Below are 144,179 nucleotides of genomic sequence, written 5' to 3' on the forward strand. Positions count from 1 at the left end.
CACTGACTTTCTGATTGAGGATGAGCTCCTGGACAACAGTCGCCACACTATGAAATGTACTGCCTCGTTCAACTCATTGAGCTTTACTTCATGAGGTATATGCTGGAGCTATCATCTAGCTTCTAACCCTAACCTCTTTGATCTACTTTCTAGATTATTTTTCATAAACTTCATGTACTGTGCTGACTCAAATCTAAAAGATAGTGCAGTGCATTAGTGCATTTCAGAGCCTTCACCTTTCCCCGATCCCTCCATATATATCCCTCTTCCTGTGTCCTACACTCCTCCTCGGATGCTTGTGTCCAGGCAGGTTTTGAGAGTTATTCAAAACAATAATTCCAGTTCATATTTAGAGCATCAGAAGTATAACTAGAAGTTTGAGTGTGTACTTATGCATACATGTGTTTATGGTTGCTCTTAAGCAAGCCCATAATACAGTATGTCGAATATGATATAGCATGTTTCCTTCAAACTGACAAACTAAACTTCTAATCACATTTTGTAGTATTTTGCTAGATAAAACAGATGGGTGTAAATCAGTGCCAAAGTGTGTACAGAAACATCTGTCTTAATGCAATATGCGCCATTTTCTATATTTCTATACACTTGCTGTGGATTCTAAACTTGTCCATGTGCACTGTGTGTGTGTGTGTGTGTGTGTGTGTGTGTGTGTGTGTGTGTGTGTGTGTGTGTGTGTGTGTGTGTGTGTGTGTGTGTGTGTGTGTGTGTGTGTGTGTGTGTGTGTGTGTGTGTGTGTGTGTGTGTGTTGGTGTGTGTGTGTGTGTGTGTGTGTGTGTGTGTGTGGCCTAAAAGGGCCCCGGTGTACTTAAAGGTGCATTACAGGTCTCAGGCTAATCCACAGTGATAGCTAAAGTGCTCTGTGTCGACCACGGGAGACTCTGTGTATGTGTGTGTCAGTGTGTGTTTGTGAGTGGCTGTTTTTGGGGCCGCAGCGCAGCGAAGACATCCAACGATGTGGCCATCATACACATTATTTAGCATACATGTTGTATTGGGCCACGACTCTCCCGGTCTTCGGATGTACAAATAATGGAGGGAGAGAGGAAGGGAGTGAGGGTTCGTGAGAGGACGGAGCAAGGTAAAAAATAGGATGGACAGAAAAAAGAAGGGATTTAGATAGATAGGAGGAGGGACGAAATATGAGAGGAAAAAGAAAACAAGTTAGGAAGAAACTAAACATAGGTTGCAGGATAAGGAAAGGACAGAAAGGTGGAGGTAGAGTGAAATGTGGATTGTGTAAGAAGGAGTAGCTTCATGTGCCATTACATTTCTTCAACATTACTTTGACGTACTATAAGTCTTAAGTGCCCACAGTAAAAACTGCCACACCATCCGAGCGTGTGTGTGTGTGTGTGTGTGTGTGTGTATGTAGCTGCATGTTTGATGTTTGTATATTGTATATTGGCTTGTGACTCTAGTGTACAAGGAGAATTTGTGTGTTGATTGTATGTGTGTTGGCATGTCTCTATACGGACACTGTTTGAGTGTACATTGTGTTATATATATATAGATTCAGGAGAAAAAAACACCGGGCTGTATCCTCACGCAATATATCAAGTTTTTCAGCACCTTGCAATATTTTAGTAATTAGAACAATTATTTTAGGGGCCCTATTATGCACATTTTCGAGTTCATATTTGTGTTTTGTGCTTAAACTGTAATGTTTACATGCTTTAATGTTCAAAAAGGTCAGGGGCGGTGTGTGTTGGAGAAAAACTCCCTCTGGAGGGAACACAGGGATTTTAGCCTTTGCAGACCATTTACATACACACAAACCAATATAACACACTACAAGAAAGGGAAAACCCCAAAAAGCAAAATAGGGCCACTTAAATGCTCTGCTACCAAACACACAAAAGTCACAAACTTCTTGCCAACAATTCAGAACTCATTTTATAATAAAGTAAAATAAACCTTCTGATTTAATCATGCATTTCTTTTTTGCAACACCACATGTGTATTTCTTGTCACCCCCCAATATACAAGTAAATATTATAATTTTAAACTTTAACGCAATTACTTTCTTTTGACAGTACTAGTGGAAAAGTACTCACAAATGTACATTTTATATTTGGACGTGTACATTTCAATGTCTGTAAAAGCATTTATGCATGTATGTTAATATATGTAGACTGTAAATATATATGCACTCAGACTATTTGTAGTATATGCTTTTATTTAATCTGATCATCCGAACATGTTGAAATACTGTGTGTGTGTGTGTGTGTGTGTGTGTGTGTGTGTGTGTGTGTGTGTGTGTGTGTGTGTGTGTGGGTGTGTTGTGTGTGTGTGTGTGTGTGTGTGTGTGTATAGACTGGGCTGTGGAGGTTAGCCTGGGCTGCAGTGGTGGTGGAGACCTATTTTAATTCTTAACTAGATGTCCATGATTTATTAATCTGTGTTTGAAATAACAATTACCGTGTCAGAAGGGATCAGACCAAAGCCTTAATTGCAATGGAAAACCCACTTAATATGGAACTGGCCCCAACCAAAGCACACGCATGGCATCCCCAACAGGCCAGAGAAGATGTCTCTCTTTCTGCATCCGTGAGTGTGCATTATACAGTGCCAATCTGAGCATGAATGTCAATGCTGTTCCTGCATTGGCTTGTGTGACTAAGTTATATGTTGCCATATGTGCATTATTCAGCAACAGCCTCATCTTAACGTGAAGCATTATCCCCCACATTCAAACATGCAACTGCAGCTCTCTTCTATTTCCGTAGGCGTTTGAATCCTGTTTCTTATGAGTTCCGTAATGTGTCCTAATGTACCTATTCCGGTTCCCTTGCCACAAAGTCAATGGTTTTTTTAACGTGTTTGTGGTTAGAAGCCTGACATAAGGTCTGTGGCTAACACAGGATGAAAAGACGTTCACATTTTCTACAACGACATAAAATGTCAGTACATTACCCGCTCTTCAATATCCGAAAGTTCTATGTGTCAACGGCGGTTGCTATCAAGTGACTAACTAAACTACTACACATCATCACACAGGCATAAGTCCACGTTTAGCTAAGCTGGTGATGTGCAGCCTTGCGGCCGTCATGTTTTTTTATAGCATTCATTAGCTTTTTATTTTGGCTGATTGCATTTACGCTCCAAAAAACACTAAGTAGTGTTAATATGTACATCAATGTCCATTTTACATCTTACAACACACATTTATTAGGACTAGGCAAACATTTATAGCCATGTTGCTATCAGATGCATGCATAGTTACTAGCAAGGTAATTGGCTGAAGCATATAGCTCGAGAAACATGGTTTGCATTCTTGGCTTATACAGTTAATAAAAGAGGCCCTATTATGCTTTTAGGGTGTTTCCCTTTCCTGTAGTGTGTTCTCTAGGTTTTTGTGCATGTAAATGGTCTGTAAAGGCTAACATCCCTGTGTTCACTCCAAAAGAGAGTTTCTCTCCCACACACACCACCCTGTCTCAAACACCATTGGACTTATTTGTTTACTTCCTTATCATGGTCACATCACAATGTTACACTGGCACTTCAAATGGCTAGTGCTCAAACCCATTCATACGTGATATTCTATGGGGCGGCACATTTCTGACACATCTCTAAGGGATTGACCAATCACAACAGAGCCAGCCAGCTAACCAGTCAGAGCAGAGTGGGCTCTGGTTTCAGAAAGGGGGTGTTTCTCAATGTCGAGGAAAGCTGCTCCAGAGCCACTATTTCAAGGATGCTACGTCATCGAGTGCCGCCGAAGTACTGTTCCAATGTCCAGGATATTAGGAATTCTACCGAGGCCGGCGTGCTTCGTTGCGGGAAATTTCGAGGCTGCACATGTGTAGACTCCGCGGTCTTCAAATCCCCACAATGCTTTGCGCACGGACCAATTTCCCAAATCTTTGGCGGAAAATGTAAGGCGGGGCCTCTCATATGACGCACATCTGCACACTTGCTCGCCTGTTCCATTCTTCGTTTTCCGAGGCTAGGAGGTATTCTTGCCTCGCTTCTTAAGGAACTCACTCGGAGGTACATGTGCTACCAAGCAAGCCTCCTCGACATTGAGAAACACCCAGAGGGTGAAAAGATATGCTGCAGCACAGGCAGTATGAGAACAATAAAGAGCTTTTTAAACATTAAAGCATGAACAAAACACAAAATAATGTGCATAATATGTCCTCTTTAAGACTCAAATAGTCATTTTCTGACATTTTTTACAATAGACAACACTTGTGATGAGAAGCCTCTTCCTCAGGAAGATACAGTACCTGGTCAACTGTTTTCTGATCAATTAAAAATAAATATGTTGTGAAGCTGACAATTGAGCAGCCCGACCAAGCAAGGAGGCAGAGGCAGAACGTCCAAAATACAACCCGGTATGGGCATTTATTAAATCATGAACACATGACACACAGCCTCAATCCTGCTGTTTCTCCCTGAACACAGCCTGCAGCCACAAGGATCTCACACACACTCTACCTGCCTAAATACCTACACACTAATCAGCACAACAAGACACAGGTGAGGGGGGAGCAATTAGACACAGGTGGGGGGGGGGAGGAGACAACACAGGGCACCAGGTGAACATAATCAGGAGTAACAGAAAGAACGGGAGGGGGAACACTTTTCAAAATAAAACCACATGTGCAATATACAAGGCCTGAAGCAGTCAGTCCACAGTGACGAAGTTACCTTCGTCACATATGTTAAGGTCTTCTTCACCCATCATCCGTATTTTTCTGTCTTAAACTTGCATTGTAATGTAACTCCTGGAATGACAGAGATGAAACTGGAATACAGTGGGATGCAAACTTAGAAAGATCTAATTGATTAATATCACTTCCTGCTACACTAAATTCTTCTCATACTTAAATGTCTCATTTGGGCCATTTGGTTAACATCTAGTCATCCTTATGAGGATTAGCCACTATCACTTAGTGGCTCTTAAACAACTATTTCCTTGTACAGCCTTTAGTGCATGTTGGCTAATGGCATCTGTAATGAGGCTGACCCCGTAAGGCCCTGTCTAGTTTAAAGAGCCTGTTAAGTGACTCAGTGAAGGTAATCTTTAAAAGCCACGTAAGGCTCGAAGAAAGTTGGTGCGAGGCGAGTGCTTTTAAAGAGTTGGAGAAGAGACGGCGCAGTGAGACTACTCAATGACTTCTGTATCATGCATCATAGGTTTGTATTATCCATATTCAGTCAAAGAGTGTGTGTACATCCCTGCTACCCTTTCTGTCACCCGCTCAAGTACTGTCACACACACACACACACACACACACACACACACACACACACACACACACACACACACACACACACACACACACACACACACACACACACACACACACACACACACACACACACACACACACACACACACACACACACAGAGAGAGAGAAACACTCAAATATCCCCTTTCCTTTTCTTATAACTCTCTTCTCTGTCTGTATTTCTGAAGGAATTCTCCATCCATCTAATTCCCCTCCTGGTTCTTTTATATTGAGGCTGGGCCCCGCTCGTATTCCATGTCAAAGGCTTTTTCTTTTTATTGAACATCAAATCCTCTGTCTCGCCTGGCACTCTCTTTCTCGGCTGCTTCGGCACCATGCATATTCAGGAGCCGGCAGCCGCGCTATAAGGCCGGCTAGCCCTCCAAAATCCGCGATTGTGGGCATTAGCGTAGCAATAACACTACATGAATAGCCGGCATGCTCTATATTTAGGTGTTAAGTCGACCGCGCTGGAGCTCAGATTGAAGCTCGTGCGTGGGGAGAAGAAGACTTTCTACCATTCTGGTGATATACTCCCTGTTTCTTCTTCTCTCTCTGTCTGTTTCAGAGGCCTTTTCTCTCTCGGAGGCGGTGCTCGGTGTCCATAAGTTCCAGCAAAGCTCGGGATGTTGTGCCGTGAGGAGCAGCCCCACTGTGACACTTTGCATACTGATTTGAGCTTTACAGCTGACTTGAAGGGAGAAAATAAAAAAGAAGAGGAAAGACATTCTGTGGATTGCACTCTAATATGCTTGGCTTACTGTCACAATAAAAGACACAGTGTTGATAATAAATGCATGATGGCTTGCTTTAACACTGCAATTTGTTTATTTACTCCTTAAATCCTATAGTTCACAAAACCACTTGCAAAGGCCTAAAAGGCATGCCTGCTACAAATATACCTTTACAGAATTAAGAGTCTAAATATGTTTGACAATATTACAAAAGTAAAAATATGTGTTTATTGTTCCTATTATTAAATAGTCCCTAGGTGTTTCCTTCTTCTTCTTCTTCTGTTATGATGTAATGTCAATAATTTAATTTCATTGAAACTTTTATGCTTTCGGGGTTTTCCCTTTCCTGTAGTGTGTTATATAGGTTGTTGTTCATGTATATGAAGAATATACAAATAAACCACTTTTTGAACAGTAAAGCATGTCAGAGTAGAAGCACAATATACAAATATGAACCTGAAATGACCATAATAGGGCCCCTTCAAATCACTAACAGTCAACTTGTCATTAAAGTGATTCTCACGCTCCTTAAACACTGACACTGTTATCCATCCATTTAATTGTAATTTGTTTCATTGCTATTCCTCATAAAATATTATACTAGAACATGTTTAAGTTCCAAATTACGGCATTTTGAGTAACCCAGCCTATATATAATGTGCATAGCTAATACATGCTTTTTGAATGACTTAAATATGTTTTATAATAGGGTTGATGATTGATAAACTGCTTTTTTCAAATGTCACAGTGTGATATTGTGCAAACACTGCAAAACTTCTTGCCATCCTATATCCAGCCATAAATAACTGAACTTGTTTTGAGAATAATGTGCTGAGCAGCCTGTGTAAAATGATGGAGCTTGTTTTAAGAAATCTTATTCTCATTTTGAGAATTGTTAATAAGTCTATATATAAGTCTGTTTCAACTCAAATCCCATTTATTCTCTTGTTTTAATATTTCCAGTGTAAAAGGAACATTTTACACATTATGTGTTGCAGTGCCATGCAGGTGCTCTCCCTATATATTTCACAAGCTGCATATAAAATGATGTACATTATTCTAGTATCTTCTCCTATCTATATGTAGTGTATTTTGCCATCACTACTTATTCTATAAGTGCGCCTTGTCAAAATACTGTCGCTGTCTATTTCCACAGTTTTCTTGTCTCCCTTCAGGTCCCTTCTCACCGCTGTATATTGCAGAGTGGGACAAAAAAAGAGGAAAAAAGACCGATAGAAGAGGAAGCATGCAAGCTAGACTGGGAACGAGTATCCAGAGATCAGTAGAGGAAGAAAGTAGAAGAGTGAGGGATGATACCTAGAAATGGGACGGGAAGAAATAGAAGAATGGGGGAAAACCAAATTAGCCAAGAGAGTGGAGATGCTTTTGAAGAAGCTTGTGGATTGAACTGATAGAGAAGATGCAAGAAGGACGAAATAATTAAAAGTGTCTAGGGAAGGGAAAAATTACTAAGTGGACGTATTCGTGCAAGAATGTTGAGGAAAATCAGAAAATGAGGAAGGAATGGGAAGGACAGCAGGAAACGGGGAAGGAGAGGTCAAAGAGATGAAAGGAAATACATAAAAGTCTGGTTCTGGGGATTCCTGCTTATGTTAGGGCCTTTTTCTGTTACAACTGTATCCCTAATAAATGTCCCTCCTAAGTGTGTGTGTGTGCCGTGATGTTGTGACGGCATCCAGCGACCTGGCATGCCTTTTTAATTCTACTGAGTAAATAATGCATCCACCACAGTCCATAATTTATGTAAGTGGACATGCAATCAGTTCAGATTAACGTGCACGATTCCCCTTTGATGTGTATGTGTGTGTGTGTGTGTGTGTGTGTGTGTGTGTGTGTGTGTGTGTGTGTGTGTGTGTGTGTGTGTGTGTGTGTGTGTGTGCGTGTGTGTGTGTAGGTGGCAAAGGGATAGCTACAACATGACATGTTACTGACTTTCTCCGGTCATTGCTCTTTCAAATGTGTTCTATCTTGGCTCCTCTTTCCCTTCCTTCGGCTTTCTCTCACAATAAAGGAACAGTCATTGTTTTGATCAACTAAAAGCCAATGTGTGCTTCTCTCTAAAGCCATTTAATATTTATTATAGAAAATGCCCAATAGTTTCTACGTTGTACAAGTAAGCAGTCCATTGAGATAATTTGGAACCATCACAGACAGTTGCAAAAACAATTGTGTCTTTTAACAGAGAGTAGTTCGTTTACGAAAGGCCACCTAGACTTCAAGTGTATTTGTTCACTGTTTACAGCTGTTTTTAAAGTGGACACAGAGTTGTACCGATTCTGGGATTTGGATGTCTGGTTTTGGGACTGGAACTGCTCTATGTAGACGATGTGGTTCTATTGATTTCTTCAGGCCGTGACCCTCAGCACACAATCGGACGGTGAGAGTCAGAATGTGGAGTGGGCAGAATGAGAGTCAGAACCTCCCAGACTCAGTCGAAGGTTCTTTGTTAGAGATCAGTAGATTGCTTCCTCAGGGTTGGGAGTGAGCTCCTGCCCCAAGTGGAAGAGTTCAAGTAGTAGCAGTGAGGAAATTGTTAGAGACCTCTATCTCTTCCCCCTTCAGACCATGTGACCATGTATGGCATCAAGGATGATTGGAGGACCAGGGGAAATTGGATGTCCACCCTCATCTCCCATGATCTTACTGTCCACAGGAGACGATTATTAGTCTTCTTAGAGGAGTGTGTTGCTGAATAGATGGTCACTGAACTGATGGGTCTTGTCTCACGCGGCGGTGACACTTTCTTTGGTCACTCCTGCCTGTGTAGGTTTGTTGGCATTGGAAGAGAGTTGTACACTTTGTTATTCTGATCCAGGACACTTGAGATGCAAATATCATGGGCCCTTGACCTTCACCCCCCCATGTGCCGGACCTCAGTTGGATCATTTCTCCCCTTAGGCGTGCTTTCTCCCATTGCTGAAAATGGGTGGTTCCAAGTCTCCCGATGCTCGGACTCCCGATGATAAACTTCAGAATGCTTTATGCCTACTTCACTGATGCGAACGCGTCCTGATCTTGTAGTAACAACACACATCTGACCTTAAAGTTAAAATCCATATTCATTTGATTAATCTGGAAATGGTGAGGCAATATAAAAATACAAGATGATCCCTTGATAGACATGTTGAAGTCTATCCAAAAGCAAGTCAAATACCTTAAAAAATAACAAGCCAAGGCTGTCCCTATGAGGAGTCAGGCCAACTTCTCTGATTATCACACTTGAAATCACTGAACCAATTCCAACCAAGCACCATACACTATCTGTGCTCTACGTCCAGTCATATTCCCAACACCGGCTCCAACTGCTCCTCTCCCGCCAGTCCGCATTCCAGGGCCATTCTAGAGACGTCCATCCACCGAGCATTTGATGTAATCCAGACCAAATGCTAATAGGGCTGTTTGTTTGCTGGCCATCTGCCTGGGCTGCCGGTCAACTATGGCAAGCTGTGCCGAGCTGTGTGGTGCCGTGCTTCTCTGCCAAAGTGGAAGCTGCCCGGCGACCACTTCATAACCAGAGGACACTTCACGGCCAATCGTCAACACTTACTGGGAATAGAATCCATGATGGGTAATATGGTCCAATTGATCTTTTCGTGATTTTGGGGGAAGACTGTCCATCCCTCACTCCCACACCATTGGAATCCATATATGAGTATGTCTTCTAGAAAAATTCTGTATTTTGATTTCCAATTATATCTGAATATTTATTATCCAAGGAAACCCAGCTGGGCTATACCAACATTTACTCATGGGAGTTGCCTTCAAATGGACAAGAGTAAGTCTGCAATGTGTGCCACAGAACTGTTTCACTAGGGACTAGCGTCATGCTAAAGGACACCGAGACATCAAGTAGCGATAGAGCGCAAAATGTTTCTCCAAAATAGTTTCAGATTTGACTCTTAAAATCCAGGAATTTAACCTGTTTTATCAATATGTGATGCTGAGGATGTTGAAATGAATTGAAATAATGTATTTATTTGCCTACTACTTTATACTTCTCATTTCAGAGGGGAACTTTGAAATTTGTATACATTTTGACAGCTATATCTACAGTAGATTCATTCATCAAATTGTAAAGAATATTTAAAAAGCACTACGGTTTATTACAAATTAGTATAAAAATGCTTACCCCAAGTGAAGGAGTTCAAGTATCTCGGGGTCTTGTTCTCGAGTGAGGGAACAATGGAGCGTGAGATGGGCCGGAGAATCGGAGCAGCGGGAGCGGTACTGCAGTCGCTTTACCGCACCGTTGTGACGAAAAGGGAGCTGAGCCAGAAGGCAAAGCTCTCGGTCTTCGGGCCATTTTCGTTCCTACCCTCACCTATGGTCATGAAGGATGGGTCATGACCGAAAGAACGAGATCGCGGATACAAGCGGCCGAGATGGGTTTTCTCCGCAGGGTGGCTGGTGTCTCCCTTAGGGATAAGGTGAGAAGTTCGGTCATCAGGGAGGGACTCGGAGTTGAGCCGCTCCTCCTTCGCGTCGAAAGGAGCCAGTTGAGGTGGTTCGGGCACCTAGTTAGGATGCCACCTGGGCGCCTCCCTAGGGAGGTGTTCCAGGCACGTCCAGCTGGGAAGAGACCAAGGGGTAGACCTAGGACCAGGTGGAGGGATTATATCTCTTCGCTGGCCTGGGAGCGCCTTGGGATCCCCCAGTCAGAGCTGGTTGATGTCGCCAGGGAAAAGAAAGTTTGGGGCTCTCTGCTGGAACTGCTACCCCCGCGACCCGACCACGGATAAGCGGGAGAAGATGGATGGATGGAGTATAAAAATGCAACCACTTTTTGCTTTTTTAAACTAGTATGTGCTCATGTGTTTCATTGTTGGTGTACTGCCTGAATATGCTGAATGAAAGGCAGCTTTTCCTATCAATAAAATCTCTGTGCAGAGGACACGTTTTTTATTCTAAATATCTTGGTTTATTATTTTCTAAGGTTACATTGTTCTGTTGTCTTACGAAATGCACTTAAGTATAACACATCTTATTCAAATACTCTTTTATTTATTTGCATTGTGTTTGATAATGATGTAATTCAGAAGTAACAGAAAGTAATCAGGTTATATTACTTTTATATTGTGGTACTACGATACGATACGATATTACTTTATTTGTCAGATCAAGTCTGAAATTTGACTTGCGTCACAGCAGCTCCAACTCAGTTTAAGTTACTGATTACATATTTGTTGTGGTCACTAGTAATTGTAACAGAATACTTTTGTAAGGACCCTCCCAACCCTTTATGTACCTGTGCATTTTCTACCACCTGTTAAGCCCCATGCCCCCACCCGCGGGGGAAAAACGCAAGATCTTGCAAGAAACAGCGTCTGAGGGCTTCTTAACATTTAACAAACTATGAATGTGTCTGTGAAGCTGACCGTTGAGCGGCCCAGACCAAGCAAGGAGGCAGAGGCAGAATGTCCAAAAATATAACCCGACGTGGGCATTTATTAAAATGTCAGCACAGGACACAGCCTCAATCTTGCTGTTCCTGTGCACACAGCCACCAGCCTCAAGGATCTCACCCACACTACCAGCCTCCTAACAGACAGGGAAACAGAGCCTAAATACACACACTAATCAGCACAACAAGACACAGGTGAGGGGAGGAGGAGACAACACAGGACACCAGGTGCACACAATTACCCGGCCTGAAGCAGTCAGTCCTGACGAAGTTACCTTCGTCACAGTGTCATATTAACACACTTAACGGGAAGAAACTCAGCTAACTGACGATATGAAAAATGTTTAGCCAAACGAAACACAAGTCTAATGCCGAGCCTCTGAATTAGCCCTGAGCGAATGCTAACGCACTTAGCACAGAACTCACGGTAGAAACACTCCACCACTTATCGGATCTGCACAAACAAGACATCATCTAGCAAGCTGAGACTCCACAGATTCCAGAAATATAAGTGTCATCACTGAGCGACCAGAACTCGCGGGATGGGATACAAACCCAGACATTGCACCACGTAGCTTTGCGGAGCAAACACGCGAATAGTCTTACCTTTGCTGTTGTTCTGATCAAAAGTTGCGTTCAATGGCATCAAAACGATAAAAACGCCGCTGAAGGTTAATCCAATGGTTAATCCAATGTATGTCTGTGTCACTTTGAAATGATTACTGATAATCCATCTTCATATTTACTAGTTTGAGCCTAGGTTTCAGATTTCAGTTTTCAGAGCGTAACATAGCTTTCGACTGCGTGTGCGTCACTCTCACTCGTCATTGGTAACGTGTGTGTATGTGGAACTTCTCCTTCGATTCTATTGGCTCTAACGATTAAAAAGAGGTGTCACCAAAATCGACCAATGGATTCCAGAGAAACGGCAAATACACCCAAATACACCCAAATGACCCCAAAGGGTCTAAAAAGGTCAAATGTCACTTGTTTTGCATCAATCTTGATAAAGGGTACTTATTATATGTTATAAAACGGACACGTCAAATCAAGCACTCTGAATGGTTCTTGGTCCAGTGATATAATCAGCATATACCACGGGTAGAATTGTAGTTACTTTTCACAACAAGTCAGTATCCCTCCGCGTCTGAGAAAAACTGTATACAGTTGGGCTGAAAAGCAAACTGCTTGCAGTTTGCTTTTCGAACTGGGACAAGAAAGCAGCGGACAAGTAACGGGGCAGAAACCCTCCTTTTTACGCAGCGGTCCAGACATAGACATCAAACGGCAAAACATATTCAGTTGCCAGTTACTTTGGCATTAGGGCAGGGATATCTAGATACTTTCGAAGGTTTGACATAATGAATTGTGCTACTTTTAAAGCAAGCAACGATGTTTTCAAATCTGTAATCAAAAAGGTCCGCAAAAACGCTATCGACCAATCAGATTGCTTGATTTTACTTGTCAGTTTTATAAATATAGGCTATTTACATTTCTTCCGTTACGAAACAAACTTACAAAGCATAAAATGGAAACATTTAAGATTAACTTCGACCTCTGGGGTGGTCTTACTATGGAGGAGTGGATTGAGGAGTGCCTATCTCCAGAACAAAAAGCACCTAAACGACGACATGCAGAGCTACGTGAAGAGCAGGTAGACCAACTGGAAAAGTACCACCATTCAAAAGCTTTCTGATGCGGGTCTTGAAACAAAGCAGAGAAATTATAACCGTTAGTGGCCACAGGTGCGAAAGCTCTCTCTAGACTGCTACTGGAAGCCAAATCTCGGGGACCGGAGAAAGTGGAGCAATATTCTCACCACGCCAAGCAGCAGCCTAGAACAACCTCAACCTATACAAGTAACCACGTAAGCCATGCTACTGATGCTGGACAGTTTTTCAGTGGCTGCACAATAAACGGCAACATACAAATGAATGTAAATAAATAGCCAAATAATGGATCAACGCTCTCTGTCTAATATGTTCGCTAGCTGTTAGTGTTGTTGCATAGCAACCACCTCGCACTATGTTTCGTGCAGAAGGCAACGGAGGGACTATTTTATTTTGAACATCATTATTTACTCATAAAAACTATTTAAAATAGAGTGTGTATTTTTCTTTCATATTGCCACACTTGGTAACCGTTTTATAAAAGCACTATTGCTTAATTATAGTTTGGATTCCTAAAGCTTGTAGTCTACTATCCCATCATTCAAGGGTGGTGTTCACTACTTTTGGACGGACACTATCATTTAAATTTTTTTACTATGTTCAATCTGAATTTACTTTAAAATAAACAAATTCTATATTGATTCTGACTTTTCTACATCCATCTCACAGGTCTATCATTGCTTTGAGAAAATATATTATTAATGTACCCCTTTTAGAAGTGAAGTTATAGTCATTTGTTCTGGGAATGTCATTTTCGAGCATGAGGCCTGAAAAACAGGCTTGGGGCTTAACCTCTTAAACCTTACGGGTAAGGCAAGGCAAGTGTATTTACCTTTCAACACAAGGAAATTCAAGGTGCTTTACAAAAATGAAAGACATTCAGACAAAGGCATTTAAAAACAGAAAAAATACATGGATAAAAAGTTACAGTGCAGTTTAAAGGTGACATGTCATGCTTTTCCGGTTATTACCCGTCCCCTTGTGTGTTATGAAGGTTTTTATGCATGTAAATGGTGTGCAGAGTCAAAACCCTCAAAGTACACCATGTAGCGAGTAAAACTCTAAAACAGAAAATACCTCCCCAAAACGCCTCGTTGGAGATACGTCACTGTCCATTTGATTCTTCCGGGTACATCATGATGTCATGTCGTCCCCGGAACACAATGGACCAATCCGTGGAGCCGTTACGTTACGTCCGCGGAGCCGTTACGTTAAGCCCCCGCTGATTGGTCCAAATTGACCAATCCACGGACTTCCTCACACACTCAGTACAGGCAGCTCTGCTGATTTCTCCTCCCTGGCTGCAGGTTGATAACAGACAGTTGGGATTGCGGCGAAATTCTCTCTGCAGACCCATTCTCACAGCGTTTATCAACCTTTTTCTTACTCAATATCAAGCCATACTTATTGTTTTTACTTCGGCTGTGACTTTGTGTGTGCTCAGCTGTGTTTCGCTGTGTTTCGCTGTGTATCGCTAAACAAGGAAATCACACCTCCACGGAGCTCAGCGCGATTCACAACGTCCCGACTGGTCCCGACCAATCGGAGCACACTGGGCTCACAGGGAGGGGGGGGGCAAGAGCTGCAACGAGCCGTTTAGTGGAGAGAGTGAATACTGCTGAATACACATACTTTACAGAGATGTTGTATGCGAAACCAATGTGAGTTTGAAAAATTGCACAGAATAAATCTATTCTAGTAGACTTCAACAATGGAATTATGATCAGTGGAAATGGCCATGACATGGGACCTTTAAGATATGATCAGTTAAATTAAAAGCAGCGGCAAAAAGATAAGTCTTCAGCCTGGATTTAAAAGTAGTAAGAGTTGCAGCGGAATTGCAGGTTTTTGGGAGTTTGTTCCAGATATTTGGAGCATAATAACTGAACGCTGCTTCTGAATCTATTCTTTCAAGTTCAAATCAAATCAAGTTTTATTTATATAGCACATTTATAAATGATTTTTGGTCGAGCCAAAGTGCTGTACATATCATACAAATAGCCTACAGTAGAGACACTTTACAGCAAATACAACAGCACAGATTGTTCAGAATATCAGTATGAGAAAAATGACACCCTCTATCCGTAGACCCTCACATCGTACAAGGAAAAACTTCCAGAGAAAACCCACAGTTTAAGGGGAAAACATGGGAGAAACCTCAGGGAGAGCAACAGAGGAGGGATCCCTCTCCCAGGACGGACAGACGTGCAATAGATGCCGTGTGTAAATCGAAGAGATAATACATTTTACAGCATATAGACCGAATGTTAGGAAATGCATGTGTCTGTAATAAGAAGATGAATCCACGAGGATGTCAGCTACAATCCTGTGAAGCCATCAGGGAAGCAGCATGACGAGACCCAAGGCAGGACCGCAGAGACAGGTTCAGCCACGACCCGAAGTCCACGACTTAATCCAGAACTCAGGATAGAGGATCCAAGACACAGGACTACAGCAAGAGGATCAGCCTCGACTCCGGATCCCGGCGTAGATATAGATACAAAACAAGAAAAAAGATTTGGCTGGGTTAATCGGAACAAGAGAATACACAGACACAGACAGAGAGGGAAAAGGTCATTGGATAAAAGTTATTCTTGATAACCCTCTAGAAAGATCTTATGAACTTCCCCACTCAATCTATCAAGACCCGAGCAGTTCTATTAGATATAGGATAAGAAACAGAGATAGGGAGCACAACTTTGACACACAGGAAGCCAGTGTAAAGACTTCAGAACAGGAGTGATGTGATCCACTTTCTTAGTGTCAGTGAGGACTCAAGCAGCAGCGTTCTGAATCAGCTGCAGCGTTCTGAATCAGCTGCAGCTTTCTAACAGATCTTTTAGTGAGACCTGTAAAGACACCATTACAGTCTACTAAAGATAGAAGCATGGACAAGTTTTTCCAAATCCTGCTGTGACATTAGTCTTTTAATCCTAGATATGTTCTTTAGGTGATAGTAGGCTGATTTAGTAATTGTTTTAATGTGACTGTTGAAACTCAGATCAGAGTCCATGACTACACCTAGATTTCTGGCTTTATCTGTTGTTTTGAACATTGCACACTGAAGCTCAGCGCTAACTTTTATACGTTCTGCCTTGGCTCCAAAAACCATTACCTCAGTTTTATCTTTGTTTAATTGGAGAAAGTTCTGACACATCCAGTCATTGATTTGTTCAATGCACTTACTCAGTGTTTGAATTGGAGCATAGTCTCCTAGTGAAATGGTTATGTAAATGTGTGTATCTTCCGCATAGCTGTGGTAACTTATTTTGTTGTTTTTCATTATCTGAGCCAGTGGTAGCATGTAGATGTTAAAGAGAAGAGGCCCCAAGATGGAGCCTTGAGGTACCCCACATGTCATATTTGTCAACTCAGATTTGTATTTACCTATAGAAACAAAGTTGTTTCTGTCCTTTAAGTAGGATTCAAACCAATTTAGAACTGTTGATGAAAGTCCCACCCAGTTTTCTAGTCGGTCGAGTAATATGTTGTCAAACGCAGTACTGATATCTAATAATACTAACACTGAAGTTCTGCCACTGTCTGTGTTTAAGTGGATGTCATTGAAGACCTTTACAAGAGCAGTCTCAGTGCTGTGGTTTGGACGAAATCCTGACTGGAACACATCCAAACAGTTATTTAAATGCAAGAAATTACTCAACTGTTGAAAAACTACTTTTTCAATGATTTTACCTAGAAATGGGAGGTTTGATATGGGCCTGTAATTGTTCATTACTGAAGCGTCTAGATTATGCTTTTTTAAGAGCGGTTTAATGACTGCAGTTTTCAGGGCCTGTGGAAAAACGATTAGTTAGTAGACCCCCGATTGTACAACTAGACCAGGTCTGCAACCTTTTTGACCAAAAGAGCCATTTTGCCCCCTTTTCCAACAATTTGTTTTGTCTGGAGCCGCAAAACATATTTGATAGCTTATAAAGTTGTATTTATTGTTATATCATAGACAAAAACTACCGTTTTTTTGCATTTATTATTTAGTACATTATAAAACTGTTAACCTCTAATAATAAACAAATAACTCTTATAAGGAGAATACACAAAAATACACAGGCCTACTTTAAAATAAATTAAACACAGCACTTGGGTAGTCCTCTGCACATTCGAAGGAAAAAAAATACCATTAAAATTGACCCACTTTGAAATCAATAAAACATATAGCTGCACCCTAAAAAGAGTTAACTGATTGAATTATGACTGAAGATCGTCAGCTGTCTTTCTCTTCCATTGTTTTCCTCAATACGTATAAAGGCTGCAGCACCTAAGACAGCATCGTTTGCTGTGAAAGCATATAACTAACCACGCAGATTGAAACCCTCTGTGTTCCTCAGATACTTTTATTTTCTTTGATGTATCCATAGTTTGCTCATCGAGCCGGGGGTCAGGTTATTCACCTGCAAGAAAAGGCGCTGGCGCGGGACCGTAGCAGGATGTGACGCATATTTTAGTTGACCTAATTAAAACTGTTTTGTTTTTTATTTATTTGTCACAGTATCACCTCAAAATACAAGATACGAAACATTTTCAACCGTGCAACAACATTTAAATAGTCCTACAAATACTTGTATTTAATTTCCTTCTTATTTATGTCTAAGCTCAAGGGAGCCAGAGCAGAGGGCTTAAAGAGCCACATGCGGCTTGAGAGCCGCGGTTTGCCGACCCCTGGACTAGTCGGTCAATGTCAATACACACTATAGACAGCAGTTCAGTAAAGTCATCAAAAAAGCTTGCACAGTATTTGGGTGGTCTATAAATATTTAGGAACAGAGCTCGAGAGGAGCATTTCAGCTGAAGGGCCACATATTCAAAAGAATCAAAGTTCCCATAAGATGTCTTCCTGCATTGAATGGAATCATTGAACAAAATAGCAACTCCACCCCCTTTTCTTATGCATTCTTTCCTGACTCATAAAACTAAAGTTCGGAGGGGTTGATTCGATAAGAACAGCTGCACTGTTATTTTGTTCAATCCAAGTTTCCGTTAGGTAGTTGGTCATATATACTGTAACTAGGCACTCAGTCTTTCAAGGCACTTATCTTTTTGCATATGTTCCAACTAACTCTTACCTTGACCCTGAGGTACAGGCTAAGACTTTAGCCAGCCACTCGGCACTGATGTGCTCAGAAAGGAAAGGAAAACAGTGTGTTTGCTTGAAAAATAGATCTCTAACTGGTCTTGTTTCATTCAATATGCAGAACACTGAGTTTGTCCTCAGAGAGATAGAGAGCTGTACATCTTTTGTGCTTGTTGTGTTGGGCGTGTGTGTATGCAATTCACCAGATTTCCAAGCTCACATAGACCCATCTTTTGTGTTTTTTTTCCTAGGCTCCATCTCTCAACCTCGTCCTCATTATCCATTCTCCTGCAGCATAATGGTACAGGGGTTGTTAAACTTCTTCAGCCCAGGAACCACATTTAGAAAAATCCCGTCTTACTCCAGGACCTGGTCTAATGACTACAAGTACTTATCGTACAAAATAGTATTCCTGGCACGCAGGGATTCAGGAATAAGTTCCTTAGCCATTTCAGGTCCTGACCTATACGGTGCAGTTGAAGAAAAACCTGTTTAAAGACACATAATCATGATTAAAAAAAGATATAGTCATGTAGATGTGTTGTTGTATGTTCTCTTTGTTGCTATATAGGCTCTCCCTGAATAAATGTGTGGGTGTGGGGCTCTGACATTGTGTACGTATGGGGGCATACTCTAGCACAAACAGCTGGATTAATTGCTCTGAAGATAAATCTAAGTGAGGACATCATTAACTAAGACCATGCTTACATTCATAATTGATATGGAACGGTGCCCTCTGGCAACCATATTGCTGGAGGCTTTGCCGTATGAAGATATCTCTGCTTTACTCTGACGCCCACTTCAGCTCCGGTGACCTCTGACCCCCGAGAAGGAGCGGGGTTGCAAACACAGGTGTGCTGCTGGGATTGAAGCTTGACGTGTTCTACATCTCTGCCAGGTCAGACAGGATGTGTTATTTCCCTCATATTAATTGTCCTGTTTTTACTGAATTGCCTATTCTGCTAATTACAAGACATGAGGTTCAACCTTTGAGTGTTAACTGGCTGCTCTCTCACTGCATTATACATTTGTATTGAAAGCGTCTGACTCATTAGGATAACTGAATTCTTAATCGCAACTTAGGTAAAGAAGTTTCTTCATTCCACTCATGATCAAATGTAGTATTATACCAACAAAGATTAATGAAATAATCAAAATACTTAATTAATTCCAGGGAGAAATTGGATTTTGTGACAGCTGCAAAGTTATTGTAGCCACTGGGACATAGAGTCTAAGGCACAGGAACAAGGAAGGACCTGTTACACAGCACAGAGACCCTCTGAAGACTCAGGCTCATGGTGAAGCTCTCCTTGTTAGCTTGAACATTCCAGAAGCCATCAACAGAAACATTAAAAACATTGTTTTGTTAAGGATAGAGGGTGTCGTTTTTCTCATACTGATATTCTGAACAATCTGTGCTGTTGTATTTGCTGTAAAGTGTCTCTACTGTAGGCTATTTTTATTATATGTAGGCCTACAGCACTTTGGCTCCACCAAAAATCGTTTATAAATGTGCTATATAAATAAAACTTGATTTGATTTGATTTGTTGATGGAAACTCTGTCAAAACAGTCCGAATCCAATGATGAAAACCTTGTTGTCAGATATGTTCTGGTGCAGCCATGTTATCATACAGTACATTAAACTACACTCAAAATATTCCGTCTGAATCCTGGCTAACGCCGTTAGCTCGTCCATTCCATTAGCCTGTAAGCTTATTTTGCCCATGATGAGAAGGGGGAGACGGCTTGAATCTCCATTTCTCCATAAATCTGGACCCAGCTGTCCTCCTTCATCTCTTCTCGTTTACCCTGCTTCCTGTGTGTCCTTCTCCAGATTTCAGTGGAGATAATATCCGACCGTCATGCTAGCCAGCTTTAGCGCCATTAGCTTCTCATGTTGTCAACGAGGCATGGATGCACAACAGCAGCAACTCAACAGTGGAAAAATAAAAAATAAACTCTCTACAAAAAAGTTCAGAGGGCACAGCTTAATAACTTCTTAAAAGAAGTTACTAATTGAAAAATAATCAACAATGACCAGTGGCGGCGCCAGAGATTTCCTCTAGGGGGTGCTGTGGGGTAGCTTGACGTTTCATAGACGGTGCTCAAACATTTAGGGTTTCCCATTAATGCACCCAGCGCTACAGTTGAATTGTCTACTACAACACTCCCCACACACACACACACACACACACACACACACACACACACACACACCACACACACACACACACACACACACACACACACACACACACACACACACACACACACACACACACACACACACACACACACACACACACACACACACACACACACACACACACACACACCACACACACACACACAACACACACACACACACACACCACACACACACACACACACACACACACACACACACACACACACACACACACACACACACACACACACACACACACACAGTGCACCCGCGACTGTTACAATGAAGGCTCGATAATCAGCTCACGGCATAGCCTATAGGCAGGGGTAAAGTGCTATTTTTACAAGTGGAGAGCGGACCTCACCTCCTCTAGGAGGGTCCTCACCTCCTCTAGGGGGGTCCGGGGGCATGCTCCCCCGGGAAGATTTGTTTTTAAATATTGAAGTTAAAAGCATCAATCTGGTGCACTTTGAGAGCAACATTAAGAGATCTATGGATACATCTCTCAATACCCATACGAAACAGAACTGTCAACAGATTTACTTTTTCTTTATAGATATTTTACAAATCACTCCCCTTTTAAAACAAACCGTTTGAGACCCACTGAGATAACTAGACTAAAGTTAACCATCTAAACACTGAGAGAGTCCTTTACTTCACCTGAGCTGAGGTTACCTGAGACTCTCCGTCTGACAGGAGAGAGTTCTCCCTCCACCTTGTTGTTGAAAAAGCTCCTTATATCCGTTAGCTTGGCTAGCTAGCACCAGATGCTAACCACTGTCACTACCCGATCTGCAGCTCTGCCCGATCTGCAGTGCGCATGTGCGAGATGGTCCACCATATTGGACAACACCGGACGGCAACCCAAGATGGACACTTGACACAGTGGCTTTTAGCAAAGCTCAAAAATAAAACGAGAGAGAGATGAGTTATTGTTATTACAACGTGACTTCACTATTATTTAACAACTTATGGGGTTCTTTTATTTGGGGTTAAGTACATTGTCAGAATAAGTGAGAAATGAATTTAACTTCTGTTAGACAGCTATATGCCATACGTTTTTGCACACATTCACAGTATATAGGCCTATGTATTCAGTATGATAGCTGTCTAACAGAAGTTAAATCCATTTCTCACTTATTCTGACAATGTACTAACCCTAACCCCAAATAAAAGAACCCAATAAAAAGAGTTGTTAAATAATAGTGAAGTCACGTTGTAATAACAATAACTCATCCCTCTCGAGTTTTCGTTTTTAGCTTTGCCAAAAGCCACTGTGTCAATGTTGTCCTATTTGGGTTGCCGTCCGGAGTTGTCCAATATGGCGGACCATCTCGCACATGCGCACTGCAGATCGGGCAGAGCTGCAGGTCGAGTAGTGACAACCACAACGATCTCCGGTAGATACCCACTGGTGCGCGAGGCGAGCTCTCTCGCTCGCTCGCGCACGCACGCACACAAAATGGCTCGTGCCACACACACACACACACACACACACACACACACACACACACACACACACACACACACACACACACACACACACACACACACACACACACACACACACACACACACACACACACACACACACACACACACACACACACACACACACACACAGAGCAGGGCTTGAATGAAACACAGAGACCCAGAAGTAAGCTACTTGTACTCACGAGGCCTATTATGTGCAGAATCCCTCTCGCTTTCAGATGGTTTTGATTGAGTGTCCACACATGGACGTTTAAGGATTAAAAACGATCAATTTTTCACTTTGCTGTTAGAAAATCATTTGGCGCTCTAGCTAACAGGAAGTCACCCAAGTGTCACAAAGTAATTTAGTCTATGGGTAGGTCAAAAATCGAATGGGTGCTGGCCATTGGCCTAATCATATCACCTGTGTTGGCTTTATGTTGTTGGTCAAAAATGTGTTTGTTTCACATATGCATTGATGTAATCAATAATATTTCTAATTTAATAAAAATAATAATAATAATAAAAAAAAACAAAAAAAAACATATTTCTTGGGGGTGCTTAGGGGGTGCTTTGGCAATCCTGGGGGGTGCTTCAGCACCCCCTAGCTCCCCCCTGGCACCGCCCCTGACAATGACTGAAGTGTTCTCATTGCATTGTTTTTCTCTAGTCAGAAGAGGTGGGCTGATATTACGGTCGGAGATTGAAAAACAGCTCCAAATTAAACAATCAGTGAGGAAGGATAAAGAATATCACCTCGTGTATGTGTTACAATAGCTTTTCCATGGGTCTATGACACAAACCTACGTTTAATACCTTTGTAGAACTCATTAGCCAAGACACCTTTGGGAAATCCATTTTCATATATCTACACAATCTCAATTATGCTACTTAATTGATTTCTTTATTTGCTTAATTTGGTGGCTTTAGTCTTCTCTGGAACAAAGGGAATATTTTGCTTAGGAACTTAAAAGGCTGTTTTCGATCATTCCTACATGGCGTGGTTATTTTCCACATGTCACAACACATCTGATGCAGTTTCAATGAGCGGTGACTGAAGCATTGTTTTTCGTAAGTCAAAGAAGGTGTGCTGATATGAATGACATATCATATGAATCAAGCATAACAAACAATTAGCATGAAGAGTTTTTTGCATTAGATATTTAAGACATGTCTTCTTGTACTGGTGGAAGTTTTTTCACATTCACTTGGATCCATCTTTATGTTCTCTTCATATCTAAATATTTTCTGATATTTAGACTATCTATGTAAATGTAATATATTTGTTATGTATACACCACCTTATGAAACACCTATATTGCACAACTGTGTGTGTGGCAAATAACTAAGAAAGTTAAAATAAGATATTACGTTAAAAATTGATTTAAGTGCCTTTATTTACAGAACATAGTGCAAAAAAAATGAATAACTAGAAACAAACAAGACCAAAAGAGAACAATATTATCTAAGAATAATTAAAAACACAATGAATCAAAGGAATCATAATATTATACTCGTTTCAGACCATTACATTACAGGGTTCCCTCCTCTATTGCTTTCCTGCATTGTTTCATCTTTAATTTTTTTCCCATACATTTTGGGGTTTAATGAGTTTTCCTTTGTACGCTGCAGGGGTCTAAGGACAGACTGACTGTCCAAACTGTAAAGCCCCCTGAGACAAATGTGTAATTTGTAAAATTGGGCTAAATAAATAAAATGTGATTGATATACTGAGTGGTGTTCTCAGAAATATCAAAATACAGTATACTGGCAATGTTGAGTGAATTAGAAGAACCGTGAGCATGCCTCCGCATTTAATAGGAAATCGAAATTAGCATTTTTGAACAGGTTGACAAACAGCTCCATGCCTCACATCCCTCTCTGTCGTTGGGTTCTGAAAGCAGCTTAGCGCAATTAAGCGCTGGAACCTTTGGCCGTGAAGTGTTGTGGAGTAACCCCTGGACATGTTTCCTTTTCTACCAGTGCCAGAGCCTCTCTTACAATACGTAGCAGCCAATGCATACTCCACAGTCTTTTATCCTCAGCGTGTAGTTTCACCCACTCCTATTGATTCTTTATTGACCCAAGGTGTCCTCCAGTGCCACCGCTCCTCATCCTCCCTGCTATCCACCCCCCTCTTTCTCCAAGTGCAAGGTGAAAAGGAAGGCTGAGCTTGACATTGATTTATTCGCCGACTTTTCTTTCTCTATATCTGTTCTCGTGTCGACCCTGCCTCCCTCTCCCGTATGGCCAAGCCTCACTGAAAAAAGGCTGCAACGTGTCGGACGCGGAAAGGTGCTGAGGCAGTTTCTGAATAACAGCTCCTACATATGAAAAGAGATGTAATTCTACCTTTGATCTGCAACTATAAGCCATAATAGTGCAGGTTCAAAAGTACAAGAAAAAGACTTGAGTGCCAAAAAGGAGAAAAAAAGTGATTTGTCGGCTGGAAGGAACCTTTTGAGAAAGAGCAAGTAGATGTTAGAGTTTTGCCATGCAGTCAATAGCACTGCGAGAGGCAAGTACTGTATTCATGCATGAGATGTGCAACTGAAGTCTGAAAGGGAAGATGCCAGTGTAGATTCTGACATTAACAATAATAACACATAGAATAATCAAAAATTAATCACACTGTCAAGCCAATTATAGCACAGCCTATTTCCTCTATGGAAATACAGGGAATATAATTACACAAACAAAGACACAAATAATATGTCGACCCCCCGGAAGGCCCCCCCCCCCCACCCCCAACCCGCCCCTTTGTACAACACAGGAGAAACCAAATCTCTCAAATGGCGAAATAAACAAAACAAACAAAAATACACAAGATGAAAGAACAAGAGAGACAATAAAGGAAAAGTGTCCCTGATGGATTTTCTTTTCCCTCCTCTTTGCTGTATTATTTTCTTCTCTTATTATTTTATTTGTTTGTTGCCTGGCCATTCATTACATTCTCTCCGTCTTATTGTTGTTGTTGTTGTTTGTGTCTTCCAGATCTTAGTAATTCTTAAATGGTTTCGACTCTTGCTTTGATCTCATTTAGAAAGTGAAAGAAGCCAAAGCTTTGGAAGTTATTTTGATTAGACTTTTATTAACTTCTGTCTGCGTTTCTTAATACCGTCTCTGAAGAATTCATTGTAAATCCTGTGATACTGAGAGAAGAGAACAAAGTAATATAGAAATGACTCTTTGTGGACGGGAATGTGTGCAGAGTTGTTTGTGCACCAGTCTGACACCTAACTTCAACAATCATTTAATAAAATATGCTTTTAAATGAGGGCCAGATAGGAATTGTATAGCATAGATTTGAATGGGCAGTAACCTGATTCAGGGTGTTAATGGCCTGGGTGTAGAAGGTCTTCCTTATCATCAAAGTCAAGTTAATTTGTATTTATATAACGCCAAACTCATCAGTTGCAGGAGAGAGATACTCTCAACAGAAAGTATCTTTATTTAAATCTTTTGTCCAGACGGTGTACGACAAACAAAAAAGACAACATAAAAACCATGGTTATGGTCGAATTGTCACAAAAATCAGGTCTTATTTAATGAAATTGTATTTAGCTGACGCTTTTGGCAAAAGCGACTTTCAATAAGTGCAATAAACCATAAGCCTTCAAACTCAGAACAACAAGAAAAGTGCTGACATAATAACTTTAAACAATCAACACTATTGTAAGTGCTGCTGCATAAGTTAAATTCTCAAGTGCTAATTTTTATTTTATTTTATTGTTATTGTCCAAGCAAAACAGGTGGGTTTCAGGTCCTATGTCTTATCCTATCTAGTATCCCCTAACCCAGCGTTTCTCAAAGTGTGGGGTGCGCCCCACTGGTGGGGTGCAGAGATGTGATAGGTGGGTCGCGAATGGACGCGATGAACGGGAGATTATTATTTTTTTATTTAAAAACATTTTTTGGACCTCAGGCCGGAATCGAACCTGGGTCCTCGCGGGCGGTAGTGGATTATTATAGCCGGAGACTCGCAACGGCGGTGGACTTTCACAGCACCGCTGCACCGGACCTGCCGGAGCAGCCTGAGCCGCCAGAGCCTCGCAACGGCGGGTGTTTGCGGCGGCGGATACGGTACCGGCGCAGCGGCGCTGTGAAAGTCCACGGCCCACCTATGCCAGAGCCAGCGGCCCACCAACGGCAGCGGCCCAACGGGAAAAGTCCCGAATCTCTCGATGGCCAATCCGAGCCTGCTCACACACACACACACACACACAAGTCAAGTCATTTGCAGACATATGTAAAAATGTAAAAATCTCTCATACACACATGTGAAAGAGAGAGAGAACACACCTTTATCTATTTAATATAGCCGAGTTGTACAAAATAAAGTGAGAAATCATTCCAATGTGTACTATAGGACAGTAAACAGTTTAAAAGGGGAGTGATTAGTAAAATGCATAAATAAAAAGAAAGAATGCTATATAACATAAGATAAGAATACACAAGTTTAAATGATTTGTTATTGGTTGTGATCTTATTCTAAAGATGTTTGGATTATTAAAAAGTATACAGCTCCCTTTCATAGAGTGTTGAGAGCTGTATCCATACATTCATTTTGTGCTCAAAGTGCACCAGATTGATGTTTTTAACTTCAACATTTAAAAAAAAATCATACATTTTCTTTTCACTGAAAACGGGTCCCACAGACCCAAACAGCACACAAAGGTTAAAAGTAAGCATATAATAATGTTAAAATGTGCTAAATATACACACTATAAAAAAAACTGAAAAAGAGGAGTAAAAGTAGCTCACGACTTGTTTTATTTTTTGAAAGTAGCTCTCATCCTAAAAAAGGTTGGAGACCCCTGTTATAGAATGATATATTTGACAATTTTAAGCTTGGCCTACCATTTTATTGGAGTGGCGAGGAACAGGTGGGGCTTGAAAAGGCCCACCTGTTCAAAGTGGGGAATGCCAGAAAAAGTTTGAGAACCACTGCCCTAACCTCAGGGAAAAGGGCCATTGGGTTAAGGAAAGATGTGAAGGAGGATTCATCAGGAATTAGGAACAGATTCTGACAATTTTTTAGTAACTTTTGAAGTACTGTTAATAGATTACAAAACATTAGTCAAAAGCTCCTGCAGCAGAAACCTATCTGTTAGTGCTATAGCCAAATGTAAGGAAGAGATTCCATCAATAGCTCGATAACTCGATAGCTTGTCTGCATGTAAGGGAGGAAACCTATACAAAATGTACACCACTCCCAAATGTATCATGTTGTTGATAGTGCTACAGATGCGCTGCGAACAAATTTAGACTCGGTTGCTCCTTTGAAAAAGAACAACATAGATCCATGGCATAATGCCGAAACCCGCAAAATAAAGCAAAAGTCGAGACAACTTGAAAGGATATGGCGTTTCACTAAACTTGAAGAATCTCGTTTAATTTGGCATATTACTCTCAATGAATATAAGAAAGCACTGCGTAAAGCGAGAGCAGCCTACTACTCTTCATTAATAAATGAGAATAAGAATAATGCAAGATTTATTTTCAGCACTGTAGCCAGGCTGACAGAGAGCCATAGATCGATTGAGCCTTCTATTCCCATAGCACTCAGTAGTAATGATTTTATGTGCTTTTTTAACGATAAAATTGTTACTCTTAGAAACAAAATGAATGACCTCTTGCCTTTGACCAGTATAGTGTTATCAACAGCTCCCGGAAACGTAAGTTCTAATATTACACTAGATAGTAAACTAGAATGCTTTTCAGCCATTAACCTTGAACAATTAAATTCAATGATTCTCTCTTCTAAACCATCAACGTGTATGTTAGACCCAATTCCAACTAAGCTGTTGATGGAAGTTTTTACATTAATTAGCACTTCTTTATTAAATATTATGAATATGTCTTTATTATCAGGCTATGTTCCACAATCATTCAAAGTAGCAGTGATAAAACCGCTTCTTAAAAAGCACAACCTCGATCCAGAGGTTCTAGCCAACTATAGACCTATTTCTAATCTTCCGTTCCTCTCAAAAATTATTGAGAAAGCGGTCGCAAAACAGCTGTGTGATTACTTAAAAAACAATGATTTATTTGAAGATTTTCAGTCTAGCTTTAGAACACATCATAGCACAGAGACAGCTCTGGTTAAAGGAAGTTTTTCCATTAATTAGCACTTTTTTATTAAATATTATGAATATGTCTTTATTATCAGGCTATGTTCCACAATCATTCAAAGTAGCAGTGATAAAAACCTCTTCTTAAAAAGCACAACCTCGATCCAGAGGTTCTAGCCAACTATAGACCTATTTCTAATCTTCCGTTCCTCTCAAATATTCTCCAGAAAGCGGTCGCAAAACAGCTGTGTGATTACTTAAAAAACAATGATTTATTTGAAGATTTTCAGTCTGGCATTAGAACACATCATAGCACAGAGACAGCTCTGGTTAAAGTCACAAATTACCTTCTAATAGCCTCAGACAAAGGACATGTCTCTATTCTTGTTTTGCTCGATCTCAGTGCTGCATTTGATACTATCGACCATGATATCCTATTGCAAAGACTAGAGCACTTAGTTAGCATACAGGGAACTGCTTTAGACTGGTTTAGGTCCTATCTATCTGAACGCTCTCAGTTTGTACGTGTCAACGATGAATCTTCCATGCAAACAAAGTGAGCCATGGAGTGCCACAGGGCTCAGTGCTCGGACCTATTTTGTTCACATTATATATGCTTCCGTTAGGCAATATTATAAGGAATCATTCTGTACATTTTCATTGTTATGCGGATGATACTCAACTATATTTATCAATCAAGCCTGATGAAACCAATCATCTAAATAAAATTCAAGAAACGTGGATGACCTTACATTTTTTTATGTTAAACACGGCCAAAACTGAAGTTATTGTACTCAGCCCAAAGACTCTACGAAACAAACTATCTAAAGATATATTAACTATGGATAGCATTAATTTGGCCTCCAGTGAGACTGTAGGGAATCTTGGTGTTATATTTGATCAGGATTTATCCTTTAACGCCCACATAAAATCAATCTCAAGGACCGCCTTCTTCCATCTACGTAACATTGCAAAAATCAGGCATATCTTGCCTCAAAACGATGCAGAAAAACTAGTCCATGCATTTGTTACTTCAAGGCTGGATTATTGTGACTCCTTATTATCTGGGTGTACCAAGAAGTCAGTGAAGTCGCTTCAGCTGATTCAAAATGCTGCAGCTCGTGTACTAACCAGAGTTAGGAAAAGGGACCATATTACTCCTGTTCTGGCTGCCTTACACTGGCTCCCTATAGAACACAGGATAGAATTTTAAATTATTCTTCTCGCCTACAAAGCCCTTAATGGCCAGGCACCATCTTACCTTAAATAACTAATTATACCCTAGTGTCCAACTAGGGTATTGCATTCCAATAATGCAGGGTTGTTGATTATTCCTAGAGTTTTTAAAAGTACAATGGGAGCCAGAGCCTTTTTTTTTATCAAGCTCCACTTTTGTGGAATCAGCTTCCAGTTTGTGTTCGGGTGGCAGACACCCTATCCGTTTTTAATAGTGCGCTTAAGACCTTCCTTTTTGATAAAGCTTATAGTTAGGGCTGATTAGATTCAGCCCCTAGTTTTGCTGCTATAGGCTTAGACTGTCGGGGGACACCTTACTTCTTCCTTCTGTCTGTCTGTACCTGTGTACTCATGTTCCGAATAACCCAGTTTCCCCCAAATTTCTTTTTGGTTTCTATCTACGCCGGGATCCTGAGTCGTGGCTGATCCTGTTGCTGCGGTCCTGTGTCCTGGATCCTCTATCCTGAGTCATGTATTTGAGTCCTGGACTTCGAGTCGTGGCTGAACCTGTCACTGTGGTGCTGCCTGACTCTCATCATACTACTTCCCTGATGGCTCCCACAGGATTATTGACATCCTTGTGGATTCATCTTCTTATTCTAGACACATGCATTACCAAACATTTGGTCTACCTATGTTGTAAATGTATTATCTTTTTGATTTACACATGGCATCTTTTGCACATCTGTCCGTCCTGGGAGAGGGATCCCATCTCTGTTACTCTCCCTGAGGTTTCTCCCATTTTCCCCTTTAAACTGTGGGGTTTTTCCTTCTTTGGAAGTTTTTCCTTGTACGATGTGAGGGTCTAAGGACAGAGGGTGTCGTATTGTCATAATGATATTGTGTACAAACTGTGAAGTCCACTGAGACAAATGTAACATTTGTGATATTGGGCTATATAAATAAACCACGACCACTAGAGGTGCTAAACCTTAAAATGTGACTATAGTAGTAGTAGTAGTAGAACCTTTATTTATCCAGGAAAATCAATTAAGAACAAATTCTTATTTACAATGATGACCTGACAGGAGGCAAAGGCTTCCTGAGGGGATGGGGTTTGGGAGGAAAAATAAATAAAAAGACAGACTCCGGGCACTACAGAACCCAGGAGACAACACAAACACATAGAGCAAAGATGACAGGCATAGCAGTTAAACATATAAAAACTCTAAAACAATATTATAGGTCGTAATAAGCTGCTGAACAATCAACCTATTTGGTCGTATGAGTTGGAGGACTTGTTGCGTTATTGACGGGTGTCTGTCGTGGGAAAACTGTGGATTACCAGCGCCAGAGATGTTCACAAGTCTTTTTTTTGCAAGTCCAAGTCAAGTCTCAAGTCTTTGGTCACGAGTCCAAGTCAAGTCTCAAGTCTTTGTGGGGTGAGACTTAATCAAGTCTCAAGTCTTTGGTCACGAGTCCAAGTCAAGTCTCAAGTCTCTAAAAAATAAAAGTCTCATGTCTCTTCTGGTTGTAATAAGCCTTCTATTGTCTGCTGCTATCCAGTCTGTTAAGAATACTGCACAGCTATATCTAAGAAATTCAAAGCATTTACTGTATTATTATCACTCCTATATCTATTAGCATAGAGTATCAGTACTGATTAGTTGTTTGTTATATGATCACTTTAAACAGGCTATTGCAATGCAATATGAGGAAAAACATCACAGTTTAGCTAAATGCAAACAACTTATAAGCAAAACACTTCAGAATCAGAAATCAGTATCACAAATACTTTATTAATCCCCCGCAGGGAAACTGTGTTAAAAGTACTTCAAAGTAAACATTTGTTCTGTGCCATTTGCAACTAAAAAACTATTGCTGCAATATGATCTGAAATATACTGAACTGGTGATATTAAAACATGACTTGTTCCAAAAGAGATATCTACCATTAACACCATTTGCTGGTAAATCATGCAAGTGGCTGGTACTGTATGTTGCACGTACCAGCCAAAAATAACAATGGCAATCTATTGAGTGGCTGGTAACATTTCAACATTCACTAGGCTAGCCATTTGGCCAGTGGACAAAAATGTTAAAATTTGACCTCTGCAACCGTATTGTTTAATTACACTGGGTCTCTAATTACATCTTTTAAGTCTACTATAAATAAACATATTCCTCTATCCTCTCACTCAAGCCCAGTGTAATGGTAATCTGATAAACCTGTAACATTAACGTTACCTGGTCAACAATAAACATGTAACCTGCCTATAAACCGACAGATGTATTTATGTATGTAACTATGTATTTGTTCTACGTTTAACGTTAGCCAGTAGATGGTGGCAGCGGAAAGTAATGATTAACGTTACCGACCTTTTTTATGTCATGTCAAGAGTTGGATGTCAACGCCACTCAACGCAAACAAGTGTGACAAGCAAACATTCACTCATCTTTTCAAATATTCAGTTACAAAGCTAGTAGCAAGCTAAGTTAACATTACATAGCTGATGCTGAGCTAAACATGTTTGCTAACCGTCCATAGGCGTTAATGTGACTGACCTCTCCGGGTGAGTTTTCAAGTGCCTGATGAAATTTGACGTTGTTGCACCAGCATCCTTGATTTTAATATTGCAGACTTTGCAGTGTGCGCTCCTTTTGTTGGTGCCGCCGGCGTTTTGTTCGAAGTTTTTATAGTTGAACCTAATTACAAGCGGTACAGCTGCAGGTGTGCCGCCGGTCGCCATGGTGTTACCATGATGTTAATGTTAATGTTAAAGGTGGGGTAGGTAAGTTTGAGAAACCGGCTCGAGATACACTTTTTGTTATATTCCATGGAATGCTCTTAACATCCCGATAGCCGGCCCGGCTAAAGTAACTGGATGGCCTACCTGCCTGTCAGCCTCCATCGGGGCACAAACTTATCTCGTGCCCTCATTGGTCATGTGCGCGTTCGTGTGTGTTGGAGGAGGGGCTCTGTGAGGAAGTGGCAGATTTTCTCCGGTTGTGTATTTTCAAATTCTAGCGATCTCGAGACGGTTTCTCAAACTTACCTACCCCACCTTTAATACGCCAAAAATAGAAAACACAATGATTGTTCACGAGTCCCAACACACGAGTCCAAGTCGAGTCCGAAGTCTTTTGAGCAGGAGTCCAAGTCAAGTCTGAAGTCTCTGTGTGTGCGACTTAAGTGCGACTCGAGTCCGAGTCACAGACTCGAGTCCCCATCTCTGACCAGCGCATAATGATACTTCGTCAGATACATTTTTATGCTGTTGTTTTATGCAGACCTTATAAACGCGGAAAACAATACAAAATATATTCTGCATTACCAAGATTAGAATTTTTAATACAATGATTGATCATGAAGGAAGTATTGAAGCTTCCTTCCTATCATCTCTAGAGAATCAAAACATGGTTCCTGGCTGCCACTTAGGTACTTCCGGGTCCTTTCAATCCATTAGGAACATCCCTAAAGCAAAGTTGAACATTCGATCACAACCCAGGACTTAAATAGAAGCAGAATCAATAAGGGCATAGAGTAAAGGTGTACAGGTCAGGTGGTTGCAGGGCTGATGGGAAACATGTGAAACTAATAAGGCCAAGACAGACAATCAAACAGGAGAAAAACACACAAAGACAGGATGTTAAAACAGACATCTGTCCATTATCATACAGTTCTTATTTATTAGCATAGCTAGCAATGTCTTTATATTTAAGAGCATTATCAAATTAACAATGTAGACCTTTCTCATTGGAGTTTGTGCTCCATTGTTTTGGTCTTTTCCAAATAAGCCAGAAGTAAATGTACCTTTTTTTTAAACAAAGTATTGAGAACAAATATGCCTGCGAGACTCAAAATGAATACCCATCTATTTTAAAATGTTCCCAAACCTTTTTCCCTCTTTCCATATCCCGTACTGGGCTCCTGCTGATGATAGATTTCTGATTATTTCAGGAAATTGACTTCTCTTTTTAACAATATTCAAAGTTTAGCAACACTTTTCTGTCCACCTTAAGGCTTTTTGGAAATCTGTAACATATTCTAATGACAAGGCCTCACAGTTTAAGTATTACATAGCCATAGTAACCTTGAATTTAGTCTAACTAAACCTTCCACCATCCATTTTCATGTGCGGTGAGTAACAGTCACTGCACCAGTGCAGCACAAATACCCCTTTTACAACGTGATGAGTCTTTGCTCCTCAGTGGATATTTATGAGGGTCTAAATGGCCAGGGCTGCGTATTAAAGCACCTTATTTGAACTAGATAATGTGATTACGATAAGATCAATTAACGCCCGGCGATAACGGCAACTGCGAGCCCCATTGTCGTTTTGATGACATTTGCGTTTGGTCTGGTAATGTATGTCCTATGGTGATAATTAAGACAGCTGCTTCAGAGGGAGGCTGGCTGAATAGGAGGGAAGGCATTACACCCGGACCTTTTGGCGATTAGCATCTCCGCTCCGTATCGCCCGCCACCAGCTTCAAGTGGGGCTTTTGAAGAACCCCAAATTGATTCTGCATCCCACCGCCGTGCTTGATAATAATTTCTTGATGTGCGTAATGTTTACAGAGCGTTAAAGAGGGAAAGCCTCAAGCAGCAGACTGCCGTGAAGAGGGCGTTCTGTGAATACTTTAAGGTATACATGCAAGTGAAGGGATTTTACTAGTGTCTAGTGTCAGGATTCGGTCTTATGGCAAAACATACACCACGGCAGAGGGTTTAGATAATGCTGTTTGAAGGGTTCCAGCGATAAAGAAAGGTCTAGGTAACTTATTTTCTGTATCAATATAAAAAAAATTATATTTAAAGGATACGATTTGAAAAAAAAGTAAAGCTTTGAAGCAATATGGACTTGAAATAATGTATAATCTGGGAATACTGCCATTCAATATCAAAGAAATTGTCGAAAAGTTTTCAAATGATTCAGTATGCAAATCTTCTTTAGATTTGTACTCCTACATCATTAGGTAACATTTCTACCGTGATAATAAAAATGACGAATAATAGCATTTTTATCAGTTTTATTCTTTTTCTCTTTGCTTATCATAATGCTGCAATATTTGTATATTGGATGAGAATCTCGTGTTGCTTTATTAACATGGAAAAATAATAATTAGTGAATGCCACTTGGAGAATTTCAATTTGTGAGTCGCTCAAATAAAAAGTAGACTTATTCAATCAAGAAAACAAGTTGTTTTACAGTCACAGTGGTTACATGTGCTGCCTACTGGCAATAATAATAATAATGAAGACAATATGAAATAATGACAATACTCCACAATGCTTGAGGCATTCCAGTTAGACATAGGCTACGTCTCTGGGCGGGCATTTGATTTACCAGGGCGGGCCCACCCCGAAACGTACATATCCGGGGGATGGGGGGTTGTTAGTAGCTCGAGATTTGTCAACGGGGGGGGGGGGGGGGGGGGGAGGCGCTCGTGAATTGTTGTTACGGAAAGAGAGGGGTTTTATGTTGCCATAAGGCTGTTGACGGTCTTATTATAGGCTACATCCATTGGTTGGTTTTGTGGCACATTTGTAACGCTGTGCCAACTTGGGCAAGCACACAGGCAAACTTGAGGAGCGCACACACAAGGTGGACAGGTGGAGTGAGGTTGAGCGATGGAGAGAAAGGGAGAGAGAGATTGAGCGAGGCAGAGAGCGTGTGCAGCGGTCTGCTTGCGCACAGAGCAGTTTGTGAGAGAGCCGGCTTGAGAGTACATTTCTCTTCAAAATATAATTGATTGCCAGCCTGCCTTGTCCCTGGCTGGCTTGCTAGCTCGTTGGTAACGTAACTGATTTCTTCTAATGTGCCTGCATCTGGCGCTGAGTTGCCATATTCCTTTCGTGAACCACTTCCTGATATCCATTGTTGCAGATAAATATAAATGATAATAGCCAAACTAACTTAGCAAGAGTAAACTCACATACTGCTGTGCCGCATCTCACTCAAAAACCCACACGACTCAACCCAGCGAAAAACCTGTCTTGCGCGCAGCCTTTCATTCAGAATTTCATAGCAAAATAAAAAAATAATATTAAACCAATCTTTCAACATAGTTTAAAACAAAAATATTATCACAAAGCCCTACAAATAACAACAATAAACATAATAAAACAATTAAAATGTTGTATTCAGCCCTGATTAAAACAGCGGGCCCAAATCCTGGATGGGCGGGCCCAAATCCTGGATGGGCCCCATGGGGCCCGCCCATGACGCCGGGTCTGATTCCAGTATTGAGGACTCAAGTATAGCACATGAGTTCCTATATAAGCATATGAGTCATATAACAACCTGTGTTGAGTCTGAGATGTCATGCTATAACTAATTCTACTTCCAAGTCTAAGAGATGGTTAGGATATGTTCTAGTCCACATCAATACAGAACTCATATTTATATTTTTGAAAGTTGATACTCTTTGGGTTTCTACAATCACCGGCTGCTAAAGTAAAGAAATACACTTGATCTGCTTGACTGCTAGCTTTGAATGATCATGCTAGCCTAGGGGCGTGCTATATTTTTTGCATTGTGCTAGCTTTGTCTTAACTTTAAAGTGTTGTGTTGTGCATAAAGAGGGTTGTCCGTTATGTTGTACACCATGACAGTAAAGTTGTAATTTTACCGCCAATATTAACAGAATGAATAATTTCACCGACAAAAGATTGAACGAGGATGATTGCATCAGGCTAAACATGCTATCATTTGTACCCCTCAGGCACATCCAACTCTCTGAAATGCCAATGGATAATGGCAACAATGCATTGTCATACAGGCAAAACAAGATCATTGTTTTGACACTTTTGGTATTCTTTTTTAGATAAAAGTTGGCAATGTTGTTGGTGCTTGCATCCAAGGCATCAATGTCTGCATTCTCAGTGTATATTTGAAACCATCATGAAATGTTTCCACGATGCCTCTTTTCAGAAACACCAATCACTGTTCATGATGTTGTCAGTGTCTTCTGCAGTCTTAATGAATATCTCTGAGCATCTTCAGACTGATCTCAGCTGTCCCTGGGGGGGTCTTCACGGGCCAGGTTGAAGGAGAACAGTCGCCATGTAGAAGAAAAGATAATGATGAGACTAACGGGGGAGAAAAAAAAAAGTTTGATTGACAATCGCAGACTGCAATTAGCGTTCTTTCAAAGCTTCTGTGTATTGCTGGTGTATGTGATGTGCACGGTATGTGTGTTTATTTTTAGTTGTGTTTGGTGTGTGCAGTGATCTGGATCCGTGATCCGGTGGTTCTGATCCGACACACAGGGACGAGTAGCTCTGGGTGTGAGGCGCCACTACCAGATGGCATCCTGTATGCACAACCCTGTCTCTCATGCACACACACACGAATGGACGCCCCGGTGGTCTGATGGAATGGTCTTGATTCTGTCAACCTGCCATACATCAAACGCGTGCTGTGAAACCAGTGTACAAATTAATTACTCTTTGTGTGTTTGAGCGCTTTGAAATCCTTGTTGAATTGTTGGTGTAAATGCATCAAGTTCTGCTCCATGTATAACTACTACATGCAAACATATTACAGACATGACTATCAATTCACATTATTCCTTGTATTTTAGTCATGATTTTAGGGTACTTTGTCTGAAATACTGAAATAATAAGCAACAAATCACAGTTTTGAGAAAACGTGATGTCAATCTGAGCACATACAAGATGTAGCAATACAACATTATACTCATATTATCTTGTCTTATATGTTATTATTGCAAACATTTTTATTTTTGCAATAACTACATACTATTTTAAATGTAGATTCTTTAAAAAATGGTGACCTTAAGCATGTGGCTATATCTTCTATTGCTACTCTGCAAAGGCAAAATCCAGTTTTTTGAATAGGCGGCAGCAATGCACAACAACAAGGCAGTTGCTGTCAGATATTTTAGGTCCTACTAAAAGCCATTACCATAGTTTAAGGACTGATGCTATTTACCAATTTACGTGGTGGTGCTGTAAAGAATCCTAAAACCCGGAAAAAAAGCATTTTACCCCTTGTGCTTCCCACATTTCGAAGTCTATGGTGTATTTTGGTAAGAAGTACACAAGCTTTTGAGATTTCCACATTTTGTTGTATGACATAAAACAAGTCAGTAAATGCTCCACTTGTGAATGTCCAAAGCTTCTGTGTCATTAACACAAGTCAGTCCTTAGCCTAGCGGTGAAGATTTGCAACCATGTCGTTAGTTTATAGCCTTACGTTCGCTTTTTATTTCCGCTGATTGTAACATGTTTGCCACAAAGCTAATTTCTGAAATATACCAAAAATCCAATGCGGAAATCCCATTGCTTATCGAGGGAGCCCTAACTTTGTTGTTGGCATTCAAATATACGTCATCACTGCAGGACTCGTTTTTGCCCAAATCGTTAATGGTCTGAACATTCCTTGAGTCTTCTTCTGTGTTTCTCTTCTTAATGTTTGACTCTTGAGCTCCCCCCTGTTGGTAGCACCTGACTTTTTCCATCATCTGACTTTAGCCTCAAAATTGATGGAAAGATTTTGGATCATTTCTTTAAATATGTACACTTAACTTATTCATACCTCCATGGTCTAAGCTGGTATAATCAGAGGGCATGTCAGAAGAGCATTAAAAGGAAAATCATGGAAATCCGCTTGTTCCCCTGTGCTTCCCTTTAACTCAGAATCACAGTCAAGCACAGATCATACATATGTACAGAGCTCCTTACTCCCCGACGCATGCAGCAGGTCCGTTGCTGCAAATGAACGCGCCCCTTGATATAATTCTCATCAAGGTTCAATCAATTCCCTCTTCCTTTGCCTGCAGCGGTGTATCAAAAGGGTTCTTCATCAATTTATTTCCCTCTAGTCTGCTCACCCCCCCCACTGCTCCTCATCTTCAGATTGAGACAGGGGACTTCTCGGGTAGGAGGGTGGGTGGAGGATCAGTGGTGGTTGTGCGTCAAAGTTGAAAATGTCGTAAGGTTTCTACAAGATTATTTTGGGGTGAGGCTTGGACAACATGGCTGAGGTGGGAGGGGTAGTAATGCAGATGCAGCATGGTGATTGGTGTGTGATGACGCACCAGAGAAAGAGTGAATCACAGCCTTAGGGGAAAGCTCTTTGGCTTACAGTTCGGCTGGTCGGTGAAGGGGGCTTCTGACTGGAGAGTTCTCAGTTTCAGGTGGATCAAAGGTGAGCTTGGCCTGGGTTAGACCTCCATGGGATCACTGCTCCTCCACACACAGACAGCCTGGTCCAGAGCTGTGGGAGGTGATGGTTAAATATTTTAGCAGTCAGGTCAGAAGACGGTCGCCTGCTGACCCTCTGGTGAAGGCTAGAATTATCTGAAGCTCTCCCAGTGATAAATGACCACTAGGAGTTGCTAACTTTCACCGGACTGCCAGCTTCGGTTCCACACTATTCCACACTAGCTACACACTAAAGCGTGAGATGTGGTTTGCTGCAAAGCCCCACCTATTGGCAACTGAAAAAAGTGTTTAAGTCGTACTGAGTAACTTAAAAATAAATGTATATTTAGAACAACGCATGATAAAAATAAGCCTCATCGATTGATTTGTTTTAAAATGTCAGAAAAAAGATCTTACTTTAACATTTTATTTCAATCAGTGAGATTTGATGGTGATTTATATATTTGTCGATAGTCACACAATTGGAATTCTGGATGTATAAAGGGGTCTGTAGGGGGGAGGGTTGGGGTAATGTTCTATTTAAATGGTTATTTAGGTAGTCAACTAAGATACCTAAAGCACCAGAGACATACATGTTGGTTAAAATGTGGAATATGATCATTGTCTTGAGTTTTAAACAACTGGGGTCAAATTGACCCCAGAGGATAAAGGGTGTAAAGTAAATCTGAGGATAACAGGAGGGTTAAACTCAGCAATACACATACCAAGATTTAGATTTATGGTGGACTCTACAATGTAATGAATATAAGAGATTTACAGACACACTTAGTATACACACTGTGTTTATGCTGTATTTAGTCATCTGTGGGCACTGGGACCGAGACAACCTGCTGCGTGGCGTCCCGATCTGTTGGGACCCAGATGGGAATATGAGTCTGACGGTGTTTGTCAGCGAGCCCAGATAGGCCTCCTAACCTCCCGCACCTCCTCTTCCCTTCCTTCCTATTCTCCCATTTCCCCATCCCTCCTACTCGCCCAACCCAAAAAGCAATACTAAACACAGTAATACCTCTGTTGGTCCCCACTGCGTGTGGTGCTGCCGAGGTTAGCCACTCAGAAGCCTCAAACGGTGTCTTGGAGATGAGGTATAGATGGAGTTTGATTGAAAGAAGAGAGAGAAAGAGAATCGGATGGGGAGTCTCAGGGTGAATGTGTTGTGCCATCCACAGACTCCTGATGTGACTTCATTTAGATTTATATCAGCCGCTAAATTAGAATAATCACTTCTAAAGCACTCCGGGCTTCCTCTCTTTTTAGGGGGAGGGTTTATTTTTCTCGGTTTCAGCTGTTTTAAAAGCCCTCTCACTTGTTGTTTTTTCTTTTTCTCCCAATGTAGTTTGCTGTTTCTTTAAGACACTTAACTTTCTGTTTTCCCTCATTGCTATTTTTAAGCATGGCCTTCTCTCTACTTTCTAAGTGAACATCTCTTTTTGATCCATGTTTATTTTTCATTTTATTTGGTCCATTTAGCAAAAAGTCAGTCAATAATGTCCTGAAACCATTTCTCAATGTATCAGAGTGTCAAGCAAAAGAGTATTTGTTAAACATTTTGTAATTCATCAAGCAAAAACCATTGGCAAGAACATACTGTACAAGTTGTGTTCCACTTGAAAGGTACATCTGACGTGCACATGAACGCACCATTAGCCATTATTTGCACACCACTGCTCCCCCACCGAGTCCTCCAACAGATGCCATGGCTGTGAGTTTTGCAGCAGAGTTGGACACATGGGCTGCGGCTGAAATGTGTGTGTTTCCCTCTGTGAGGTGACAGCAGGGCAGCCCCATTTAACAACTAGGTCATTCCCAAAAGGAACCCGCTGGATGTTTGTTTTATGACTGCTGAGGTTTGGTTCTTGTGCATGTGCACACAAGCAAACAACAAGGACAAGAAGTCATAAACGGACACTGACACACACAGATGTTACACACACTTTGTGGGAGCTAGGCGCACAGGCAATCTTACACTGAACAAAAATATAAATGCAACACTTTTGTTTTTGCTCCCATTTTTCATGAGATGAACTCAAAGATCTAAAATATTTTCTATATACACAAAATAACCATTTCTCTCAAATATTGTTCACAAATCTGAACAATTCTGTGATAGTGAGTGTCACACTCCTAGGTTTATGTCACGGTGTTAGTGTTGTCTGTCTGGTTATGGGTTTTGTAAGTCTGTTCATTCAGTGTTTTGTCTTCCTCCTTGTGTTTTGTCTGGTCCTCCTCCCTGTCGTTAGTTTCCCTGGTGTGTCTGATTGTCTCATTGTGTTCACCTGTTGCCCTTGTGTTTCTCCCTCCCCTGCACAGCTGTGTCTTGTCCTGTGATTACCCTTCTGTGTATTTAGTCTTCCCCTGTGTTCCTTGTCGGTTCATTGTTTCCCCTCCATGTTTCCACGGTCCGTGTTCCTTGTGCTGCTCGTTTGTTTTTGGATATTTTGGATACTGCCTTTTTGCCACAGCTTTTATGATTTAATAAAGCTCGCTTTTTGTTAAATTCTGCATTTGGGTCCTACCTTTTCCACGCATCCTGACAAGTGAGCACGTCTCCTTTGCCGAGATAATCCATCCCACCTCACAGGTGTGGTATATCAAGATGCTGATTAGACAGCATGATTATTGCACAGGTGTGCCTTAGGCTGGCCACAATAAAAGGCCACTCTAAAAATGTTCAGTTTTATCACACAGCACAATTCCACAGATGTCGCAAGTTTTGAGGGAGCGTGCAATTGTTACGGTTATCTGAGAGGACCCAAACGCAGGACACGGCAGAGTGTAAAAAAGGTTTATTTTGAGGTGAAGGAGCGTGGAGAATAATCCGGCTGGTAGCGGCTGGTAGCGGCTGGTAGCGGCTGTTGAGGCGGAGAAGCGTGGAGAATAATCCGGCTGATAGCGGCTGTTGAGGTGGAGGAGCGTGGAGAGTAATCCGGCTGGAGAGATCCTGGAGCACAAGAACAACAGGTAATAAGAACATTCAGGTGTAGAGGAAATAGCAAACTAATGCTAAGAAGGCTGAGAAGGCTGAGAGTTTTACCACTGGGGTTTAAACAACGATCTGGCGCTGACAAGTTGTGGAGCCTCCGCTGATATGCCATTAGTAAATGGCTGATGGAAATCAGGTGTGTAGCAGAGGAGGGTGCCCAACTGATTGCAGCAGGTGGAGGTTGAGCCGGGAGCCAGGAGTGACAGCCACCACGCCCACACAGACAGGGGAAGGGAACACACACACAAGGGAGGTGGCTGGAGAATACAACCACCACAGCAATTGGCATGCTGACAGCATGAATGTCCACCAGAGCTGTTGCACGTGAATTGAATGTTCATTTCTCTACCATAAGCCGTCTCCAAAGGCGTTTCAGAGAATTTGGCAGTACATCCAACCGGCCTCACAACCGCAGACCACGTGTAACCACACCAGCCCAGGTCCTCCACATCCAGCATGTTCACCTCCAAGATCGTCTGAGACCAGCCACTCGGACAGCTGCTGCACCAATCGGTTTGCATAACCAAAGAATTTCTGCACAAACTGTCAGAAACCGTCTCAGGGAAGCTCATCTGCATGCTCGTCGTCCTCATCGGGGTCTCGACCTGACTCCTGTTCGTCGTCGTAACCGACTTGAGTGGGCAATTGCTCACATTCGATGGCGTCTGGCCCGTTGGAGAGGTGTTCTCTTCACGGATGAATCCCGGTTTTCACTGTTCAGGGCAGATGGCAGACAGCGTGTGTGGCGTCGTGTGGGTGAGCGGTTTTCTGATGTTAATGTTGTGAATCGAGTGGCCCATGGTGGTGGTGGGGTTATGGTATGGGCAGGCGTATGTTATGGATGACAAACACAGGTGCATTTTATTGATGGCATTGTGAATGCACAGAGATACCGTGACGAGATCCTGAGGCCCATTGTTGTGCCATTCATCCACGACCATCACCTCATGTTGCAGCATGATAATGCACGGCCCCATGTTGCAAGGATCTGTACACAATTCCTGGAGGCTGAACACATCCCAGTTCTTGCATGGCCAGCATACTCACCGGACATGTCACCCAATGAGCATGTTTGGGATGCTCTGGATCGGCGTGTTCCAGTTCCTGCCAATATCCAGCAACTTCGCACAGCCATTGAAGAGGAGTGGACCAACATTCCACAGGCCACAATCAACAACCTGATCAACTCAATGCGAAGGAGATGTGTTGCAATGCGTGAGGCAAATGGTGGTCACACCAGATACTGACTGGTTTTCGGACCCCCCACAGACCCCCCCAATAAAGCAAAACTGCACGTTTCAGAGTGGCCTTTTATTGTGGCCAGCCTAAGGCACACCTGTGCAATAATCATGCTGTCTAATCAGCATCTTGATATGCCACACCTGTGAGGTGGGATGGATTATCTCGGCAAAGGAGAAGTGCTCACTATCACAGATTTTTTCAGATTTGTGAACAATATTTGAGAGAAATGGTTATTTTGTGTATATAGAAAATGTTTTAGATCTTTGAGTTCATCTCATGAAAAATGGGAGCAAATACAAAAGTGTTGCATTTATATTTTTGTTCAGTGTAAATACACATGGAAAGTAAACAGTGTAAAAAGTAAAGCAGTGAGCACACACACACACAAACTGTTGTGATATGCATGTATTCACAGTCAAACTCCAGATTTTTCACACACACACACACACACACACACACACACACACACACACACACACACACACACACACAGTTGTGCTTATTCATGCACAGCAGTCATTCTCAAACATGCATTGTTTTGGACACAAATACACAAAAACACACAAGTACACACCCTAACCCACAACACACAAAAAGCATAAAGACAACCTGCTAAAAAGACTGAAAAATACAGGTTAACACACACACACACACATTCAGTTTGCTTGCATTCTCAAACATGCATTGTTTTGGACACATTACATTTACATTACAAACACACACACACACAAACAGACACACACTCTCACAGACACATACAAACACACATACTGGTGTGCATATGCTTGCATTTACAGTAATTCTCAACAAACATTATTTTGGACACACACACACACACATACATATAGCATAAACACATCACTCAAAACAAACAGGAATGCACATATATGCCTAGGCACACACACACACACACACACACACACACACACACACACACACACACACACACACACACACACACACACACACACACCCACACACACACACACACACACACACACACACACACCAAATAATGGATATACCTCCCTTCTAAGCACTCCTTTCTCTCTCCTACACACACAAACACACACTCAGAAGAATCCTCAATAGTGCTACTAGTCCTAATAATGCTGGAGTGTTGTGGCAACTAGGCTTTAAGCTACAAATTGACTGGTAGCCGCGGGTGGGCTTATGTAGCTGCTTACTACTGTGACTCCTCCACTGTCCATTCAGCCAGAGGAGACTGTTAGACAGATATATGGCCACTTAATTGGCCCATGATGGCAGTGTGGCGGAGTGGTGATCGCCAGCGGAGTGCTAGACACCGGGATGATTAGGGGCCGGTGTTTGTGTGTGTGTGTGTGTGTGTGTGTGTGTGTGTGTGTGTGTGTGTGTGTGTGTGTGTGTGTGTGTGTGTGTGTGTGTGTGTGTGTGTGTGTGTGTGTGTGTGTGTGTGTGTGTGTGTGTGTGTGTGCGTGCATGGGATAGGAAGCCAAGCTCGGGGTCTGGGATCTCTTTTGGTATATCTGTGTGTGTGTATAAAGAGACTGCTCAGCCCAGCAGGACGGCGGCAGGCCTGGACTTATTAGTCACTCGTCTCGAGCTGTCAGCCCACACAAAAGGCATCAGACGATTACAAAAATGAACAGCCGCAAACATATTCTGAAAAAAACGCTCATCTTCTGCTATGTGTCAGGTGTGTGTGGGCGTGAGGTATATCGTTGTGTTTGTGTGGGGAAATGTGCGTTTTTGATGGAAGCCTATTTTTCCTCAGAGTCCACTCTTCCTCTAAGTGGGGGAAATCAATGCAAATAAGGGAAGCGTGGAGGACTGAAAAGAATGATGAGAAAGGGGTTGGAAAAAACAAACAAAGGCTGGGATTTAAGGAAGTAAAAAAAAAGAGAGAAGAAGAAGAAGCAAGGGGGAAAATGGGATGAGAATGCCCATTAAGGTGGGAAATTGGAGCCCTTTGCTGTTAAGCATTCTGCTTGTGCCCATATTTCCCTTATGGTGTTGTGAGATTCGCCGGGCCTCCGAGTTATCCAGATGAGACCGGCAAGAATTAAAACGCCATATGTTCAGGACGGCACCTCGGCGCAAATCAAACGCTCCTGTAATTTCTCTCAATACAAAAGAGGCCCCTTACATTAGACTCTCTCCGCTTTGCTGGTTTGTTTATTTCCACCCTCTTTTTGTCATGTTGATGTGGTGATTTATTCTAACTTAGTGCCGCTTTCTGCTGCTCTATAGGATGCGTGTAAGAACGTGTGTAGACAGCATGTTAAGTCGTGTGTGATGACATCAGTGAAGGAATCACACTCTGGCCCCATGACCTTTTATAATGAGTTTTCCACATTAGAGATATGCCATAGGCTGAAACATAGATTCACTATGTAACTTGTTTTTCTTTTTTATTCCTTTTTTATTAGAGTTTTTCAATAAATGTACAGTAAGACAAATTGCCGTTACCTAATTGAACTGGATTAATTGAAAGTATACTGTAGTTATTTAGCAGTACATCATTTAGTTCAGAAAGCAGCTTTCCAAACTAAACAGTTGCATTGCAGTTCCATGTTCCCTAAAATCCCATCCAGAGGGAGGGAACAAAGGGATTTTAGCCTTTGAAGACCATTTACATGCACCAATATATTTATATATATGTACACCACCGGACAGGGAAACCCCAAAAAAACATAAAAGGGCCTCTTAGAGATTGATTAAAATGTATTACTTATATTTTGCTCAATTGATTTGTTCAAGTTCATGGATAATTGGCTAACTAGCAGCAGCAGCAGACTATAGTAAATGCTCAATATACCAATGGTACAAGTAAAGAAGTAACGTGATGGGACCTGATTCTGTAATAACAGCTAATGGTAATACCATAGCAGCTGATTGTGTTGGGCTTCTTACAGTACTATAGCCCTTATTAAAACATTTAGTGGTTTTTAAAAGAAGAACATTAATTATCTTTAGTTCATTTAATTAGTCAATTATAGTGTCTTCATTTGTTTTAAGGAAGTGGTGAAAGTAACGTTCATGCTACTGCGCCAGGAAAGTGGCTCTTCTGACTTCAGTGTTTTGTAGTGACGACAAGAAGATGTGTTGTATTTTATTGCTTTGAGCATTTGAGCAGAACGATGATGATGTTTCTAAGTTGTTGGGGGGGATGTTCCCACTTTGGAACTATACATCCCGACAAAAGATGAATGCATCAGAAAAGCCCAACTTACAGTGATGAAAGTAGTTAAACTTGTATTTGTGTAGATCTGCTCCAAAAAGGCAATGGGTTCTCTCTTGGCCCATGCTACACCGTTCCATGAAGTTTCATTGAAATCGATCGCTGACTAACAGACCAATTCTCCATTTTAGAATAAAATGAAAAGATAAATAATAAAAATAGGATACAAATATTATATAAACATAAGAAGTTAAAGAAGTTACAAATTAAATGAACAACATAAGTTAAATATCCAATAAATAAGGACTAGGTTACATAGTGGAACCAAGGCTGATGGTTCTTTAGTTACACCTGAGAGCACATTTTCAAACTGTGACCACTTTTTATTCTCTTTCCAAACCCTCACCAACCTGCATCCCCCCCCCCCCCCTCCACCCTCCACCTTTGTCCACCACCACCCCTTCCCATAATGCCTCTATCTATCACTATCTGTTTTTTTTAAATGTTGCCCCTGCCTCGTCAGTCCCCATCGGCCCGACTCGCTCCGATAATTGTGTGTTTTCAACCTCTGCCGCCTTTGGCTAATTTAACCATAGATTGAAATGGAGTGCCCCCCCCCCCCACCCTGCACCACTACCTCCACACACACACACCGCGCCGGGTGGCAATCAGGAGTCTTGAATGGACTGTGTTTCCTCGGCAGACACAAGGCTGATTCCAAAGCTAATAGTCATTGTTTGAAGTGACACCGCTGCCCTGGCATTTGCTTAACCTTCTGTCTTATGCACAACGCAGAGTCAATGCACAATCCCTGCTTAATTAATATCTTCCCTCTCTTTCCACTCTCCGACTCCTTCATCCACCTCCTTTTCATCCCTGTAGAACCAGACAGAGTGAAAACAGAGATGGATAGTGTGATCTCTACCTTTCAGGGTAAAGAAAGATCTTTACATATGACTCTTTTGTGTCCATAACAATCAAGTCATTCAAAAACATTTTTGAAATCCCAGAGGGTAATTCGTTTTTTGTGACAGTTGCACCATATTAGAATAACATAAAAACATAATTTTATATTAACATAAGTTTATTTACACATCCGGGTGCAGCCATGCCTTTGCAAAGCACACCAAAACACACTCAAAATAAATAACCAGTCCTAAGTGACGAAAAAATGATTTTAACTGACTGAAAATGTATTTATATATATTTTTTCAGATTTGTCTTTATAAATAGTCATAGGTATATGTGATGTTTTGTAAACGCCTTGAAGTATGAGCAAAATCAAATGTTTAAAATGGTGTTTAACCCCCTTTGACCCATTTGCTTTTGTTATAAAAAAAACTATAAGAAATAGACTGTGTAAAATCGACAGATTGCTAATTACCTTTTTTTATTAGCTAACACGTGTAAAAAAAAAAAGTATGCAAAATGAAGAAGAAACATATATAGAAAAGTTGTTCTCCTGCCATAAACACACATTTTAAATATAAATGTAACCTGCAAAATCTAAATCAAACTGACTTGTGTGTTGCTAAGAGCGTATTCTTAAGGACTGTAAACTTAACCCTAACCCTACAAATGATGAAATGATGGATGTAAAAGGACAACAACTGCAGCTTTTGCAGAGTTTTAGGGAAAGTTCAATATTATTTCACAAAGCCACATGCTCACAAATACATTGAGCAAAATCCAAATTCACGGATTTGGATCCATTGCTCAACATCGTCACCTTGCAATGTCTCCACACACACACATCTGCCATTTTAGAATGTTGAATCCACTTTGTTGTTTTTTCTACAAACCTCGTCCTCCAGACTCCACTGTCCTAAATAATAATCAATGCCTAGTTAAGACTGAAGCCCGGCCAATAAACCGGAGCATAAAGCAGAAGGTAAACAATGCCACCACTGCTCTCTGCCTCCTAATCCCTCTCATCTGGAGCTTTCTCCTCTCACCTAATTCTCCCGTTTCTTTTTTGTGATGTTTTATGAACACTCCATCAGACCAAAAGGGCAAACCTAATCTACTCAGCCAATGGGAAACGGTGCAACAGTGACAATCTGAAGAGGGAAACGTATGACTTGCATTATAAGCAAACACATTACATGCATAATTCCTACAATGAAATGTAAAGTTCTTATTCACATACATGGTAATTGGAATATAAGAAACCCTTGTTGACCTAAGCTTTGAACCCTAGGAGTTGCTATGTCTAGGAGTATTACTTCCTGATTATATGGATCATAACACCATTTAATAATGATGTTGTGATTACAGTTAGACAGAAAATGGGTACACAATATCCATACTTAAAATTGAAGCTGCTGATAGCAGTAGCTTTTAGGAAATATAATGGCCAAATGCTAATGTGGAATCTGATGCTTAGTACTTCTGGCAAAAATTGTTATAATTGAACACAGCTAACTTTCAGGCTAGTTATATATTCTCACATTATATTGCCAGACATGTGCAAAGGACATACAGGGTTCTTCCCATTTGGCACTCAGTAACAGTACCAGATAGAAAGGAAAACACTGGGGAAAGATGTTAAAACAATAGGGAAGTTGATCCGATGTCGGAGAAGATCTTCAATAAACACAGTGGGTGAAGTACTGCACTTTTTTTCTTCTCATTGACAGGTCATATGCTGGAACAGGCACACATATTGGTTGGCTCATGGCTGTTATGGCTGTTTTGTACATCTGATGAAAATAATTGTATGCCTAGTTCTCTCTTTGTCCGAAGGAGAGATATTTTAGGAAACTATAACTAAATATGTCTGTCAACAACGACGCTGAGACATCATTAGCTGTTAATATATCAAGATGCAATATTGTGGATGTAAAACAGCAACAATGAAATGCAATTTAAAACGTGGCTGGAATGGAAGAAAGAATATATCTGATGATTAAGAAAGACTAACATTTCAACCGTTGACTTGTACTATATAAAAGTTTTCTTTGACACAGTGAAGACTCAAATAGCCTCACTTTTAGTAAACTAGACTAAAAACTAGATAAGGCTGACTAAATACGATGAAAAACAGTTACTTTGAAACAGTTCTTAGCTGATACAATTACTTGTATACATCTGGCCCCTGCTGTTTTATGATTGTTGCTCCAATACTGACAATCTGTAGATCCATTGTGGCGGTTATTACAGAATGTGGCATACTGAATAAAAATAACTTAAAGAACAATATGGATTTGAGGGAACAATAGTTGGAAATATTGTGAATAAAATCCATCCATCTTCTCCCGCTTATCCGTGGTCGGGTCGTAGGGGTAGCAGTTCCAGCAGAGAGCCCCAAACTTTCTTTTCCCTGGCGACATCAACCAGCTCTGACTGGGGGATCCCAAGGCGCTCCCAGGCCAGCGAAGAGATATAATCCCTCCACCTGGTCCTAGGTCTACCCCTTGGTCTCTTCCCAGCTGGACGTGCCCAGGTGGCATCCTAACTAGGTGCCAGAACCACCTCAACTGGCTCCTTTCGACGCGAAGGAGGAGCGGTTCAACTCCGAGTCCCTCCCGGGTGACCGAACTTCTCACCTTATCCCTAAGGGAGACACCAGCCACCCTGCGGAGAAAACCCATCTCGGCCGCTTGTATCCGCGATCTCGTTCTTTCGGTCATGAATAAAATCGATAGCGTAATTACCACATGTAGAGACTGTCATCTGTTCCTGCTCAGCATGATATAATAACTCCATGGCTGTGTATTTTTCCTAAATATGCCGATGCACATGAAAGGGGGAATAACAACTGCAGAAAAAGAAAAAAATCTCATTGATTGTAAAGAAAAAAGTAGACAAAGAGAAATAATCTTAGTTTTGCAATGATTCATTTACGATTCCAATTCTACCCATATGTAAAAGGATTATTGTTATTCATAAATGCTTGAGGTATGTGCACATAAAGCTGTACTGTGTTGTATACAAAACAGACCCATCTGGACACAGTGGCCAGTTGTTTGCATTGCTTAGCGTGTCTTTAGTAGTATCTCTCCCTTTCTCTTTCTCTTTTTCTGGGTGTCAGATGAAGTGGTCAGCAGTTGACAGGTGCTGCCATGGCTGACAGGCCAAACACAGCGTGTGTGTGTGTTTGCGGGAGACAGGCGCTGCTTGAGGGCATCGGCCCTGTGCTGCAGACCATGGCAGGAACAAAGCCACAGGGACACAGAGTCAATGACATCTCTCTCCCTCTTTCACCTGCTTTCCTTGAGTCACCCTCCCCTAAAGTTTGAGGGGGGGGTCCGGGTATAAGGAAAACACAGACACTCATTGATCGATCCAGCAGAGCAATAGCCTATAGGCAAAACACAGAAGATCAACAAAAGACATGACATACAATGAACTTACCAAAGCAGTGTAGTTTTTACAGCACCCATTCACTTAGACAGTGAGAGAGAGGGGCTTGATCGGGGCTTGACCCACGTCGCTCAAAACGGCTCAATAGGCACACTGTAGACACTAATTAGAAGAACACAGACGAATCAGATGATTACACATGATCTTAAAATATATTTGAAGATGTATCTTTTTTGCATTTATTTGCATTCTTTTGGAATTCTTATTTGAATTACTTACTGCTGACACTAGGTGGGGCTGTGCCGAAGCATCCGAAGGCAGCAGTTGGCTACTTTCTGGTAGTTTTGCCAGGTTTTCTAACTGTGCTGTGTGCATGTGAGGATGTATTTTTGAAGGCCCACCCCGAAGTTAGCATCGCAAGGGCTCCTTCGACAAAAAGTCATGGCATATTTCAGGAGGTACTTACATGTTTTGTTTAGGACGGGTAATCTCATATTAACACTACTTTTATGATTTCAGAAACTTGAATGCATTAACCTAAAGTAAAAAAAATAACGTTAAGCTATAAACAAACTACATCGCGTTGGCATGGCTGTGCATCACCAACAATAGTCTTAAAAGCAGACTGGTGATTAGCAAGAGGAAGTTTAGTAGTCTAATTTAGCTAGAAGCTGCTGTTTTTATGACACGTAGAAGCATCGGACATTCATGCAAGGGATTTTTACTGACATATTTTATGTCGTAAAACAAAACGTGACAAGCATGCTAACACATTTCCGGGATTTAAGACTTGTTCCTCCACTACAAAACCAAATGTTTATAAATGACTTTAAACCAAATGCTAATCAATGGCCAACCTTTTCCTCAATTCCAACTTGTCACATTCAAACGCTTGGTCAGCGCAGCCCTATACGCCAAACAATGAGGATGCATTATGGTCGCTGTTTAAAATAGTGGTTCATTGTCAGCGACGTGCAGTCAGGGGAGGCAGGGGAGGCAGGGGAGGCAGGGAGGCAGGGGAGGCAGAGGGGAGGCAGAGCCTCACCTGCCATACTCATAGACTGGCCATACTCCGATGTAACGGAAAAACAACTAAAGAAAAACTAAATAGTAATAATAATAAAATGTCTCCACTGATCTGTTTTGTAAATGTGATTTATGTTTGATTCCAATCGCTTTTTATAGTCAAAATCAGCAAATTTGCCGAGCTCCGCTACAACTACATGGGAGCGATGAGGAGTGAGGCAGGGACGAGCTCTGCCTCACGTAAGCCCACAGTAACTTGCTGGAGCGCGGGCACTAATTTAGCGCGGGCACTTATTTTGTGAGCACGCTCAAGCCAGTTACTGTGTGGTGAGGTGAGGCACAGATGAGCTCTGCCTCACCTCAAAATGCGTCACCTCACAGAAACTGTCTGGAAAGTGGGCCCTAAGCGCATGCCTGCACCATCTCACTGTATGTCACCAATGTAATGTTTGTAGATCCCTTTATTACATTTATCCTCGCCATCCATAGTCTCTAAATAACGTATTTCACGTATATGATATTTAGGCTCGCCGTACAACGGCAATGAAAAAAGCACCAGGGGAGGCAGGCATAACCTCTGCCGCACTGAAGGGGGCGCACGTGAGCCCACAGGTCCTTGTTGCTACTGTTATTCTACGCAGAGGCAAACAACAAGCTAGACTTTTGAAACTAGAGGAAGATAAGGAGGACTTTTACAAAAAAGTAATAGAGATTGTTGTGCAGAAGGATAGCATGGACTTCATCTTCAAGTTAAGGTAAGACCACATTGGTAATGAAAATTGGTTCTTATTAAGAAAGAACAATCCAATATTTAGATTGTGGGTATCCTTTTGTTGAACGGTCTATTTAAAATGAATCGAAACATCAGACCAAAAAAGCTTTTGAAAATAACAGAATATTTCGACTAAGGTCAGAATATAATATTTGTAAATCTGACTGAAAGAGTCAGTGCCTCACCAGCCATGAACCTCACCGCACGTCACTGTTCATTGTGTGAAATCAAATCAAACTCGTTGGCTATGTTTTGCTAGCATAACGTCTTGGTTAGCTTGAGGAAAGCATTGGGTTTTGGATTCAAAGGGTTCGCGTTATCTTTATGTAACATAAATTACGTTACGTCAAGAACACATTTGTAATACTGTAAATGACAGGACTTACCTCTATTGGTCATATGACCCTGGAATTAGACATGGTAGTTTTAGCTAGAGTCCCTTTCATTTTGATACAGAGCATAGATTGTATGTCCATCCAACTCCACCATGTAATAATGGAGCCTTTCATTTTACTCATCACACTCTTCCCCCCCCCCCCCCCCCTTTTCCACCAAAGATGAGGTTTGACTGCTTGTAGTAGTGGATCCTCATCAGGATTGACCAAGGAAATGTGTGTGTGTGCATGTGTATGTTCATCCTCATGTTGGTATCTAAATTAAATTGTCTTTATCTCCTCCAGAAGAAAAGGGAGGATGGGGAGTGGGTGTGAAAATTAATTTGTCAGATCAAAAAATATTTAATTTTGCTGCACATCAAACAAACTTTGTCTTCAGACAGGGTGTACTGAAGCGAGCCCGCCTTTTTCTTCTTCTTCTTCCTCTTCTTTTTATTCATCTGCTTCCCCTTTTTTTCTTTAATTAAAACAGCATTCTATTATTACTGCAGATGACAAGGAAACATCTATTCAAACAGTACAGTCGTACAGGACTACCACTAATCTTTTGGTAATTATTTTTTAATTGAATCTTTTGAGCACAAAAGCCCTGAGCAGATGCTTGCATTACAGCGGTCCCACATCGCGCACCACGCCGTGTATACGAAATGACGCCCGCCTCGCCACGAGCCAACGGCAGGACAACACGGGAATGAAAGTGCCGGAGAAAAAAATTAAGGAGGGATTGGAATGAAAGAGGAGAGAAGGAAGTCTGCAGAGATGCAAAGTTATGTATGGATGAACAGCTCAGCAGCTCTTTAGATGTCTGAACATGCAGCGCTTGCACACTCACACACATTAGAATCATTTCTGCTAATACACACATTTAGATGTAAAATGAGAGGTCAAGCAGCTTGAATTTAAACTGTGCCTTCTTACCTCCACCATTCCTCCTCGCAATCCCTCTTTCGTCTGGACCAACTTTTTCAGTATCTGCAGAGTGGTGATTACAAGCACATAATGATCGGTCTTAAGGAAATGGAGGGGGGTTCTTTAGAAGAGGCTCCAAAAGATGAACCCAGTCTAAACTTTCCAGCTTTTTGGCTCCCAGAAAATACCTTAAAAACACCTTATTACCACAGAGCTCACCATTTCACCGACATTTGATATGCTTCCACATCTGAGTGAGGGATCCAGGATGATGTGTGTGTAAAGTTCTCCCTCCGAGATGCCTCATATGTGCTTAAAAGACATGTAGAGGGAGATGCAAAGAGGGGCTTAAGGAGCAAGCAAATAGTGGCAGCTCGGAGAAAGAGACATCTTTAGCTTGGCTGTATGCAACAGCATATTGGCTCTTAATCATGTCGAGTACCCGTCAGAGCTCGCCAAAGCCGGTTAAATCACATTACTCATGCATTGTGCATGTGTGAGTGCAAAAGATTGTGTGTCCACGCTCTGAGGTGTATGTATGTGTGTCTTCAAAAAGGCAAGTGCAGGACAAAGTGAGTGTGTGTTAGCCCAGACTAAACATCGGCTTGGTTCTGCTTTATAAATCATGTCAGAGTAAGAAATCAGTTCAAACTGGCAAACATTTTAAGTGACACTTATAAAACCCCACTTTTAGGCCTATTTTTGAAAATATCTTTACATTGGTTTGCCGGTCAATCGAACACTTGGCGGTTCTGAAAAGCAAATCCACTGTGTAGTATTTATTGTGGGTCCTTGAAGATATCTTCGTTTATGCTAATGGCAGCTGCTTGTACTTGTTCAATTTTGGGTAGCTAACACTACAGCAGCCCCGACCAACATTTCCTATTTTATGTTGTAACATTAACAGTCTTCTATGTAGGCAGCCGAAGAGCGATGCTGCTCCATTTTCATGTGATTAATGGATCATCAGATGCCAACAAAGCTGTGTTGTTGCCTGAGACAGATTGAACCGCCATATCTTAGTAGCCTACTGTATAACGTGTTTGTAGCCATTTAATTCATACTTAAGACTCTTTTACATGGCTCCTGTTTAAAACGATTCAGACTGCTAAACAATGGCGCCAACGTTAGCTTAAATAGCTATCTAACAACAGCTGATAAAATATGCTGGCTGTCATTTTAGCCACCAAAATCAACTGCGGTTTCCATCTATGCAATCTATGAACAGATCCCTATGCGCTGCATACATTTCCGAGCTTAATTCAAGTCAAGCAAATCCTAGCTTCGTCCTGCCTTCAGATTTCGGCCTTGGACGGTAGAGGCAGGCGGAACATTTTAAAATGCAGATGTCAGATTTGTTTCTGCTTGGCAGTTTGAAAGCACCTTTAGTCTTCCCGTTTACAATCAAGGACCTATTTCCTTAAAAAAAAAAAAAATGGTAGGATTTCAAGAGATACTCACTGTTGCAGTTGGAAATTAGAGAAAGTTGAATAAAATTCCCGTAGAGAAAGAACCATCTTATTTTTTTTTGCATAGCTAGATAACAAAGTTATTGCCTATATATTCACGGGAAAAAGTGCTGCTTTTTCCTTTTCCATTGTTTAATACGCCTTTGTAATACGACTTGGAGTTTCTCTTTCAGCTTCAAAGAAGGGAGTCTTTATAGTTTAACTAACTTCATATTTCATGAAATAATTCCGAGAAGCTTGCAGAAACGTTGAGGAAAACGGTTTTAGTCACACGGACAGAAATAACATGCGTATCTCGATTGAAAAAGGGGGATTCATCAATATTCAGACTGATTAAACCTAATGAAATCATGAAATGAGAACGTATAGACAGATAAAACTGAGAAAGATTGAGGCATTCTGCTAGGTGCTGGATGGTACGGGGGAGGGGATTGGGCAACAACGACCAATCCTGAGAAAAGGAGATCAACAATTCCATAAATAACCTTGGGAGAAGTCACCTATCCTCCCGCAGGCGACAGCTCGTCAGGGAAATGAATGGGTTGTCACTGCCGTCTTTGTGCCCATGGCTGAGGGCACTGAAGCTGGCACTGTCGCACTTGTACACAAATGGAAACAAAAAAAAAGGTTTTCTTTCCTCTTTTAATGTTTTTGAAATCCCACCGCCACCACCGCCACCACTACTCCTGCAACTAACACACTCCCAGGTTCACAAACACTCTTTGAAAGCGTGCATCCACTTAAACTGAGATGACACTCGGAAAGCGACGAGGGGTGTTGACGTATAGGTGGGAATAAACACACATACACACACACACACACACACCTCTCAATCTCTCCGTCTCTCTTTCTCAATCCACATTTCTCTATTTGTCTCTCTCTGGACTCCAGGTGTGTTGGATTGTTATCCCTGCAGCATTTTATTCTCATTCGACACAATATTTACCCAAAGTTCAATAGGCTCCGATACTGCGTCCTATAGGCACTGTGAGTGCAACAAAGTGAGTGTGTGTGTGTTTGCTGTGTCTCTTTGTGCTTTAAGTGGCGTGTGGATAAAACAGATCAACAGCTTTCGGCTACGGGCACATTGTTTATCAAATTACAAACACCTTTATTACTCGATTTTGCCGGGAGGAATTAATTTGACCATATTGTGAAATTAGCACACATTCTGTCATTATCTGTTTGTTTACTCAATGTGTTTTATTCATAATAATAATTATGGGCCAGGGGGAAGTTGATTTCGCTCCCACTCTCACTCCATTCTAGTTTTATTCTTATACAAATAATTACAGAGAACTGTCTTAAAAAAGTGGACGATAAAAGTGGACGATATATTAATGTGTTCATGCATTGGTTCCTTCGCACACACAACAACACCATTTACAGGGAATGTTTATTTTGGATACTGGGAAATCAAGAGGGAAGAAACCCCCCACACAACTTCAAATGAAAACAAGGCAAAAAAAAAGCACTTTTTGGAAGATGGACCTTTTAGCAGTATTTTCCCCCTAAATCTCATGCTGTCCGTTTGCCAGTTGAACAACATATGGATGATCTGGAGTCTGATTCGGGAAATCCATGACGTTTTTATATCCAAGCTATTATAATACTCTCCTAACAATGACATACATGGCAGATAATGACTTATTTTTAGTGAAGGAGTAAAGATAAGGTCTCCGTAAATTGCAAATAAATGCAATTTGAGGTGAGGTCAGTGCATTAATAAAACATAAATCAGCTCAGCATGGCTTTTCTTTTGTTAGCTACATAATGTTATCACGGTGATTTACTTCCACATTACTTTTAAGTATTGATTAAAGAACTCCTGACCTAATTGTACAGATTTGTACATAATGTGTCAAAAATCCTTTTGTGTGTTTGTGTGTGTTTTTTTGTAGGTAGCTGCGTTGTTAGTGTCGAGCAGTCTTGCTGAAAATACATGACTTCAGCACTGTTCAACACATATTCACACCTCAAAAAGAAAGTCACAGGCTTCTTTTATGCAGAGAATGGCTTCACAATTCATTTCAATTTCCTGCAGGGCCCAAGTGACTTCAGAGAGTGAGTAATCTGAGCAAGAACTCCATTTAGCCCTGCACTTACATCTTAACCCCAAACCCGATATTTCACAAACACCACTATGGCGTGTGAGGAACGCCTTGTGTCTTCTTTATTTAATTTGAGAAAGGCCTGTGCGGAACATATTACAACCCCTCCCTCTTTGACATCAAACCCTTGCTCGCCTAAAGTGGTGCTCCACACAAGTAACAGGACTACTTACATCACAAAATGGACTCTAAATGCAAACAGGCATAACTAGGGACAGCCAAATCATACTTTCTTTCTTCTTTTTTTTTATTCATCTGGAACAGAGTTTGGGGGGCTTTTTTCCCTTCTAATTTCACACTGCGTAGTGTTGTGCTTGGATACAAAATGAAGCGGATAAATGAGGAGAAAGGGACAGAGTGTGTAAGAGAGGGGATGGAAGAAGAGAGAGAAAAATCAATAGTGAGGACATAGCTGGGGGGTTTCCATATTACATTTTGCATAGACGTCGGCTGTAATTTGCCTTTGATCTTGGTCCCAAGATGACTCACTGAAGCCATCTTCCACAGCCAATTGGGGTTGGGGGGATGGAGGGGAGGGCACGGGGGAGAGGAGGGGAGGGATAGAGGGAGTCGGTGTAGGGGGATAAGGATGGAGCAGAATAGGAAAATGGGTAGGGGGGCGACCACAGAGCTTTGGATACCAGGCCAGGCGTTCGTCTCCGGTTCATACATTCTGCTGAGGTGTGTTTTCTGCCTCAGAATGGATGTAATGCAGACTATCCTTTATTACACAAATCCACTTTGCCTGGACACACTAACCTGCCAGACATGCTACGAGGGGGGGTCGCAGGCCTTCATCTGGTCATGTATGGTCACAAAATAATCTCGTAACAGTGCGTAACTTCCATACTCTGCAATATACAAATGTGTAACAATTGATTAAATTAATACGGCAGATTTTGTATGGTTAAAATGTTGGACTATGCTAAGTTTACATTTCTGTTATTATCCTATCAGGTACATTGCGCAAGTCCAAAAAGAGAGGGTTAAACTAATCGTCTACTTGCCAGCACTGTAAACTCGGAAATGTTGAGCACCCCATTTATGTTAGAAATGTCCTTCTAACTTGCAAATGTTGGGCAATTTGTGAAATCAGCATAAGTTACGTTAATTTGCATCATAGCCTAAATGGCATATTTGGACGATATTGGAGTGCAGGGGTTATTGAGGGAGCTGAATCAATTTCTGACATTTTTTAAGGATCCTAAAATGGCATTTAGCACCAGAAAGTGGTAATTTTCATTCTCAAGGTGGGCCGATTTTGATGAATTTGTAGTTGATATTGAAGTTATAGAGGATTTTGGATCGATTAAATTGGAAAGATTGCCTATAGTTGAAAACATTAAGTAGAGTTGAGGTAATTCATTTGATCTTGTGGTCTCTATATTATTATATTCTGAATGTAAGTGATATGTTACAAAGACAGTGACTGAAATACGAGATATTTAAACTAGTTTATTTTGTTTTTTATAAAAAGGACCATATCATTTCTAGAGGAAAACACTTTGAAAGCTTAAAATACTCTTGATCAGTACATGCACTAAACACTTTAATGCCAGAACATTGAAACACCATATTGAACCTAGAATGGTGAACTGTATTGCCACAGGCGATTAAAAATCACTCCAAGCGTTGGAATGCTATGAAATAATAAATGAAGACATAAAACTAATTAATAGATAAAGCCGTCTCAGAGTAAAAAAGAGAGCAGGATTCGTCATTTCTTCTCTACACAATGCCATTGTTCCTGCGATATCCACCAGTCGCTGTTATTAATGATCCCGCCCTGCAGAACATCCATTTTTGTCTTCTGGCTAGCTCACCATCTCTAGAAACTTTCTTGGAGCTTTTTGTCCCTCCTCCCACACCTTCACCACCACCAGTACCATCCTTTGTACATGTGAAGTTGTGGATGTGTTGTGAGGTGTGCTATTGTGTGAGGATCAAAGTATTTTTTCCGACACCAACACAGAAATAACTTTTGTCCTTTCTATAGTCTGGCAAGTGTATCAGTGTATCACGTGTGTGTTGAATATGTTAGGTATAGTCTATCATAATGATTGACCATGCGGGTTATATTCTCTATAATACGGCTTGTTGCACATTATCCTTCTTATAACACAGCTATTTACAAAATAAATAAATAATTTGAACAAGAATATTAACTTGATTTTATCAATTTAAAACAATCGTGTTGCTTGTGCTAAGAAAAATAGTTCCAGGGTTCCCTTTAGAGTTCACTTCCTGTCTGTTTTCTTCTGCTGTTCCCTTGAGTGTTTACTTCCTGTTTGTCTTCTTCTGCTGTAAACGTTTCTGCCTTTAGGGTTACCTTCCTGTGTGTTTTCTTCTGCGGTTTTCTTTAGTGTTGACTTCCTGTCTGTCTTCTTCTGCTGTTCCCTTGAGTGTTTACTTCCTGTTTGTCTTCTTCTGCTATAAACGTTTCTGCCTTTAGGGTTACCTTCCTGTGTGTTTTCTTCTGCGGTTTTCTTTAGTGTTGACTTCCTGTCTGTCTTCTTCTGCTGTTCCATTTAGCCTTTACTTCCTGTCTGTCATCTTCTGCTATTCCCTTTAGTGTTGACTTCCTGTCTGTGTTCTCCTTCCGTTCCCTTTAGTGTTTACTTCCCGTCTGTGTTCTTCTGCTGTTCCATTTAGCCTTTACTTCCTGTCTGTCATCTTCTGCTATTCCTTTTAGTGTTGACTTCCTGTCTGTGTTCTTCTTCTGTTCCCTTTAGTGTTGACTTCCTGTCTGTGTTCTTCTGCTGTTCCCTTTAGTGTTTACTTCCCGTCTGTGTTCTTCTGCTGTTCCCTTTAGTGTTGACTTCCTGGCTGTGTTCTTCTTCTGTTCCCTTTAGTGTTGACTTCCTGTCTGTGTTCTGCTGTTCCTTTAGTGTTGACTTCCCGTCTGTTTTCCTCTGCTGTTCCCTTTAGTGTTTACTTCCTGTCTGTCTTTTTCTGCTGATTTATCTGTCGTCCAGCTCTCTGTCTTAAACCTCTTTTCTTCCCTTTTGTCTCGTTACGTTTTTACTGTGGACAGTTTAGCCACCACAAATCCAAAGTTCCATGTTTTGAGAAAATATAAAAATCAGTATTCAAAAACTATTCCATTGTGTTTTCTGATGGAGAAAATGAATCCGTTGATTTGCCCACAGCTGATGTTAAATTGACCGAAGTTCTTTCTGCGGATCGATATGACTGCACATAGTCCCTTTATCTGAGCGTCCCTCAAACGCAGTCTGTTATCAACAAAAGAGCAATCTGCCGAATGTCCAAATTGACTAATCATAATTGAGTTGCTGAATTAGCCGTATAAAAAAATCTTAGCTTTTGCTAAAAAAGGTGTTTTGCATCATATCTGTCATTGATAAAGTTCCAACTTTAGGCATAGCCTACAAAGGTAAACATCAACACTGTTCGGCACATGCAAGGTGTATTTGACATATAAATGAAACATACTCCATATGAATAACTGTATGTGATGTTATGTGACACTGGATGCAGTCCTGGGCATTGAAAAAGTATTTAAAGCTAAGAAAGTGCACTCAAGTTAAATTGGCAGCTAATGACGCTCCAGTAAGTTTCCAACTATGCTGCATTTCTGTCATAGTTTGGCCCCCGCTGTCAAGCACACTGGAGAATGTTTTTGTTCTCATGCTAGCACCCAATTTCTTGGTGCGGGTAGCAGAATTTGATATTATTTGAGGCTTATTCCTAATCGTCCAGACGGTAAATATTGCACACTTCTTCTGCGGTGAGCTAATGGGCATGTAACTTTATAGGCAAACATGTGAAGTGGTATTCCTCCAGTGACTGGGAGCTTAGAGAGAGTGCCAGGCACTCCCTGAAGATGAAAGACTTGTCAGATGGCACCGTCTAGATCTACGCAGACACTTATGAGAAACAGACCTTCAGGAGAGGCTAAGTGTCCAATCTCTTGTGACTAAGAACAGTAATAGAACACAATCGCCAGTAAATGGAGGACTATTTCAAAGCCAGGAGCGCGGCTCTCCTTGTGTTTTGGCGACGTCCCCAGTTGAAACGTACACCTTCGCCATCCCTCACCGGGAGTGCACTGCAGATTATTGCTCTTATTACACTTCATAAATCCCCTCAGTTCACATGATTGATGATTTTCAAAAACCACGCTTAACACAGTGTGGTGGATCTTTTTTAAAAATGTGGTTTCTCGCTCCAAGTTTCAGCTGAATTCCATTCGGCTGTCCGTCTTCTCCGCTGGGCTGAATTAGCATGCAGCCTTCATGAGTTACCCTCCCCCCCCCCCCCCCCCATCTCTCCTGGCCCAGTCCGCAATCCCTAATGATGAAATGAATTACACCGTCTATTGTCAGAGTACTTTAATCATATTAGCTTCTGCTAAAATGACAGAGCATTGTTCAGGGCCCCAGACAAAAGAAGACACATCTAAGGTACAATGGACCTCGGATCTCTCTCAGTGAATTACATTAATTCTAAATAACGTCTCGTTAAGCTGCCTGTCCGACAGAGGTAGTGAAAGAGGTTTGGCTGGAATGGCATTTACACCTTCATCATTGCTGCTAATGAAACAGTAGAATACTGATAGATGTTCACTGACATGGGGAGGGCTTTTCGTACCCCCTTGGGAATGGGTTCATTACATCTGCCTGTCTTATTCCAGGGTTGATTGTTTAATCGGTTGCTAAATCCACTTTTCAGATGGTTTTACAACCAGAGTCTAATTAATGTGTAAGAATGTAAGATATGTAAAGCCCCAGATATAGCAAACTAACTGAAGATGAAAAACAAATACACTAAATGGACACACCTTTCTCAATATACTTGTGTTATTTGTCTGGATTTTGATTATTGTTTGGGCTTGGCTTCTTAGTTCCAATTAAGTCAAATGATATCCAATTTCATTCTACAATTGATTTTGATTGGTACAAAACTGATTTATGGAAAATCCGCATGAACTAAGCAAGACCCAATCTGAGGACGGACAGACAAATAGCACAAAGGTCTGTTAGTCGACCATAAATAAATCAAAAAGAGAAAATAATGGACATTGGTAATGAAATTATTCTTGGGGCAGAATCTGCTGTATCTTGCGGTTGAATATTGATTATTCGCTTAAATATCGAGGAGAAGGAAAGAGAAGCTCAGTGTTGGTTGGGCAGAGGGTGTATTACTATGTTGACTCAGCAAATGTCTCTTCAGTATCAGACATAAGTTTGAAGCTCTCTAGTCTAGTGTATTCCTCTTTGCTCCAAGAATTGCCTCACTGACCAGAGTCGGGTCTGAAAAGAATCCATTAGGAAATCCACTGCGACGAAAATGATGCTTTAGACATTCGTGTTTCTCCAAATGTATGTCAACAGTTTGCGTCAATGTCACAATTCCACAAGGCATATATCTCCTTTTCTTTTCTTCGTAAATCTGGACCCAGCTCCCCTTTTTCGTCTCTACGGTTTACCCTGCATCCTCTGTTGTGGCACGATAAACTGTCAATGGTGTAAAGAAGGCAGCCATGGGCAAATGGACGGCAAACAAAAATAAGAATCTCTCTCTTGAAGAAAGTTTAGAATTGGCATCGCTTAATAAGTTACTTACTGTACAGAAGATACTAATGAAAAAATAACAAGTAGGATCAAAAATAAAGGTAAAAGTAAAAAATGATACTAATCTAGACAGAACATCTGCAACAGGCTGCATGCGTGCTGCCGTTGTATTCAGTCAATATTCTCGTATTCTATTTTTATATTCTCTGTTTTCCATTTAAGGCGAGACACGGCAGGCAAAAACATCGTTTTTCAAGTACTGGTCAATTTTGAGATTTTGTGCTATTTTGATTCCATAACATGTTTTCTTTCAGGCTTTTGGAAGGAAAACGTACAAAATACACATTTAAGTGTTTATTTTACTATAGTTTGTCTATTTGCGTCTGTAGATTTCTCCTAAATTCACCAAAAGTTAGCATTCTAACGTAACATAAAGTACCGCGACCGCTGTGTGCACCATGTCAACAGAGGTATCGCTGGAAAGCTGTGTCTCTCCTGCACAATCTCATCGGATCCAAATATGGTCATTTCCTTTGTATCATCAACCAATCGTGAAAGCACAAAGGGGTCTTAAACCAAGAAACAAAATCTCATTGGCTGGTGTCAATTTCTGACAACGTGATTCGTTCAGATGCGTCACGTGGTGTGCTAAAACACTTCTTTGTTAGCTTTCAGCTAGAAATTGAAATCTCAAACAATTGTCACTTGCACGAAGCAAGGTTATACAAAAACAAATGACCCTGAACATGAAATACCTTCACGGAGTGCGTCGAGGCGCAAGCTGTCATCCAAAGAACAGGAGGGTTTAGCTAGCGCCTAACTGCAATCTTTAAAGGTCGTTTTCTCAAAATGAGTTTTTTCTCCTACTCTGAGTTCGAAATTTCAACTTCAGTAGCACGTACATACACCAAATCTTCCAGTTATATTCCTATCAATATTATGAAGGCTTTTACAGAAGGGTTTGTTCATATATAATTCATAGCCTGAATTATACAACATTGTATAACTAAAAACATGGCGAAAATTGATATTTTAGGGCTGTTGACAGTATTTTCTGATTTATGGAGTGATAAAAAGAGATATCCAATATCCCTTCTGTAAAAGCCTTAGATACTAATATGACTACAAAATGAAACAAGAATGTTGAATCTGGCTATATCCAAAGTTCAGATTTCGTTTCCTGAAATGTGTTCAAATCTGTGCATATTTAATGAGATAATGGATAATTTGCATATTTAAACATGCTATTTCAGAAAACTTGTAATACAAAAGACAATTGCCTTATTGTAAGTAATTAACTGGATACATTTCTAGCTGATACCTTTAAGTTAAAAAAATTACCCTATTCACCTGGGGTGTCTCGCCTGTAATACATTTGAACACCTGTATTAAACAAGCCGTGTTCTATAAATACAAACACATTCACAGTTCAACACCCATGCCTTTAAAGCACACACACACACACACACACACACACACACACACACACACACACACACACACACACACACACACACACACACACACACACACACACACACACACACACACACACACACACACACACACACACACACTCATGAATGTGGGCGGGCTGCAGTTCCAGCTGTGGGGGAATTGCTAAACGATTGGCCGAGCCCTTAATTCAATACATTTCTTTTTTCCTTGGTACCAGCCCACCCCGTCGCTGTTCATTGATGAGGGCGCTTTAAAGAGAGAAATATTTAGCATATCTGGCTAAATGGTCCTAACAAGCCCCAGCTTGCACCGTGTTAAAAAATAATAAATAATAAAAGAAGGAGAAAGTGTGATGTAGCCAGGGAAATAATTTGCCTCTCTTGAACCGATGATGGCATGCACTTTATGTAAATTGGTGTCTTGGGAAAACAAAATCCCTCTTATTACACATGCAGACTTCATAAAATACAGAGAGGGGGAGAGGAGAGAGAGGAGATGATGAGGGAGACACATTGAAAGTAGGAGGTTTAAAGAGGGAAGATGATAAATAGCAAGTCAGCATAAAGTGGATGTATTTGAATGTTATGCCCATACAATTAATGTGGAGGTTCAATTGTTCTGATAGTAACAAGTGTGTGTGTGTGTGTGTGTGTGTGTGTGTGTGTGTGTGTGTGTGTGTGTGTGTGTGTGTGTGTGTGTGTAGTGCTTCAGCCAGTGTGGAGTGTATGAATAACTCACATATAACTGTAGAAATACAACATTATTTTAAGGATCCTGAAAACACCTGCAATATGACTTCTTATTGTCATGTTGTCCTTTTTCTTATGGATTTTAAACCACAAGCCAATATGGTAAATACCATTTTTGTTAAAGGGAGGCAATCCACATGACACGCATTTTTAAATAATTATCATCCGATAAAACAGACCAGTCTCTGCCAGTCTTCTTTTTTTTTTTTTTAATCCGATGACGTTATCAGTGATTTTAAACTGATTAATTACCGAAATAAGATCAACCCTGTGGGCGGTGCCATTTTGACGAGTCACATGACTTATTTTACCGGAAGTGACGTGAACTATGCGTTTGGTGTCGAGGACAAATTGACGTATGTGCTTTGTTCATGTTGTTTACTCTAGTTACTCTCACAATTCTATAGAAATATGCCTCATTGTATCGCGAAACATTGCCACAATTCGGATAGGAACAATCCACGGAATGCTCGGTTCCATCTATTGCCAACGGGTAAGCGTAGGAAGTACGTTCGGAGGCAGTGGCTGGCGAAATGTGCTCGGCCCGAACCGAAAGATCCACAGGCGCATGTATGCAGCGAACATTTCAAGTTTCCGGACGACTACTCTGAGAGTATGATGAAACATAAAATGGGATTTATTAATCAACCATACTTAATGGGGATGCAGTGCACTGCCAATGCCAGCCAGCGTAAGCACATTACGCAGCAGACTTTACTTATTGTTTACTACGTAAGGAAGCAGGAATTGCAGGACCCAGAGCGCACGGAGCACAGAGTGGACAGCAGATAACGGAATTGCAGTTTTATTGCTTATAGATTATCAGAACATTTCAAAGGGGACACAGTCACATTGGATATTAACCTATGGATTAACTACATCATCGTTTTTATCGTTGTAATGCCATTGAAGACCAGTTTAGACCAGACAAAGACCAAGGTAAGCCATGTTAGCCTAGCGCATGTTAGTACCTAGCGCCACTTGTTTTGATGTACGTTTTTGTTGATAACGTCGCAAGTTTGTATCTTTCAGTGTTGAGGTGAGCACCGTTAGATTCTGTGTCTTTACGATCATAAACGATGTGTTGGATGTGCAGCTAGGATAAGTAATAAGGGAGCTAGGAGTGATTTTCGGTGCAGTAATAGGTTAGCATTTTTCGCTCAGGGATAATTCAGAGGCTCACTGTTAGCATTGTGTGTTTTTTTGAAGAAAAAAATGAAAAAGATCAATTAAATTATTTTTTTTCCGTTATATGGATATAAAATATTCATATTTTATTCAATATTAAGGTTCCTTAGACGTTGTTTCCTGCAAATGACGCGATTTCGGCCCCGGAACCGGGTCCGTGGGGCCTAAGAGGATAACAGAGTAGCCTATGTTTTTTATTTTTTTTACAGTTGTATTTGGATGGAATGAATACCTATAGAGATAATTCAAAGTAAGTCCGCCTGGACTTTATTTTTCGAAACTTCTTCCTCGGCTGACGAGTCCGAACTTAAATACTCCGCCATGTTTTCGTCGTGTGTTTACAAAGTGAACACATAGATGACGTCACGACCTAGTTTTTCGGATCATGTGACTACTGAAAATGGCCAAAATGGCAGCTGCCTGACGGAATATACAGGTTTTGATAAAAAAGAGCTATAAAATCATTATTTAGAATATCGCTGATTTCTTCAGGGTATGGTTTAAACATAATGTTTCACTAAATACTGAAGTTTTGATTAACTATCTAATGACTGGAGCCTTCCTTTAATAGACATACGTAAAAATGGTCATAAAGAAGAAATACAATCTGCTCCTTTTACAACAAACAAAATAATTGTAGTTTTTGGTAACATTGTAATCCTGGTATAAATCCACCATTTTTAAAAAATGTAACGGTAACTTGATTTTGTCTTTTTCAGTATCTGTAAGAGAATACAGTTACTTGTCTGTATCCTGATTACATAATATCGTAATCCGCTCCCCAAAATGACACTTTGGCCGTGATCTGCTTCATGAAATTGGCTGTTAATTATTAATCAAGTTACAATAAAATGAAAACACATTCCAAAATGTAAAGGGACCCTATTATCCTAAAATCCCTGTATTCCCTCTCTCCCACACAGTCCACCCCCCCCCTGCCGGAAACAACTCCATTTGACTCCTTGGTTGACTTCCTTATCATAGTGACATCACTATGTAACACTCACACTTCTATTGGTTAGCACTCCAACACAAATACGTGATAAGGGGAGGGACATCTCTAATCAGCTGTCCCATGACAACAGATCCGACCATCTAACCAATCAGAGCAGACTGGGCTCTGGTTTCAGACAGAGGGTGAAAAGAGGTGCTGCAGCACAGGCAGTATGAGAAAAATAAAGAGCTTTTTGAACATTAACCCTTCTCTTGCGTTTCGGGTCAAACGTGACCGAATGACTTTTATTTTAATCATACATATTGTGTTTTTCATCCAATTGCCTCAATACCTTATGTTATCCTCCACACTAGGCCTCTGAACATATACACTTGATGATCACCACTTGCATTGCATTTTAAGTGATTTATTCAACAGTGAAACAACCTTGACGTTTTCGGTCAGATTTGACCGCCATAGAAAATGAATGGGTATGAGTGTATTATGTTCATCCTGCAGATGGAAAACATCTACACACACACGTTACGGAACTTCTCCCTTTCTCGTGCTGTATGTTACAATGTATCATACCTTCTCACAGGTGCGAGCTCTGTGTGTGAGGATCTGCAGTACTTCCTCCTTCTTTTCCCCCTGTCTGTGTTTGTTTTGTCTGTTTGTCTATGTGTCTGTCTCCCTGGCTGGGCGTGGCTACCTACATTCCGATTCCCGCCAACTCACCTCCTCAGCTGCTGCTCATCTCACTGATTGCCAGGTCTGCACCTGCTTAAAACCCTGGTTCCCATCTTCAGACTTCGCCAGTTCTTCGTTTATTCTTCAGTGGTAAACTATCGTCCAGGCCTACTAGTGTTTTTTCCTAGTGACTTTTTGATGCTCCTAGTGAAGGGAGATCATTTCCTAATCCTGCTTGTTTTTCATGTTCCAGATCCACATACTCCAGCCTCCCCTCCTGATCAGCCCAGCTCCACGTCTTCCCTCTACGTGTGCTTTGTCAACTCCTTGTCAGTGTCGTGGACAAAATAAAGCCTTTTTGACACTTCACCACAGTCTCAGTTGTAGTGCTTATATAGCGGGTTCTCATCTCCAGTCACTTCTCGGGAAACCTAACAGAAGAACTGGCCAATAATGAACCCCGCAGGCACTGGAGCGGATCCCGCCACAGTCCATCATGCCCTGTCTAGTCAGGGTTCCCTTCTGGGTCAACACAACCAGCTTATTCGGGCGTTAGTAGAGAGCAATCAATCCATGGCTCATCATGTCTCTGAGTTAGCTTGCCAGATCTCAGCGCTAACTACCTCAGCTGCAGCTTCTCATGCCACTCCCAATCCAGCTATTTTTCCTACTCCACGACAGGATTTCCCCATCACCAATCCTGAGCCATTCCACGGAGAGGTAGAGAAATGCAGAGGATTTCTTTTTCAGTGCAACAAGATTTTTCGCCAGCGTCCTGTTTCGTTTGCCGCTGATGTTACCAGGATTAATTACGTTCTGGGTTTGCTCCGTGGCAAGGCTTTAACCTGGGCAGAGGCTTTGAGTTCTTCAGTGGATTATGACTCTCTGCGTTTTGAATGCTTCTCAGATCGTTTTTTTTCTGCTGTTTTTGATCATCCCAATTATTCTGGCTCCGCCAAGAGTCAGCTGCTCAGTTTACAACAAGGAAACCACACTGTTGGTGAGTATTCCATCGAGTTTCACACACTCGCTGCAGAGGCTCGTTGGGACGAGGCGGCTCTCTAGGCGGTGTTTTTGAGAGGATAAAAGGATCAGCTCCGGGATGAATTGGCAGCACGAGACGTTCCAGCGGATCTCCCAGATCTGATTTCCTTGGTGTCCCGCCTAGACTGTCGTTTGCGGGAGCGCCGAACTGAGCGGACACAGCGGAATCCACCAGTCTCACACAGTAAGCCCAGTTTTTCCGTCTACCCTGTCCCCTCAGTGTTTAAGTCTCCCTCCGTTTTCTCGCCGCCCAGCGTGCGCACCTCTTCTCACGAGGAGGCTATGCAGCTGGGGCGTGCTAGACTCTCTCCGGAGGAGCGTCAGCGCCGGATGTGTGCTGGCCAATGCATGTATTGTGGCAACGCCGGGCATGTCATTGCCAACTGTCCAGTACGCCCAAACGTGGAGGCTCGTCAGTGAGATTGGGGGTCCTGACGAGTCCACAGCCATCATCTTTACCCCCTTCTTTGAGTCATTTTCTAATACCTGCCAAAATCTGTGTTAACACTATGACTTTGCCTCTACAAGCCCTCATTGATTCTGGAGCTGAGGATAGTTTTTTTGACCGTGAGCTAGCTGAACAGCTGGGACTCTGTCTGGAGCCTTTTAGATGGGTTATCCGTGGCTTCACACCCACAACCCACACATTGATTGGGCTAAGGGAAAGATCATTGAATGGGATCAGAACTGTCTTGCTAACTGCCTGTAATCTGCCGTGCCTCCTGTCTCTGTCTCCCCAAACCCTGCCTTCTGCTCTGCCGCTTCTGTAGACTTAACTGGAGTCCCTACGACATACCACGACCTGAGATTGGTCTTCAGCAAGGAGAGGGCTCTCTCCCTTCCTCCTCACCGGCCCTACCACTGCTCCATAGATCTGTTTCCTGGGGCTCCTCTACCCACCAGCAGCCTCTACAACCTGTCCCGTCCGGAGAAGGAGGCTATGGAGCTATATATCACTGACTCAGTGGCTGCTGGGATTATTCGTCCTTCCTCCTCCCCCGTGGGTGCCGGGTTCTTCTTCGTTGGTAAGAAGGATAAGTCACTTGCATTGACTTTCGTGGGTTAAACAACATCACTGTTAAGAACAAGTACCCATTACTCCTTCTCACCTCTGCTTTTGAACCTCTCCATGAGGCAACCCTGTTCACCAAGCTTGACCTCAGGAACGCCTATCACCTGATCCGTATCCGTCAAGGGGATGAATGGAAGACGGCTTTCAACACTCCCTTAGGTCATTTTGAGTACCTAGTCATGCCTTTTGGTCTCACTAACGCCCCAGCAGTATTTCAGGCTCTGGTCAACGATGTCCTGCATGATTTCCTTAACCGCTTTGTCTTTGTGTACTTAGACGACATACTGATTTTCTCCAAGAACCAGGAGGAACACGAGAACCATGTCCGCCTGGTGCTTCAGAGACTGCTGGAGAACAAGCTCTATGTCAAGGCTGAGAAGTGTGAGATCCACCAGAACCGGATCAGCTTCCTGGGCTATATCATCAGGCAAGGCAGAGTGGAGGCAGATCCTGGAAAGATCAAGGCTGTGGTGGAGTGGCCAACCCCAACTACGAGGAGGGAGCTTCAGATCTTTCTGGGCTTCGCCAACTTTTACCGTCGCTTCATCAGGAACTTCAGTAAGGTTGCTGCACCCCTCTCAAGACTCACCTCTGTCAACATTAAGTTCTTCTGGACCCCTGAGGCTAATGAGGCTTTTCGCAAATTCAAGTCCCTGTTCACCTCTGCTCCCATCCTCATCCAGCTAGACCCTGAGAAGCAGTTTGTTGTGGAGGTTGATGCGTCAGACACTGGGGTGGGTGCTGTCTTGTCGCAAACAGCTGGACCTAATAACATCCTCCATCCTTGTGCCTTCTTTTCACGCCGCCTCTCTCCTGCTGAGTACAATTATGATGTTGGAAACAGGGAGCTTCTGGGAGTAAAGTTGGCGTTAGAGGAGTGGAGACACTGGCTCGAGGGCAGCAAGCAGTCATTCCTGGTCTGGACAGACCAATTCCTACCTCCAGTCAGCGAAATGGCTGAACTCCCGACAGGCTAGGTGGGCTCTCTTTTTTAGCCGTTTCAACTTTAGCCTCACATACCGTCCAGGTTCCCGGAATGTAAAGCCCGATGCTCTATCCAGACTGTACTCGCCTGACTCTCCCGAGTCCTCTGCTGTTTCAATCCTGCCCAAGAGTTGTGTTGTAGGCGCCCTCTCTTGGGAGATTGATAACACCATCCAGGAGGCTTTGAGAGAGCAACCAGACCCGGGTAACGGCCCTCCGAACCGTCAGTTCGTTCCCGATACTACTCGCTCCAAGGTCCTACAGTGGGTCCACAGTTCCCGGTTCTCCCGGTCCACAGTTCCCGGTTCTCCATCCATCCCGGAGTAAACCGCACACGTTCTTTTCTTAAGAGACACTTCTGGTGTCAAAGGCCTTTTTGACACTTCACCACAGTCTCAGTTGTAGTGCTTGCATAGCGGGTTCTCATCTCCAGTCACTTCTCGGGAAACCTAACACTGTGCCCCTCGAGAAACACAAACCTCTCACTTTCTCGCGCTAAATGCGCCTCCCTTACTGGCTCTCAAGCAGTTATATTTGTGCCTTGCTCACAGTTGACTCATTGACACAATGAGCAGGCGACCGATTAGGCGATTTTCTGTACGAGAGGCTCTGGACACATTTTTGAACCAGATGAAGAGGAGATAATGGAAGACAACAGCGATCCAGACTATGAGCCTACAACAGACCAGGGAGAGGCCCCTGAGATAGAGGCCCCTGAGGGAGAGGCCCCTGAAGGAGAGGCCTCTGAGATAGAGGAGCCTGAGGTGACATTCCACAATTTTGCATTGCCAACTATGTGCGTGAACACACGTGAACATACATGTTCTGTTATGGTATATTTATCTTTCAATAAATGTTCATTGAGGAAAACAGTATCAATGTCTTATTTTATATTCATCACAGTGAATGCTGAACTTGATGGGCCCACCGGTGGGTCCGGACCATGACATGAAACACTGGCTTGCTTGTATCAAATCAATACATCCCTAATATCATTGGAATGGGAAGAATATCAGCTACAACACTAACTAAATCATTTCCATCTCCAGTAAACACAGCCTACTTGGCAAGCATTTTTATAATATACAGTAATGTAAAATAAGCACTATCTTTGAACTTACTGCCAAAAATAATATGAAATTCACCCCTGTAGTCATTCTGTTTGTCCTACCTTGATTATACTTGCTTTGACTGTTCAAATGAGATGCCAACCATCAAAATTAGATAAGGGGTTCCAGAGATATCACTGTGCAAAACACACCGGTCAATTTTGACCGAAAATAGCATGGGAAGGGGGGTATGACCTAACGCAAGAGAAGTGGAGACATGTCGCAGTAGAGGCATTACATACAAATATGTGTGCAAGTAGATTTTGACAAGAAAGCTACTGGAGACTTCTAGAATTGTGTGAGTAACATTGTGTTTTTAGACTTCTCTGTTTCAGTGTGTGTACTCTGTATCAATGCTCTGTAGTTGATCTGACTGGAATTGTGTTTTTAAAACTCAAAACCGCTACAGTATCGGTCAGACAGAAACTTGGGAAAAGTCATTTGACTGAAACCTTAAAAGTGAACTAACTGACTGCTAGGGTTAACTTTGATTTAAACATTTGTAGAATACTAAGAGCTTTATTGAGTAGGTGTAACTGTATTAAGGGTTAAACTCGTAACTTTATAACTTAGGGTTTAATGTAATTGACTTAAAAGACAATAAGAAATCAGGAGGAAGCCAGTCTCGATTTCCTTTTGAGGGCCACCAGCTGCAGAGTTAACTAATTAAAAGGACGTTGCCCCACAGCTGTGAGAACTCAGCAATCAGGTGTCCATTTTAGGTAGCACTTTCCTGGAGCGTCAGACAGGCTAAGACTGGCAAAGACATTAGAGTCCTACAGGAGTAAGACTGGCAAAGACATTAGAGTCCTGTGGGAGTCACAAGGGAGGCAAAGAGGAGGCAAATCCTACTTTGATTGAGCTAAGTATCGCTGGTGTTTTTATTTTTTATTTTGTTTTATTTTATTTGGTTGTTTAGCCCCTCATGCTATAATCATGTGTATTTTCTCCATTCCTGTTCATGTGTCTTCTCGCAATTATCACTGGCCCCGTGTATCTCGTAATCGATATAACCGGCCTGCTCTCGTCTATCCCACATGCTCCACTGAGATCCAATATCTAGTTTCAGGTGGCCTGTGGAATTGCCAGTCAGCTGTTCCTAAGGCTGACTTCATCTCTGGCTACGCCTCCCTGCAGTCTCTGGATTTCCTTGCTCTCACTGACACCTGGATTACTCCATCCAACACATCCACCCCAGCAGCTCTCTCCACTGCATATTCCTTCTCCCATACACCCAGACCCACTGGCAGAGGAGGTGGCACTGGTCTCCTGCTCTCTCCCAAATGGAGCTTTTCCCTCTTCAAACTACCTAACTTCACTCCTTCCACCTTTGAATTCCATGCCGTCACAGTAACCCATCCTATACAGTTAACCATTGTTGTTCTCTACCGTCCACCAGGCGCCGTGGGGGACTTCTTGGAGGAATTAGATAATCTCCTCTCACACATCCCTGAAACTGGCCCTCCCGCTGTACTTCTCGGAGACTTCAACCTCCAGACGGGGAAGATAGACGAACTAACATCTCTGTTAACCGCCTTTGCTTTCTCACTGTCTCCGTCCCCACCGACTCATAAAGCTGGCAATGTCCTTGATCTCATATTCTCAAGGGACTGCGCTACTTCTAACCTCTCTGTAAACCCGCTCCACACATCCGATCACTTCTTCATTTCATTCTCTCTACCCCTTTCCAAACATAACAAACTAATCTCTTCTCATCCTTCGCTCCCTCTCCCCCTCTACCTTTGCCTCGTCGGTGCTCTCAGCCCTCCCTTCCTCTGACTCGTTCCAACTCCTGCCTCCAAACTCTGCTGCAGAAACTCTCCTCTCTACTCTCTCATCCACTCTGGACTCGCTCTGTCCTCTCAAATCTCGGCAGGCTCGTCAGTCCCCTCCTGCTCCATGGCTAAATGATGCACTGCGTGCTAATAGAACCGTCCTTAGGGCAGCAGAGCGGAAACGGTGGAAATCCAAACACCGTGACGACCTCCTAACCTATCAGGCTCTCCTCTCCTCTTTCTCTGCTTCGATCTCTCAGGCAAAAAGCACTTTCTTTCAAGATAAGATCCAATCTTCCTATTCCAATCCTAAAAAACTATTTTCCATCTTCTCCACCCTCTTGGACCCTCCAAAAGCCCCTCCCCCCTCCTCACTTCTGTCAAGTGACTTTGTTACCCACTTTGAAAAAAAGGTTGATGATATTCGCTCTTCTTTTTCTGACTCACCTTTACTCACCGCTGGGTCACCAGACCCTCCTTCCACCAACACACTGACCTCCTTTTCCCCTCTCTCTCCAAGTGAGGTTCTTACCCTCATTACCTCTGCCCGCCCTACCACCTGTCCTCTGGACCCTATCCCTTCAAACCTCCTTCAGACTATCGCTCCTGATATTCTACCGTTTCTCACCCATTTCATCAACACTTCTCTAACTTCTGGTCACTTAAACAGTCTCAAGGAGGCAAGAGTAAACCCTCTCCTAAAGAAACCCACTCTCAACCCGTCTGATGTTATAAACTACAGGCCTTTCTCTCTCCTCCCGTTCCTGTCTAAATCACTTGAACGCGCTGTCTTTAAACAACTCTCCTGTTATCTCAATCAGAACAACCTTCTGGATCCGCACCAGTCTGGTTTTAAGGCAGGTCACTCCACAGAAACTGCTCTCATTGCTGTCACGGAAGAACTGCACACTGCCAAAACTGCATCCCTCTCCTCTGTCATCATCCTGTTGGACCTGTCTACTGCATTCGACACAGTGAATCATCAGATCCTCCTTCGCACTCTCCAAAAACTTGGAGTTTCAGGCTCTGCACTTTCCCTCCTCACCTCATACCTGAATGACCGTACCTACAGGGTGACTTGGAGAGGGTCTGAGTCCGACCCTTGTCAATTAACTACAGGGGTCCCTCAGGGCTCTGTTCTTGGTCCCCTCCTCTTCTCCCTGTACACAAACTCACTCGGATCAGTCATTAGCTCGCATGGTTTTTCTTACCACTGCTACGCTGACGACATCCAATTAATTCTGTCCTTTCCCCGCTCAGAGACCCAGGTCGTCGCACGCATCTCTGCTTGTCTAGCTGACATCTCTCAGTGGATGTCTGCTCATCACCTCAAGCTCAACCTTGACAAGACTGAGCTGCTCTTCCTTCCGGGAAAAGATTGTCCCACTCTTGACCTAACAATCAACATCGGCACCTCAGTTGTTTCCCCGACTCAGACTGCAAGATATCTGGGTGTGACCCTAGATAACAACCTGTCCTTCACTGCAAACATCGCTGCTACAACCCGTTGCTGCAGATACACGCTTTACAACATCAGGAAGATACGTCCCCAGCTGACACAGCAAGCGACTCAGGTTCTGGTCCAGGCTCTCGTCATCTCACGCCTAGACTACTGCAACTCCCTCCTGGCTGGTCTACCTGCATGTGCCATCCGAGCTCTGCAGCTCATCCAGAATGCAGAGGCTCGTCTGGTCTTCAACCTTCCTAAATTTTCCCACACTACTCCGCTCCTCCGCTCCCTTCACTGGCTTCCGGTAACTGCTAGAATCCACTTCAAGACACTAGTACTTGCTTACCATGCTGCGAATGGATCTGGCCCTTAGTACATCCAGGACATGGTTAAACTGTACACCCCAGCGCGTGCACTACGCTCTGCATCAGCCAAACGACTCGCTGCGCCCTCGCTGCGAGGGGGACCCAAGTTCCCATCGGCGAAAACACGTGGGTTTGCTGTCCTGGCTCCAGGATGGTGGAATGAGCTCCCCATTGACATCAGGACAGCAGATAGCTTGCAGATCTTCCGGCGCAAACTGAAAACTCATCTCTTTCGACTCCACTTCGAGCGATAGAACTATTAACGAAGCACTTTTATACTAATAAAGGACTGGCTTATCTAAAGCCAGTTGAGTAGCACTTGAAATGTTTTTGCTCTATGAAGCCTGATGTACTTATATGATTCTGTTTTCTTCAAGTTGTATTTTGTTTGTCGAACGCACTTATTGTAAGTCGCTTTGGATAAAAGCGTCAGCTAAATGCAATGTAATGTAAAATGTAATGTAAAATATGAACCTGAAACTGTGCATAATATGTCCTCTTTAACCTTTCGTGTGCATAGGGGACTTAACAAACTCATCAAGAGTTCCTATGATAATTTCTCTGGATGCAAAATGGACATCATTTATTTTCTTAATAATCACTTTTGAAAGCAGAAAAAGGAAAATACTATTTCAAACTAAAATACAGAGATGTCCATGGAGGGGCAGTGTGTAGTAGGCAAACACAGGATGCACACACACACACACACACACACACACACACACACACCCACACACCACACACACACACACACACACACACACACACACACACACACATACACACACACACACACACACACAACACACACACACACACACACTCTACATACACAAACATGTACACTTGCTCCATTTCGTTGTTGCCCCCCCCCCCACCCCCCCCCCCCCCCCCTCCACTCGGTCTCTCTGAGGAAGTTTTGAATCCTGCCATTCCGGCTCGGAGTTCAGCACTCCTTTCATGTGTGCCTCGACAGCAGGCCTCTCCTCCTTTTGTATTGTTTTATTATTTATGCATGGGGAGGGATTTTAGTTTGGTGCTTGTTGGTGGTGGTGGGGGGGGCAGCGCGTCTCAGGCAGAAGCGTCGGGACAGATGGGGAGGGGAAAGAGAGAAGAGAAGGGGGACTAATTCATATTCTGTTTCAGAAACATCTTAGCGAGCCGGAGAGTTCAAACATTTTCCGAGCAAATGCGGAGAGGGAGGGAATGAAAGGGAAGGCAAGAAGAGAGGGAGGACAAGACACTAGGGGAAGGTGTGTTGTGTGTGTGTGTGTGTGTGTGTGTGTGTGTGTGTGTTGTGTGTGTGTGTGTGTGTGTGTGTTGTGTGTGTGTGTTGTGTGTGTGTGTGTGTGTGAGAAAGACAGTGTGATTTTGCATTCACTTGTCCATATGCCTGTGTGTGTATATATAGCTTATACAGTATGTGTTCAAGATGGAGATGAGAAGGAGTGTGTGGGGAGGGACTGCAAGAAGGCAAGAAATGAAAAAGGATAAAAAAAATAAGGGGGGGAGACAGTAAACAGATAGAGAGTTCATAAAAAAACGTTCTCTATGGAAGGAAATTACAAATTTGGTGTGAAAGAAGCATTATAAAGGGAGAGGTGTGTGTGTGTGTGTGTGTGTGTGTGTGTGTGTGTGTGTGTGTGTGTGTGTGTGTGTGTGTGTGTGTGTGTGTGTGTGTGTGTGTGTGTGTGTGTGTGTAAATGCACACTACTCCTATCTTCTCACACTCTCGATATGATCATTTCTTCGTGAAAAAGTTTCAGTTTGTAAGGAAGTTGTCTCACAATAGACTTTAGACAGAAAAAGTTATTATTGCTAAGTGTTTTTTGTATCCATCCTAACATCTATAGGCCTATTATGTCATACTGTGTAGTTATACATTACATTACATTACATGTTACTTGTTAGTCACTTTTATCCAAAGTGACTTACATACACAATCCCCACAGGAGCAATTTGGGGTGAAGTGTCTCAGGGACGCAACGACATGCTGACTGCAGCAGGGTTTGAACCTGTGATCCGAACACCTACAGTCAACCCACTACGCCACACGCCTCCCTACTGTTGTAAACACTTTAAATTGAAACAAAACCAAAATGCAACAAAACGTCCTCCCTCTGTCTAAATCTATATTTGAAATAGGCAGAATTGCACAGATGACTTAAAATATACTTTTATTTTTAATATTAACAAAAAGTGTATTATTTCAAAATCAGCATATAAAAGCAGGGTATTTTCTAATTAGCATTTTGGTATAAATGTTAGAGAAATATATATACACAATAGAAATACAAAAGAGATGTTTTATATTATGACAGTACACAGCAATCATTATTAGTATTTCATGTTACATTATCTTATTCTATCCTAAATATATTATAGAATCTAAACACATAAATATATACAAGCAAAGAATATAGAGTAGAAAATGTGAGTTGGTGGGGCAACAAGTGTTTGTTGTCTGTACAGTTATGTAACACACAAATATATGTAAAATACATTTAAATATTTACATAATACTATAATTATTCCTGCAATACTTGCATTCTTCTGTCTACTGCAACATTTCATTCTTGTTATGTTAAGTATATCGCACTGTGGGGGAGCCTGACTTTACATTGACAACAACTATAGCTTTTTGCACGTGACGAATACAACCTTCAAACACATGACTCTGCAGTGCCTCATCACACCCTTCTCCTTCCTCAGTGAAGAGCAGCACCTCGTGACTCCTCCGCTGATCTCAGGCCAGTTTAGGCTGCACTTAACTAACTCTGAAGCCTGCCAAGGCCCCAGGCTGTCCCTGTCTGCGGCCCCATATCAACAGTCCCTCAGCTGGGGTCCGCTGTGACACTGTGCTGGAGACTATTGCACCACCGCCTTAACACCCAAACCATCCAGGCCAATCACAATCAGCGGATGTACGTTGTGTGTTTCTGTGTGTTTCCACGGTCTTCCTCCACATGCCCTTGAGCATATGCAAAATGGCTCAGTATCAAAGAGTGATGATTGAACTGAAAACATACTCCACTCGGCAGGGACGTGCACAGACATTTTGGGGGGCAGGAGCTCAAGTGAGAAAAAGGGCACTTCCCATAATCATTTATAAAAAAAAATGTAATATAGTTGCACATCTCTGACTTACTGACCCATGTATTTGAATACCCTCACACTCATGCAACTCTTTAATACAAAACAGAATTCTACAAAATAATCAGTTAACACAGAGATAATGGTCTTCTTTAGTATTCACTATGACTTGTACTAGTTTGTTGTCTGTTCTTGTGCGTAACAAGAGCAGACAACAAACTAGTACAGTTATTTAATGAGCAGCCAACAATCCAAATGATTAAGTTACTGTTTAAAGCAGGACATTACAGGCAAAAATATAGTTTTTTCATGTACTTGTATGTTTGGTTATTTTGGTTATATTCATGTTTTCTTTCATTCTAATGGAAAAACTTCAAAAAAACACAATTTAAATCGTGTTCGTTTTACTACCATGTCTGATCTAATAGATATAAAGCTAATCTGCATTCAAACATAACATTTCAGGGGAAAATACTGACTTGACGTTAGTAACAATCTGGGGAAGTTGTGAGGTGCTATGTTTTTGTTTTGTTTTGTGTTGTATCCTTTTCACCTGCAATGCCTTGGTAACTGCATGCAAATTAGCGCATTTTAATTAGGCCTAGTTAACGCCTCATTTGCATATCAATGTAGCGATTGTGATCCTGTATGCCCATGATAAATTGCCATAGCTAAACCTTGAGCTAACTTATCCATTAGCTAGTAGCCTACCTTAGTTAACTATATTTGTTATTGTCTTTTGGCTAATTAGCTGTAAGCTCGAGGCACTGGCAGTTTAGTCATTTGTTCATCACCACTCACCTTCAAACAAGCCAAGAAAAGCCGGCATAACATGGGACAGTAAAGTGGGAGGTGCTGCTACCTGTCTGTCTGAAGTGACTGTATTCAATCAATATATTTTTGGAAAGAGAAACTGCGTAAACAGAAAAAAAAAGCACCCCATAAAAAGGGCACTTTCTCTCGAGGAAGAAAAAGGGCAGGGGCTCAAGCCCACTTTGATGTCTATGTGTGCACGTGCCTGCCACTCGGAGATGTCTCCGCCTGTGTTTAAGGGAATGTGCGTGTATTCGACATGGAAGATGTGCGTTTCACGACTTGTGTGTGTGTGAGTGTCCACTGTAAAAACAAAGCGAGGCACAGAAGCAAGGAGACGTTTGCGGCAGATGTATTGAATTTCAATAAAAACTGCAATGAGGAGTATGAGGCTCGGGCGATTTTTCAATCTCTCGTTGCTCTGTCTTGAATTAGTCGTGGTACACTCCATTTTTCCACCGTGCCCAGCTAATCAGATCTCCCCCCCCTACCTTCCCCTGGGTCTTCACTCATTTGGTACGTCCCATGAGTCATGTGCCAATCAAAATGCTCATCAATGTCTGCCCCTTTCTATTTTCTTGGTCTCTCTTCCCCCCTCCTTCTCCTTAACCGTTTCATTAGACTGCACCGTAGAAAAAAGTTATTGAAGCTAAGCAGCCACATTATGTTAAGTGTAAAAGGGAAAGCCAGTTAAAGCCAGAGGTGGTGATCCGCCTGTTATCCACTCAATGAAAGGATCACATGGTCGTAGGTGTGCAAGTCTTTTGTTCTATCACCACGTTTTAGGCCCTCCAACAGTGCAACATAGAAGAGAAACAGTCATAAAAATAAGCAAGAAAATAGTGAAGGTAAAACAATGTTGGAGGCACAAGTGAACATTGTACAAGTAAAATACAATAAGGTGAATGAAACAGATGAATGCGCAATAAAACAAAATCACAGAAAGTGTAGTTACAATTGTTCCAGTTCAGCTTTCTTACACATGCAACATTTCAAGGCAAGAATCATGCACAACAGTTGACAACTTTCATAATTAAAACACATTGCAAAGTGAAATATATTACTTTGTACTCCCCTAACACATTGATGTGCTCATAACACTCACAGTTGACTGTTTAATATGTGTTTCGCTCTTTAAACCTGAGCTATTCTTTTGAACATACTGTTACTTATCTATTATTTCAAATGCAGGACTTTGAATTGTAAAAAGTTGCATTTACTTTTATTTGTACGTACCCGAATACACGACGTGGAAAACACAATCCTGCTAACAATATCATGCCCACAAACACACAGGCTTTATCATCAAAACATTATTTTACAGTGGTTTGAGTATCTTAAAGTTTCAGAAGATACATAAATGTCAAGTTGGATTGAATATAATTAAATAACGATCACTGTCGAAGCCTAAAAGCTAAATTAAATAGTGGAGTAAATGTTTTTTTTAATGGTTTCTTGTAATAGTGTTACATAGTACATTGCATAGATTCTGCATAGTTTTGATTAGTTATGTAAAAATAGATTGAACACGATTTGGAATACACCCCAATAAAATAAAAAATAAAAAGCTTATGCAGTTTTCAACCAACAATGTCATGAGATGAGTGTTATTCTATGAAGTTATATTAAAAGTGAATTCCTCTGTTTTAATAATGTCTTCTGCTGGTGTATTTGGCCATGGAGCTCCTTTAATAAGTTGGACACGGATGCGTGGTCAGTCCTAAAACAGAACTCCACATTCCTCCATGTGTGGAGTGATTAAAGTCTCACCTCTCACGCTGTTCCAATAGTTTCACATTAATCCCAGTTTTTTTTTTATCATTTCCTGGATAAAGAAGGAAAAAAAACTTTTTTTCTCCACAGTTTGACTGTTGGAGGGAACAATGTCCCATTTGGGATTTTAAGCCATTTACACAGATGATTCCACTAATGCCATGCAAATATAATTTAATTCAAAGTTAATTCGCCCGCATTACTTTTTAATAAAGAAATGATAAATTATAATCTCTTCTGCAATTTAATCTATTTATGCTGCTTCCATCGCTGGAATGTGTCCACCGCTTGTCTCCACATTAATCGGTAGAGAGAAGAGAAGAAGAGAATAAAATAATTGGGAGGATAAAAGAAGGTAGCAGGTACATTTGTTATCTGAGCGCCGGACAGTGTTTGAGAAATAAATAAAGGGTGTAATGAATTGATTTCATATTTAGACTCAGGCGTGTTGATACACAGAGATCTCTAGTGGTCTTTCAGCGCATGTAGCCTGCAGTATTTTCTTTCCTTTCATTAAGGTTGAGATTCTGCCCTTTGATAGTGTTATCGATTCTGCCTCCGAACACTGTGGCACCCCTGTGAAGTTGCTCTTCAGGTAGGGAAAAAAAAAGAAGAAGAAGATCTATTATCTTTGGAGTTATCCTGTACCGCTGTAGTGGCCGATTCACAAAACGGCTTTACTTACCAGTGAACTGTTTTCCCCTCCTTTGTTCTTCCTCGCTTTTATTGAATTCAAGGGATAATTACAGATTGTGAAGGTGCAGCTGTTATTTCAGCCGACTGAGAATGTATTACTTAAATCATTATGATTCTCTCCCCTGTCCATGTGTTTAATTCTATCTCCCCGTCAATCTGTTCTGAATGGCACTAAGATCTGCAGAACTCACCGTTCTTCAGCTTGTGTCCAATTGTGCCCTTGTAGTTTTTTATCATTATAATGGGGAGCAAATATCAAGTGAACAATGGCTCCTTCTGACACTTGGATGAACTACGTCTTGTAATTCATCACCTTTACAAAATAATATCCTCTCTGTCCTCCTTCCACTTTGTCTTCACAAATAAGCTGGTACAGTATTAGAGTGTATTTTCAACAGAGTTAGTGAACGCCCTGCCATTCAAGTATTAGGGTTAGGGCTTTTGGAGTGGAAAAGACGTAATTGTTAGCTTCAAAATATATTTTATTAGATTATTACTTAAGGCCTAACCATACATTTTGTGGATCGTCGTCCGTACGGGTAGGGTTGGCGTCATCTGTAGCCCCTAACAAATTCGCCACAGACACATTCGTTTTCAATGGGACCCTAAAGTTAAAGCCGGGTTTGTATGTTTTTTAAGTTTCTGCCACTAAGGGAAAAATATTAACTTTACTTTAAAACATCCAACAGGTAGCACTATAGATCACATTTAAAAAATCCCTAAAAAACAAAACCAGAATTACGGCATTGTACGTTTTTAATTTGAGAAGACCTTACAATTCGGCCATTTTCATGCAAGTCCTAATTTGTAAGTTTAACCCATCCTCATTCTGAATTTTGCCTGAAAGAACGGCATTTTTACAGAGGGAATCCGTTTATTTCTTAAGGATATGTAAGTTCACCTTAAATGGCAGTTTGATTTAGGGTTATATTAGGGTTCTTAGCCCCATGCATGCACAACCAAACTGTAAAGCCCTCTTTATGTGTCGGTTTCTCAATGAGATGACTTTGAATAAAAGTGTCATTGTTCATTTTTTATTTATTTTAACAGTTAAAAAACGGTCATATCTGCCAACTATCATCAACTAATAGTAAGGCAACAAAATGCAGGAATTATGCTTTGACCAAAACAAGGCAGATTTACCGAGTGGGCAAAAACGGAAGATCCAGACCATCATAGGCCTTGTATGCAGTGTCAGTCGGCCTCTTTCACAGCAGACACTTTAACTCGTCTTTGCAGAAAACGCACAGAATGTTTCTAATAATAATAACAATAGCTCTGTTCTATTCTAAGTGTCCCAGTAAGACATTACAGCATGCACAATAGAACTTAAAAAATGTACTTTTAAAAAAACCATGAAAGAAATGTTGTATGTCAATCATAATACAAAAGGAGGATTGCATCAAACCACATTCAGCTTGATTAACCGACTCGAGGACGGGAGGACGATTTAACATTCGACGTTGGAGTGCCAAGAGAAGGAAAAGGTGCATTTTAACATTTAAACACCGGCATTAATGGGGTGCTTCTACGTGTTCCCATCACATCCCTCTTCTGTCCTCTATCTCTCGGCTGGATTATATGTTAAGCTGATAATTAGCACCCTTAGCACCCAATCCCCTCACACATTACAGTACTAAGAGTGGCTTGCTTTAGATAAATACAGTAAAATAACATAACTCCTGTCAATATCAATTAATGAATACAGGACATAGTTTGAAATAAAACATGTTTAAATTGAAATTGTTGCATTTATATAACAAACCCTGTACGAGCTTGTGGAATGCAAATGCACATCCACAAAGCTTTGAATTTTCTAAGTAATGATTGTAAATGATTTTCTTGGCATTCTATGACATTTAATGTATTTCCATTATATGTCCATGCGGCACAAAATGTTCAGAAAAACAAGGTAATCGCTGGATCGTAGGCTGTGTCAGTGATTCACAAAATAGAGAAATATAGCAGCCTGCTAATCACAGCGGAGACTATAGCAGGATTTAGACATTCGGATGATGTATCCACTTAAGAAAAAGAGAAAGCGAAAAAGAGAAAGAGAAAAATTACAAGCGGCAGTCAAACCAAGGACATAAGATCAGACGTGATAATGTAGCAAAGCTCATTTTCCTCAAAGATCCTAATTGATTGGTTTCTCTCTTCCTCCATCTCGGTGGGTCTTCTTTAATAGCTTCATAATGACGCTACTGAACTGGACGTGTAAGACTCAGCCAATTAGAATAGTAATAGGCTCTAATTAACTAAAAAAAGGATTTTCAATAAAAAGGAGGAGATAGCGAATTTGATTACTCATATTCATTAACTTTTTTTTCCTCCACCCCCTGCCATCCCTGGAACTTTGCTCCCTTCATTGTTATGAATATTTTATCTTGTGTGAAACATCACAATACGTGCCGTCCCTGGCAAAGGCCAAGACATAACAGCAAAAAAAGAGAAAAGAAAAAAAAAACCTTTCTTCTGCTCTCATTCAAAGAGCCTTCCTTTGTTTCTGCATAATGAACAAGTCGCTGATGGCAGCAGATTCAAATTTAATTAGGTTTTTTTTTGGAGGACGCTTGTTTTAAATCAAAACTTGACAGTGTGAAGGCTTTTTAGGAATAATCTAAAGTTAGTCGCCGGAATATGTTTTCATGACAGAGATAGAGTGGTGTTGTGCCAGCAGGTATCAGTAACAGTGTATCAATAATTTGCTACCATTTTTAACCAAATCCCTCCTCTTCTCTGCTTCTTTCTTCCCTGGTTCCCTCTTTCTCGCCTCGGGTCAAGTTAGCACGACTTAAGGACTACAACACTGTGCCCGATCACCATGTGTTGTCAGTGTGTGTGTGTGTGTGTGTGTACCTGTTTCACTTGTTCCCCTACCTGATGCCTAGAGTCGCTCGCAGCCAAAGCATGTCAGCCTTTTGCGAGACAATAACAAAAAGAGAGGGGACACCAGGTACACAGGCGTGTGAGTACAGGGTGTGTGTGTGTGTGTGTGTGTGTGTGTGTGTGTGTGTGTGTGTATGTGTATGTGTGTGTGTGTGTGTGTGTGTGTGTGTGTTTGTGTGTGCATCCTCGGGGCTGGCTCGCCAAGAGACAGGGCCAGATGGTCACCCCAGGCAAAGCAGGTTGGGCCTGTTTACCTGCTTCACTCTGGGTCATGTCAGCTTCGTTTTCAGCTTAGCCGCAACACGGCTCAAGCTACGCTGCCAAAAACACCGCGTTTAACTCCCCTCCCTCCTCTTCCTCCTTTTCTCTCTCTCTCCTCCACCTTACCGCTCAGCGTCTTTAAAGAGATACATTTTGTCCTCCTGCTCCTCTGCAAGTGCCATTTAATGGTGTGAGATTGTCTGACTCAACACTGAATAAGAAAAACCCAACCTTTTTATAAGACCTGTTAATATTAGCTTTCACAATTTCTAGAATAAAAGAGAGGATGGCGTTAATGCTTCAAGTTTTATTTTTAATTATCAATTCATCATGTAATGTATCTGTTTTTAAATTAGGCTATTACATTATTCAATAATCATACAGAAAAATCAATTCAACAGTTTTTGTGTTGTATTCTTTCTGATGATCCCCCCCAAAAAAGAAGCTCAGTCAATTCAGCAATGTCACACATTTCAATTCAAGCCATGCTCACCACACAGTTTGTCTTGTTAACAATATTATATATTTCCCTACATTACTCACTTTTTGTTTTTGTTTGGATTTGACCTTCGATCAATGCACACATCTTGCAGACTGCCACAATGATGCCCATTCAGCCACTTCAAGGATTTTAACGTGACATATCAAAGTGTTAATTGTTGAAACTGCAGCAACCAAATAACCACATTTGTTATTGTGAGGACGGCATCTAATCTTCAAGCTGCTGAAAAACACCTGAACATACTTCACATTTTTGTATTTCATTATGCCCTTTGAGCAGGTCAAAGGCTTTTAATATGAGTTGTTATTGCAAGACAAAGTAAAAACAACTGGAATTAATGAGAGTGATTTATGTTAAAAAGAAAGAGTTGAAACAGCAGAGTGGGATGGCAGGATTTGGTCATCCTGCCAGACTATTATCTGATTCAAACTGTGGGATTTATAATGAATTTACCAAAAGAACAGGGAAACAGGAGGTGTGGTTTCACAATACCTCAACATTAGAAGAAAAGTCATTTTTTTATCCCAGGTCAAGTTTTTTGACAGTTGCTCCTTTTTAAAATAATACAAACAAATATGTCTATATACAAAGTTAAAGCAAGAATAACGTTAACCTGTTAAGCCCCGAGCCTGTTTTTCAGGTCTCAGGCTCGAAAATGACATTCCCAGAACAAATGACCATTTATCTTCCCTTCTAAAAGGGTTAAATTAATAATCTTTTTTCTCAAAGCAAGGTTACACTTGTGAGTTGGATGTAGAAGTGTCAGAATCAATATAGATGTTTATATTTTAAAGTAAATTCAGATTGAACACAGTAAAACAATTTAAATGATTGTGTCCGTCCAAAAAAAAGAGATTACTTAGCCTAGCCTAATGAAAACCACCCTTGAATGATGGGATCGTAGACTAAAAGCTTTAGGAATCCAAACTACAACATATAATAATACCCTGTATCAAGATTGATGCAAAACAAGCGAAATGTGACCTTTTTAGAGAGATTTAGCAAAAACAACCCACTTCTGGGGTCATTTGGTGGATTTGACCTATCTCTGGTCGATTTTGCTGATTGACATCTCTTTCTGACCGTCAGAGCCAATGGAATCGAGGGGAACTCCCACATACTCCTTATTTGGTAATATGTGTGTGTGAGACTGCCGCATAGCCAAGACCGGAAGCTGCGATAACTCTGGTGGTGGCTACCATTAGCAGCTAACTTTTACTCTCCGATTTTTACATAAAAATGGAATTATGGATTATAAATAAATACAAATATTACACAGAAACATTATCAACCTATGGATTAACCGATTCCGCCACGTTTTTTCTCGTTTTAATGCCATTGAACAAGTCTTTTGATCAGATTGACAGCTACGGTGAGACGATCTCCCGTAAAAGCTACGTAAAGGTACGTGTTGTGATGTCTGTGTTTGCTTCCCCTCTCAAGAGTTCGGATCACTCAGTGATGATACCATACCTAAATAATCTGTGGAACCTCAGCTTTAATCGGATATCTTGTAAGTGCAGCTACGATAAGTAATAAGGGTATCTTTTATCTTGAGTTCTGTGCCAAAGTGCGTTAGCATTTTTCGCTCAGGTGTCATTTAGATGCTTCTTATGAGACTTGTGTTTTGTTTTGGTAAAAATGGTTTGTATCGTCAGTTAGCTGAGATTATTCCCGTTAATCTGGTATAACACATTAATAGGTTCTTAAATATTAAGATCCCCTGAGACACAGTGTCGTGAAAAAAGGACCCGCCGAGGGGGACCTTGGGGCTTAACAGTAAAAAATGTGCAATAATAATACAAAAAAATCAAAGAAAGACACACAAAGTCAATGTACAATGCCCAATAAAAGATAAATATTGTTTTAAGTTAAACAGCAAACATGTAGGCCTGTCTTGTATACAAGCTGTATTTTTCAAATAAATACCTGGCTCTTTTTTACAGTTGATGTGAGTACAAGCTCAGCCTGTATAAGAGACTTCAAGTATTTTAAATTCAAATTGGCACACTTTCACAATAACACAAATCTCAAAGGCTATGGTTTCTGATTGTAACATGTTTTTCATAATAAATACATTTTTGTTACTATACATAATACATATCCAATGTGTTTTAGTGCACGTCAGCAGCAGCCCAGCAGTGTCATGTATGAGGCTCTCTCCATCAGAGCACCTGCCCCTGTTAACCCCCCGCTGCAGCAGCAGTTGTTGGCAGCGTGGATCAGCACTGTGTCCGGCTGAGGCAGTAACAGGTGCGTACATGTTGCTGCTGGCACCGTGCCCACTCCACCCCACAGCAGCCATGTTGGCAGTCTGTTCAGTCCTGGCTGTGGTCTGATCTCAACCTGTCCGTCAGCTGAGAGCTGTCACACACTGACCAGCAGTAATGAATCACAGGTCACAGGATTACATAATCAGGATACAAAAAAGTAACTGTATTATTTTACAGTTATATAAGTATAAGAAAATATGTAATCAGATTACAAAAAAAAAATTGGGGATAACTATGGATTATCATTTCACAAAAACCTAAAAAGAGCATAGTGTTTGCTCTATTATGTACTTTTATATTTTCATACACAGATTAGGTTACTGATTCTAGGTTACACATTTATTTAACTAGTAACTGTGATGGAAAACATTTTTGAAGTAACCTCACCATAAGTCTAGATCTGAATAATGATTAGGCATCTAATCATTATGGTGATAGAAAAAACCTGAATGCTTATAAAGTTGAAGTCTTAATTAATCATATCAAAGTTACATTTTAATTTAGATAACTTTTGTTTCCCTTACATATGTTTGTATTCCAAAATGTAAAAAAATCGTTAAGATATATGACGCAATGCATTTTGGAGTGTTTTCAAACACTTCTCACTGCCTGAAGCACACACACACACACACACACACACACACACACACACACACACACACACACACACACACACACACACACACACACACACACACACACATCACTTCAGGGGACATTACATTGACTTACATGCATTTCCTAACCTTAACCGTAACCAACACATGCCTAACCCTAACCCTTACCCTTAACCTTACCCTTACCCTAACCCTAAACCTAACCAAGTCTTCACCCTAAAATTAATGATTCCCCTCATGGGGACCTCCATTGTGTCCCCATAAGCGAGGCGAGTCCCCACACGTGACTATGTAAACAGATTTAGGTCCCCACAAGTATAGTAATGCTAGGCCACACACACACGCACACCATCTAACACAATGGTGGAATGTTATAAAGTACATTTACTTTACTATTGTTCATAGGTTCAAAGTTAAGGTACACATACCTTAAATGAGTATTTTCAATTCATGCTCCTTTAAAAGCCCAAATTCTACTTTACTCCACGACATTCATCCGTCAGTTACTTTATAGATTCAGAATATTGACTAATATATTAAAAATATAAATAAACTTGTAAAAATGCACAAAAATAAAAGGTCAGGCTTTCCAGTAGCAGAAGTATCAAATTAGCTCCACCTTTACCAGCTGGGATGAACGATGAACACATAAATGCATCAATGATCACAATCCAGTACTTTAATATAAATGATACGTATGTTACCAACTAATGTATGCTTAAGTATTTTTTGATGCCAATATTTTACTTCAGTAAGATTTTGAATTCAGGACATTAACAGAGTAATTTGACAAATGACTGAGGTGTAAAGGTCTTCCACCACTGCACACACACACACACACACACACACACACACACACACACACACACACACACACACACACACACACACACACACACACACACACACACACACACACACACACACACACACACACACTCACACTCACACTCTCTCACACACACACACACACACACACACACACACACACACACACACACACACACTTTGGCATATGCCTCGGTTTTAACGTCAAACCCAACAGCCAGCCACACACACCCATCCATCCCCCGTCTTTTCCTCACACACCAACACCCGCCTCAGCCCCCCTTCCCCTCCCACACCACCACTGCCCCTCAAGCCTACTGTCACCCCTTGCCCCAACATCCCATGCCCCCCCTCTCTCTCCTTCCTCACACACACACACACACACACACACACACACACACATACACACACACACACACACACACACACACACACACACACACCACACACACACACACACACACACACACACACACACACACACACACACACACACACACGCCCTCCACCCTTTTTCCCATTTCAGATGCAAAGCCGGGCCGAGGCGAGCCGTGCATATAGTCACAGCGGCAATCTCATCTATGTTCAATCTGTCATGCCACTGCCTTTCATTATTCTCCTGCGTGGGGGGAGAGATAACGCCAAGGCATATTTTATGGACAGTGGAGAGGGAGTGAAGGAGAGGGAGTGAAGGAGAGGGAAAGACGGCAAAATAAGGGGGGGGGGGGCGGGAGATGCCAACATGTCGGGGTAATGGTTGCAAGATATGAGGGGGTCCCGCTCCGGCCAGGGGAGAAGTGTCACTCACTGGTATCTAGGTCAGTCTGAAGAATCCTATCAGTCACATTTTGATTTACATAACCCTCTATGTTTACTTAGATGTTTATGTTATTAAGGTTTGTAAATGGTTCAAACCACGCTGAGAAAACTGAAACGTTGACTTTAATTAAATGTATTATGTCAACACATGTACTGTTTTAGGTTAGTTGAAAGCAATAATATTAAGTTTAATCTTATGTTTTGTATTTTAAATGTAATATTATTGCTTTCAACTAACCTAATACAGTAATATGTAATTTGTTGACTTGATAAATTTTTATTAAAGTCAACGTTCAGGTTTTTCAGTGCATTAAATACGTTTTTGAAGAGTATTCTCAAATACTTCCCACTGTCTGAAGCACTGCATGCACGCGCGCACGCGCACACACACACACACACACACACACACACACACACACACACACACACATTTGGAAGCCAATATTCTACTTTCCACTCCACTTCATGTATTTTGCTGCTTAAGTTACTTTATAGATTCAGCTTATTAGCTAAAACAAAATATTATAAAGTTAAAAAGAAACATACATAATAATGAAAGGTTAAGGTTATTTTATAATGAATAATTAACTGTATTATGTCAGCAGATTTCACATAAGTGTATAAGCATAGTTGAAGGCAATAATATCAATTTTAAATAAAAAATGTTGTTTCAACTAACCTACTAGTTATATGAAATGTGTTAACATTATATATTTAATTAAAGTCAATGTTTCAGTTTATTCATTGCATAAAGTCATTAAACCAGCTCTGACTTTACCAGCTGTGATGAAAACATGAATGCATCAATAATCATAATGTGATATGATATACACCATCTTCCTGTGTGAGGAAAAAAATGAGGCGATGAAATGGAGGTTTTGGGGGGGGATGAAGGATGGAGAGGAAGTGCTGGTCATCTCGTCTCTATTAAAGAGCCTGAGGGGCCCAGGAGGTGGGTGTAAAGAGGCGGCAGCAGCCATTCTTCACGGCCACTCCACGGTCCCATAAAATCTGGGCTCGTATGCATGGATGCACGCCGCCGTCGCTGAATATGTAGGAGTGAGGGAATGCGAGGGGGCCAGCAGATAAAGGAGGAGGGGGGCGGGGGGTGGATGGATGTAGGGACGGGTGAATGAACCAGGGGTCAGGTATTCTCTTCTGTCACCTCTGAGTGGCTGACTGGTTGTCTCCGTGCTCAGCGCGCTGGAATGATTGGGTCCTGGTCTGCAGAGAATGGGCTGGCCAGTTTTACATATATACATATATCACAGCCATTGTCACGTTGTGTGTGTGTGTGTGTGTAGTGTGTGTGTGTGTGTGTGGTGTGTGTGTGGTGTGTGTGTGTGTGTGTGTGTGTGTGTGTGTGTGTGTGTGTGTGTGTGTGTGTGTGTGTGTGCGCGCGCGCATGTGCATTGTGTGTTTGAATATGCAAATAAGACCCGGCAATGCCTTTGATTCCATGCATGTGTGTGTGTGTGTGTGTGTGTGTGTGTGTGTGCGTGTGTGTGTGTGTGTGTGTGTGTGCGCAATTGTGGAACATCCAGATGTCAGCGCAGCCTCACTCGGTGTCTGTCATTGAGACAGCGGGGGTGGGGTTAAGGTGACCTGTTTTAAATATAGACAGTGTCACGACAACATGCCCGACTCGACTTATAAAACCCATTTGCATAACGTTTCTCCGTTATCCTCTTCTCTTTCTGTCTTTTTTCCCCCTCCTCCCGGTAAGACAGGCAGTGCACACACGTCATGTGTCGCCTTTGTCTCGGCCGTTCAAATGCGAAAATATGTCATGTCAAGTCTTTCTTCAACACGAAGATGCAAGTGTATACCTGCGTAGCACGGCGGGGAATCGGGAGGAAATACAAACAGCGCGTGGAGGCGATGAAGGAAAGACAAAACAAGTTTCCTTTGACATTCCATCAAATGATAAAGACGCATCGAAGACGCTTCTGTACAGTAGGCTACGTCCTCGCTAAATGACACCAAGACAAAATAAGAACGTAGCTTCACACATTTACACCTCATTGCCTATTTCACTCTTCTTTCCCAGTCGCTGGAGGTGTTATTACTTTGCTGAAAAAAAAAATATTTGGACAAAGGTTCGAGCAATGACACTGATGGGACATTTCTTCAACACACCTTGTAGACCTTGGACTTTGATTTCTGCTTAACTTTTGTTGCACACCTTGAACTTCTCAAGCGTTTGCGTGCGCACGCCTTGTCTGCGGCGCCCTTCAATTTGAATATACACTTCACTCTGTCAAATTAATTAATTATTCCCCTCTTCACCCTCCTTTATTCATCCATTTGTTTTCTTACCTCTGTGAAGAATACACACCACATTCCTTCAATACATTTCCTTCTCTCAGACTCAGTCCCTATTCATTAGGAATTCAAATTAATCAGTATTTACTGTCGCACTCGCCAGCTCTGCTCTCAAGTGCAATTTCTATCAACAAGGTTGAGTGGGGCTTTTGTTTCTCATAGCCAATTGGAATAACGCTCGCCTCTCGCTTTGTCCCTCTCCCCATTGTTTTTAGATGTTCAATTGAACGCATCATCTAGTTTGGCACATAAGATGGAATTTACATTCTCCCACAATGCAATGCAATGCAACAAGGACTTTTCATTTGACATTCGATGAACTCTGAAATTAAGGCGCCGCAACAGTTGGAAAATGAATCCAGGCTAATTGTCTTTTATTTTTTTACAGTTTTTTGTTTTATGTGGGCGCTTCATGGTCACAACCAAAAATCGTCATCGTTCAAAGAGTCCTTAGCATTACTCTTTGTTTTATGTTTAAAGGCAATTAATTAACAACTCAAGACTTGTATTATAGGTCTTTTGAACATTTTGAACAGTTATGATGACATTGTAATACCAAAGTAATTGTGTCTAGTAAAATATTCGAGGGGTCAGACAGGAAATAGCTGAATATAATCTAACAATGCTAGAAATGTTTTAAATCAAAGCAATTGGTGTATATTTCTTGAAGATGTTTTGGCCCTTGCCCAGAAAGTTTTACGAAAGTAATTGTGTGAAGGATGAAAAAAGACAGATAGGGAGAGAAGTTCAAATTCTGGATATTTTCTTATGCATACCTTGCCAATCGCTGCATAGGGAAAGTGTGCCTGTCAGATAACCAAAAACAGTTGGAGGCATCATGTCGGCAACATATGAGGTGAAGGAATTCAGGTGCGTCTTGAACATTTCAATCTCGTCGATTTCAAATACATTCATCATTGACTCCGGGAAAGACTTCCTCTATCAAAAAGCGAAAGCAATGCAATAAACTGGACATTATGTGGCAATCTAACCTTCGGAAGGCACTGAAACTCAGTCTGTTTGGTGGGTTTTATACCACCTCCTGTTGGAAGAATCACACAATGGTACAGCAGAATATCCAACGTCTCGGAAAGTGCCAAATTCAACAACGTGCTGGAGGCCATTTTTCCCGCATCAAATCTGATTTTATTTCAAGGAAGCCTTTGAGGGGTCGAAAGCTATACCCTTCACAGATCTCATGGTGAGGGACATTGGTATCCGTTTAAAAACCTTGAAACAGTCATGGGAAACCAACTGCAATTTTACACATTTCAATTCAGGTCATTTAAAGATCCCATGTCATGGCCATTTCTACTGATCATAATTCCATTGTTGAGGTATACTAAAATAGATTTATACTGTGCAATTTTCCAAACTCACATTGGTTTCTCATACAGCATCTCTGTATAGTATGTGTATTCACCGGTATTCACTCTCTGTCCTAAACGGCTTGTTGGAGCTCGCCCCCCCTCCCTGTGAGCCCAGTGTGCTCAGCGAGAACAAGCAAAACTCATCCTGAGCACACACAAACACTCACAGCCGAAGTAAAAACAATAAGTGTAGCTTGATATTGAGTAAGAAAAAGGTTTATAACGCTGTGAGAATGGGTCTGCGGAGAGCATTTCTCCGCGATCCCAACTTACGAGTCCGAAAAACGTTTACCCATTTAAACAGTCGTGGTAGATACCTTGTTTGTTTTAAACATCTTAAATACACAAACAACAATGAATACTTACAGGTTGTGTACCCGAATCTCCCGCTGGTCCAACAAAGTAGGAACAGCATCTTCTTCAGTGCCCTACGCTGTACATATCCGGCATGAATCGCTGAAAGGTTTGGGAAACTTTGTTTTGTGAAATGCTGGCAGAGGGTGTGGCCTCTGGGTAATCCCCACGTCAGAGTACCCAGGAAGTAAACAATGGAAAATGAGAAATCTCCAACGAGGCGTTTTGGGGCAGCATAGACTGTGTTAGAGTTTTACTCGCTACAGGGTGTACTTTGAGGGTTTGTGACTCTGCAGACCGTTTACATGCAGACAAAAACCTTCATAACACACAAGGGGACGGGTAATAACCGGAAAAGCATGACATGGGACCTTTACAACCTTTAAAGTGTGTGTTAAAGTTATGTTGGTCCCAACACACAGGGTCAAGTTTATATCAAGTCAATATCTCAATATAGGTCATACCTCAATATCAAGTCAAGTCAATATCATGTCTGTGTGACCAGTCCGGCGTCGGTATAATTATTTTGATCAAGTTTTCACATTCATTGCATATTTAAAATCTCAGCAACTACATATGAATATATTGATTTGTCTTTCTCTACCAATGTGTGTTTGTTGTAGATTAGCAGAAGTAGTACTGACCTATACCACACTCTGATATTGTGTTAAAACATCACATTCATTTGATTAACATACTATCTTTATACCTGAAAGGTTTATGCAATTCAATTGAACTTCCATGGCTCTAATGAGTGAATATATTTAAAAAGTGTTGCTATTTCAGTTCCCAATGTATTAAACATTTTCCAAACCCCACTTTTTGTCTGAGCCTCGGTTAACATAACAGAGAGAGTTACAGACTTCTATTTAAGTTATCGACCCTCTGGTTAAAACTAGCCTTTTGGCCTTTGCAAGCTTTCCCTTTCCACAACTTCTTACTTAACAAGGCCAGGCTGAAAAACCCACAGATCTAATTGAATATTGATATGTGTGTGTATAGAGGGCCAGAGCGAGGCTCAGCCATGTTAAGCCATTCAGTGCATCCTCTTGATTGAAATTCCATTAGCTTGTTAGTGGTGGATAGTGGAGAGTCGGTGAATACTTAGCCTTGTTAGCCGAGGCGCAGGCTAAATGAGTGTGCACAGGGTCATTGTCCACTTAAAACTCGCTCTGCAAACTGCTGGCCAGCTTGAATAATTCATGGAGCATGACCCGCGCTGACTGCTTTAAACGAGTGTAGCTTCTCTTTCTGTCTGTTTGGATAATATCTCCACTCTGGAGGTTAATTAGGTTTCCATTTTTTTCTTTTTCAAACAGCTGTGTGTTCAGCGGTCAGGGACCTGTCCCTACGGACACACCGAGAGACAAATGAATAGAAAATGGAGCAAAGATGAACACATTATTGAGTTGTAAAAGTCGTTTTTTTTGTCTTTTTATTAGCATCCAGCATGTTAATATGGGGGCAGATACTAATGCTAATGCAGGGTTCAAAATCATTGTTTAGACTATTGGCTTGAGTAATTGGGCACAAAAAGGGCTACTAAAGATCTTTAGTAGCTAGAAACAGATCATTCAGAGGGTCTTTTTGATAATGAATCCTGCTTTGATGGAAACACTAGCAGCATTCACTGATTCATAATTGATTTGTTTCAGCAGCAGGCCACTGTTTTCATCGAAAAAGCTGATAAACCTACTGCAGCTGGCAGACAGTATCACTCAAAACAATTATTTGTTAAACCAACATGATTGAATTATGTGACCAAATTCCACGCAATTACATTATGTTTATTTAAATTAAATATGTACATAATACATGATTCACTGTTGTTAACCCAACACATGTTTATCTCATTCATCCAATGTAAAATCAATACTTCAGGTTGACATATTTTACTTTAGCTTAACCAACATGTTTTTTCCATGTTGGTTCTATTTAATCCAATTGCATGGAATTTGTCACATAATTATAATATGCTGATAACACTATATTTAGTCTAACAGAACCATTACGTCAACAGTTCTGCCGTCCGCGGTGAGCATCCCCTGCAAAGGATCGGGAGTGCTACACACAACAATTACCGGTTACCTTGTCACAGGCAATCAGTTCGACAAAATATGTTTGTCTTTTTTTGTTTGCCTGCGATGATGGTTCTTCAGGACTGCTTCTTAAGCTCTAATCACACTCTCACAGACTTTTTCCAGTGATTCTAAAGTAGATGACAATGTATGTGTGTCATTTAAGAGGAAGATGCCTGTTTTTTTTGTTGTGTTATTACTGGAAATGTACAACCTAACCCTGGTCCGCCCAGTAGTAGTAGTTAGATCGCTACTCTGTCCGCATTTGGGCAAGCTCGACTGACGCTGAGTCATTGTTTTATCAGAAACATGGCTAAATAAATCTATTTTGGCCTCTGACATATCCTTAAATGGTTATAATGTGTATCGTACCGACACAGCCCAATAAAGGTGTGGCGTTGCCATTTATGTTAAGAATAAGTTCAGTTTGTAACCACATTAGTTTCCAAATCAGTAAGCAATTTGAATGTTTAGCCTTAAATATAGAAGTGGCAAAGGGTCAACAGTTCATGGTGGTGGGCTGTTACAGACCCCCCTCAGCTGTCAAGGACTCCTTGTCTTCGCTAGCAAATTGATATCATTCTAAGTAATGTTCCCCACAAAATACTCATCTGTGGGAGTATTTGCGAATGATGTGAGTGACCACTGTGCTGTAGCCACAATTACGGGACACCTAAGGTCCAAAAGGTTAAACCTCGTATTATCATCAAGAGAGACATACAACATTTTGTGGAGCAGGGTTTTGTTCATGATCTGTTTTGGCTTTGATTGTGGAAAAATCGATCTGTGTGCTGATGTAGAAACCGCATGGTCTTTATTTTTTATCTTGGTTTATGGAGATCATTGATAGACATGCACCCCCTGCGTACATTTAGAGTAAAGCGGACGCTGGACAATCCTTGTTTTTCTGCTGAACTGTCCAGTCTCCTGCATGAGAGAAGTTCTGGTCGACCCCTATTTATACACTGGGTTCATAATTCATAACATGGACTACAGTTGGGGGTATTGTTCACCTCACAACGCACCATGTTATGTGTTGTCTATATATATTCGTGGTGCCATCCTGGTTTCTCTCTCTTGTCTCCCGGACTCAAGGTTCTTTCTCTGAAATGCCGGGTATATTTTGGAATAGTCCGTGGCTGCCACCGGCACGCGGACTGAGGCTCGGTTGCGCACAGTCCCGCAGAAGAGATGGGGACTGTTGCTCCCATTCCCGCATCAGCCTTCCATCCAACAGTGGGGAGCATGCAACGACCTGCTGGGGTCCGACCAGCAAACCGATTGCTACCAACCTCGTGGGACTTGTTTCTTCGGGGCGTGCTAGCAGCTACCCATAAGCTGCCCAGCTAGCGGCTACGGCTAGCTGCCCGTGAGAGGAGGTTCGACCAGACGGTTGACCTTGTGTGGACACTCTCACCTTTTTCACCACCTCGACGGCGGTTCCAGATGCCACTCACGTTTTCATCGGCGCCTGGGTGGTGCACTCATGGACCCCGTCTCGCCTCGACGGTTTCGGACGTCGCCCATGCTGCCATCGGCCCGTGGGTGGCGCGCTCCGGAACCTGTCTGGCCTCTCCTACCTTCCGGGGATATCCAGACGCCACTCACGTTTTCATCGGCGCCTGGGTGGCGCACTCCTGGACCCCGTCTCGCCTCGACAGTTCCGGACGTCGCCCATGCTCCATCGGCCCATGGGTGGTGCGCTCCGGGACCCTGTCTGGCCTCTCATCTATCCACGGCTCCTTCCTCCCGGGGAGACTGCTCCTGCCTCCCGGGGATGCCTCAAGGCTTGCCGAGGATTTCGTGCCCGCCGCCGCTGTGCGTTTTCCTGCGGCCGGGTTTCTCTCTTGCTTCCCGGGGATACCTCAACGCCTGCTGAAGACTTCGTGCCCGCTGCCGCTGCGCGTCTGCCTGCGGCCGGGTTGCTCTCCTTCCTCCCGGGGTGACTGCTCCTGCCTCCCGGGGATACCTCAACGCCTGCTGAGGACTTCGTGCCCGCCGCCACTGCGTGTCTGCCTGCGGCCGGGTTGCGCTCCTTCCTCCCGGGGTGACTGCTCCTACCTCCCTTGGATTCCGCTCCGTCCTTTCGGAGATTTCATGCCCGCAAATGTACCATGTTCAATCTGAATTTTCTTTAAAATAAAAAACATCTATATTGATTCTGACTTTTCTACATCCAACTCACAGGTTTATCATTATTTGAGAAAAAAGATTATTAATTTAACCCTTTTAGAAGGAAAGATATGGTCATTTGTTCTGGGAATGTCATTTTCAAGGCTGAAACCTGAAAAACAGGCTTGGGGCCTAACAGGTTTATAAGCATTTTGTGTCCTGTGGCTCTCTGTTTGATTCTGTCACTAACTCTGCTTCTGTGAACACCCCAATCCGTGACTCTGAACAATGTGGTCTGGAAAAGCCTTTCAGTTTTACTCATTTTACTGTTAATGTTGTTCATGAAGCATTATCTAAGCTAGATCCTAACAAACAGGCTGCCCCGGACAACGTAGAAACCTTTCTTTTAAAGATAGCTGCAGATGTTATTGGCTCCACCTCTTAGCTACTCTTTTTTAACCTCTCCCTCAGCACAAATGCAATTCCAAAAGTATGGAAATCAGCTTATGTCTTGCCTTTGCTAAAAGGAGGGGAAGCAACTATTTAAATAACTATAGGCCAATCTCTAAATTATCAGCTCTGGCGAAGGTGCTCAAACTCCTAGAGTGAACAAGTAAAGGAGTTTTTATGTAAGAATAATATCCTGTCTAAACATCAGTCAGGTTTCAGAAAGAAACATAGCACCATCACTGCGACAATGACAGTGGTGAATGACATTACGAGTATTTTAGATAATAAGCAGAGTTGTGTAGCCCTATTTATTGACCTTTCCAAAGCGTTTGATACCGTCGATCATCGCATCTTAAAGCAGAGGCTACTCAGTATTGGCATATCCTGCCATGCAGAGGGTTGGTTTGTGAACTACCTCTCTGAAAGGTCCCAATGTGTTCACTTTGATGGGCTCACTTCTGAGTGGTTGAACATTGCTATGGTGTTCCCAAGGTTCTGTTTTAGGTCCACTTTTATTCTCCATATATTCAACAGTTAGGTGAAAATGTGGATGAAGCTACTTTACATTTTTATGTGGATGATACCGTGATGTACTGTGCAGGTCCCTCATTTAAGAAGGCTGGTGTTAAATTACAGGCTGTTTTTAACATTATTCAGACTCAGCCTCGTCTGAGCTTAAGATTATTTTAAATGTTGAGAAAACCAAGGTAATGCTTTTTTTAAATGCAAAAAAGACTCCAGAGCCTGTTTTGGATATTGTTACTATGCAAGGACAAGTACTAGTGGTTACCTGTTATAAATACCTAGGTATATGGCTTGAGGATTGTCTTGCTTTTAAACTTCATGTCAATAACCTGCTTTAAAAAGCTGAGAGTTAGACTAGGTTTCTTTTCAGAAACGAAAGTCCCTGTTTCTCGCTTGAGTGCCAGGAAAAGGCTAGTCCACTGTGACCTTTTTACTGTGTGCTGGACTATGGTGAATTTGGATCTATAGTGAATGCACCTGCCCATTACCTGGAAAAGTTAGATGCCGCGCCTATCACAGTGCTCTGAGATTTGTTACTAACCTGTAAGCAGCTTACTCATCACTTGTACCCTGTTATGCCAAGGCAGGTTTGCCTTCACTAACTGTAGGGCGGGAGCTCAGTCATTGGTACATGTTATCTATAAAGCCCTGTTGGGTAAACTACCAACTTATATATGCTCCTTGATCTCACAGGAGAGTGGCAAGTAGCTATTTGCCTGAGATCCCAGGATGTGTTTGTATTACAGGTGCCAAGTGCTCTAGGACTGTTTTTAGGTACTAAAGCTTTTATGTGTGCTGCTCCTCTAGCTTGGAAACACTATGCAAAGGTTCCCTTGCATCATTTTTAAAGCTCGGATAGATGAAATGTTATTAGATATCTGTCATTGTGAATAGGTTGCTAATGTATACCCCTGTAATTATGTTTGTATTGATGTCCTTTTTGTTTTCTGTTGTTTTTATGTGTAACCCATGTGCTGCAGGTCTCCCTTGAAAAAGAGATCATTGATCTCAATGAGATTTTCACCTGGTTAAATAAAGGCTACAAAACAAACAAACAATATATGCTGATAACACTATATTTAGTCTAACAGAACCATTAAGTCACAGAAACACAATTTTTTCTGATAAAAACCTTTATTAGCACAAAATGAGAAAGTTAACATTGTCCCTCTAATATGACTGATTAAAACACCACATTATAAACAGAACCTCAAAAATGGTATCAACAATGTACTTCAAAGGGTATCAAAAATGTTGTTCAAAGAAGGGATGCTCCGATCGACCGATACCCACTCTCTGCCGATCAATCGGTGCTCTCTAAAAATACCGATCGCGAGAGGCCATCGCATGACGTAAAATGATGACTCTAAATACATGACACTTTTCTCTGTGCGCGGCAAAACAAGCTCGCCAAAATGGATATCACCGGTCTGGCAGTATTTTAAGGTATCCGAAAATGACAATAAAATAGCGGTATGCAACGTGTGCAGCAGAAGTCCTGCAGCTCCACCCACTGTGACGGACCGGTGAGCGGAGCAAAACACAAGAGTTAGACCTAACACACTTAGCTATTTTATCTAACCTCTGGAACTAGCTAAACTAGTTGTAAATATATTTATTCTTCACTGTCGGGTCACTCATTACTGGATCAGTGAGCTGCATGAGACGGATACTGACAGAGAGAGAGAGAGGGAGAGGGGGAGAGAGGAAAAGAGAGCGCTTCCGCTCATTTCTCCCGTGTTATTATCCAAAATGAATGTAAATTTGAATAATGTACTTCATTTGAATGTAATAATTATGTTGGTTGTTGTTTGTGGAAGCTCCAGTGACTGAGCCCCATTAACTGAGTTTTAAACATCACTTAAATGGAAGATCACCATAGGCCCCGCCCACTCGATAGGATCGGCGATCGGTATCGGCCGATACTGACTCCAGCGATCGGCCCCAAAATTGGCGATCAGAGCATCCCTAATTCAAAGGGTATCAGAAATGTTCCTTAAAATAGCAAATGTCTGAAAACACTAAACATAATTGACCCTCAAAAACATTCCTAACAGAGAACCTTGTTAGGAATATATACTAAGCAACACATCTCTCGACTGATTTCATCGTAGGGCCAGGAATAAGTGGTGTGCCATTTGCTTGTAAGTCTTGGTTTCCTTTTTCAAGCTGCATCTCCATATCAAATGAAAACGAGGGAATAACAAAGACATCCGGCCAGGTGCATGAACTTGAGTCGGGAGAGGATGACAGTATTACTGTACGGTGCCACGTGATGAAATGGTGGAGGGGTGTGCTCTGATTCCGGATATGAAGTTGTGGGACATGGCTGTGTCACCTGATGAAACGGTGGGGTCCCTAATTCCGGATATGAAGTTGAGGGACATGGCTGGATATATGAGGACCGGGGCTTGAACGGTGATCAGTCTCTAAAGTAATGCTTTTGTCTGTGATTTCACTCCGTTGATGGTAGGTTAACATACTGGTTGTTCAAAGTCAACATCCATGTACTGGATCCTAAATTCAACATCAGCCAACCCAAATAATGTCTTGATCTCAATAGTCAGATCTTTAAGAGAAGCCGGCATTCCTGACTGAAGGATAAGTTTTCTTGAATCATTTTCTTCAAAGACAACACACAGTGCAACCGGTCCATGCATCCTGAAAAAACAGTTTTCAGTGAGTGTAATGAAGACATGGCTCAGAACGTACTTATTTATTAGGCTTTTATTAATGTTCTTCTTCTGTCTTGTATACAGATGTATTGCCTTCGGAAAAGTACAGAAAACTCATCATCCTCACTCCGAGGACTTGTTTTACTAACTGTCCCAGAATTCCACAATGAGAATCAAACGCTGTTTAGTTATGCTGCCTCTTTTTGCTTGATACGAGTTGCAGTATGAGCTGTAACTCAGGAAGCTCAACAGATTAAAAGTGCTTCTATAATAATAATAATAAAGCTTTATTTTTATAGCACTTTTCATACAACACATGCAGCATCACAAGTTCAAATCAGACAACAAGAAATTCCCCTCAGATTATTTGTTAAGAACTTGAAAAGGTAAATGCAGCAAAATATAACATTTTATCAGGTTAATAGACACAAGGAGGTCAAATGTATGATAATTAAAGTAAAATTAAATAAATAATGGTTTCTCTCTGACAGATAAGAAACAAGACAACTGAGTCGATGCAACAATATAAAATCCCACAAAACAAAGTGAACATATAGTACAACAGAAATAACTGTCTGTAGATGCTTTGCGTAGTTTCTGACTGTTTCCATAACATGCATGATATTTAAATGTGTTGTCTGTAACTATGCTACTGCCTATTTAGCCAAGGATGTTGTCTCTCAACTCCAACTCCATAGTTGCAACCTCAAGTTGCTAAATGTACTATTAAGAGTTAGCATGCAGACAGAAAACAAGAGCCTTTATAGTCATATAGAAAAGTTGATTGGTTCTGAGATTAAGCGGTCAGAAACATGGCTAATATCTGTATTATTTTGATAATCATCATATAGGAAATATATATGATATAGCTAGAAATAAACATGTTTCTCAGTTTGGCCATTACTTTAAATTGAGACTGACAAGAGAAAGTAATAATGAAATATACTTCAGACAAACTCAAGAGGACTCTGTAGGCACACTGGGAATTACTTACCAAACTTGAAAAAACTCAAAACAAAACTCAGTGGAAAAAAGTGATCTATATGACTTCCTGGTGTACAAGTCTAGAAACGTCACAAAAGCCATTAAAACTCTATAAAAGCTCAATACAATTCATCAATGACTGGCAGTAGCATATGCAGTCAGCAGAATAGGTTCTGTATCAGAATCACTTGGAAGAAAAAGGGACATAAATCAGGACCTCAGCTTGTGTCGGTGTCGGACTCACTATCTCCTTCATGACCTGTCCATTAGCACCAGCCCTCTCACTCCACCAGCCCTAACTGCCCCCCCCCACACTGTCCTACACACTGCCTCATCGCCTCCTCCTCCCCTCCTCCTCCTGCCTCCTCCTCCTCCTCCTCCTCCGCCTCCTCCTCGCCTCCGCCTCACCCCTCCATTCTGGTAGCTGTCATCAATCTTGCTAAATGACAGGCGACAGATGTTAGCCTTTGCAAAGATCAAATCTGGCAGCTTCAGGGCGGCCTAGTCACATGCGCACAGACACGAACACACAGATTCACTTACATGCTCACACAAATATAGGTATGCACGCTCTCTCTGTCCCCCCCTTTGTTCCAACTGCTAAATCTGTTGTTGACATCAGAGAGACCGAGAGGGAAGAAATGAACGGACGGTCCACCATGCAGGAACATAGGTTAGCGTAGGATAGTGATGGCCCCCCCTCATACCACGATAGATACACATACCAATGCATATAGATGTTAGTATGAGTGCAATATGTGCCTTCCTTCAATGTAGCATACCGAGCATTGCTTTTATGTGATTTGATTATGATTTTTACTTCTGTTTGTTTTACTCTCTGGGCTTCTTAATGTTTTTTAGTGGCTGGTTTTTTGTTCATTTAATTATCTCGTGTATTATGTTAAAACGTGTTTTGTTTTTTAAATGTGTAAGAACTTTATAAATCTGGTCAAAAACAAAAACAAATATTTTATTTTATGTTTTATTTGAATACACATGTCCTTCAGTAGTGGAACAAGTACTTGTAAACTTGTAACTCATTGTAAATAAATGTTCTGTTCCAAGTGTAAATTCCTGCATTTAACATCCTACTTCCAAATAGTAAAATATCTTATGTAGACTAAAGTAACTTGACGTAAAAACCCATTTTAGAATTACTATATATAAATTACTTGATTATAATTAATTATGCATTCAATGTGTTCATACACAGCAAAATGTGGTGCTAATTAAAAATGTTTTATACTGGATATTTCAAACCTTTAATAATGTATCCCAATTGTTTATAGGATAATGATGGTTTGTCAGATCAAGTCTGAAATTGTTACTTGGATCACAGCAGCTCCATTTACAACAGGGTTACTCAAACTATTTTATTAAAGGTCCACTTGTGAATTTTATAAACCCCCCCCCCCCGGAGCGGAGCAACGAAACTGAAATTAAGAAGCAGTTTCTTACGCCGCGCTATGCATGGGGCCCCCCGACATGTTGTTGCAGTAAATCAAAGGGTGTGTCATGTTGTCGTTGCTGTGGACCTTCTTAATCTACCTTCTTTGGGGGCCCCTTCTGGTCCAAGCATTTGCCTGCGTTGCCTGTTGCAACGGCGTCCCGTATTACACAGGGCGGATCTAGACAAATATTCATGGGGTGGCAAGAGGGTGGCAGGAGATTTTTGAGGGGTGGCATCCCCTGACAGAAGTATATGCTGATTTAAATTGCAATCATATCAATCAATTAGGGATGTAACGGTACACTTACCCGTACTGAAATTATTCGGTACGGGCCCTTCGGTTTGGGTACCGTGTGTACCAAACGAATATATCGTTTAACGTAAAAAATTTAGAACATGAACAACTTTCTGGAAGTAATCTATATCATAGAGCGACCAAGTCATTTCATTGGACGAGAGGCCTACTATGAGAGCTGGTCACAGGGGATGCGTTCAAATGTAGTCAGTAATTTGAGGAACTGTCGAAATGGCGAACGCAGATAAAGTTGAGCTCGAAAATCCTCCAGCATCATTGAAGTCTCCGGTTTGGGAACATTTTGATTTTGCAGTTACGTACAAGGATGAAGGACAAAGACAGGTGGATCGAACCAAAGCTGTTTGTCGACATTGTTCAACTAACATTGGTTACGCGGCTGGCAATATATCACACTCATTGAAAAGGCATCACCACGAATGTGAATATCACGGTACCAAAAGAAAAAAGACTGAAGTGCAAAACCCAACTCCCATAGCATGTAAGCCTCCACCACTCGCAGAGAGTTCAGACCGAGCCAAAGCTATTACAAACGCCAAAATATCCTTATGTTGCAATGTTAGCAAAGCGCTACCTGGCTGTATCTGCTACCTCTGTCCCTAGAGAGGTGTGTTCTCCACAGCAGGAGACATTGTTAGTGCCAGCAGATCTGCCCTTTCAGCAAGCAATGTGGACAAGTTCATCTTTCTTTTTAAACAACATGAAAATACAATGACAGCAAGTCATAATGTCAAGCTGGATGCTTAGTACTAGTACAGTTCAAATACAGATTATTTCAGTTCATCGAAATGCTGCACCTTAATGTTATTTTACTATATTTTGTATTTATTTGAAAATACATTAGTCGCAGTTTAATATAATTTAAAAATATATTTACTGTTTAGTGATCATTTTTTCTGCTGTACCGAAAACGTACCGAACCGAACGTGACCTAAAAACTGAGGTACGTACCCGAACCGAAATCTTTGTGAACCGTTACACCCCTACAATCAATGTTAACTTGGAAAGCCACAATATTAATATTTTAACTCAATCACATAGGTGATATTATTGTGGCACATCAGTAAAGCCTTACAAGGTGGCAGATGTAATTTAATGAATTTGAACTGAACAATAAACTGAATGAGTTTGTTTCAATCTTAGACCAGCAGGGGAACCAAATCTATGCAGACTGCTGTAATAAGTACATTAATTAACTGTCTCATCGATGTTTGTCTGAATGAATATGATACTATTAACAATCATATTATCCTATCAGCTGTCAATCACTGTTAATAAATAATAATAATAATAATAGATTTAATTTGTTAGCGCTTTTATAGGTGCTCAAAGCCGCTTTACAGATATAGTGAAGAACTGTTATGATTCACATATTCATTTATTATTGAATAACTATATTTTTTTGGAGGAGTTAATGATGAAATGTTCATCAAGATGCTTGCTCACCCTCCTTCAAATTTGAAAAACAAGTAATTATATCATTATTGATATACAGTTACAACCTTGACTTTACATCAGAAAGAACAAAACATTAAGAAGTAACTAACTGCATCAGTTAGGGTTAAAAAACGTGTATTCAGCTAAAACATCGCTGCAGTTATTATCCAGTGGAAGGTCCTTACCTACTGGCCTAGTTAAATCAAAGTGGTTACTTTCTGTTGGCTGGGCAGTGTAGTTTTACACACCGTCTTATTTTACTTTCTCAGGACTTAAAACTGTTTTTTGGGGGCAGACCCCCTCAAAGAAAAAAATATATACACGCATACAACGTCATCATCTTAACAGTTTGTTATTCTCATCGAGTCATCCGTGAGCAGAGCATCAAGTTGGCATGTCTATTACAGCTGAATGCGGCGATTACTATTTTGTTCAGCAAAACGCCTCACAAACTTATATAAGATCCAACAGCTGTAGTCTGTTTTGATTCAATGCTGAGTACAGCCAAACTGACAGTCTCTTCTCTGTCATTGTAGACGCAACTACCTCATTCCTTCAGTGCTTGGGTCCGAAAGGCTTTCTCGTTTTGCGCCGTCCCCCCGTTCAAGTGGAATTCGCCACCAATCATATTTCCACTCTCGCGCCAGGACCGGGGGGAGGGGTTACATGCACGTGCATCTTGTGCTGCATTCACTTGCACTCGGACATTAGAGACTTTCTCTCATAAATGTCCTATGAGCCACAACTTTTCTTTCAAAACAAAGATGCCAACTGGGGTGGCAGCTGGGGTGGCAAGGCTATTGTTTAGGGTGGCAGTTGCCACCCCATGCCACCCCGGTAGATCCGCCCCTGTGTATACACACACACACACACACACATTCAATACATACATACCAGTGACGTGCGGTGAGGTTCATGGCTGGTGAGGCACTGACTCTTTCAGAGTCAGATTTACAAATATCCTATTTTGACCATAATCGACATATTCGGTTATTTTCAAAAGCTTTTTTAGTCTGATGCTTCGATTCATTTAAACAGACTGTTCAACAAAAGGATACCCAAAATCTAAATATTGGATTGTTCTTTCTTAGTAAGATCCCATGTTCATTACAATTGGGTTCTTACCTTGACTTGAAGATGAAGTCCATGCTTTCCTTCTGGACAACAATCTCTATTACATTTTGTAAAAGTCCTCCTTATCTTCCTCTAGTTTCAAAAGTCTAGTTTGTTGTTTGTGTCGCATCTACCGCCATGGTCTACCCCGTCTCTACGTAGAATAACAGTAGCAACAAAGAACCTGTGGGCTCACTTGCGCCCCCTTCAGTGCGGCAGAGGTTTATGACTGCCTCCCCTGGTGCTTTTTCATTGCCGTTGTATGATGAGACCCAGCGGGCCTAAATATCATATACACGTGAAATAAGTTATTTAGAGACTATGGATGGCGAGGATAAATTTAATAAAGGGATCTACAAACATTACATATGGTGACATACAGTGAGATGGTGCAGGCATGCGCCTTAGGGGCCCGCCTTTCTAGACAAGTTTCTGTGGGGTGACGCATTCTGAGGTGAGGCAGATCTCATCTGTGCCTCACCTTACCACATCAGTAACTGGCTTGAGCGCGCTCACAAAAATAAGTGCCCGCGCTCCAGCCAGTTAGCTGTGGGTTACGTGAGGCAGAGGCTCGTCCCTGCCTCACTTCTCATCGCTACCCGTAGTTGTAGCGGAGCTCGGCAAATTTGCTGATTTTGACTATAAAAAGCGATTGGAATCAAACAATAAATCACACTTACAAGTTACAACACAGAATCAGTGGAGACATTTTATTATTATTACTATTTAGTTTTTCTTTAGTTGTTTTTTCCGTTACATTGAGTATGACAGGTGAGGCTCTGCCTCCCACTGACACTGCACGTCGCTGATATGGCAACTGTTGTCTGTAGCCAATGCCTTGAACCTCGGCAAAAATGGCATTAGAAGCATTAGAAAGTCCAAGGTAAACTTGCGGTTAACTTGCGGTCTGCAATGCCGTGTCACGCTCGCAGCACGACAAAGTAAATATATAGGCACGTTACACACGATACCAGGAATACAGACATAGTAACATTATATCACAATCGCTGAAGAGGAAACATGCTCAAAAAACCAAACTCAAAGTACATTTGACCTGGGATGTAACTCTGTATTTAAATGTAAGATTGACTGGTCCCACAAAGGAGTGCTTCAGTCTAATCTTATTAAATCGTTGAGACCCTGTATCTCAGATTTTATGGTAACAATTCATATTCCATTTTGAGGACATGCTTCAGATCAGAGACCGATGTTGTTTGACAGCCTCACTATGTTGTTCTGATTCATATTGTCTCTCATCAGGGTTGAGCTACAATCTTTGAGCAGATTATGTATTAGTTGATTTGTATTTTGTGTTATTTAACTATCTGAATTTGTAAGGTCACAAGCTATCACATCCCAATCCCATCAACATACTCAGGTACAAGCACCTTAAACTTGTACAATACTTGATTAATTACTTCATTACATTCAACCACTGGTTTCCTATCTGTAGTAGATCCATTCTGAACTATGTACTGACAGGGGGGGTGGTTGTTTTGTAGTGAAAGTTTACTGTACACTTGTTTTGTTAAAATAACTATGACATATATATATAGTATGTATTTTACTATTTCACATGTTCACTGTAGATGTTCTTATGACTGACAAAAGATGGGAATTCATCTTGTGCATGAGATGCAGACTACATTAAAAACATTGTTTATACTCTGTTATATTGTTATTGTTAATATAGGCCTACTAATCAAACAGGTTTTCAAATATTACTCAATTGTTTTCAAGTAATAATATATTTGAGCAATACATCAATACACCTACTGACATCTTTGTCTTTGGGGATTTAACCTTCTCATTAGTAAAACAACAATCTATCTAAAACATCTCTGGCCCTGTCACCCATATTTAATGTGGTTATTAATTGCCACTAACTAAAAATAAAATAAAACCCATAAAAAAATGGTTCGATTAACTGAGGGTATGTTTGAGAGTGACTGCTAGCTGCAACTGCCAAAGTAGGTATGGAGGCTGCCACTTTCATTTTGAGCTATAAATACAAATATAGCTCCGTAAACAAGTTTAGGTATTACCGCACCCTATAGCTTACAGTTTAAAGATGGCATAATAGATGGGTACGTGGCTGTTTTGCATAAACATTTTACGATTTTAACATAAGGTTACCCGTTAACTGCATAGGCAAACAAAAACGTTGGTGTATATTTAGCTTTTTAATGCATAGAAATGTGTGCTCATTACCGACCGTTGAAACCAGTGACGTGCGGGTGATGTTCATTGGCTGGTGAGGCACTGACTCTTTCAGAGTCAGATTTACAAATATTATATTTTTGACCTTAATGGAAAGATTCGGGTTATTGTTCAAAAGCTTTTTTAGTCTGAGTGCTTCGATTCATTTTAAACAGACTGTGTCAAACAAAAGGATACCCACAATCTAAATATTGGATTGTTCTTTCTTAGTAAGATCCCATGTTCATTACAATTGTGGTCTTACCTTGACTTGAAGATGAAGTCCATGCTATCCTTCTGGACAACAATCTCCATTACATTTTTGTAAAAAGTCCTCCTTATCTTCCTCTAGTTTCAAAAGTCTAGTTTGTTGTTTGCGTCTACCGTCTCTGCGTAGAATAACAGTAGCAACAAGAACCTGTAGGCTCACTTGAGCCCCCTTCAGTGCGGCAGAGGTTATGACTGCCTCCCCTGGTGCTTTTTTCATTGCCGTTGTATGATGAGACAGGCGGGCCTAAATATCACGTGAACTAAGTTATTTAGAGACTATGGATGGCGAGGATAAATGTAATAAAGGGATCTACAAACATTACATTGGTGACATACAGTGAGATGGTGCAGGCATGCGCTTAGGGCCCGCTTTCCAGACAGTTTCTGTGACGCATTCTGAGGTGAGGCAGAGCTCATCTGTGCCTCACCTTACCCCACACCCAAATGCTGCACCTGAGACAAAGCCTTTCAACCTCAAATTTGGCATAGGTCCATTCCAGAAAGGACTTCTGCAGTGTGTCACCACATATCTTACCACTCTAAAAGCAAATAGAAAGGATTCTACAATTTTAAATTGTACAGTTACTTCCATCTTGTACTCACCCAACCGAAGAGCTTTGTCCGATGTTCGAGCATGCTGACAAAAGCTTGCCGTGACATTCCAGGGGCAGTGATCTTGAGATCTTCGTAGGTAGTGAACACATCCACTGCCAGATCACCTATGCCTATTTACCAAGTCTTTCCACAGGTGCAGTTTATTTGTGGAAGGAACAGATTGTATCGCCCTGAAATTTAAAGAGACAAATAATTACTATGATACAGTATCAACTACAAAAAATAAATGGTTTCTATTGAATGGTAGTTTCATACATTTCTTTGATTTAATTGGTGATAGTTTAAATTAAGTGTGACAAAGAGCTCAAATGCATTTGAATCCCTGGCTCAAAAGCGGAATAAATAACAGCAAAAAAAACAAATAGAAAAGTCTTGAAATGTTCTTACCATTAATTATCATCAAAATTACTTCCTTTCTTGTAGAAATACCTGTTTGCCCAGTAGCACAATCGCAGCAGGGATGCATTATCGGTATGAAGCATTATAGAAAGCAACACTTGAAATAGTCAATTAGAGTTCTAGGTAATTTATTATTAGCGTCTTTTGATCAAATACATCTTCCCCCAGGAAGTTTTTTTAACCTATTACTAATTGTAGTATATAATATGAAAGTCCTGTGTGATTTGTAGTTTAAAAAGTAAGTCTGTCATGGTTTGAGAACTTTTCCTCCCTCATTTCCGTGATGTGAGTAGATGGCCTTAAGAACCCTTCTACCTTAGAAGATCTGTTGTGGAGTACACTCGATTGGTGTATGGCAACATCACGGGCAGTGCAGGAAAGAGGTATTGGCAAACCATCTTGACATGTGACGACTGCAGCCTTTTGTCGACAGTGTTGGCAAACCCCCTCTTTAGGTTTCAGAAGATAACATCTAATTAACCATAAAAGGTCTTAACACCGTCCACTTTTCCAAGATGGATGCTTGTCGTTCCTTCCACTGTGAAGAAAGAGGTTCTTCACTAGGAAGTCCTAGAACTTCTTGTACCGCTTGTATGAGGGAGCTTTAAAAATGAAGTAGAAAAAGTACATGTACTGTATAAAGCAAGGGTAAATCTAGCTAACCACTACATGATAAGTTGGGAAACAATCATCATTAAGTGTAGGAAAAACATACCTAAGGTTTGGATGGTCCTAGTCTCGCTCTCTTGACCACTAGTAGACGGAGTACATACAAGATCTACGCTTCTTGAAGCACCTGCACAAGTGTGAAGATGCATTTAATAACTTGCTTGAAGAATCACAAACCAGTGGGCCGAACTCCGCTTCCGTTCTCTCCTTTTTGGCTTTGGTTGACCGTTATGGTCCTCCTCAAGCCAAACCATTGTTGCTGTCCTTGTTTGCGACCCTCCTGCTGTTGGTTTACTTTGATCCTCCTTTAAAGTCATAATCAGGACACAGAACACATTTACTTAAAACTTAAATCACCACCTACACATTATGATAATCTCATTATGAAAACTTCACTATCATTGGATTATACATTCAGTCAAAAAATATATAGAAATGTGCTTACATTATAGGCCATGCTATTTAAAGCTAAAGAGTATGAAACATTATGAAAGAATGTTGAACGAAGCTAATGTTATCAGTGTTTCACACGTGCTAACCAATGCTAACGCTAACTTTCACATATCGGAGATACGTTTAAAACAAACTTACGACAAAGTCATCCAAGGGCACATCAGCAAGAAATATGGCGTCATTTTCTTCCAGTGGATTCATTATTCAAATCAGAAAGTATATGGCAACTGGTCAATAACGTAACCAGATGAGTGATTACAGCGCCCGGTAACATTTTACACACATTTGTATCATACAGATGCAGGACTTGTACACGCCTGTTATCTAAGCGACAGGTCCGCATGCACTCTCCAGCTGAAACTCTCTCGTCTTATTAATTTAAGCATTTTCTTATTAATTTAAGCATTTTCTTATTAATTTATGCCAACCTCCCCCCACCAATGCAATACCAGCCGCTCAATGCGCAGTGCAGATTCGGTAATTAATAAATAAGAAGCATTCATTCACAAACTAAATCAGGAGACCTTAAAGTTTTACGTTCACATCAAAGTATCAGTATGCGTTGTGTTGATAATGGACGAGACCCCGCCGAGTCAGCGTAAAGTTGAGACGATCTCTGTTTAATGTCTGAATCTGATAACAGATAAAATGATCAGTTTTACATACATTTCCCTCAGTGACTCCTCTCATTGCTTGGAACGTTTACAAAAAGGGAAGAGGAAACGTGAGGGACACAATATATACAAAAAGTAAAATCACAAAGAAAGGAAATTAAAGTCCTCACAACAATAAACTCCTGAGCACAGCTCTCCGACCTTGCCAGGTATTTAACATTCAATAAAATGAAGAACACAGAATACAATAATATAAAACACAGAATGTGTGTGATTATACAACATTAATTAAATAAACCCCACTGCATATTTACATCTGTTACACTAACACACACTGCAAGTGCAGCAACAGTCCTCGTCTCTGTAATTAGTTCAGTCCGTAGTCCAAAAGTAACACAAAAATATAAACAATCTCATCTATTCAGGTGATCGGGCCCTATATGGCATGCTATCTGCGGTGCTGATTTTCGGATAGCAGCACCCTGTGCTAATTAAACAACTGCAATAAAACAACTACTTCAGACTAAACACCTGCAGCTAAATCCAGGCAAGCAATGCACAATAACCAACAGAACCACATCAGAAATTGCACACATAGCTACACGGGCAGTTCAGGCAAACAGGTATGCACAGAGAGAAAGGGGTGTGCATTTCACTCACCCTATTTGAAGAGGAAGGCCATTCTCCTGTCTTTCATGGTAGCGAAGTGGTCAATAACAATGTCATAGAACTTCCCAGCGGCCTTTAGGTCCTCCACAACAACAGAGTCAATGGATATTGTGGCTAGGTTGACAAGTCTGTCCTGTCCACACGTGTTCCTCAGATACGTTTTGATCCTTTTTAGACAGGAAAAGGAGCGCTCTGCTGATGTGCTGGTGGCTGGTATCGTGAGCATGAGCTGGAGCAGCTTGTAGACCTCGGAGAGTGTGCCCTGTAGGTCATCCTCAATAAGAAGCTGTATCAGCTCTCCTGGTGGCTTGTGAAACAACCTGTTGTTGTACAGCGTGTGCAGCTCATTCCTTAACTTCTGCTCATCAAAGAATGGATATGTGTTGATCAGCTGAGCCAGCTCACTGCTGGGAAATGCATCAGGGTTGCAGAACGATGTGAATGATGTGTGTTCCAGTATCCGAAAAAAGTGCAGGTGCTCCATATCTGCAAATCTTTGGGTCATGTGCAACACTATGCCGTCAACAATCTGGAAGTAAAGACGCCGGAAAGACACAACCGTTTCCCTCGTCTCCTTCTTGGTGCTGGTTAAAACCCTTGCTCCAGGTCGTCCCAGCCGCGGCGACGTCGTTTACGTCGGGGCACAGGATCGCCGACTGCTTTGACCGTGTCATCGTAAATGCGACTGAATGTCTCATCTGTTCTTGTGGCTTGAGAGCGCTGAGAGTGCTCATGATCCGATCCTGGCATTTTTTTATGTCCGCCGTCTTGCTTGCAGAACCTGGAAGAGTGGTTCTGTGAGGCCGAAAATGGACTGAAAGACCCGAGCAGGAAGGTGAAGTCAAAATCCTCAAGTTTTTGCTTCAAGGAAGCACTCTGTGCAATGGTCTCTTTGTCCCATCCCGGCTCTGTCATTATCCTGTCAAAAGCGATACAGAGCGACCCGCGTCCTTCATGGATGGCGTGTACTGCGCGGCTTTTAAAATTCCACCTCACAGCAGAACCCCCTGGTACACGCACAGCTCGATCAACTTCAGACAGTAGTGCTGATCTCTTACATGAACGTGAGAAAAAATTGTGGAAGGCATCGAGATTGGCAAAAAACAGTTTGGCTGCTTGGATGTTGTTTGTGCCTTGTGCTAAAACCAAATTTAATTTGTGAGCATAGCAGTGGATGAATAGCGCATTGGGGCAGTGTGCTTTCACTAAAGCCTGAACGCCACCGTGCTGTCCACTCATGCAGCTTGCTCCGTCATAAGTCTGACAAATCAGTTTGTTTTCTTGGGCTGTAGTTCCCGATGGCTCTCATGACAACTGATGTTACAGCTTTTGCATCTCTTTCTAAGCTGACATCAAAAAAGCCGAGGAAACGTTCACACACACTGCCTTTTTCATTCACATATCTGATTATGATAGTGAGTTGGCACTTATTGGAGATGTCTGATGTGTCATCCACTTGTACAGCAATGAAAGGAGAAATGTGTATTTCTTTATCAGTCTCATCCTGGATACAACGAGCTATGCTCTCAATTATGTCATTTTGTATGGTGTTTGACATACCACTGAAGACTGTTGACGATCCCAAGTGCTCCGCGAGTGCAGTGTCAAACTCTGCAAATGCACGTACCAGCTCTACAAAATTGCCCCTGTTAGAGCTGCCAGCGGCCTCATTGTGTCCCCTGAATGCTTGCTCTTGACGTGCAAGGTACAGGGCAGCAATTCGTTGTGCTTCTTTGTGCTAATGGTTCTTGCTACATCCAGAGCCTCGTCAATCCTGACGCGTCCAAAAAGCTTTAATTTCACAGCACAATCTATATGATTTTTAGATTACCGTGCCTCTCAATTGCCCGTGACAGGTTGGCAAGGTCGATGAATCCTGAAGTTGCCCAAGGATTGTTCAGGGAGCACGAACCCTTGTCAAAAAGAAGACATGGCCAGCAAAATAGACGCTGAAGTTTAGCGCTTCCAGTTAGCCACTCCGTGCGGACATAATTGTCCTCATTGAACGTCCGATTAGATCCCTTATTCCTCTGTGTACACAGCTCGAGTGTGGGCGTTGTCCTGCCATCTGCTTTAATTTTTAGTTGCTGCTGTAGCGGAAGTTTAGTGAAGTTATGCTTAATTAAGTACGCCAAATCTCCTCCCTCCATAATGCTTCATTTGCTTGATCATTTCTAACGGCGGTGATGACAGTTACAGTATTCAAATTGATGTTGATGTGATTGGATGGCAGTGTCCAATCAAATCGCCAGCCGCCCCTGAAGGGAAGCTAGAGGCGGCTGGCTTCCCCTGGCATGGCCCTGACCAATCACAGGTTGGCAGGGGCATCACGTGGGTCTCATCTGATTGGTTAATCCCTCAATTTTTTTTCACCAAGGGAAGCTAGATTCTGCTGGCCTCCTCTCGCAACAGTGAATGCAATCTACTGTTTCACCATGACATCTAGAGGGGCGCTGTTTCACTCTTTGTAAAATACTCAATGAGAATGGGGGAGAGACGGAGAGACGGTCCGGCAGGAACACACAGGAAAGTAGAATTACAGAAACAAAACAAAGTGTTTTTATTTATTTATTTAAGGTATAACTACAATCCGAAAAAACAGGGGAAGCCTGGCTTCCCTTGGCCTCCGGGAGAAAACGCCACTGCTGCTAATATAGCTTCTGAGACTTTCTGCCCTGACTTTAAAACGTAGCCTATTTAAAGAACTTCCTAAAACCGGCTAAAACCGGTATTGTGGCATTCCCCCATCTCTCTGGCAATCACAGAGCTGCACAGTATTGCTGGTCGGTGTGTGGGCCTGTGGTTGGGGGAGCAGAGGGGGGAGGGCTGGACAGTGTGTGACGTTGAACCTACGACCTGTGACCTATGAACCTGTATTTGTATGCTACCAAAAGAGCTATTAAACCTAAGAACTTGAGGCCTGTTTTCGACTCCTATTGTGGAACATTACACTATGACTTCCGGGTTCACAGGAAATGCCAAGCCTGTAGCGCTGCCATTAAGTACACACAAAATACCTCATGAATCATGCGCATTACGAACTGTAAACGAGTGTCTGCCATCTTTATTATTTACATGCAGAGAAAATTAAACATCACGTTACGCTAGCCATGAGAATTGTACAGGGGAATATAACGTATCTATTCCACAATTTTAGATGCGGATTTTGTTAAACTAATACATTGTGCTGTGGACCAACACAATATAAATTGACGGGGAAGTGGGTGCGTAACAATGTCCAAATATCAGAGGCGTTATTGCACCGTGCTCTAACAATAAAGATAACACCATTAAACAGTTACACAACATAACAGAAATAATATAACATCAGAGAGGATGTTTAAACAACATGCTTGTTAGCATTAGCAACACTTAAAAGCCGTTGAATGTACAACATTTTTTGAGGCATTTTTGTCAAACTGCTACGTTTGAGTTGTGCGCTAACAGCAATATAAATAAATGAGGGCAAAGACGTTCATATTACAATTTGAGAGCATACACAATGTTTAACCGATAGCAACGTCCCTAGCAACCACCTTGGTAACAATGAAAACAATTTCCTGAAGTAATCTTCGTAATAACTAGCAAACTAAAGATCATGTACATCCACTGCACAAATAATCTGAAATAACAACTCATATTCCTTGCATAAAATGACATCGAAACGCATTTTAATGGCCAAACTAACCTTAAAATAGGCATTTTCCAGCGAGAATAAAACGAACGGTGGCCATGTTTTTTTTTTATGTGGAGAGAAAGTTGAAGATCACGTGACATAGATGCCAGCCATTGGAAATGAATGGTAAAAAAAAACGTAGGGATCCTACCATTTCAGAGCCATTTTGTAGAAATACTACGTCCCAAGTTGTGGACCAACTGTCACGGCTCGACGGCAAGGTATATATAGGACCCAAATGCAGAAGATATGTTGAAAGCATGAATCCTTTATTTCCAGAACTAGGCCAGGCAAACAAAGTCAAAACCGGGCAAGATAAAACATAAAGTCACTCAAAACATAAACCATCCAACAACGTCAAGAAACTCACAATGACTGACAGAAAAACCAGAACTTAAATGCACACAAGACTAATCACACAGACACAGGTGAGGAGGGAGGAGAAAACACATGGGCACAAGGTGAACACAATCAGGTATTCAGGCAGGAGGGAACACAGAGACAGGAAGCAACAGGCAAGATGGGGGGTGAACACTTTTCAAAACAAAACAGGAAACCAAAGACAGATCTAGACCAGGGTTTCGGTTAGCCGGTAATTACCGGTTTTTAGCTGGTAAAATGTATTAAAAACCGGTAAATTCAAAACCTGCCGGTCAAAATGTCTGGTAATAATTAGGGAGGCTCCGATAGATCGGCTGCCGGTCATTATCGGCCGATATTCACTCTTAATAGTTTGATCGGTGCTCTCTATAAAGCCCGATCAGGAGAGCTGGATCTGATCGATATGGACATAAACGCGAGTGAAGTATAACCGGACACGCGAGAGAGATCAGATCAGCTGCTGAGTCAGACCGAGACACGCAGCTCTGCATAATCACCTGAAGCCCCGCCCACTGTTTAGCGAGCTGCAGGAGCTGCATGAGAAACTATAGGTTACTTACGTAACCCCAGTTCTCAGAGTAACATGAAGTGAGATGTCTCACTATGGGATGCGCCTCATCGCGGAGCAAACAGAAGCATCAATCTTATTACGCCAATCCTGATTGGCTGGTGATCTTGACGTCAGCGTCAGGGAATTCACCCCCTATAAGTAGCTTGCGCCACGACGCATGTATCATTCAAAATAAGCACCTCTTCTCGCTTCACCATAGCAAGGAGGGCCATCTGGTGAGACATCTCACTTCATGTTACTCTGAGAACTGGGGTTACGTAAGTAACCTATAGTTCTCATTCATAACACTCCGTTCGATGTCTCACTATGGGAAATTGTAGCTCCCGTATTGTCAGACGAGCTTATCTCGAAAATCACCAAACCAACCAGAACTTAACAGGTAGAGCTCTGACTCAACCAGGTGCCCAGCACTGCTTGAGTCACACTGGGAGCAGAACGTCCAGCCTGTTAAGAGGCGGACAAAAGTGAGCGGCGAGGACCAGCTCGCCGCTGCACCAATGTCTTGGATGGGAGACATCCTGGACAGAGCCCAGGATGCAGCCAGACCCTGAGTCGAAAGAGCTCGCAGACCCGAGGGTGCCTGCGAACTCTGACTCATATGGGCCCCAAAGCAATTGCTTCCACAAACCAGTGGGAGAGCCATTGCTTAGTAACAGGTCATTATGACGAAGCACCCTTGATCTGTCCCTGTACGTGCGTAAAGCACGGGCTGGACACGGCAAATCCGGCCGCTGTTCCCCGGAGGAATACAGTGGCGGGGAGGATGCCTCAATGTCAAATGTGGTACCTGAACCAACCGCCTTAAGATAAAGGTAGGGTTGGGCTTCAACCACACTCTGTTTGCCCTGGGGCAAACTGAGTGCATGAAGACTGTACAGATAGCGCATGAGTGCCACTGGCTCGCTTGGCAGCTGCCAGGGTCAGCTTCATGTCACACTGTATTCAGATTGTACCACTCACGGGCCAGGCCCATAGAGCCAAGCGCTCTGGGCGTGGGTGAAAGATCGCCCCCCCCGCTTGAGACAGTATGTCCCTGCGTAGTGGGAGCTGCCATGGCTGCCCGCACAGCAGCTGATATATCTCCGCTGGCCAGTACATAGCTGGCCAGTGCGGAGCTATCAGGATAAGTGTGTGGCGTTGCTCTCTCACTCTGGCCAGAGTTGGGGATATCAGAGCCAGGGGTGGGAACGCGTACAGAAGGCCCGGGGGCCAATCGTGCGCGATTGCATCCACGCCTAACGGTGCATTTAGATCGTGCATCGAAAAGAACAGCTGACACTGAGCGTTGTCTTTCGATGCGAACAGATCCACCGCGGCTCTGCCGTAACGCACCCACAGCTGGCTCACAATCCTTGGATGTAGAGTCCAGTCTGCATAAAGTGGTATACCTCTGGACAGTAGATCTGCCCCGAGGTTCATCACTCCCGGTACGTGCGTCGCCCTCAGAGAGAGGAGACGTCTACCGCTCCATAGGATCAGTTTGCGTGCCAGTGTGTGTAACTGGAGAGAACGCAAACCCCCTTGGCGGTTATATACGATATTGTGGTCGTATTGTCTGTCCTCACGAGGACGTGATGTCCCCTGAGGAAAGGGCAGAAAGCAATTTAGGGTGAGAAACACCGCTAAAAGCTCCAGGTAATTTATGTGCGCCCGCTGGAGGTCTCTGCTCCAGACACCCCCTCACCGGGCGACCTTCATAAATACCTCCCCAACCTGTCAGACATGCTGTCCGTGGTGACCACTTTCCGTGAAAGTGGTCGCCATGGCGCGCGGGGTTTAGTTTTAGGGGCGGCCACCCAGCGCTGAAACTCCCTCATGTGTAAGTGTCCCAGTCGTACGACCAGGATGGCTGACGCCATGAGCCCCAGCAATCGCAGGCATGATCTGAAGAGAACATGTTTGCGCAGCTGGAAAAGAGCGAGACAAGCTCTGAAAGCTTTCACTCTTTCCGCTGACAAGCGAGCTGAAAAGGGCACCGAGTTCAGGCGTAAACCCAGGAAGAGTATAGTCTGCGCGGGGCACAACATGCTCTTCTCTGTGTTTATTATGAAACCCAGGTTGAGCAGGTGCTTTACGAGGACATTTGTCTGCGTAACAGCCTCCTGCTCCGACTGTGCGAGAAGCAGCCAGTCGTCCAGGTAGGTCGGCAGGCCGAATACCCCTGCTGTCTTAACGGGGCTATCGCGGCTTCCGTACAGCGTACAAACACCCTTGGACTGAGAGACAGACCTAAGGGGAGTACTCTGTATTCATAACAGATCCCCTGAAATGCGAATCCCAGATATTTCCTGTGTGGGTAATATACTGGGATGTACGCATCTTTCAGGTCGACTGATGTAAACCAGTCGTCTTGTCGCACGAGCCGCAGCAGAGATGTGTGAGTGAGCATTCTGAACTTATATATTTTTTAGATATTTGTTCAGAGCCCTCAAATCAAGTATTGGCCGAATTCCGTTCCCTCCCCGTTTGGGAACGAGGAAGTACTTGGAATAGAAGCCGCCCTGACTCTGCTCGGCGGGTACAATAGATATAGCCCTCTTTTCTAGGAGTGAGAAAATCTCTCTCTCCAGAATATGGGCAGAATGCCCGAGAAGCGAGGGGGGGTGACGGTGACTTGGAGTCTGTAGCTCCGTGTAACTGTCTTGAGAAACCCAAGCAGATGTCGTGAGCATCTCCCGCTGTATGCTCCTTAGAGCCAGCTGAGATGTCACGTCTCTTCCCCTCTGAGTCTCTATTTGTTGTGTTATGGGACCCTCCAGTGTCTGAGCACTGTGGTGCCCCATTTCGACAATCCCCACCGACACAGCGCATGCACGCGGCGGTGGTGCCCTTACGGCTCCAGCCGGCACTACGCATGCGCGTGACGGTGGTGCCTTCACAACACCAGCCGGCACTGCGCATGCGCGTGACGGTGGTGCCTTTACAGCTCCAGCCGGCACTGCGCATGCACGTGACGGTGGTGCCTTTACGGCTCCAGCCGACACTGCGCATGCGCGTGGCGGTGGTGCCCTTACGGCTCCAGCCGGCACTGCGCATTTGCGTGACGGTGGTGCCTTTACAGCTCCAGCCGGCTCTGCGCATGCACGTGACTGTGGTGCCTTTACAGCTCCAGCCGACACTGCGCATGCGCGTGACGGTGGTGCCTTCACGACCCCAGCCGGCACTGCGCATGCGCGTGACGGTGGTGCCTTTACAGCTCCAGCCGGCACTGCGCATGCGCGTGACGGTGGTGCCTTTACAGCCTCAGCCGGCACTGCGCATGCGCGTGACGATGGTGCCTTCACAGACCCGTCAATTGTCCGCCCTTTGAGAGAGGCCGTAGCTGCTCTCAGAAGGGGAACAGTTGACGGACTGTTTATTGTTTTTCTTTTCATTTTCGAGCTGCGCCCTTGCCTCGAAGCCTGGATGCGTCAGCGGAAAATGTTTTATGACAGAAAAATCAATAAGTGTGTGACATGTGTTTACGCGGACTTGAGGATGGTGTTGAGGCATCTCTCGAGGCGGCGGGAACACATTTAGAGCTGGGGAACCGTAGACTTCCAGCTCTGTCACAGAGGGGAGAAGGAGGGGCTGTCACGCCGCTCGCTTCTTCTTCCTTGACTGCTGGCCGAAATTCTGGGTTGGCTGCGCCGGGGCTGCAGCCGGAACCGGAGATTTTCTAGGCCAGCTCGCCCTCGTCCCCTGCCTGGGCTGGGGACTCGGGGCGGACTGCGACCTCTGCGTTTTTGGTATTTTGAACCGAGCAGGGTTCGGAGCAGCTTGGACGAAGGGCTGCCGCTGCGAAGGCAGCGGCTGGGCCCTTCGAGGGAGGCAGAGGTGGAGGGCCTCGTCCTCCTTCTTTTTCGACTCGCATCTCCTCTGCATGGAGGCAAGAGCGGAGCCGAAAATCCCCTCGGGAACGATGGGCATGTCAAGCACATCCTCCTTTTCCCGGTCTGGGAGGTTGGTGAGGTTGAGCCATCTAGCTCTTTCCTGCACCACCATGATCCCCATTATTTTGCCCATGGCCTGGACGGCGCAGCGTTGGACACGGAGACAAATGTCTGTGACCGCGGCCAACTCATCCAGAACGGCCGGTCCAGGATTACTCAACATATCCTCACAGAGCTCCGCTTGGTATGCGGTTAGCAGTGAGGAAGCGTTCAGAGCCCTGGCGGACAACGCTGCGGCTCTGTAAGACCGTTCAGTCATGGTCGACTGGAAACGGTCCACCTTCGCTGGCAGCGTGGGGTTCCTGCTTGGTGACGGGCCCATCCTCGGTAGGAGGTGGGCTGCCACCAGCAGATCCATCGGCGGTATGCGGAGCAGGCCGAGCCTCTGCGGGCGAGACCATGGTGAGGTGGTGGGGCTCCGTTCCCGCGTCTCTTGCTGCCACCGGGTCCCGGCCTGACACGGCGTGGGATCCCGGTTCCGCAGCTGCCGCTGTTAGTGAGCCTCAGACCGACACAGTGAGGGGCTCAGTCTCTGCGGCGGATGCCCCTGTGTCTTGATTGCCAAACGGCGAATCAGTGGACATGAGGGAGTCCTGTTCCAACAAGCTAGCTTGGTGTGCTAGCCGTCGGTGGAGGCTCTTTCGGGTGAAAAGGGCACAACGCCCGCACGAGCCGGGGTTGTCGATAGCCTCCTGGGCGTGTTCCAGCCCGAGGCAGGACGAGCAGACCTGGTGTGAGTCTGTGCCTGCTATCTTCAACCCGCAGCCGCATGACCGAGCCTCCGAGTCCCTGACTCCTCTGGTGTGAGGGGGAGAGGCGTCCATCTTGTTCGCTTCGTGGCGTGGAGAGGACCCGCTCGTAACAGGTACGTCGTTGAGAGAAAAAGTGTTACCAACCCGTCCTTAATCCGGAGAAAAAGGGACGGTGTGGGTCCTTTGTTCTCAAAGAATATTGACTGGTGTGTCAATATACTTCTAATCCTTTTCTCCTCCGTGAGAGAGAAAAATAAAAGCGTCCTCGCTACCGTGGTGTCGGTAGTAAGGGGAAGCTAGCTAGCAACAGGTGCGTAGCTAGCTTGAGAAAAATCAAAACCTTACCTTACTTTCCGGGGAAAGAAACGGCGAGGTCGATTTTAATACTAACTGGCGTTAGTATTACCGTCTTCTTGCGAAGCAGAAGGAGTAGCCGGTGAGCGCCCGTCGACCGAAATGGTTATATTTGGGTTCAGTCTGTAGACCGTTAAGCTTGTCCGGCTACTATAGAGATGTGCTCTGAAGCGAGAAGAGGTGTTTGAATGATACATGCGTCGTGGCGCAAGCTACTTATAGGGGGTGAATTCCCTGACGCTGACGTCAAGATCACCAGCCAATCAGGATTGGCGTAATGAGATTGATGCTTCTGTTTTGCTCCGCGATGAGGCGCATCCCATAGTGAGACATCGAACGGAGTGTTATGAATGAGAACTGACGGGCTGTCAGGACTCGGAGAGAGGGAGGGAGAGGGGAAAAGAGAGGCTCCGTTTCTCCCGTGTTATTATTCAAAGTTAATGTAAACTTTTGAATAATGTACGTTATCTACTAAAAGTAGTTTGTTTGAATGTAATAATTATGTTGTTTGTTGTTTGTGGAATCATTTATTGGAAAATGAATCTGAATTTTTCGATCTGTTACGATTATAAACTGAAGCAATATAAAAATGAGCCCCGTGAACTAAGTTTTAAACATCAGCATATCTGCTCATAGTCCGGTAATTACCTGCTAACGGAAACTCTGCTACACAACTCTTATTATTATTATTGAAATATGACCGGTAAGTTTCAAATTTGTCCGATAAAATCAATTCTGCCCAGACATTTGACCGGCGAGAAAAAATCCTAGCGGATACCCTGATCTAGATATGAAAAAACACAACGACAGATCTTGACACCAACGTAGTTATTACACGTTTAGATGTGAGACCGGGTTGAACAATACCATACTTCATCCCAACCTCATAACTGTTCATAGAAAATTGTGTTTTTATGAACACAGTGGAACCAATTTATTCCGAGCGGACATGTAAAAGTTATTACTCTGTCATCTAAGCACACTGGAATAATAACAGCTATGTAAACTAGTCCCACACAGCACCATTTACATCTTCATAAGCAAGGATTATGGAACAATCACATTAGGCTCACATCACATGAGGATTTTAATAACACAACTTTATTGCAAGCAACTCTGTTTGTGCCTCAATATTGATGTCCATACGGTGTAATATACGCACACACACAGTTCCTAGTACCATCATTGTTTGGTGGTGTGTGTTAAAGCATTTTGTGTGTGTAAACAGCCTGAGTGTGAAAATACACTAAATGTGCCATTCCATGAAGATGACAGAGAGGCAGTATTGTCGAGTCTACATACCATTGAGTATGAAAACACACACATAAGGCATGGCAGTAAATCACATATTTTCCAAGATGCACTGTTTAGCACAAATATCCCACAAAGTGCATCCAGCATAGAACATCAAATTCTCCGTTCTGTATAAGGTCACCTCTAAAAAATAGAATAGAGCCAAATTAAAGCCACTGTTTCTAGTAAAGCAACACAACTATAATACCAAGTATAAAGAGCATATGAAAATATATCAAATGGCTCTTTCAGACGACTTTTTGGGGAATTCTTACCCCGTCTTTGCTATCATCAATACAATAATGCCAGCCATAAAGAGCACCAAATGGAGGGTTTCATATCATGTGTGGATCATAACTTTTAAAAGGCTGAACTAAAGGGCAATTAGTCAAGTCAAGTTAATCTTATATATATAGCCACATATCCTAAATCACTACTTGTGATGCATACGAGAAGGAACATTTTCAGGGAGAGCAACAAAGGAGGAATCCCAATATGTTTTCCAATTTGGGAACACTTTTGCAAAAGAAGTTGTGTGTACAGAACAAAGTAAAATTACAATATTGGCTTCATTGTATACATGTGAAGTATATGTGTACAGAAGAACAACTTGTATCACAAAATATCCTGAGCCATCTTTGATTGTACATACAGGTTTTAAAGTCAGTTAGTTTTAAGCTGTTTTAAAACTAGGTTATCCATTTCTGAATCACAAATACAGCCGACGTAAAGTGTCTTTTACCGGCAGTGCTCGATGGCAGGATGAGGAGAACATGCCAGGTCCTGTTCTATTGTTAAACCACGTTAAACTGCATTTTAATGGGTGATTTTCTCCGCTTTCTTTGGTCTTTTGGGGCAAGTTGACAAAAATATTTGTGTGTTTCTTTCACATCTATACAGCATTAATTAGTCATTACTACATGATACAAGTGTTTGTCCACTGCTTAAAAGTCCACAGATCCACCAGTTTAACATCTGCTCAAAGATTGTAGGTCAACCCTTTTGAAACTCTATGAATCAGACCTTCTTCCTCATATCCAGCCATCTTCTATATCACGTCTTTCCAGTAGTTGGTACAGGCAGCGGCGTTTTGTTACATTGTGGAGCTCAGATGCATCTCATGATGTGCTCCATTGTTTTTGATTCGCCAGACACATATGAATCGGAAGTAGTTTTTTTCCATTTCTTCATGGACGCCTTGCAAAGTCCTTCGCCGGCACGCAGGCGGTTTATTGTTTTCAAGACAGCCCAAGGATGGTCGTTGTGATGGAAACCTCTGTAGCAATAACGGCCGGAGAACTGACAAGACATGTGCTGCCACAACGAGGTGACTCAGTGGTTGCCAAACCAATTCTGAAGATCTCTACCCCAGACCCATGTATATAACAAGATAAAACAGGCAAAGCACAATAACACCTCTATCAGCTGACGCCAACAGGCAGGAATACAGTAGGAAGACAACACACATAGTGCACAGCACCCAAGGCTACAGGTGCCTGAGCTCAGTGAGGGCAGTACACACTTATAAACTGGGTCAAAGGTGTGGGCCCAGGATAATATTTCCCCAACAGTCGTAGCCAGTAGCGATGCATTCGTCTGGGGTGATGCCTCTCTCCATCCATTGGGATGTATGGTGGCCAAAGCTGTTCCATTGGTTCTGCCATTCAGTAGTCCTGGCATCTGTTGGGGTGGTCTCCAGTACTTCAGTGATGTCCAGAAAACTGCTCCTGGGCAGCAGAGTGCTCGTGAAGTGGGTGCCGGTTGTCATTGGCCGGCTTTAGGATGATTGCTTTGCGGATGTCAGGGGGGGCGATGCCAGAGAGGGCATAAAGGCAGTGTTGGTTGTTTTAATACATGAATCCTACCTTAATGACATTATAAGGCTAGCTAACAACACTATCTCTGGCCCTTAACCGTGTCCTGAACAGCAAATATGAATTGTTACCATGTAATCGGGAAACAGGGTCCCACGATTTAAACACCTCGTTGATGATCGAGGTCAAGAACACAATTGTATGTTCAAGAAAAACATATTTTGTGTGGATAAAAAGATTATTACGTAATTATTTCAAAGAAAAACAAAACTAACCTCTAAGGTCAACTAACTGTGTGATATTGTCTCCGTTGTTACTGTTTCTTAGCCCAACATACTGTATTTCTGTCATTGGCGGGGGGGGGGGGGGGGGGGGGGGTTGTAGTATTGACCACCACTGTGTGTGCCCTTCTCTGTGACTTCAGGGCATAGGGAAGGTTAAATGAAGAGGAGGATGTGAAAAGGAAATGCAGAGGAAAGGAAGATGACAAGAAACGAAGAGAAGAGGAGTGGAAGAGTTGGAGGAGCAGGGGAGCCCCCCCGTTACATGGGACCGGCTATTGATTGGATTCTGACATTGATTAAGTATCCCCTGATTCACAATGCCCTGTGTTTGTGCATGAGTGTGTGCAGTGTGTTTTATCTATGAGTCCCGGACAATAATACATACTGTAAGCGATGAAGTGACAGAAGAGAAGAAGGAATAAAAAGTTATTATTTTTAAAAGTGTGACTTCTTGAATTCACACAGTGATATTTTGTGTGTGCGTGCCCATGGATCTTCACACTGTAGGAGGCCTAACCTAACTTGCAATAACAGTTCATCTATCCATGTGGGATAAAAAAGGGTCTCTCTTTATTTTTCTGCCCCCCCCCCCTCTATCTCTTTCTGTCCCTCGGCCTCCTTTGTGTGCACTCCTTTCTTTTTTTTATTCGTCATTAATCCTCCAGTCTGGTTCTGGGATGTCACAGCCTCTCCCTCCCTCCACTGCCCTCTCTCAGGATTGCTCTCACTTTCTGTGTGTTGTGTGTGTGTGTGTGTGTGTGTGTGTGTGTGTGTGTGTGTGTGTGGTGTGTGTGTGTGTTGTGTGTGTGTGTGTGTGTGTGTGTGTGTGTGTGTGTGTGTGTGTGTGTGTGTGTGTGTGTGTTGTGTGTGTGTGTGTTTGTGAAGGCCAAGGGCTTGTCATCCTGTTCCCCTGTCATGCTGCCTCTCCGTTCAGGGCATGCCACCCCCTTAGCCAGGGATAATTACCCCCCCCCATCCTCCTCTTCTTACTCTCACTTTTTGAAATACTTATTTTCAGAAAAGGGCGAAGCAAACACATTGTACATTTAAAGCATATTGCAGTAAGTCTTACATAATCATAAATAAAAACAAACAAAGCAAACAGAATCATTTATAAGCCAGTAAGAGGGATATTTGACGCCACAATTAACTATAAAGTGTGTGTGTGTGTGTGTGTGTGTGTGTGTGTGTGTGTGTGTGTGTGTGTGTGTGTGTGTGTGTGTGTGTGTGTGTGTGTGTGTGACCAATGCATACTGTACAAACAAGTTTTTAGATTGTTGGATAAATAATGCAATATCCAACACTGTTTCCAAACTAGGTTCACTACCAGGTTTTATTAATACTTACTGTATGCATTCTTGTACGTATTTTCCTGCATGGGATCAATACAGATCATATTATCACACGAGTATTGGTCAAATAAAATGTTAGCGTGCTAAAGATTGGTTCAAACACTTAAAAGGACATATTATTTGTATTTTCAGGTTGATATTTGTATTTTGTGCCTCCACTGTGACATGTGTCCTTGATTTAAAGTTCCAAAAGCTCTTTATTTCTCACATACTGCCTGTGCTGCAGCACCTCTTTTCAACCTCTGTCTGAAACCAGAGCCCAGTCTGCTCTGATTAGTTAGCTGGCCGACTCTGTTGTGATTGGTAAACCGCCCCCCTAGAAACTCACAATGGTACAATGTGTTGAAGCACTGGGCAAAAGAAGCTCGAGTGTTACATAGTGATGTCATTATGCAATAGAAATAAGCAAAGTATTCCAATAGAGATGTTTCAGTCAGGGAGGGTGTCTGTGTGGGACATAGAACCCCATTAAAAGTTTTTAAATATTACAATTGTTCTTCCATACTTAATTGTACATTACATGAGATTAGTTGTTTGCTTGTTTATGTGGCTATATGTGTAAATGTGTGTTTGACTGTATGTGTTTGCACCCTTAAAAGAAAAGCCAATGCTAATTCTAAAGACATAAGGGTAATTTGTGTGGAAAACGACATCCAATATAGAGAAATAATTACAAGAGCGACCTGAATGGAAGATCCCTCCCATAGCCTGTGGACACGAGTGTGTGTGTGTGTGTGTGTGTGTGTGTGTGTGTGTGTGTGTGTGTGTGTGTGTGTGTGTGTGTGTTGTGTGTGTGTGTGTGTGTGTGTGTGTTGTGTGTGTGTGTCTGTGTGTCTGTGTCTACAAACAGTCTTTTTTCTCTGTGATCTCTCACTCACAAAATGCTCTTGAATGGTGACCCTCATAAACAAATGGCACTTCAAGAGCAAATAAACAAAAGCTTGTCTTGTTGTTTATTTTCACCCCCTTCTTTCTTTTTGCTTTTATTTCCGCGTGGCCTCTAGTCGGTCAGATGGACGGGGGGGGCGGCCTTCTTTCTCTCTCCCTCTATCAGATGCCTGGTGTGTTGCGTGTATTGATCGCCGAGGCTCAGTAGCAGAAAATAATGGGGTAGTGAAAGCTTAGTAGAGAGAGGGAGATGGGGAGAAAAAGAGAAATAGAGATCTACAAACATGTGTGTATGCTACAACACACACACATACGGCTCCCATAAGCAATCCTATTTCCCAGCCTCCTCTATGCCCTGTGCCCTCATATGAATATTGGTTCTCCCCTAACTCCTCCATTTCACCATTATGTGAGTGTGTGTGTGTGTGTGTGTGTCCAGGCTGCCTCATTTGCATATGTGTTTGTGTTATCTATGTGAATAAATCCGTCCAAGCCCCGTGCGCCTCAGGGTGATGTGATGCGGCCAGTGCCCGAGCAACCATACCCTAGCTAATTTACAACCAATCTAGTGTGTCCACACACACACACACACACACACACACACACACACACACACACACACACACACACACACACACACACACACACACACACACACACACACACACACACACACACACACACACACACACACACACACACACACACACCGCTTGATGACACCATGGTGAAACATGTCGTCTAGACGACATTGAACCCTGAGTCCGCCCAGGGTAATTGTTTTATGCAAATAGAGAGAGCTAGGGCTGACATGATTGGGCCAGACGTTGTGTTGATTGAAGTGTGTGTGTGTGAGTGTGTGGGTGTGTGTGTAGAAGTTGTTATGGATGTGGCCATGATTGTGGTGTAATGCTGGTAGCCATTAGTATTATTGTTATTGATGGAAATGTTCTATTATTCAGAAGGGCAGGGCGGGGCAATATACATAACATGCAGAAATATGAAGGGAAATGACACGCACACACACACACACACACACACACACACACAGTGTAGATACGTAAAAAACAACAACATCTGTGTTATATCTAGCTTGTCATTGAACTAAATCCAAGATCAGGCCACACGTCACACTTTTAAAGAAAATATGAATCACAGCATCAATGCAGGACACAATGCAAAATTGCTGACGCATACTTCAAAGACACTTAATGAATGTGTAAGACTAACACACATGCGCAGACACACATACTGTATACAACCAGGGCCATGTGTTATCAGGGCAGCCATCAGAGAGAGGGAGAGAGTATGTGTGTGTGTGTGTGTGTGTGAGCATTGTGGTCCAAGTCATACATTTTTTTTCATGCTGGATTTGCAGAGCTCATCTGAATTGCATGTGAGCACAGCCTGATGGACCTCGATGCTGGAAGTCAGACACTAAGACACAGATGCTGCCATTGATGGAGCACACAAGCATAAACATGCATACAAAATCACATTGAAACACACACGTAGCAGTTGCATCTCAAGGTCAGGAAACCATTGTGACCTTTAGGCATGAGTCTGGATATACACACTTTTCAATAACGTAAAACAATCATATTTATAGGATATAAACATTGTAGCATCAATGGTGAGAGTACTCGGTTTAAATGTTAAAATGCCATCGTGAATTGAAACTTTGAAGCAAATCAGGCTAATGGCTAATGTAAGTTTATGTTTAACGTTGTTGCTGTAACACTAGTGTCAATATCATTCAACATTATGGTCATGATTTCAGGCACAGGTTTTGGAAAGTTCTGGGAGTTCTTAAAATATTGACCTCTCCCTGACCCCATAACTTATTATTTTCTTTTTTAAACCTAAAATGGACTTAATATGACATACATTGTCCTTAATATTGTTTATTCATTGGCTGGTTGTTAGTGGTTGATTACAAAGGTACAGCTTTTAGTAATTATCATAACACAACAAGCAATGCAGCAAACAGCATTCAACAACTAAAATGATCAAGTATGACCCAAACACAAATGGAACAATTTAAATATTCTCTGTTTTCCCATTGTTCCTAAATCATATAACATTTAGAAAAGCATTTACAGAGCGCAGACAAGTCCAAGGCTGATACCTTTAGTGAAAAATAATTTGTCCATCCACTTTGTGCATCACAGCCTTACATGTTCCTGTTTATTTTCTGCCCTGCACTTTGGTTCCTACCTATAAAGGTGGAGCGTTATATAGATGGAACTAATCTGCAGTGAACACTAGTGATGGGAATTCCGGCTCTTCTTGGTGAGCCGGATCATTTGGCTCGGCTCACCAAGAAGAGCCGGCTCTTTCGGCTCCCAAACGGCTCTTCAGTTTACCACATATTATACCTTTTAATTAAATCAAATGTAGCCCTGTTTTGACTAATTATTTATATGTGTACACATATATCACTTAAATTATTCAATACATCCTTTGTACTGAAGTATTCAAAAGTAAAAATTACATATTTAATATAAATGATTTGCTGTGGCCAATTGTTTTCATTGCATTTACAGACCCGTGTAACTATCTGATACCACCCAATGAATGCATTGACTTGCTTGTAGAACCACGCTACACAAAACAGATAGCAACACCTATAACAACTATTTAAAAAAGGGGCTGTATCGACCTATATAAAGTATATAAAACTGGTCCTCCCGCTGTACTTCTCGGAGACTTCAACCTCCAGACGGGGAAGATAGACGAACTAACATCTCTGTTAACCGCCTTTGCTTTCTCACTGTCTCCGTCCCCACCGACTCATAAAGCTGGCAATGTCCTTGATCTCATATTCTCAAGGAACTGCGCTACTTCTAACCTCTCTGTAAACCCGCTCCACACATCCGATCACTTCTTCATTTCATTCTCTCTATCCCTTTCCAAACATAACAAACTAATCTCTTCCCATCCTACACTTGTCCGCCGTAACCTTCGCTCCCTCTCCCCCTCTACCTTTGCCTCGTCGGTGCTCTCAGCCCTCCCTTCCTCTGATTCGTTCCAACTCCTGCCTCCAAACTCTGCTGCAGAAACTCTCCTCTCTACTCTCTCATCCACTCTGGACTCGCTCTGTCCTCTCACATCTCGGCAGGCTCGTCAGTCCCCTCCTGCTCCCTGGCTAAATGATGCACTGCGTGCTAATAGAACCGTCCTTAGGGCAGCAGAGCGGAAATGGTGGAAATCCAAACACCGTGACGACCTCCTAACCTATCAAGCTCTCCTCTCCTCTTTCTCTGCTTCGATCTCTCAGGCAAAAAGCACTTTCTTTCAAGATAAGATCCAATCTTCCTATTCCAATCCTAAAAAACTATTTTCCATCTTCTCCACCCTCTTGGACCCTCAAAAAGCTCCTCCCCTCTCCTCACTTCTGTCAAGCGACTTTGTTACCCACTTTGAAAAAAAGGTTGATGATATTCGCTCTTCTTTTTCTGACTCAACCTTTACTCACCGCTGGGTCACCAGACCCTCCTTCCACCAACACACTTACCTCCTTTTCCCCTCTCTCTCCAAGTGAGGTTCTTACCCTCATTACCTCTGCCCGCCCTACCACCTGTCCTCTGGACCCTATCCCTTCAAACCTCCTTCAGACTATCGCTCCTGATATTCTACCGTTTCTCACCCATTTCATCAACACTTCTCTAACTTCTGGTCACTTTCCAAACAGTCTCAAGGAGGCAAGAGTAAACCCTCTCCTAAAGAAACCCACTCTCAACCCGTCTGATGTTATAAACTACAGGCCTGTCTCTCTCCTCCCGTTCCTGTCTAAATCACTTGAACGCGCTGTCTTTAAACAACTCTCCTGTTATCTCAATCAGAACAACCTTCTGGATCCGCACCAGTCTGGTTTCAAGGCAGGTCACTCCACAGAAACTGCTCTCATTGCTGTCACGGAGGAACTGCACACTGCCAAAACTGCATCCCTCTCCTCTGTCATCATCCTGTTGGACCTGTCTGCTGCATTCGACACGGTGAATCATCAGATCCTCCTTCGCACTCTCCAAAAACTTGGAGTTTCAGGCTCTGCACTTTCCCTCCTCACCTCATACCTGAAAGACCGTACCTACAGGGTGACTTGGAGAGGGTCTGAGTCCGACCCTTGTCAATTAACTACGGGGGTCCCTCAGGGCTCTGTTCTTGGTCCCCTCCTCTTCTCCCTGTACACAAACTCGCTCGGATCAGTCATTAGCCCGCATGGTTTTTCTTACCACTGCTACGCTGACGACACCCAATTAATTCTGTCCTTTCCCCGCTCAGAGACCCAGGTCGTTGCACGCATCTCTGCTTGTCTAGCTGACATCTCTCAGTGGATGTCTGCTCACCACCTCAAGCTCAACCTTGACAAGACTGAGCTGCTCTTCCTCCCGGGAAAAGATTGTCCCACTCTTGACCTAACAATCAACATCGGCACCTCAGTTGTTTCCCCGACTCAGACTGCAAGGAATCTGGGTGTGACCCTAGATAACAACCTGTCCTTCACTGCAAACATCGCTGCTACAACCCGTTGCTGCAGATACACGCTTTACAACATCAGGAAGATACGTCCCCAGCTGACTCAGAAAGCGACTCAGGTTCTGGTTCAGGCTCTCGTCATCTCACGCCTAGACTACTGCAACTCCCTCCTGGCTGGTCTACCTGCATGTGCCATCCGACCTCTGCAGCTCATCCAGAATGCAGCGGCTCGTCTGGTCTTCAACCTTCCTAAATTCTCCCACACCACTCCGCTCCTCCGCTCCCTCCGCTCCCTTCACTGGCTTCCGGTAACTGCTAGAATCCACTTCAAGACACTGGTACTTGCTTACCATGCTGCGAATGGAGCTTGCCCTTCCTACATCCAGGACATGGTTAAACCGTACACCCCAGCGCGTGCACTACGCTCTGCATCAGCTAAACGACTCGTTGCGCCCTCGCTGCGAGGGGGACCCAAGTTCCCATCGGCGAAAACACGTGGGTTTGCTGTCCTGGCTCCAAGATGGTGGAATGAGCTCCCCATTGACATCAGGACGGCAGATAGCTTGCAGATCTTCCGGCGCAAACTGAAAACTCATCTCTTTCGACTCCACTTCGAGCGTTAGAACTATTAACGAAGCACTTTTATACTAATAAAGGACTGGCTTACCTAAAGCCAGTTGAGTAGCACTTGAAATGTTTGGCTCTATGAAACCTGATGTACTTATATGATTCTGTTTTCTTCAAGGTTGTGTCTTCCTGGTCGAATGTACTTATTGTAAGTCGCTTTGGATAAAAGCGTCAGCTAAATGCAATGTAATGTAATGTAATGTAATATAAATATAGTTATTTTTTTCAAAATACCAAAAAGATCCTGCATTTTAGCCATGCCTCATTTCGCTCTATTTGCTCTTTCCAGCGCTGTTTTTGCAGGGGGCTGATTCTGTGAGCTGCAGCTGACCACGACCCCCTGCAGGAGAGGGGAGCGTGCTTTGAGATCAGCTGCTAGGCTGCAGCAGGGAGAAGAGGGGAGAAAAAGAGATCTCCGTCCTCCGTGTTTTATTCTTATAGAAGTAAGAAGAGAAGTAATGGGGCAGAAACCCTCCTTTTTACGCAGCGGTCCAGACATAGACATCAAACGGCGACACATATTCAGTTGCCAGTTACTTTGGCATTAGGGCAGGGATATCTAGATACTTTCCAAGGTTTGACATCATGAAGTGTGCTACTTTTAAAGCAAGCAACGATGTTTTCAAATATGTAATCAAAAAGCTCCTCAAAAACACTATCGAAGCAGTTGCCGTTGTTACGCTAGTACAAACAGTAACAACGGACTACTTTTCTTAGCGGATGCTTGTCAATTTAAATCAATACAACTATTTTTTAAATCCATAAAATCATTTTCTAAATCCATAAAATCATTTAAATTAATATTGGGAGTCATGTCGTTACTTTGTTGAGAATGTGGCCATGTAATAAGCGGGATAATGTGCACATTGCATAATGTGCCTTCATGCCGATCTAGATCCCTCCGCAAAAACAAAACAAAAAACGGCTCGTTCGCGGGCGAGAGCCGGCTCCCGTCGTTCACTTAAAAGAGCCGGCTCTTTGAGCCGGCTCGTTCGCGACCGACACATCACTAGTGAACACCTAATATTTTAATTGACACACTTGCCAGGTATGTTTACTTAGTTTCAATTGACTTTGTATGACTAAACTGCAAGTTACCTGTGCACATCTATATGCTATAAATGTGTTAACGTGTGCGACATGCTACAAGCTACAAACACATTGCACATAACACAAGCTGTAATTTTGCATAATGTAACATTTCAATCAAGCCTTGTGTTGTGTCTATTACTGTATGGCAGTGGCGTTTTATATGTACAAAAGTGGTGGGGCACGAACAACTTAAATGTTTATAAGCTTCTGGTGCTTTTTTAAACACGTAACAAATAGCTCCATAGTTCCGATAGAGAAAGGGGGGGGGGTGTGAAATTACATACTCTCGGAAGCCGTGAATGAAGAGCACGGAGCAACACTGTGAGTGCATACATTTGCGTACACAGCGTGGGGATGTCTTATTGTAATGCACCTTAATACATCAGCCTGTCCTCCTACAAAAAACGACCATATAGGTCGATTGTTCAGCAGCTAAATACGACCCAGAGTCACGTTTTAAAGTGTAGCACCTCTAGTGGTCGTGTAAGAAACAACATGCTCCTGTCGATTGCAAACGCTCCGGAGGGTCGTTTATTCACAAATTACCCTCTGGAAAATCCTAAATTGTGGAATAGTTCGGCCATTAAATTGCTTTTTTATTAGATTTCTAGCGAGAAGTGTATATTGTACTTTTATAATCTACGTCCAGTGGATGTGTAGGATCTACAGTTTGATAGATATACGAAGATAATTTGAGGTCTCGCCAGGAGAACGTGTACTGTATATGGGGCAGCTTCCATGTAAAGTTAGCATGGGTGAAAACAGTATTTCCGGTCTCGAAGTTTTCATAATAAAACCGGAAGTATTCCCCACACTGTCAAATGATCTCCATTACTCATCCACTTAAAAACATCAGTTTATCCTTGTTAATTACACAATATTGATTGGTTTAAATTGTGTACAATGCTTTTGTGTTTTTAACCTTCGATTCGGAGAAACAAATAGTTTTTTCGGAGTTTAGACACTACAGAGTTTCCGAAGACACTACACTACCCAGAATCCCCAGCTATCGTTTGGGACTACAACATCCGCCTTGCTTTACAAACCCTGTGATTAGCCCTCAAGCTCTGTGATTGGATGTTGGAGTGGCAGTGCGACAAGGTTACGCCGAATGTCAAACAGCTCTTTGAAATGGAATGGAACCACGCCAGACTATCCAAAACTGGACTTGGACGGGTCCAGCCCAGCCCTCCCCCACAGAATTACACATGCTGGCTATTGTGTGTTTCGCAATATGTTCTATGGCACGTCTCTACTGGGAATTGTAGTTTTATAAGACGTTTTCGTATTTCCCACAATTAGAAGTTGCCAGTATTAAACTGTATACATCCCTGGAGGTTTAGGGGATACGAAACACATTGGTGTTATCAAATTTAAAACATATAATTAATAAATGGGTGAAAATTGCTTGTGCCCATAATGGGCAGCATTAATATACCCACATGACAGCTAAGGTCAGAAGAGCTTTATTTAACAGCTGTTCTTATGTCTGTGACCCCTCCTGTTGTTAATTGATAAGCCTGAAACATGCACTTGTCAAGGTTCAGATGCACATTTAGCAAATATGGCAGTAGCCATCGATCATCTTAAGATAAGATACTTTATTGATCCCAATTTGGGAAATGTTTTTGTTACAGCAGCATGTACTACTTTGTTCTACTCCACTACAATTCAGAGGTCAACCTGGTATTTTTACTCTACTACATTTATTTTTGTTACTTTTCAGATTCTGATTAATGATGTGAAATATAGACAACCCTTAAATCAGACTTTCGTTACACCTGAGTAAAATTCAGCCTTATCAGTTTGTCTGTTTTGCACATCCACCTGTTAATATCTTTGGACGTCCTGCACTAAACTGTTTTATTGTAGAGATCACTACAGTATCTTCTTGATATTTTCTATTCTATATTTCTATAATTGACCCCTATTTTGTATGTAGGCTACTCTTAATATTTAAATGTTTTCATAAAAATTAAACTTATTCAACAACTAAATTCAATAACGTGCTTTAACCACTAGGAGGTACGGTTTAGACCAGTGGTCTAGTTAATAAAACATAATAATATCAAACATAATATGACTATTCACTTTATTGTGAAATTAAAACAGAACGGTAAATGAAAATACAGTTTCAGTCTCTCAATGTGAAGCTTATGCATTGTACCATAAACTTGTATAGACCTGTAACAGTCAACTGCATGAGGAGTTGGAAAGGTAGTTCAGAAAATCAGTAATATCTTTAAAAACTACAAAAAAATCACTTTCTATCAGCTGTGCACCGTTATGGTGTAAATACAGACTATCTACTTATTGGATCAAATATAAAAGTCAGCCGAATTAGTGTTGATACTGCGAGGAGACGTATTGTGTGAAAATAAATGGAAGATGTTGTTTAATTGTTGATATTTTATGGTCCACGTCACGTATTCAGTTTTGGCGGCATCTCTTCCAGTTTGTCAAAAGGTCTTCTGATCAGGGCTCTATAAATACATATCTACGGCGGATATGTAATATTTAATGCAGCCGAACCGTGTATTACAATGCCGTTATGTGATGACTTTCAAAGAGAAAAGCAAGAACACTCGGAATAAAGTATTATTTTTATTTTTTTAAATGTTTTCCGATTTCATATCACATAAACACCCCGACGTGCATTGCGGCGTGATTTTAGCCTATCAAAACCTCTGAAAAAAGAAATGTGTCTCTCAGAATCGAAAGAGAAAACCCTATGGGAAAAACACAAAAGCATTGTACACAATTTAAACCAATTAATGTCGTATAATTAACTAGGATAAACTGATATTTTTTAGTGGATGAGTACTGCAGATATCACTGTTAAATCATTTGATCATTGGTTTTATTATGAAAACGTCGAGACCGGAAATACTGTTTTCAACCCGTAACTTTACATGGAAGCTTGCCGCATACGTTCTCCTGACGAAACCTCAAATCATCTTCGTAATATCTATCAAACTATAGATCCTACATAACGACTGGACGTGGATTCTAAAAGTACAATATATACTTCTCGCTAGAAATCTAATCATAAAGCGTTTTAATGGCCAAACTATCCTACAATTTAGGATTTTACAGAGAGGGTTATTTGTGAATAAACGAACATCTGTAACGTTTGCATTCAACGGGAGCACTAGAGGCCGACAACTTTAAAACGTAATTATAGGTCGTATTAAGCGAACGACAAACGACATATTTGGTCGTAATAAGGGCTTAAACAATCGACCCATTTGGTCGTATGAGTTGGAGGACTTGTTGCAATACATGGAGTAAAGGACACCATCACAAAGCAATACTTAACAGTAACAACAACCGTATTGCTTCAGCATTAAAACACCATAAACTGTAAATATAAGGAAAACACAGACACTCATCACCGAGGTCACAATGTCAATCGATCCAGCAGAGCAATAGCCTATAGGCAAAACACATCAAGATCAACACAATATATGACATAAATGAACTTACCACAGTAGATGGTCAACTTCATTCATTTTCTTTCCGTTTTACTGATTGTATTCACTGTACGCTGCTCTCTCTCCTCTCCTCTCCTCTCCACAACTACACTTTTCGCGGCACACATAGCCAATTAGCTCTGAATTATGAGATGACGTTTTGGTGGGGTTGCCAGCACTTTGCCCCACTTGTGATTATTTTTTTGCCACACACATTGAATACAGAAATAGTCTGAGCATGCGCAGTGTAGTTTTCACGGTACGCATTCATTTTGACAGCGAGAGAGGGGCTAGATCCACATTGCCCCACATTGCTAACACGGCTCAATAGGCACACTGTAGACACTAATTACAAGAACGCAGACTAAAACAGAATCAGACGACTAAACATGATCTTAACATATATTTTAACATATATATTTCATACATATTTTTGGAATTATCATTTTAATTAATTTCTGCTGACAGTAGGTGAGGCTGTGCCTGCCCCCCTAATGACGAGTCACCACTGCTGTATGGAGCTACACTGTGATTTGGAATGCGCTTTCCATAATCTACCCTTCTGCCATGTTTGTGAAAATCCATCAAGTCGTTTTTTCGAAATCATGCTCACAAAAGGAATAAAACCTTAAGGTAAGCATGATCTCAAAACGGACCTACCAAATCATAGAATATCTTAGTAGCTCTTCTATTTCATGGCTACGTCACTGTGTGTAACTGCTTTGCCTTGTCTCTAGTGCTGCGTACCGGTACGCCGAACCGGTACTGGACTTGTAAAAAGTTTCGGTTCAAGTCCGGTTAAAACCGGAACATCGGGAACCGGTACTTACGTATATTCTCCTTTTTGCTCTAAACCATCTAAAACCTTCCATAGATCGAGAAATTTGCGCTGAGAAAAGACGAAAAACATAGTTTCGGCTTCTGATATGGCGGCCATTACTGAGCTCACGAAGTCTCGCAAAATATTGCAACTGCTCGCGAGATCTGTGTGACGTCAAGGGAAACTGGCTTAGACATAGTGGACAGCGTGGGCTGCTGCCGAAAGAGCAACACTTCACCCAGACAATGTCAATATGCTGTTGTTCTTGAACAAGAGCACATAGACTTGTACTCTTGCATATTGAGTCTTGAGTCTTGACAGTCCACAGTCTCCTCACTGTCCGAGTGACATAGATGATAGATGCTTAAGTTAACTATGTATGACATTTGTATCAAAATTGTATGTATGTATGTACATCACTATGTATGTACTGTATAATGTACACATGTAGAGTTGTAGAAAAGACATGGTGTACAGACAGTACAGTACACTCTGACTGTTTAGTCACTATAGTGTATACTGTATAGTAGGTGTGTAACAGTGTAATGAGAGTCTACTCTACACTCTACCATTTAGTAAAGTTTTAGGGATTTAGGCTCAGTCAGCCCAGGGACTGTTTGGTTACTTTAGTTTGGCAAATGAAATAAATGTTTGAACTTTGTAGTAGTTCACTGTAGTTGCTGTCATAATTCATTTGTAAACGGCCCGTCCACACAGCGGCGTGCGTTGACGCTTGCCGGCGGGCGTGTCTGACACTCAACCAACAACCAATCACATGAATATCCCGCCCCTGACACACAAGCAGCGGTTGGATTGGCTAGAGCTTGTACTGGCATATGATTCGATTGGCTGACGCTTCTGCCGAGGCGTCAAAAGTTGAACATTGCTCAACTTTTGCAGCGAGCCACGCCAGCAACGCTCCGCGTCGCTTCCCACAATGCACTTCGGCTAAAAGTGACGTCACCCCATTAAAAGTGAATGGGCAGAAGCGTTGGAAGCTTCAACGCATGCCGCTGTGTGGACGGGCCGTAAGTGGCAAAAAGTGTTTTTTTTACATTTGTACTTTATAGAGAAATGTAGACACAAGTTGGAAGGGAGCACAATAAACCTGACGAGTTTGAATTTGAGTTGATTATGAGTTTATTTTCAATTGATAATTAGCTCACAATAATTTCACTTTAGTTACTCACACGACTTGACACAAGCCATGGGTTCAGTAGAGGATTCTGAACCTGAACCTCTGGACTTGAGTCCGGACCTGAACCTGAATGTGAGTCCAGGTACGCAGCACTACTTGTCTCTCACATATATCTTTATTAGCACCTTGATACAGAATATAAACTGTCCATAGGTTTCTCACCTGTCTACGCTTCTAATCAGCTCCAACCCATAACCTATGATGACCATCATGCAACATTCATTTAGATATAACACCGCTCCCATGTCACCACTCCTTCAATCTCTTCTCAATCATTTACTTCTCCCCTCTTTCTTTTTTGCTTTACTGAGTTCTTAAAGGTGGGGTAGGTACGTTTGAGAAACCGGCTCGAGATACACTTTTTGTTATATTCCATGGAATGCTCTTGACATCCCGATAGCAATGAATATCTTAAGTGCTTTGACAAAAAATCCATTAAAAAAAATTCATCTGTGGAAGCCGTAGTACTGTAAAAAGCACGACCAATCATCTGAGCCGGCCCGGCTAAAATAACTGGATGGCCTACCTGCCTGTCAGCCTTCCATCTGTGCATCTCCAATCTTATCTCGTGCCCTCATTGTTCATGTGCGCGTTTGTGTGTGTTGGAGGAGGGGCTCTGTAAGGAAGTGGCAGATGTTTTCCGGCTGTGTATTTTCAAATTCTAGCACACTCAAGCTGGTTTCTCCAAAATTACCTACCCCACCTTTAAGTGGAGAGAGAGACCCTTCAGAAAGTAAAGTAACTATCGACGGTGCAGCCGGTGCAACACACTAGGGCCCAGAGCCGGCCAGTGGCCCATGCATAAAAATCCGGAAAAAAACAACTTTAATATATATTTTTTATATGGCATTGACCGGTTCACGCAGTCTTCAAAGTAACCAAGCAACCTAAATTAATTTGTAATTTGTCTGTCCAATGACCTTGCTCCCTTTCATGTCATGTGATACCTTGTGTGACGAGTGAACCGTTGAATCAACCTGTACTGTACTGTAGCAAGTTTGGCAGCATTATAACAAATGTAATAGCTTGCATTTATAATGTAAAGCAAACCAAAGCACACGAGCGGCGCTCAAAAGAGAAAGGACAAGAGAGAACAAGGAGATGTAACAGCTAAACTAACAAAATTAGACCGTTTTTTTTGTCATACATCATCCTCGAAATCGAGTGCTAACGTTAGCAATGTTGACGTGCAACGTGCAGCGACAGCCGGAGCCGGAGGCTAACGATAGCTCACCACCATTATTGGCATCTAGCTCCACAAGTGAAGCTGTATCCGTGGCCAAGGCTGGATTTCGCTGTGCCCGGCGGTGGTCCAACAGTTCCCCCAAGGGCCCCAACCGATAGAGGACTCTATGGCGCTATTGAGACCCCCGACGCCAAGATCAAAAGCTATATTATAGCAACCGGTCCATGTAGGCCTACCGGCCCATTCCCCAGAGGCAAACATCAAGGAAACAGGTGTAATCCTCTTCAGATACCTCATTCACACCAACGGTGTTTCAGGGCCGGTTCGGAGCTGGAGCTTGAAAAGCACCGGGTTTTTTCTCTTCACACCGCAGCGGAGCAGCCTCTTAGCTCCGGAATCCGGTTCGTTTCAAGCACCAAAAAATTGTCCGGCCAGAGCAAAACCACCACATACGTCACGCTTACGTCGAGGCGGGGGGCAGGGGCGGGATCAACTCCTGAACAACTATAAAAAGCCCGCGTTTTATCCAGTTTGTACACAACGATGGAGAAACTTAACAAGAGTTTCAGAGTTTCAGTGTTTCTGCCATAGACTGTATATATAAAGGTTTCTGCTCATGGTGAAGCAACGTGTCTGCGTGTTAAGGTGGAACCTGAGCATTCACGTTGATCACCTCTCATTATAAATCTATAAAACTATAAATATTAAACTTTACTTCACGTGTTCATTTGAGAACAGCTGTTACATACCTGGGTGAAGGTTACAGTTCATTTAAATGAAAGATACAACGTTACTCCACACTCATGGTTCAGTCCACCTTAAGAAATAAGAACGACCTCGGAAGCAGTTGTGTTTTAAAAAAACCTTTATTGACACGAGTACACTTTTTTATAAGAATATAACTAAACCACAGAAATGACTCCGGAAAAGCTGCAGATAGAGCCATAAGAAATGAATGCAACTGATTTCATCCGCGCGGTTTGGCTTTATGAAGCAGGCACGCAAACGGTTACGTCATGACGCAAACGATGACGCAACGAGGCATTGCCAGTCCGACTCTGGGCGGTGTGAAAAGAGCCAGAGCTAAACCGAATAACTGGTTCTGAACCTGAAAAGCTCTAGCACGGAGATTGAACCGGAGTTGCGTTGGTGTGAATGAGGTATTAGTTCGCTGTGTGTCAGGCTGTGATGGTCTGAGGCCAGGGCAGGCTGTTGTTGATAGCCTACATGTGGCGCTTCTGAGTGGTTGTGTATGTCCGTGCGTGTGTGAGCGCATCAGTGTGCGCTTATGTTTGGGGCGATTGGGGGGGCCCAAAACAATATTTGCACCGGGGCCAATCACAACCTTGTTACGCCACTGCCTTCAGATACATTCAGACTAGAGCAATTCTGCAATTACCCAGTTACAAGGATTGATGCAATTAAGGAAATGTAGAGTTCAGCTGGGTTCACAGTTTCAGATGAAGCATACAGAAAGCCTAATAAAACCATGAGTCATATTTAGCTGCTCAAGGCTCTCCACACACATATACACACAGAAGCAGAAGCCGACCATGGCATTACAGCAATTGTTTAACCCTCCGTGAAGCATGGAGGGGGCCAGATGTATTTCTCAAGTTTAATCCTGCAGCACTTCTAACTGACACCACCTGTTTGAATACAATCAGAATCAGAATACCTTTATTAGTCCCACGGAGGGGACATTTGCGTAGTTACAGCAGGAAAAAGAGCCACAGACAGCTTAATGTTACATATGTTAAATATGTGACATGCATTAAAAAAAAGTACTAAGTTATGATATAATACAAAAATATAATAAAAAATAAAAAGTTACATAATTTTTAAAATACACATCCTGTAACAGTTCTTAGGATTTAGCAGCCAGGTATATATTACACAGTTATTAACGGCATCTATACATATTGCACATCTAGCACATAGGTGGTTGGTATTTAACAGCAGCAAGTTAGACAATTTACAAAATACAAAATACACACCTTGAAACAGTTATTAGGATTTAGCAGCCAGGTATATATTACACAGTTATTCACGGCATTTATATATTGCACATATTGCACATAGTTTGTTAGTATTTAGCAGCAAGGGGTGATATAGTAATTGCCTTGCCGTGCCTTGTGGTGTGTGTGTGTGTGTGGGGGGGGGGGGGGGGGTCAACTAGGGGCTGTGCTGGTATAGTCTGACCGCTGCAGGAAGGAAAGACCTGCGGTATCTCTCCGTGAGACAGCGGGGGTGCAGCAGCCCACAGTGAGGACAGGGTGTCCTGGAGGGGGTGGGACACATTGTCCAGCAGGGAGGACAGCTTGGCTGCCATTCGCCTGTCTCCCACCACCTCCACAGTGTCCAGAGGACTCCCCAGAACAGAGCTGGCCTTCCTTACCAGTCTCTTCAGTCTCTTCCCGTCAGCAGCCGAGATGTTGCTGCCCCAGCAGGCCACACCATAGAAAATGGCTGATGCCACAACAGAGTCATAAAATGTCTGAAGGAGTGCCCCCTGCACCCCGAAAGACCTCAGTCTCCTCAGCAGAAAGAGTCTGCTCTGTCCCTTCTTGTACAGAGCAGCAGAATTATCAGTCCAGTCCAGTTTATTGTTCAGATGAACGCCCAGGTATTTGGAAGATATCACAATCTCAATGTCCGCTCCCTGGATGTTCAATGTTGTTAGGGGGGAGTGTTGGCGCCGTCTGAAATCCACCACCAGCTCCTTGGTCTTCGCTGCGTTGAGCTGGAGGTAGTTCCTCTGGCACCAGAGGGTGAAGTCCTGCGTCAGCTCCCTGTACTCCCTGTCATCCTCGTTGGTGATGAGGCCAACGATGGCGGAGTCGTCAGAGAACTTCTGCAGGTGACAGGTTGCAGTGTTGTGGGTGAAGTCTGCAGTGGAGAGAGTGAAGAGAAACGGTGCCAGCACCGTCCCCTGGGGGGCCCCTGTACTGCTGATGATGGTGTCTGATTGACACTCCCTGGTCCTCACGTATTGTGGACGGTTGGTGAGGTAGTCCAGGATCCAGGAGGTGAGGTGCTGATCCACCCCCGAGAGCTGCAGCTTGTCCCCAAGGAGCGGGGGCTGGATGGTGTTGAAGCCACTGGAGAAATCAAAGAACATGATCCTCACAGTTCCCCCAGCCTTCTCCAGGTGGGAGAGGGACCTCTGCAGCAGGTAGATGATGGCGTCATCCACCCCGATGGCAGGCTGGTAGGCGAACTGCAGCGGGTCCATTGATGATCTCAAAAGGGGCCGAAGGTGTCCAAGGACCAGCCTCTCCAGGGTCTTCATCAGCTGTGATGTCAGCGCCACCGGCCGGTAGCTGTTGAAGTCCTTTGGGTGAGGGGTCTTTGGCA

The sequence above is a fragment of the Gymnodraco acuticeps genome, unplaced genomic scaffold, assembly GCF_902827175.1.
Source record: "Gymnodraco acuticeps unplaced genomic scaffold, fGymAcu1.1, whole genome shotgun sequence".
NCBI classification, from domain to species: domain Eukaryota; kingdom Metazoa; phylum Chordata; class Actinopteri; order Perciformes; family Bathydraconidae; genus Gymnodraco; species Gymnodraco acuticeps.